The sequence below is a fragment of the Oncorhynchus clarkii genome, chromosome 5, assembly GCF_045791955.1.
Source record: "Oncorhynchus clarkii lewisi isolate Uvic-CL-2024 chromosome 5, UVic_Ocla_1.0, whole genome shotgun sequence".
In the NCBI taxonomy this organism is placed as follows: domain Eukaryota; kingdom Metazoa; phylum Chordata; class Actinopteri; order Salmoniformes; family Salmonidae; genus Oncorhynchus; species Oncorhynchus clarkii.
This window is the reverse complement of record NC_092151.1, coordinates 27,861,941-28,006,119: the sequence shown is the minus strand read 5'-3', so window position 1 is coordinate 28,006,119 and position 144,179 is coordinate 27,861,941. Positions and strand designations below refer to the sequence as shown.

Genomic DNA, 144,179 nt, shown 5'->3' with positions numbered 1-144,179 from the left:
AAACATTCCCAAACCAGAAACCATGGATTGATGGCAGCATTCACATGAAACTGAAAGCAGGAACCACTGCTTTTAACCAGGGAAAGGTGACCGGAAACATGACCGAATAAAAACAGTGTAGCTATTCCCTCCGAAAGGCAATCAAAAAAGCTAAACGTCAGTATAGAGACAAAGTAGAGTCACAATTCAACGGCTCAGACACAAGAGGTATGTGGCAGGGTCTACAGTCAATCACGGATTACAATGGTCCCGGACCAGGATGTCTTGCTCCCAGGCAGACTAAATAACTTTTTTGCCCGCTTTGAGTACAATACAGTGCCACTGACACGGCCTGCAACCAAAACCTGTGGACTCTCCTTCACTGCAGCCGACGTGAGTAAAACATTTAAACGTGTTAACCCTCGCAGGGCTGCAGGCCCAGACGGCAACCCCAGCCGCGTCCTCAGAGCATGCGCAGACCAGCTGTTTACGGACATATTCAATATATCCTTATCCCAGTCTGCTGTTCCCACATGCTTCAGGAGGGCCACCATTGTCCCTGTTCCCAAGAAAGCTAAGGTAACTGAGCTAAACGACTACCGCCCCGTAGCACTCACTTCCGTCATCATGAAGTGCTTTGAGAGACTAGTCAAGGACCATATCACCTCCACCCTACCTGACACCCTAGACCCACTCCAATTTGCCTACCGCCCAAATAGGTCCACAGACGATGCAATCGCAACCACACTGCACACTGCCCTAACCCATCTGGACAAGAGGAATACCTATGTGAGAATGCTGTTCATCAACTACAGCTCAGCATTTAACACCATAGTACCCTCCAAACTCGTCATCAAGCTCGAGACCCTGGGTCTCGACCCCGCCCTGTGCAACTGGGTACTGGACTTCCTGAAGGGCCGCCACCAGGTGGTGAGGGTAGGTAACAACATCTCCGGACGACAGGGAGGAGGTTTTGGGCCCTCAGAGTGTGGTGTCAGGAAAATAACCTCACACTCAACGTCAACAAAACAAAGGAGATGATTGTGGACTTCAGGAAACAGCAGAGGGAGCACCCCCCTATCCACATCGATGGGACAGTAGTGGACAAACGGACAAACTGAATTGGTCCACCCACACAGACAGCGTCGTGAAGAAGGCGCAGCAGCGCCTCTTCAACCTCAGGAGGCTGAAGAAATTCGGCTTGTCACCAAAAGCATTCACAGACTTCTACAGATGCACAATCGAGAGCATCCTGTCGGGCTGTATCACCGCCTGGTACGGCAACTGCTCCACCCACAACCGTAAGGCTCTCCAGAGGGTAGTGAGGTCTGCACAACGCATCACCGGGGGCATACTACCTGCCCTCCAGGACACCTTCACCACCCAATGTCACAGGAAGGCCATAAAGATCATCAAGGACAACAACCACCCGAGCCACTGCCTGTTCACCCCGCTATCATCCAGAAGGTGAGGTCAGTACAGGTGCATCATAGCAGGGACCGAGAGACTGAAAAACAGCTTCTATCTCAAGGCCATCAGACTGTTAAACAGCCACCACTAACATTGAGTGGCTGCTGCCAACACACTGACTCAACTCCAGCCACTTTAATAATGGGAATTGATGGAAATTGATGTAAAATATATCACTAGCCACTTTAAACAATGCTACTTAATATAATGTTTACATACCCTACATTACTCATCTCATATGTATATACTGTACTATACCATCTACTGCATCTTGCCTATGCCGTTCTGTACCATCACTCATTCATACATCTTTATGTACATATTCTTTATCCCTTTACACTTGTGTGTAGAAGGTGGTAGTTTTGGAATTGTTAGGTTATATTACTCGTTGGTTATTACTGCATTGTCGGAACTAGAAGCACAAGCTTTTCGCTACACTCTCATTAACATCTGCTAACCATGTGTATGTGACAAATACATTTGATTTGATTTGATTTCTCAGTGAGCTAGTTTTTAGAGACAGGTGGGACTTTTTTTGCAGAAAGTATTGTTTCCCAAAACCAATCTCATAGGATTGAAGACCTAATTTAAAAAGGCAAGCACATGGCATTCCGGTGCACCTCTAAGTCCTATCCACCCTCTGGTTTTTGGCATCCTGCACTTTTCTGCGGGAGCTTTTGGATGCAGTCATCAGCAAAACGAACAGTAACACATACAATTTCTATACACAATCACACAACATGTTGAAGTTAAGATGGGTTTCTTTGCCATGATGCCCTCAATGGGTTCCCAAATACAAACAAAGTAAAACATCGCCAAAAAATCCCCATCCCAAAATGAGTTCAACTATGTGAACAGAAAAGATTTCAACTCTTTATGTGCAGATGACACATAAACGCAAAATATGTGAAACGCAAAATATGCTGCTGAATGTGGTGGCCAGGCAGAACAGCAATGTTGGCTTATATGCCTACGGGAGGGAGCTGTTGAGGATGGATGGCTTATTGGTGAGTGTTCCCTATTCATTTGTAGCTATGTTTTTATTTTTACTGGTCAAGCCACAACTGAGCGAGCCAAATAACACCTTTTGGTTGTGCTCAATCTCTAGCACCTCTATTTCAGTCTCTGGTTCTATCTTTTTTTTTGGTTGCGCAATTGTATTTCATGGTACGGTCACAGAGTTTCTAAACCCAGAGAGACACAACTTTGCGAGACTTCCGTGAACGCAAGAAAAGCCAAGTAGACCAGGCCGGGATTTGGGGTTTGAGGAGTCAATGAGAGAAGTGAAAAATGTATTTCTTACTTGTTTATTTTCTCTAAATCTAAAGTCATGAACCAGATTAGAGCCAATGTCTTAATTCGTTGAACATGTTATTAATTCAAGCTTGTGAAAGTGACAAACTGACACGCTTTAATTTGTTTAAAAAAGCACTTTATATCGAAGGAGTACATTTGATTTGAGCGCCTGCACATGTGCATTTCGGCGCGAGACGACTGTTAGACCCTATGAAATATTTCTGTGCAAGCGCTTAGCTAGCTAATGTTGCCCTACCACCGCCTGTAAGTGTGAGTGTGGATTTCTATTGGAGAAGCAGTTTTAGACGAAAGACAGTCTTTATAAAAGACGGCACTCACATCGCCAAAAAATCTGTCTTTGGAACTGCGTTGTATATTTCCCACAGGCTTTAAAGGGATGATTTTGACCATATATGGTTAATTAGGGTGCATTTTGAAATGCAAACAACCAAGGTCGTGCACGATGAGAACAATTGGTTTTTATCAATGCCAAAGATGATGGATATACTGACAAGATACGTCTCTCCTCCCTAAAAATGGGAGTCCTTGTCTACAAAGCGGCACGGTGGGCTGTCTAGCGCCCGCCTATCCTTTCTTTGGATTGGTGAATACATCTCACTATTGCAATCCTTATTTGAATATTCAATGAGGATTGTTGACATCAACCTCCTGTATTCAATGGAGAGAGATTATATGCTACTAGCCTCATGCTATGAATATGCATAGCCATCTCGGGACAACTCTGAAATAGTGTTTTTTTCTCAAAGTTGCCAGGATGTCACGTGTCCTACTTAAGCAACTTAAGCATTACGAAACTTCTATTCGATCAAATTAACCTCACATACTAAATAAGCCATACATTTCTTTTGTAGATCAAATTTGACACTCTCATTGACCTCCATACAAAAACTCCTTACTTGGTGGGCGAAACAACTAAAAAATGCCACCTGCTGAAGGGAGACATAAGTCAGCCGAGTTGGGACTCTCTCTTCATCTTCCTCTCTGTCAATGGTTATCTACTACCGGTGTGCGTGTGACAATCGTAGATTGTTTGATAAATCACACTTTTTCTATACATAGAACAATTCTAAATTCTGTTCGTAAGTAGCATTTTAGAATAGTTTCTACAAAATATTGATAAATGATGCCTCAAGTCTCTGGACTGGAGCTCTCATAAATCATCAGCAGTGAGAGAAGAAAGTGTGATTATATCCTGGTGTTTGCCACGTGCTTCTCCACGGATGTTATTGTATAATTAACTGTGGCTTATGGCTTGGGGATAGAAGGTGTTCAGGTACATTTTGGTCCCAGACTTGACACTACGTTACCGCTTGCCGTGCGGTAGCAGAGTGAACAATCTATGTCTTGGGTGGCTGGTGTCTTTGACAAATTTCCGGGCCTTGTTCTGATCACGCCTGGTATAGAGGTCCTGGATGGCAGGGAGCTGGGACACAGTGATATACTGGACCATCCACACCACCTTCTGTAGCGCCTTGCGATCGAGGGTGGTGCCGTTACCATACCAAGGGGTGATGCAGCCAGTCAAGATGCCCTCAATGGTGCAGCTGTAGAACTTTTTGAGGATCATGACAAATATTTTCAACCTCTTGAGTGGGAAGAGGCGCTGTTGTGCCCTCGTCACGACTGTGCTGGTGTGAGAGGACAATGTTAAGTCCTTGGTGATATGGACACCGAGGGACTTGAAGCTCTCGACCCTCTCCACTACAGCCCTGTCGATGAGGATGGGGGCGTGCTCGCCCCTCTGTTTCCTGTAGTCCACGATCAGCTCCTTTGTCTTGCTGACATTGAGGGAGAGGTTGTTATCCTTGCTCCACACTGCCAGGTCTCTGACCTCCTCCCTGTAGGCTGTCTCATTGTTGTCGGTGATCAGACCTACCACCATCGCATCAGCAGCAAACTTGATGATGGTGTTGGAGTCGTGCGTGGCCACACAGTTGTGGGTGAACAGGGAGTACAGGAGGGGACTAAGCACACACCCCTGAGGGGCCCCCGTGTTGGCAGATGTGTTGTTACTGTCGTGACCTTGGATTGATTGTGACAACTGCTGTTCATCGAATGATTAACTGTTTATAATTACGTGATTAAATTAATCAGGTAATTATTAACTCAGTTACCTGGGGTACCATGGGAAAGTTTGGCTTTATTGAGTTTCTATTTCCCAAATTCATTCATTTCCTCTACAGTCTCATTCTGAACATCGCATAATCCTGGAATCTGCACAAGTCCCACTAAATAAGTCCGTACCACACCACATACACAGTCTGAGCTATTGATTAGAACTTAGTACAATGAAAACAGTCCCTAGCGGGCCAACACAATATGACACGTGTTACACAAAACAGGGATTTAAAAAGAGGGAGAAAGAGAGAGTGCACGAGAGAAAAGCACACTTGGCTACATTTTCTACATGCTTAGTTTAACCTTAACCTTGCCCCAAACTGCCGCTCTTATGGGTCAGAATATAATGATGTAATTACGTGTTGAAGGTCTCCAATGGGGTATCTCCTCATGGACCGAGTTTTGACTTCTCCTTTGATTGCGACACTTCTGTTGTTACCGGGTGTAACTCTCTGATTGTCCACTCGATGTCAGTGTCCTTTCTCTTAGTGGTCTGTTTCCTCGTCCTTGTTCTGAAAGAGGGGTCTTCTGAGGATGGCTAATCAGCCATATAGGTGGTTCCAGAGTGGGAACGAAAGCAGTGTAGACACACAATTCCTTGGAGAGAATAACCGGGTGGTCCTGCTTGAATTCACCCTCTTAGACACAGCTACTCATCCATAGCATAGATTTTTAAAAGGTTCCTTTGTCATCTTCAACCACATGTTGCGTTTTGGGGTTGTTGACTACTCAGACCTTGGCTGCAGTGCTTGGTCACCTAGTCATGATGTTAATTCTTAACTCGCATGTTTTATAACTCTCGGGTCAAAAATGGGCGTTTTCGCCTTCAAGGCAAGTTTTCTGCGCGTAACTAGTTATGTGGCAAGGTCTGGATTTTATACAGATCCAATTCAGACAACTAAATTCACATTTCATCTTTACAAAATCTGGACATTTGACAAAATCTTGACATTTTACAAAATCTGAACATTTTCCCCACAATGTACAGTATTCAAACATCAGGTACATATTGTGAAAACTCTTCAAGTTACAATGTTTTCGTTATAACGTCGTCATTTAACTTTTAATAACATGTAAAAAACGACATTCATTTTCATATTCCATCTATCGTCATTACTACCATTTTGGCTGATGAAACATATTGTCCCAAAGTCCATTTATTGCATGTTACTGTTCTGAGGTAGGTTCTCCATAGGCCCATCATACATTCCATTCCTCCATACTGAGAGGACAAAGGGATTTTGTCTGCTGCCTTAAGATTTACAATGGGCGGGAGGTGTCATAAAACCCCCACCTCCATACCTCTCGATCTCTCCCCCTCTGGCAGGTGTGACAAATGTATTTTGCTGGAGGTGGCCCATCAAAGTCCCGGATCCAGTTGCAGAAGGAGTTGTTCAGTCCCAGGTCCTGAGCTTGGTGATGAGCTTGGAGGGGACTATGGTGTTGAACGCTGAGCTGTAGCCAATGAACAGCATTCTCACGTATGTATTCCTCTTGTCCAGGTGAGAAAGAACGTTGTGGAGTGCAGTAGCGATTGCATTGTTTGTGGATCTGTTGGGGCGGTATGCGAATTGGAGTGGGTCCAGGGTGTCTGGGATGATAGTGTTGATGTGAGCCATGGCCAGCCTTTCAAAGCATTTCATGGTTACAGATGTGAGTGTTATGGGACGATAGTCATTTAGGCAGATTACCTTTGAGTTCCTAGGAACAGGGACAATGGTGGTCTGCTTCATCCAGAGATAAAGCTGGGGCCTCTGGATCCAAAGACGCTTCTTACTGAAGCACTACTGAAGCACGCTCGCTTGATATCATTAGTGTGATCTCTTTGCATGAAATCTAGATGAAGAATTTATTTTGGATAATTGATGAGTCAAGTGATTTGGATTCTGTGTATTTAAACCCTCCTGTTTTTCTGTTCTAAGCGGCAACCCACAGGAAGTGAATGCAGTCCATAGCATGGTGGATCCCAGGTTTTGCTAGTACATGTAGGGCTTTCGTTTGGTCAGTGCATGGCTAATGGAGGTAGTTTTAGTGAGATGAAATGGTCTTGGGTTGATTTTGAGTCTTGAGATGATTTTGAGTAGCATGGTTTTATAGTTAAAATAAATGATATTTATGGAAACAGTGCAATTGAATGGAAATGAGAAACTGGAATGTGTTTGAAACGTAAATATAGAAAACCATGCCTTAAATTTTTTTTAAATGCCTCTGCTTCACTCTGTCTGCTCAACCCAGACCCAGAACACGTCACCTTCCACCTTGTGACACATTCACACATAGGGACTTTAGAAAAAGATGAGGTCAGGTAAGAAGGATAATAAAAAATACAGTTGAAGTCGAAAGTTTACATACACCTAAGCCAAATACATTTATACACAGTTTTTCACAATATCTGACATTTAATCCAAGTAAAGACAGTTAGGATCACCACTTTATTTTAAGAATGTGAAATGTCAGAATAATAGTAGAGAAAATGATTTATTTCTGCTTTTATTTCTTTCATCACATTCCCAGTGGGTCAGAAGTTTACATACACTAAATTACTATTTGGTAACATTGCCTTTAAATGGTTTAACTTGGGTCAAACGTTTCAAGTAGCCTTCCACAAGCTTCCCACAATAAGTTGGGTGAATTTTGTCCCATTCCTCCTGACAGACCTGGTGTAACTGAGTCAGGTTTGTAGGCCTCCTTGCTCGCACACTTTTTCACTTCTGCCCACAAATGTTCGATAGGATTGAGGTCAGGGCTTTGTGATGGCCACTCCGATACCTTGACTTTGTTGTTCTTAATCCATTTTGCCACAACTTTGGAAGTATGCTTGGGGTCATTGTCCATTTGGAAGACAGATTTGCGACCAAGCTTTAACTTCCTGACTGATGTCTTGAGATGTTGCTTCAATGTATCCACATAATTTTCCTCTCTCATGATGCCATCTATATTGTGAAGTGCACCAGTCCCTCCTGCAGCAAAGCACCCCCACAACATGATGCTGCCACCCGGTTTCACGGTTGGGATGGTGTTCTTTGGCTTGCAAGCCTCCCCCTTTTTCCTCCAAACATAACAATGGTCATTATATATATCATCAGACCAGAGGACATTTCTCCAAAAAGTACGATCTTTGTCCCCATGTCCTGTTGCAAACCGTAGTCTGGCTTTGTTATGGTGGTTTTGGAGCAGTGGCGTCTTCCTTGCTGAGCGGCCGTTCAGGTTATGTTGATATAGAACTTGTTTAACTGTGGATATAGATACTTTTGTACCTGTTTCCTCCAGCATCTTCACAAGGTCCTTTGCGGTTGTTCTGGGATTGATTTGCATTTTACACACCAAAGTACGTTCATCTCTAGGAGACAGAACGCATCTCCTTCCTGAGTGGTATGATGGCTGCGTGGTTCCATGGTGTTAATACTTGCGTACTATTGTTTGTACAGATGAACATGGTACCTTCAGGCATTTGGAAATTGCTCCCAAGGATGAACCAGACTTGTGGACGTCTTGGCTGATTTCTTTTGATTTTCCCATGATGTCAAGCAAAGAGGCACTGAGTTTATAGGTAGGCATTAAAATACATCCACAGGTACACCTCCAATTGACTCAGATGATGTCAATTAGCCTATCAGAATATTTTAAAGCCATGACACAATTTTCTGTATGTAAACCTCTGACCCATTGGAATTGTGATACAGTGAATTATTTGTGAAATAATCTGTCTGTAAACAATTGTTGGAAAAATAACTTGTGTCATGCACAAAGTAGACTTGCCAAAACCATAGTTTGTTAACAATAAATTTGTGGAGGTTGAAAAACAAGTTTTAATGACTCCAACCTAAGTGTATGTAAACTTCTGACTTCAACTGTAAATAAAGGTTCACAAATGTGTTTTCTTTACCAATGCGAACATACTGTATGTCCAATATTCTCAAAGCAAGAGTTGAAACAGTTGAAACAGTATGTACTATGGTATATGTGTGACAGAATCTCTGTGTGCCTCCCCTGGGTGAGACCTATGGCCTGGGGTCAGGTTATAATAAGGTGATGCTTCTCCTGTCTTTGCCTCTTACCCTTGTTTAATCCTCTCTGCTGTCACCCTATGCCTTCGCAGTGTGCTCTTCAATCTAGCCGGGAGAGCCGGGGCTCAGACCCCCGTCTCGGAATGTCAACAAGGAGAGCCGTGTTATGAGTACCTGAGGGGAGGTCTGGGTATGAATCATGAATAGAAGAAGAGTGTGTTTTCTTATGCCAATGCGACTCGCACAGAACCACACTGGGAGTGGAAAGGTGCTATTGATTTAAATTGGGGTTTTAGAGAATCGGTCACAGTCAGCATACTTAGACAGAGACTGCCAGGGTACACATGACCGCTGAACAAGACCAGACAATAAATATGTCAGAGAATGAGTCTTATTGTGTCGACGTCTGGTGCAGCGTTAATGCTCCTGACTCCGGACCACACATAGCCCCGTGGCGACAGAGGTTTGTCCCTACCACTGTCTATCCCCTGTCTGTATTTCCCGAATGGGAAAAACAGCATCTTACTTGAATGCCTGGCATTGATTTTGGACATTCATGTTTGCCCAGTAAGGATACAGTACAGAGACTTGACTTTTGTCTCCTATTGAAGAACCTGCATTTGAGAATCTTGAAAGGAGACTAAAAATGTAACTGAAATGCGTCTTGATATTTTTCAGTCTAATTCACGTTCCAGTCTAAGTCCTCAGTCTGTTCTAAAACAGATTAATATTCACAACAAACAGTAGGCACTGCTGTTCTAATGACATTCAAATGACAAATGGCAGCAACAAATGGCTCCATTACCAGCTCAAGACACATGACACTCCCCGTGAATCTTAAAAACATGGCCTCTTCCCCAACTCAATTACCCAGACTTCCCCACACACAGGGACAGACACTTGGAGAGAGTTTATCTCAGATCCACACAAGACATTTATTCGCATCCAAACACTCAGCAAGGATTTCAAGGCCCTTTTGCAAATCCACTCTGATGGAGATGATATTTAAGAATAATTTGGTCAGCCAAAATGGTTCCGATTGGGTCCAATGAATGCAGTCAGAAGAAATTAAAGATAGTCCCTATTAGTGTGACTCGAAGATCAATAGCAGGGCGCCACTTTGGTTTTAGATAACCTGTAGCGTGTTGGTGTTCATGCCCAGGTTAAATGTATGCCTCTAACAATGCCTGATCACAATACTGTCAAGACTCAGCTACTGGCCACCCATCTCAACAGAGCTATGAAGCCTTGGCTCAGATCTCCCCCTCTGTCTCTCCCCTGCTCCTTCTGTAATTGTTTTGGCAGCTGATGATCATAATTGAATGCAGAACATGAATGTTATCAGGCATGGCAGGTTGACCTTTGCAGAGTAACAGCTGGTAGATTTTCCACGTAAGGCGTGTGGCAGGCATGGACAATAACGTCTCCACGTTGGGCCAGGCTCTCTCCTGGATTACCTGATAATGTCCCATCCCCATGCATAATTAGATTGACATTTCTCACTAATAGCCTTAGCCTTCTGTAATTGCTCGTTGTGGTTAATTCTAATATCCTGGGTGATAATTTAAATGACCGCACTGCCGGCCCACATATGGCAGGGTATTTATCTGCCCCGAGGAACAGTGCAACATTATGTCCTCCTGATGTCTATTTGATGTTTATTGACTGCATTCACGGCACATGTTCTATGTTCTTCTCAATCAAATTAGAATCGTCATAAGCGGCGAAACATGAGCATTTTGTTGCTATAACTCACAGCTATTTAGACACATTAGCATAGAAATCAGCTGCAACCAGAATCATTGGCATTATCCCACCATGTCTAACCAAGAAACATTAGGCCATTAGAAACATCATCTCCTTTAACTTAATGACATTCAGTTGATGGACTCCTTTTCCAATATCTCTCCCCCTCTTTCCCTCTCTTTTTCCCTCTCTCTCCTCACGGTATCTGGTCTGTCTTCCCCTAGTGATTGAACTCATCAGGTCTGCTTCAGGAGGGGTGGGGTGGTGGAGAGGGAGAGAAGTGCTCTCTCAGTCTCAGAGTCGGCGGCAGCAGTCCCTTGTTCATATGTATGCACTCATGCTGCTTGCCCTGGTGTGGAATAATGGGTCATTCCAGCACAACATGGAGTCTGAGGCAGAATCACAGATCATCTACTCCGCATGACTGGGCTCCATGAATGACGAAGTGAGAGGGAGAGAGAGCTGCAGGGATAGAGAGGGAGAGATGGAGATAGGGGAAGGGAGAGATTTTGAGAGCAAAGGCAAAGAAGGTTAGAAACAGGAATGGGTACAAATTGCTAAATACAATTACAAATTACACATACAAAATACCATAAAGATCAATGTATCAAAAGAAACTACAAAATGCTTGTGTACTTGTATTTTGTCATGTGTTTAATTAAAAATAAATTTGCAAGCAGCCTGCCCGAACAGCAACAATATTCTCAGTAACAGTTACAAAAACGTGACTGTGATATGTTGCTGTTTATCTACCTTCGTTGAGCAAGTCACTCTGGATAAGAGCATCTGCTAAATTACCAAAATGTAAATGTAGTGAATGTGAAAATTAACATACCAAAATTAACATACCTGGTATTATTATTGGCCTTGTTTCGGGGAGGAGCTCATTAGAATAATACTCAGCAAGCTTTGCTATTGTTCATTTTTATATTTACATTAACATTTTCATCATTCAGCAGACACTCCTATCCAGAGCGACTTACAATTAGTGAATTCATCTTAAGATAGCTAGGTGAGACAACAACACATCACCATCCTATCAAGGACATTTTCCCTCAACAAAGTATTTATCAACATTTTTGCATATACATGTATATTTAGTTCATTTGGCGGACGCTCTTATCACACCATAGTGCTATCAGACTTCTGATACCAATGCAGGGTGAAATGGGGGCCACAAAATGTGAACCTCTATTAAAAATGGTATAGAAAATTATTTTGTATTTTGAAAATATAAATATTTTGAAAATACAAAATACATTGGAGTGTAGTTCAGCCCAGTGTAATTCAAATGACAAAATACTCAGAAGGAATTAAAATACGTATTTCAAATACATTGAGGGTGAGAAAAAGAAAGGGACATTACATGTGACCAGTATTGTTGATCAAGCTGGGAGTGGTCATGCAACCTCTCTCACTACCCCAGTGCACTTCAATAGCACGCTACACAAACCCTCACATAATGTACACCAGAGGCTCTAACCCACTCCAGGGCATGATATCACACTCCCTTACTGACTCACGCATGCACAAATCATGGCTCACACACTGTATCCTGGCGCAGGCAGGCAGGCAGGCAGGCAGGCAGGCAGGCAGGCAGGCAGGCAGGCAGGCAGGCAGGCAGGCAGGCAGGCAGGCAGGCAGGCAGGCAGGCAGGCAGGCAGACAGACAGACAGACAGACAGACAGACAGACAGACAGACAGACAGACAGACAGACAGACAGACAGACAGACAGACAGACAGACAGACAGACAGACAGACAGACAGACAGACAGACAGACAGACAGACAGACAGACAGACAGACAGACAGACAGACAGACAGACAGACAGACAGACAGACAGACAGACAGACAGACAGACAGACAGACAGACAGACAGACAGACAGACAGACAGACAGACAGACAGACAGACAGACAGACAGACAGACAGACAGACAGACAGACAGACAGACAGACAGACAGACAGACAGACAGACAGACAGACAGACAGACACACACACACACACACACACACACACACACACACACACACACACACACACACACACACACACACACACACACACACACACACACACACACACACACACACACACACACAGAACAGAACACCCACCCAACCCTTCCACGCACTACCCGCCCTTCATGCTTGGTGCTCTGCTGAGGCCTCTGTCAGCCGTGACTGACTGTGTGACAGGGTTGGTGGGACATGGTTATGAGTCATGCGTGCCTGGGCTTGTGGCCTCAAAGCTGGGTACCTCAATGCTACACCTGGGTATCCTGGCTGGTAACCACAGAAGAACAAGATGCTCTGTGAAGAGTGGCATCAGAGAAGTGCTTGAATGATATGCAAAACTGAACAGAGGTGGAAAGATTATTCAAGAAGGAAAATTCTAAATATGTATTGCAATCGGAGTGGCTGACTTTTAATATGCACTCTGTATAACACAGATGTGTTTGGTAGGCGTCACGTGCAGTTCCTTTCCAAGTCTGAAAATAAACAAGAGAAAATATGAAAGTTCAGATTCAGTTGAATTATTTTATGGAGCTGTTTGGGCAGAGAGGATTGCAGGTTTAGAGTGTGTCCTGTAAAGCTAGCCTGTAATGAGAACAGGACCCATGTGGCTGGTAAACACAGCTCCTCTTTTACCTTCTTTTTTAGCTTTGTATCTATTAAATGACACACAATCAATAGGCAAGGTTTCCTATTTACATCTACTCCCTGTTTATTCCTTAACCAGCTGTTGAACTCTGTAGGAACATAACCTGAGGTTGCCTATACCACCACCACTGATGGTGAGATCATTCATCAGTGAATAATGGTTGCTTTGTTAACACACAGATACAAACACACACACACACACACACGCACGTCCCTGCCTGGCACAGAACCCTCAGTCCCTCCAAAGAGACAACCTGAGACACAACCTCTAACTCATGTCTTGTTAAGTGTCCACCATGTACTGCAGTCACTGCTCTCTTGTGATTTTCCTGTTTATGATCCGTGTTCAAAAAAGGACTCTCTATTTATCTCTTGCACAAAAATACTAACAGTAATGCCAATAAAACCAAGCCAAACCATTGAGGGTGGATGAGCCACAGCTGGTGTTTCCATATGCATCTCATTACAATGGCAGAAGATTCCCAGCCACTGTGTTGGTCACAGTCTGTGATCCACGATGCTGATGGAACCTTGCTGAGGCCAGATAAACACACACACACACACCTTCATGAAGTGTCACACACTGCTAGTTACTAGAAATGGAAACAAGATCTTGAGAAATCCAGTAAATCAAGCCCTCCGCTCAGCTGGGGAGTGTGGTCGTCTGCATGGCAACCGCATCAAAGTGCCATTATGGGATGTGGAGGGCTATCGGTCATGAGCAGCGTTCGCCTCTACTTCCATTAGCCCAGGGAGAGAAATCATCCCACAATTACAGGAGCCAGCCAGGCTGCAGTCAACATTAACTACACTAACAAGTAACAACACTAATGCTGGGTTCACTAATAGAGCAGCACTCTGACATCACTAAGAGAGGCTGTTATAGGCAGGTTCCTATGTCACCAAATAGATCAGTTTTCACTCTAATAGGCTTTTTGAGTCATTTTAGATGGACCACTAAAAGGCCATTGGTTGGTCTGGTGAAGATGGAGACTTATCTGATTGATATAGGGTCTGGTTCTATACAGACCGAGCTAAAGTACTCAGAGCACCATATTCACATGTACAGTAAAGAGAAAATGACAGTATTTCACACAATGGAGCTTTGCTTAACATAAAAGGCTGGTATTGATTCGTGAGCTGTCATTTAGGTTGACATGAATAAATAATTTAGCCGTGGACTAAAATAGATCTTTACATGTGTCTTTGCTTATAATGGATCTCTTTCCAGCTCAGTACTGTGCTGCCATTCACACTTTTGAGAGAGCTGGTGAGCTCTGCACCTCTCCCAACCAAACATATCCACTTATGCCACAGCATAGGGAATGCATTCTTGGTGCTTCTATTAATATACCTTGTATTCAGGGGCAAGGGCTCTTTTCTGTGAAAGGTAGGCTCCTCTTTTTGGCGAGAAAGCTAGCTACTCTCTGTATGGTGAAATGAGGCTGATTAAATATCTGAAAGCTGCTCTCCAAGCACAGGGCGAGAGAGAGAAAAAAGAGAGAGAGCGAGATACAGGGAGAAAGAGCGAGAAATAAAAAGAGAGAGAGAGAGAAATAAAAAGACAGTGAGAGAAATGGAAAGAGAAAGAAAGGAAATTAAGAGAGCAGACAGGGGAAGAAAAAGGGGGGGTGTACAGAGGTATCTCATCTCTGTACATCTTAACCCCCTAAGTTAGATGTCCAAATCCAATTAGCGTAATAAAAAAATCCCCATAAAACTGTCAGTTTAAGCTAAAGATCTCAGTTTTTTTGCATTGGATGCATCTCAATCCACCGCACCACATCCTGAAAATTGGTATCATCTGTAGCGTCCAAACAGTCTGGCCTACAAACTATTATGACCCCTCTATGGAAAGAAGAGACTCTCACGAACATGATGGTGTCTTGGGACCCATTTGAAGTCGGCACAGCCGATCTGCCAACTTCTTTCTGTAGCGTCCGAATAGTTTGGGCTACACACGCATACCCTTCTGCGTAAAGGTGAGACTCTCACAAACGCATACCTGTTGGTTGTTTTGCTCTAGGACGTCCACAGGCCTCACAAGACTCGTCTGAAGGTCCCCGGTACCAGTTGAAAAAATGAATGGAAGTACAGTGCCTTCGGAAAGCATTCAGCCCCCTTCATTTTTTCATATTGTTACGTTACAGCCTTATTCTAAAATGGATGAAATAAAAACAAATCCTCAGCAATCTACACACAATACCGCATAATGACAAACCTTTTTGCAAATGAATTACAAATGAAAAACAGAAATATCTTATTTACATAAGTATTCAGACCCTTTGCTATGAGACTTGAAATTGAGCTCAGGTGCATCCTGTTTCCATTGATTATCCTTGAGATGTTTCTACAAGTTTATTGGAGTCCACCTGTGTTAAATTCAATTGATTGGATATGATTTGTAAAGGCACACACCTGTCTATATAAGGTCCCAAAGTTGACTGTGCATGTCAGAGCGAAAACGAAGTCAGAAGGTCGAAGGAATTGTCCACAGAGTTCCGAGACAGGATTGGGGAAGGGTACCAAACAATATCTGCAGCATTGAAGATCCCCAAGAACACAGTGGCCTCCATCATTCTTAAGTGAAAGAATCACCAAGACTCTTCCTAGAGCTGGCTACCCAGACAAACTGAGCAATCGGGGGAGGTGACCAAGAACCTGATGGTCACTCTGACAGAGCTCTAGAGTTCCTCTGTGGAGATGGGAGAACCTTCCAGAAGGACAACCATCTCTGCAACACTCCACCTGTAATGAATGCGCTGAGAGTCGGGAAGCAAGTTCAGTGGTTGAATAAATAAATGAAAACATAATATAAAACACTAACAATGCACAGAGAAGAAACAGAAACAATGACGCTTGGGGAAGGAACCAAAGGGATTGACATATATAGGGCAGGTAATCAAGGAGGTGATGGAGTCCAGGTGAGTGTCATAATGCGCTGATGCGCGTAACGATGGTAACAGGTGTGCGCCATAACGAGCAGCCTGGCGACCTAGAGGCCGGAGAGGGAGCACATATGACTCCACCAATCAGGCCTTTATGGCAGAGTGGCCAGACAGAAGCCACTCCTCAGTAAAAGACACATGACAGCCCGCTTGGAGTTTGCCAAAAAGGCACCTAAAGACTCTCAGACCATGATTCTATGGTCTGATGAAACCAAGATTGAACTCTTAGGCCTGAATGCCAAGCGTCGCGCCTGGAGGAAACCTGACACCATCCCTACGGTGAAGCATGGTGGTGGCAGCATCATGCTGTGATGTTTTTCACCGACAGGGACTGAGAGACTAGTCAGGATCGAGGCAAAGATGAACGGAGCAAAGTACAGAGAGATCCTTGATGAAAACCTGCTCCAGAGCGCTCAGGACCTCAGACTGGGGGTGAAGATTCACCTTCCAACAGGACAACGACCCTAAGCACACAGCCAAGACAATGCAGGAGTTGCTTCTGGACAGGTTTCTTAATGTCCTTGAGTGGCCCAGCCAGAGCCCGGACTTGAACATGTCTGGAGACACCTGAAAATAGCTGTGCAGCAATGCTCCCCATCCAACCTGACAGATCTTGAGAGGATCTGCAGAGATAAATTGGAGAAACTCCCCAAATACAGGTGTGCAAAGCTTGTAGAGTCATACCCAAGCAGACTTGATGCTGTAATCACTGCCAAAGGTGCTTCAACACCTGAGTAAAGGGTCAGTTTATTGTTTTTATAAATTAGAAACAAATTGAAAAAAATAGTTTTTTTCTTTGTCATTATGGGGTATTGTGTGTAGCTTGAGGAGGACAAAATAACAATTTAATACATTTTTGAAAAGGCTGTAATGTTACAAAATGTGCAAAAAGTCAAGGGATCTGAATACTTTCCGAAGGCACTGTTAATATATGGAGTCAGTTTAGTGCCAATAATAAGGAGTTGAATACACATTAAAAAAAAAAAAAAAAAAAAATGTTTCCTGATCTTTCTTATATCGCTCAGATATAGGAAACACAAACTTATTTTAGATTTTTTTTGGGGGGGGACTATCTGTAGTGAATTTGTTATTCAATGTGTTTGTATGGGCTGATCGCAGTAAGGTCCATCAAAAATGTTCATCAAATATTTCTTAAAACTCAAAATCAAATAGCAAAATGATCCTGTTAAGGACATTCTTAAAACAATTCCAGGTTTGATTATGGGTGCTTTTGACATTATTTATCCCCAGGGTCACTACTTTCCTTGGCACCCAATAACCTCCCCGCCCTGCATGCTCCTAACAGAGCCGGTAACCTAACAAATCAAATCAAATCAAAGTTTATTTGTCACGTGCACAGTCATGGAGAACTGGATATTGCCCTTGTCTGGTTCAGTGTCAGCTATAGAACCTTAGTTGAAGCTGAAAGCCATATAAATCTCTCCAAAAACATCTGTGCTTTCTATAAAAGGGGCCGGCTGACCGTGTGCAGGATACCTGATACTCCCTTTGACACACAGGCTTAAGGACACATAGGAGCAACTTCCTGTCCTTCAGATTGGTTCAGCAGCCTGTGTTACTCTGGCTAACTTTTTATGGGGGAAATGTGCACCATGTTTCCACACACCTTTGCCCCTTTCATATTATAATCTATATACAACTGAAAATAAAAAATATATATAATGTCTGTCTTCTTGATCAATTACTCTATGTAACACTATATTATACGCTTCTGGGGATTTTCAGATATACAGGCCTTTCACTGACCTGGAGAGAAGTGGAAGTTGCTGAAAAACAAAACATTCCTTCAGCTTTGGTCTGTTGAGGGTAAACTGTTATATTTATTTCATTTCTTTAACCTTTATTTAACTTGGTAAGTCAATTAAGAAACAAATGTGTATTCACAATGACGGCCTACCAAGAAGCAAAAGGCCTCCTGGAGGGACGGGTTCTTGAAGCCTTTCCCTTCTGTTAGGTGTAGGATTAAAAGGCAGTGACTGACATATTACCTGGTGACAGGGTCCATGTTGGGGCTCAAGTTTACACACTGAAAGCTCCTGATCCCTGCTCCTGATCACTGCTGATACTGAGGATAGGACCCAGGGACCCGCTAACTCACATATGACATGCTATTGGCTTTATGTGTTTAAACTACAGACACTACCGTTTCATAGCAATATATTATCTGAAAGATCTGAAAAGGAGGAGAGGTGTGAGTGCAATTCTTGGCTGACTGAGGCCCTGCATCTAAGACATTCTCCACATTGAGGATGATGGATAAACTCAGTGAATAAGCCAGTCCAGTACATGCGGTGTGGAATGATACATTCCCAGACGTGATTCACCCCTGAGCTACTCTACATTATCTTGCCCCAGTGGACCTCTGTGTCATATGATTGTCCTGAGTCCACACATGTGGTCTGATTCTCAATCAAGAGGCAAGGAGTGTCTCTCAATCACTCCAGCCCTGCAAAGCAATCTCCTATATCTTCTCTCTCCTCTTTTTTCCCCTTCCCTTTTTCTCAATTTACCAACCAGATTTGTATCTTGGAAAACACTGATCCCCCTCCACTCAGCCAATCCATTCAAATATTTACCTTCCCGCTTGTCCAAGGACATTTGTGGTCTGTGTAATGGTGTGTTAGAGCTGGTACTGCCCCTTCGTGCTCCTGATTTATGTGGTACCAGGGGTTTGGTGAATAAATATTAAAACACTGTAGCGCAATTGGTTGCCAGGAATAACAGGCTGACTGGATTCCTGTGCTGGTTTAGATTGCCTCTCCTGCAGTGATCTGGGGCCTAGAGAGAGGAGGGCCAGAGGAGGCAAGAGAGAGAGAGAGAGAGAGAGAGAGAGAGAGAGAGAGAGATAGAGAGAGAGAGAGAGAGAGAGAGAGAGAGAGAGAGAGAGAGAGAGAGAGAGAGAGAGAGAGAGAGAGAGAGAGGCCAGGTGAAGAAACAAACAAAGAGCTGAAGTAGGTCACCAAATAGAAGAGGAATAGAAGTCAATGTTGAACAAAGACTGTACTGTTGAGAGGACTACAGTAGCCCAGAGCATAACAAGGCCAGCACTACAGGGGCCGGACTGCATATCGAAGACAGTAGATTAGAGAGAAGATAAATACCTTGCTGAACAGTCATAATATTGTAGGTGAAGTTACTGATGGATACAGAATTATACTTCATGTTAGCCAATTACACAGTGAATTTGACAAATTATAGCGAAACAAGAAAACCCCCTATGGCGTCCTGACAAACACAAAAGGTGCATTTCTGAGAGCATGCCACTTAGATCACAGGTCAAACCTTATGCTAGCCTGAGGGTGTTAGTGTTAGCAATGTGTAGTAGAGCACTGGCTTGGACATGAGACACTGAAAACATTCAATCCCCCACCTGTCCATATGTAGTGTAATTGGCAGAATGATCAATATCACCAATATGCATGCAGTGTACATATGAGTAATCATTGTTATCCTCACACAGTGGTGCCATGTTGTCAGGGGCAGGAGAGGAGGGGAAAGGCTCTGGTCATTAACACTGAGGAGGCAGACACACACATGTATAGTGTCCTCTTCTTTTGGCTCTATACTTTCAAACTTTGGATTTGAAATCAAACAATGACTATGAAGTTAAAGTGCGGACTGTCACCTTTAATTTGAGGGTATTTTCATCCATATCGGGTGAACCGTTTAGACATTTCTGTAGATAGTCCCCCCATTTTATTGGGACGAATGAATTTATATGAGTATTAAAGTAGTCAAAAGTTGAGTATTTGGTCCCATATTCACAGCACCCAACGACTACATCAAGCTTGTGACTCCAAATTTGTTGGATGCATGTGCTGTTTGTTTTCGTTGTGTTTCAGATTATTTTGTGCCCAATAAAAATGAATGGTAAATAATGTATTATTTGCGTACTATGAATATGGGACCAAATACTTACATTTTCCCCCTAAACGGTTCACCCGATATGGATGAAAATACCCTCAAATTAAAGCTGTCAGTCTGCACTTTAACCTCAGAGTCATTGTTTGATTTCAAATCCAAAGTTTTGAAGTATATAGCAGAAAGAAGAAAAAATTGTTCACTACCCCAATAATTACAGAGAGCACTGTATGTGTAAGTGAGCGGTGCTGGAGAGACTATTAGGTTCCATTATAATGATTGTTTATTCACGTTACTGGCAGAAATGAGCACACGTGCGCACACATTCTTCTTAGTCTTGCACAGAATAAAGCACGGTGCCCAGTTCATTGCCACCGTTTCATACACATGCACGCTCATACTCATGTATGAGGCACGTGCATTCATGCCCATACGCAAGTAAAGCACCAGTTGACAGCTTGTTATGCTGCAGTACAGATATAGGATCTGAATTAGAATATCTTTTTTTGACAGAATTTTCCTGCATCGCAGGAAATGCAGATGAGCTTTGTGATTAACATGAATTCACCTACAATCCACACTAACACACGGTTATATTAACATTATTGACCTTTTCATGCAGCCTCCTTTTGGCCAGCTAATAGCCTAATCACCAATCAAGCAACATTATGGACTAAACGTTAAAATCCTGTTGCTGCAGGATTATTTTGCTGTGACAATATAGGTCAAATTAAGATCTAATATCTATACAATATAAATTACCTTGAGGTCCACATGGATCGCAGTGAGCAGACTGTTACTGTATTTACTATACATGAAGTAGAAAATATGTTTCACTGAGGATTCATGCTAGATTCACTACATAGCCAAAAGTATGTGGACACTTTGCTTGTCAAACATCTCATTTCAAAATCATGGGCGTTAATATGGAGTTGGTCCCCCCTTTGCTGCTATAACAGCCCCGACTCTATGGGGAAGGATTTCCACTAGATGTTGGAACATTGCTGAGGGGACTTGCTTCCATTCAGCCACAAGAGCATTAGTGAGGTCGGGCACTGATGTTGGGCGATTAGGCCTGGCTCACTGTCGGCGTTCCAATTCATGCCAAAGGTGTTTGATGGGGTTGAGGTCAAGGCTCTGTGCAGGCCAGTCAAGTTCTTCCACACTGATCTCGACAAACCATTTCTGTATGGACCTCGCTTTGTGCCGGGGGGAATTTTCATGCTGATACAGGAAAGGGCCTTTACCGAACTGTTGCCGCGAAGTTGTAAGCACAGAATTGTCTAGAATGTCATTGTATGCTGTAGCGTTAAGATTTCCCTTCGCTGGAACTAAGGACCCTAGCCCGACCCGTGAAAAACAGCCCAATACAATCATTCCTCCTACACCAAACTTTACAGTTACATTAAGACAGGTAGCGTTCTCCTGGCATCCGCCAAACCCAGATTCGTCCGTCGGACTGCCAGATAGTGAAGCGTGATTCATCACTCCAGAGAACGCGTCTCCAATGCTCTAGAGTCCAATGGCGGTGAGCTATACACCACTCCAGCCGATGCTTGGCATTGCACATGGTGATCTTAGGCTTGTGTGCGGCTGTTCAACCATGGAAACCCATTTCATGACACTCCCGAAGTTGCTTCCAGAGGCAGTTTGGAACTCGGTAGTGAGTGTTGCAACCGAGGACAGACGATTTGTGCACGCTTCAAGCTTCAACTCCTGGCAGTCCCGTTCTGTGAGCTTGTGTGGCCTACCACTTTGCAGCTGAGCCATTGTTCCTCCTTGATTTTTCCACTTCACAATAAAAGCACTTACAGTTGACCAGGGCTGCTCTAGCAGGGCAGAAATGTGACGAACTGACTTATTGGAAAGGTGGCATCCTATGACGGTGCCACGTTGAAAGTCACTGAGCTCTTCAGTAAGGCCATTCTTCTGCCAATGTTTGTCTATGGAGATTGCATGGCTGTGTGCTCGGTTTTATACACATGTCAGCAATGGGTGTGGCTGAAATAGCTGAATCCACTAATTTGAAGGGGTGTCCACGTAGTTTTGTATATATAATGGATTTTTGAAGGCCCTGTCATTTCTGTGTATGGCCTAACAGTATATAGAGCCCAACCACATCAGTTCACCATGCTGCTCTGTGCTTCCAAAGGAATGTCTACCCAGGCTTCTCAGCATTACATGGCTGGATAAAGTAAACCAGCCTAAAGCCTTGAATCCTGCTTAGGGCTGAGACTGTGAGATCCAGGGCCTGGGAAGAGCAGTGCTGGCCTGCAAACACACGTACACAACCCAAGCTGCTACTCCTGCTTACAGTAAGACTGGCTGCTTCTACTGGGCATCATCAGACTGCTGGCCAAAGGATTAGCCTCTCAGAGAGACTTTTGAGACTGACTGTAAGGCCTAAGAGGCTGTGTGTGTGATTGTGTGTGTTCGAGTTAGAAAAATGTATCATAGTATCACTCCACAATGATACAATAATTGACAACACAAAATACATACTTCAAAAATGTAAACACATTGTGGACCACTCAGAAATAGTTTTGAGACATCAAAAACAATCATATTCAAACATGGTAGAGTGTTTACTTTGGCATCATCTATAATACATCACATCATTTATACATTGGTTTGAGTTTTTATACATTAGGTAGTCTATACACATGTATGCACTAACAAAAAACTAAGTACAGTTGATAAATGAACACTTAGGTACTTATAAAGAAACGTATCCATTGGAGGATAAGGTGGCATGCTTTGGCGCAGGCATTTACATTATTGTTATCTGTTACATTACATGTCAGTCCAGCCAGACTGGCAGAAAAAGATCCTCCCTAATGTCGTTATATAAGCATCAGTAGAGCGAAGCGTGAGCTTTGTGTGCCTGCATGCATGTGTGCACTGTGCATGCTTGTGTGTGTGTGCCTGCATGCATGTGTGCACTGTGCAGGTGTGTAAACACCAGCCTTTTATAAGATGATGGACTCCCCTCCATTTCATGCTGAATTCCTTTCTGCCTTGATGCGCTGATGTGCTCCTAAAATGGCTTCCCTCCCCTGTTCTCAAATCCATGTGCCTGCAGTCCCAAAGCTTTTGTTCCACTTTCCCTAAAAAAATCCAACACTGCATTTTTGCCTGTTTTTCTGCACAGATTTCCCCCTCAGCATCATATTAATCAGCCATACCATCTTCCACTTCCCTCTAAGATCACATTAGCATTAGTTACATAAATATTGACACTGAGTACATCTGGTTGTTTTGATCATTAACATTATATTGAAGTAGGTCAATGTAAATGCATTACCCTGGCCCCCAGTGCTGTCCTCTGCAGAGTGAAACTCCTGCTCTAAACCATGACCTTTGATGTTCTATGGTAATTCTCTCAATGCAGTCAACAGGATTTCTCGCTTCGATTTTTAGCTAGAATACATGGATACAGTATGTATTTTAGTAACATGAACAAGTCTCATCTATATGTTGTGGTAGAGTAGAGCTGTATGAATAAGGCATATTAGTAACCATCTGATAGTGTGATGTCACACGGTGTTGTGAGAGAGATAGACATACAATTTCCCTGAAGAAAACACATCCACAAAGACTGCACCCCTAATCATCCAAAGCATAATGGAATGATGAAACAAGAAGTGATTAGGGAAGAGAGATAATTCCATGTCTATAAGGACATACTGTATTACTTTTAATCTAATATCCATGATATTAGTCTAAATAAAATATTCACTTCTGATCCACCTCAATCGTCAAAACTCTTCCAATTTGGAGAGTTCGGTAGTCCCATGTCTTAACTGCTGTTGTCATCAAATTAATTATAACTCATCTTCTTGTATTCTCTCTGGTCTTGGGGCATAAAATAACACGTGGACCAAATACAAAATCAGCATATATGATGCGTACACATTAAATAGAACAAACAGTATTTGTCACAATGTTTAATGATTTTGTAGCTTGCATTTGCAAACATCATTAGTGTTTTATACTCCTGCTGTGCAGAAGCGCAGGCGTTCGCTAATATCACCACTGTGTATGCAAAACCATGTCCTCTATCAGTCTTAGAACAGTGTGGGTTCTTCCTCTGCACCACCAACTGAGATACACGTCTATGTCCAAACTCAACTCTCTCCATCTTATCTGTCTACACTGATGATGTTATTTCTGCTAAGATCATTGTGTCAGTAACGTGGAAATGGATGATGCATGATGGCTATAGATGGTCAGGTTGCGACAACACTCTGTCTGTGTTATTACAGTAGCCTCTCTCTCTCCATCTCCATATCTCACACACACAGTGTAGGGATCCTGTAACAAATCCTATTTGTTTGAGCAGAAGAGGACAGGAATATTCACACAAAATCACAAAAGCCCAGAGAAAGTTTATTTCACAGAGACTCCTTCCTTGTGCTCCTCCAGATGCTTGTTTTCTGTAACCGAATCTCTCCATTTGCATTGTTAGAACTATTTTGTCTCTTGGGTTATTTTTCCATAATGCACCAGGTTATGCTGTTACACCCAAGGGTTTCATAATTAAATTTTTTATTTTATTTCACCTTTATTTTACCAGGTAGGCTAGTTGAGAACAAGTTCTCATTTACAACTGCGACCTGGCCAAGATAAAGCATAGCAGTGTGAACAGACAACACAGAGTTACACATGGAGTAAACAATTAACAAGTCAATAACACAGTAGAAAAAAAGAAAAAAAGAGAGTCTATATACATTGTGTGCAAAAGGCATGAGGAGGTAGGCGAATAATTACAATTTTGCAGATTAACACTGGAGTGATAAATGATCAGATGGTCATGTACAGGTAGAGATATTGGTGTGCAACAGTATGGGGATGAGGTAGGTAAATTGGGTGGGCTATTTACCGGTAGACTATGTACAGCTGCAGCGATCGGTTAGCTGCTCAGATAGTAGATGTTTGAAGTTGGTGAGGGAGATAAAAGTCTCCAACTTCAGCGATTTTTGCAATTTGTTCCAGTCACAGCTGGCAGAGAACTGGACGAAAGGCGGCCAAATGAGGTGTTGGCTTTAGGGATGATCCGTGAGATACACCTGCTGGAGTGCGTGCTACGGGTGGGTGTTGCCATTGTGACCAGTGAACTGAGATAAGGCGGAGCTTTACCTAGCATTGACTTGTAGATGACCTGGAGCCAGTGGGTCTGGCGACGAATATGTAGCGAGGGCCAGCCGACTAGGGCATACAGGTCGCAGTGGTGGGTGGCGAAAGGTGCTTTAGTAACAAAACGGATGGCACTGTGATAAACTGCATCCAGTTTTCTGAGTAGAGTATTGGAAGCTATTTTGTAGATGACATTGCCGAAGTCGAGGATCGGTAGGATAGTCAGTTTTACTAGGTTAAGTTTGGCGGCGTGAGTGAAGGAGGCTTTGTTGCGGAATAGAAAGCCGACTCTAGATTTGATTTTAGATTGGAGATGTTTGATATGAGTCTGGAAGGAGAGTTTACAGTCTAGCCAGACACCTAGGTACTTATAGATGTCCACATATTCTAGGTCGGAACCATCCAGGGTGGTGATGCTAGTCGGGCGTGCGGGTTCAGGCAGCGAACGGTTGAAAAGCATGCATTTGGTTTTACTAGCGCTTAAGAGCAGTTGGAGGCCACGGAAGGAGTGTTGTCTGGCGTTGAGGCTCGTTTGGAGGTTAGATAGCACAGTGTCCAAAGAAGGGCTGGAAGTATACAAAATGGTGTCGTCTGCTTAGAGGTGGATCAGGGAATCGCCCGCAGCAAGAGCAACATCATTGATATGAACAGAGAAAAGAGTCGTCCCGAGAATTTAACCCTGTGGCACCCCCATAGAGACTGCCAGAGGACCGGACAACATGCCCTCCGATTTGACACACTGAACTCTGTCTGCAAAGTAGTTGGTGAACCAGGCAAGGCAGTCATTAGAAAAACCGAGGCTACTGAGTCTGCCGATAAGAATATGGTGATTGACAGAGTCGAAAGCCTTGGCCAGGTCGATGAAGACGGCTGCACAGTACTGTCTTTTATCGATGGCGGTTATGATATCGTTTAGTACCTTGAGCGTGGCTGAGGTGCACCCGTGACCGGCTCGGAAACCAGATTGCACAGCGGAGAAGGTACGGTGGGATTCGAGATGGTCAGTGACCTGTTTGTTGACTTGGCTTTCGAAGACCTTAGATAGGCAGGGCAGGATGGATATAGGTCTGTAACAGTTTGGGTCCAGGGTGTCTCCCCCTTTGAAGAGGGGGATGACTGTGGCAGTTTTCCAATCCTTGGGGATCTCAGACGATAAGAAAGAGAGGTTGAACAGGCTGGTAATAGGGGTTGCGACAATGGCGGCGGATAGTTTCAGAAATAGAGGGTCCAGATTGTCAAGCCCGGCTGATTTGTACAGGTCCAGGTTTTGCAGCTCTTTCAGAACATCTGCTATCTGGATTTGGGTAAAGGAGAACCTGGAGAGGCTTGGGCGAGTAGCTGCGGGGGGGGGGGGGGGGGGGGAGCTGTTGGCCGAGGTTGGAGTAGCCAGGAGGAAGGCATGAGAAATGCTTGTTGAAGTTTTCGATAATCATGGATTTATCGGTGGTGACCGTGTTACCTAGCCTCAGTGCAGTGGGCAGCTGGGAGGAGGTGCTCTTGTTCTCCATGGACTTTACAGTGTCCCAGAACTTTTTGGAGTTAGAGCTACAGGATGCAAATTTCTGCCTGAAGAAGCTGGCCTTGGCTTTCCTGACTGACTGCGTGTATTGGTTCCTGACTTCCCTGAACAGTTGCATATCGCGGGGACTATTCGATGCTATTGCAGTCCGCCACAGGATGTTTTTGTGCTGGTCGAGGGCAGTCAGGTTTGGAGTGAACCAAGGGCTATATCTGTGCTTAGTTCTGCATTTTGTGAACGGAGCATGCTTATCTAAAATGGTGAGGAAGCACATCTTGTTATGACATCATACCTGTAAACATGTTAACCCATTCTAACCAATCATGAATCCTGTAGAGATGCACTCTTTTTTTTGTTATTTTTTTTATTTCACTCCCTTTTCAATCTTGTCTCATCGCTGAAACTCCCCAACAGGCTCGGGAGGCGAAGGTCGACTCAGGCATCCTACGAAACCTGCCTAACCCGCTTCTTAACACCCGCCCGCTTAACCCGGAAGCCAGCCGCACCAATGTGTTGGGGAAAACACGTCCAACTGACGACCGAGGTCAGCCTGCAGGCGCCCGGCCCACCACAAGGAGTCACTAGAGAGTGATGAGCCAAGTAAAGCTCTCCTGGCCAAACCCTCCCCTAACCCGGACGACACTGGGCCAATTGTGCGCCGCCCTATGGGACTCCCAATCATGGCCGGTTGTGATACTGCGATGTAGTGCCTTAGACCGCTGTGCCACTTGGGAGGCCCAGAGATGCACTCTTGACTAGGATCAAAAAACCCAACAATCCTTAAAACACTCTTTTCATATCACTCTTCCTCAGACTAAGGATGAGAATCCGAAAAATAAATGTATCCATATGAAAGCTATAGCTTTTGAGGCACTGCAATTATTGTGAATGGGTATAAGGGCTGTGTGTGTCTTACGTTCATTAGAGTTGAAGGTCTATCTGTCTGTGTGTGAAAGTGTTTGTGTTAGGGTTAGGTGTTGTATCCCTCTTTGACAGTGAGCGTTATGGGGTAGGCTCAGGGTCAGCGGTGGGTCAGTTTCTCCAAGTGCCGGGTTTAGGCTTTGAGGTCACCTCTCCCTCTGAAGGCACTGTGGGCCGAAACAGAGTGTTAGGGTTGGGTAAACTCACAGGGAGCGCCTGATTGCCAGAAAGAGCCTTTATAAAGGGAAAAGCCGAGGCTTGGTTCTAATCACTGGGATATCAAGTGTAGCCAATGTCCCCTCAGAGAGCAAACAAGAGGCAGGTCGTGATCCCTGACTTGGTGGTGCTAAAGGTCGGTGCGCTCATATGAAATGAAGAGCTATTAACAGAAAGATCATCGCTAATGAGGACCCTTCTCTGCATAGACAGAGAGAGCCCAGGCTGTGGAATGTGGACTTTTCATAAACACAGGGGAAAGGTTATTAGGAACAACTTTTATGAGGAAATGTAATTACTGGATGAGTGATTGTTGTCCATGTATTAGATTTGTCAACATTTCTGACAAGAGGGTTTAGGGAGTTTTGTTTCTGCCAATGCTTTGGTTGTGTGTGATTCTTGTTTGTGCATGGACATGTGCATGTGTGTGGATACTTTAAAAGTAAAATAATCTATTGAACCCTTTCCTGCCATGGCCTGCCCTGCAGTGACCCAATCTCCCAACCAGGAGGCGCTGCTCGCACTGTGAATCTATGGGGACTGGGACTAGGACCAGAATGAAGACGAAGATGATGTAATCTCTTTCAAGTTTGTGAGCCTTTCTCATGATCTCAGAGCACACATATCCTGGCTCAGTAGCAGAGGCTGAATACAAAGTGAAAGAGTACTGTGTGTGTGTTGATCCCAACTGAAACAGAGTGGAACAGCCATGTCATCACTCCGCGCCCAGACCATGTGTTCCCATGGGAAAAGTTACAAAGAGCTGCTAAAAATGAGTGGGGCACACTCTGTGTGCCTCACAGTCACGAGAAGTCACAGTCACTGGACACAAGCTATAACAGTTGAGCGCTTTGCTGAGGTCTACAGAGTCTCTCTCCTAATTCTCTCTCTCTTTCTTTTCTCTATCCCTCTATTTCTCTCTCTCTCTCTCTCCTATTTTATTTGATTTCCCTTCACCTTATAAAAAGTGGAGATTACTGTGCCAATGAAGAGTTTATTGATGGAATGAATATCTTAGTTCTCTCCTCATAGTCTGAACTGCTTTATTCGTTTGTCGTAAGAAGGTTTCAGTGTGTTTACTTGAAGTCCCTGATGACAATGAGACAGAGGTAGCAGACAGTAACTAGCGGAGCCATTCTCTGTGAGAACACAGCCAAACCCCTTTGGCCATGAGATAAGTGTTTGTTTACCTTCTCCGTTTCTCAGGTAATAAACATTGATTAGCTCAAGTGTATTAGCTTAGCTTAATTAGCACTTTGAGCACACATACAGTCGGAACAAGCCTTCTTTTTAAAAATGTAACTAGGCAAATCAGTTAAGAACAAATTCTTATTTACAATGACGGCCTACCCCGGCCAACTGAGCGCCGCCCTATGGGACTCCCAATCACAGCCGCCTGGATTCAAACCAGGTATTGCAGTGACCCCTCTTGTACTGAGATGCAGCGTCTTAGACCACTGCGCTACACGAGAGCCCAAACACACACGCACGCACGCAAACATGAATGTACATGTACTCACATCTCAGTCCGGCTGGTCCATGTATCTATGCTGTGGTCCTCCTGACAGTTGTAGTATAATGGATAGTTTGGGCGGTAAAATAAACAGGTTGAGGGGTCAGTCTGGGTGATTTATAGCCTGTAGGATGAATCACCTCCTCTTTCAGGGAGGGGGTCACCATCCCCATCACCATCACCATCAAATCCTTCCGTTTCACTGAGCAGCGGAGTAATCTGTGGATTCAGCTGTGACCTCACTAACCTAGTGTCTGAAGCCACCAACAGAGCCTGAAATGGGCTTCATCTGTCCTCCTCCTCCTCACTTTGTCCAGCTCCATCAGACTGCTGTATGTCAATGCCACTCACACATGCCCAGCTACATCAGCCACATGGCGTGCAGTGTAACATCCATTTAACAGTAATATACTATCAACCAGTCAGAGTGTGGGTACCAGGGTTTGAGGTCAGTTCCATGGTGTCAACTCAGAATGACACACATATGCAAATGTCTGTGTTGACAGAATTGGAGTGGAATTTAGCCCACATGGGTACACCATCTCCACACCCTGCAAACTCCATAAGATACTTATGCTGGTCAGACACTGAACTGTGGCCTATGTATTGCACTGTGAACCACACACTTCATCAATATGGAACTGGTGACAGAGACATTACTCACTACTTATTCATTCATACGTATATACATGGTAGGAATGTGTGCCAGTCTTGCTGCTGGTCACCAGACCTTGTCATTGGATTACAGGTCACACAAATCTAAGTGGCAGCCATTGAGCTGAGAGAACAGAAACACAGCCCAGTCAAAGCCATATGACAGTCAGGAGCGAGGTCCGGAGATCACAGAATCTGGCTTGTCACCGACTTACCGCAATACCTTCCTCAATGACAAGGTCGGTTTGTGATGATTCAAATAGGCTGTCTGCTTCCCATAGAGATTACAGTGTGAACCCAGTTCCAGTCAACATAGCAGCAGATCTCACTAGTGAGGTATGCAAGGGGAAACAAGTGGTCACGTCTGGGCAACGCCACAATCTCAGCCACCATGGATGTCCAGGTGTGACGTGAGAAGCCTTGGTCATCCCATAGATAAGGTTGTTATCATGGTAACATATAGGACAGCAGCGGACTGGGCTCTACTCAGCCCCAAATCATATTGACAGGAAATGTGTCGCCTGAAATGAACTGTGAGATGGCTGTAGCCCGCCCCGTGTATCATTCTAGGGCGTGGTTGTGAGTGTTGGCAGCTGATACAGGTTTTCTCAGGCTCAATCAGCCAAGCTGCTTGAGGTAAAAGGGATCAATACTTTTCATTTTGAAAACAGAGGTGATATCGAGCGGAGAAAGACTGACTCCTCACTCAGAGCTGAGTGACAATAAGAGGCAAGAAGAGGCACATTATTTTAATAATTGTGATGTTTCATCTGCTTGTCTCTCTTATCTCCTGGCTTTAGAGACAGAGATGGCTTTGGAAAACGCACCAGAAAAAGTTCAGAGAATACTTATTTTCAGAAATGAGTGCAAAGTGATGCTCAATTCTGTCTGAGCTGAGAACATATTATTGTTTATGCAATTTGGAGACAGGGAGACGTGTATACAGTGCATTGCGAAAGTATTCGGCCCCCTTGAACTTTGCGCCCTTTTGCCACATTTCAGGCTTCAAACATAAAGCAATAAAACTGTATTTTTTTTGTGAAGAATCAACAACAAGTGGGACACAATCATGAAGTGGAACGACATTTATTGGATATTTCAAACTTTTTTAACAAATCAAAAACTGAAAAATTGGGCGTGCAAAATTATTCAGCCCCTTTACTTTCAGTGCAGCAAACTCTCTCCAGAAGTTCAGTGAGGATCTCTGAATGATCCAATGTTGACCTAAATGACTAATGATGATAAATACAATCCACCTGTGTGTAATCAAGTCTCCGTATAAATGCACCTGCACTGTGATAGTCTCAGAGGTCCGTTAAAAGCGCAGAGAGCATCATGAAGAACAAGGAACACACCAGGCAGGTCCGAGATACTGTTGTGAAGAAGTTTAAAGCCGGATTTGGATACAAAAAGATTTCCCAAGCTTTAAACATCCCAAGGAGCACTGTGCAAGCGATAATATTGAAATGGAAGGAGTATCAGACCACTGCAAATCTACCAAGACCTGGCCGTCCCTCTAAACTTTCAGCTCATACAAGGAGAAGACTGATCAGAGATGCAGCCAAGAGGCCCATGATCACTCTGGATGAACTGCAGAGATCTACAGCTGAAGTGGGAGACTCTGTCCATAGGACAACAATCAGTCGTATATTGCACAAATCTGGCCTTTATGGAAGAGTGGCAAGAAGAAAGCCATTTCTTAAAGATATCCATAAAAAGTGTTGTTTAAAGTTTGCCACAAGCCACCTGGGAGACACACCAAACATGTGGAAGAAGGTGCTCTGGTCAGATGAAACCAAAATTGAACTTTTTGGCAACAATGCAAGACGTTATGTTTGGCGTAAAAGCAACACAGCTCATCACCCTGAACACACCATCCCCACTGTCAAACATGGTGGTGGCAGCATCATGGTTTGGGCCTGCTTTTCTTCAGCAGGGACAGGGAAGATGGTTAAAATTGATGGGAAGATGGATGGAGCCAAATACAGGACCATTCTGGAAGAAAACCTGATGGAGTCTGCAAAAGACCTGAGACTGGGACGGAGATTTGTCTTCCAACAAGACAATGATCCAAAACATAAAGCAAAATCTACAATGGAATGGTTCAATAATAAACATATCCAGGTGTTAGAATGGCCAAGTCAAAGTCCAGACCTGAATCCAATCGAGAATCTGTGGAAAGAACTGAAAACTGCTGTTCACAAATGCTCTCCATCCAACCTCACTGAGCTCGAGCTGTTTTGCAAGGAGGAATGGGAAAAAATTTCAGTCTCTCGATGTGCAAAACTGATAGAGACATACCCCAAGCGACTTACAGCTGTAATCGCAGCAAAAGGTGGCGCTACAAAGTATTAACTTAAGGGGGCTGAATAATTTTGCACGCCCAATTTTTCAGTTTTTGATTTGTTAAAAAAGTTTGAAATATCCAATAAATGTCGTTTCACTTCATGATTGTGTCCCACTTGTTGTTGATTCTTCACAAAAAAATACAGTTTTATGTCTTTATGTTTGAAGCCTGAAATGTGGCAAAAGGTCGCAAAGTTCAAGGGGGCTGAATACTTTCGCAAGGCACTGTACATCATATGCAAACTCCCACTGTTTTCCTGACCCAAGCACACACACACACACACACACACACACACACACACACACACACACACACACACACACACACACAAACACAACCTTCTGCAATAATAATACAAATAAAATGAAGCCGTTTTAGGATCACACACCAGATAGGTGCAGGGAAATGTGTTGGTTTACAGAGTCAGCCATAGCAGTACGGCGCCCTTGGAGCTTATAGGTCTAAGTGCCTTGCTCAAGGGCACATCAACAAATGTTTCTCTTTGTCGGCTCTGGTATTTGAACCAGCGACCTTTCAGTTACTGGCCCAAAGACATGTACTGATGAAGCCATCATGGTCCAGAGAGTGTATCATAACCATGCCCAGATCTAATTTGACCATTTAGTTGAAGGAAGGAGATTGAAATTGCGACAGCATTCATCTTCTATCACAGCTGGCAGAGGGGGAAACAACAATAGCCCGCTCAATGTATTATAATTTTATTCAGATCAAATTGAAAAATGTAATCACAGTCATATTCATAAAGTGCCAATAGGCGAGGGAGGAAATGCAGTCATAATAGTTCTGCTGCTGCCCCTCTGATTGTTCTACTGTGTGTCTGACATGCTCTCTATTACAGTACAGTCACATACACTCTTAGAAAAAAAGATGCTATCTAGAACCTAAAAGGGTTCTTCAGCTGTCCCCACAGAGAACTCTTTGAAGAACCCTTTTGGGTTCCATGTACAACCCTTTTTTTTACATTAAACCCAAAAGGGTTCAACCTATATCTACAGCATACTTATCTGTATTCTGAAACAATTTCAATGTGTATAGCATATCCACACAGTATATAATTTAATTTCATTTATCATATCTAAATTTACACCTACAAATGCACAAATTATAAACTGTAACACTGTGACCTACAGGATTAGATCACTCTCCTTCCATTTGTCATTGTCAAATGGAACTCACATTTAGACCAGAAAATACCAAAGTATGATTTCAGAGCTGTTCTCCCACCACAGAACAGACATGGTTGTTGAGGAAAGGACCTGGCCGAGCTGGGCCAGAGCGACTAGTCACCGTGACCCGGCTCTCACCTTATCCTCATTAGAGTCTCACTCTAACCCAGGGGAGCACGTTTCATAGTCTCCTGTGAAAGGAAAACACAGCCCTGTTAAAGCTCCTTCTCCTGTGTGTGTGTGTGTGTGTGTGTGTGTGTGTGTGTGTGTGTGTGTGTGTGTGTGTGTGTGTGTGTGTGTGTGTGTGTGTGTGTGTGTGTGTGTAAGCCTCTGGGGAGCACAGCTGGAGGAGGAGAGGTGAACCACAGCTCCACTCAGACTGTTGCTGATCCACAGGTCATAACATGTGTTAACAGTGACAGTGAGGTCATGTGTGTGGTGTGTCACTCTCTCACACTGTGTGTGTGTGTGTTTATGTGAATATATGCAAATTACTATATGCATCTGCTTGAATGGTTCAAAGGATGGCTGTGTGCTACAGTTTAAGTCTTCCATTATTTCTCATCATGTAGGCCAAAAACACTTTATGTAGTACTGCTATGCTATGCCGAATTAAAGCAACCTAGTCTGAACCATTTACCTAACCTCACACACTGGCACATAGTTTTTTCTGAGATATCGGGGTGTAGAAGAGGAACTTAATCTTTGTAACTAGCTAACGAAGCCCACTGTGGGAATCCATTCATAGCATAGTACACTATCCAGGTCCTCCCTTTCCCCATGACTGTGGTCCTGTTCTTGCCTCCTCCTATTCACCTCTCACTGCATTATTACAGTCATGTGACCAATGTGGGACACAAACCAGGGGTGAAATGAAATGTGTTCACTGTGCGTACGAAAGCATGGGTTCTCCTCCCAAAAACTCTGCCCGCTGTGTATACCTTAAGGTGCACCTCTCGGTTTGCCCTTATTCCCCATTGATTGTTCACCATATGAGCGGCTTTAGGATTCCCTGGGAGATTAATTTAACAAATACACCACCGTCGGGGGACTTAAGATGTGTTTAAAGATAGTTAAAGACTCATAAAAGATGTGGCTATAAAGACATAAAAAATAAATAAAAAATTATTGGATGAACAAAACAAATGAACACACACATAGGGTTACATCTTATATCGTGTGTTACTCTCTCACCACGACTCGCCTAAATCAGCATGGGAATAAGGACAACTCAAGAAATTACAGTGCCTTGCGAAAGTATTCAGCCCCCTTGAACTTTGCGACCTTTTGCCACATTTCAGGCTTCAAACATAAAGATATAAAACTGTATTTTTTTGTGAAGAATCAACAACAAGTGGGACACAATCATGAAGTGGAACGACATTTATTGGATATTTCAAACTTTTTTAACAAATGAAAAACTGAAAAATTGGGCGTGCAAAATTATTCAGCCCCCTTAAGTTAATACTTTGTAGCGCCACCTTTTGCTGCGATTACAGCTGTAAGTCGCTTGGGGTATGTCGCTATCAGTTTTGCACATTGAGAGACTGAAATTTTTTCGCATTCCTCCTTGCAAAACAGCTCGAGCTCAGTGAGGTTGGATGGAGAGCATTTGTGAACAGCAGTTTTCAGTTCTTTCCACAGATTCTCGATTGGATTCAGGTCTGGACTTTGACTTGGCCATTCTAACACCTGGATATGTTTATTATTGAACACTTCCATTGTAGATTTTGCTTTATGTTTTGGATCATTGTCTTGTTGGAAGACAAATCTCCGTCCCAGTCTCAGGTCTTTTGCAGACTCCATCAGGTTTTCTTCCAGAATGGTCCTGTATTTGGCTCCATCCATCTTCCCATCAATTTTAACCATCTTCCCTGTACCTGCTGAAGAAAAGCAGGCCCAAACCATGATGCTGCCACCACAATGTTTGACAGTGGGGATGGTGTGTTCAGCTGTGTTGCTTTTACGCCAAACATAACGTTTTGCATTGTTGCCAAAAAGTTCAATTTTGGTTTCATCTGACCAGAGCACCTTCTTCCACATGTTTGGTGTGTCTCCCAGGTGGCTTGTGGCAAACTTTAAACAACACTTTTTATGGATATCTTTAAGAAATGGCTTTCTTGCTTGCCACTCTTCTATAAAGGCCAGATTTGTGCAATATACGACTGATTGTTGTCCTATGGACAGAGTCTCCCACCTCAGCTGTAGATCTCTGCAGTTCATCCAGAGTGATCATGGGCCTCTTGGCTGCATCTCTGATCAGTCTTCTCCTTGTATGAGCTGAAAGTTTAGAGGGACGGCCAGGTCTTGGTAGATTTGCAGTGGTCTGATACTCCTTCCATTTCAATATTATCGCTTGCACAGTGCTCCTTGGGATGTTTAAAGCTTGGGAAAAAATTTCAGTCTCTCGATGTGCAAAACTGATAGCGACATACCCCAAGCGACTTACAGCTGTAATCGCAGCAAAAGGTGGCGCTACAAAGTATTAACTTAAGGGTGCTGAATAATTTTGCACGCCCAATTTTTCAGTTTTTGATTTGTTAAAAAAGTTTGAAATATCCAATAAATGTCGTTCCACTTCATGATTGTGTCCTACTTGTTGTTGATTCTTCACAAAAAATACAGTTTTATATCTTTATGTTTGAAGCCTGAAATGTGGCAAAAGGTCGCAAAGTTCAAGGGGGCCGAATACTTTCGCAAGGCACTGTAACTTGTATGAAAACTGCAAGAGGCTAGGGATATAACTGGAAAATGCCCTGCATGCAACAGAAGAAATGTCCAGGGCCTCCCGAGTGGTGCAGCGGTCTAAGGTACTGCATCGCATTGCTCTATTGCGTTACTTCAGACCCAGAGTCATTCCCGGGCTGTGCCACACCCAGCCTTGGCCGGGAGTCCCATAGGACGGCGCACAATTAGCCCAGCGTCATCCGGTTTAGGGGAGGGTTTGGCCAGAGGGGCTTTACTTGGCTCACCGCGCTCTAGCGACTCCTTGTGGTGGGCCGAGTGCCTGCAGGCTGACTCCAGTCACCAGCTGAATGGTGTTTCCTCTGAGACATTGGTGTGGCTGGCTTCTGAGTTAAGCTGGCGGGTGTTAAGAAGTGTGGTTAGGCGGGTTTTGGAGGACGCATGACTCCACCTTTGTCTCTCCGGAGCCCATTAGGGAGTTGCAGTGATGAGACAAGATTGAAATTGGGGAGAAAAAGGGGGGTACAATGCAAAATAAAATAAAAGAAGAGATGTCCAGGTCACAAAATAAGTCCTCAACTCATCTCAAAACAAAACCGTCCTCTTGAACTCTCAATCTGATAAAACCTAGGCTAGCTCTTGTTGACGTGACGATGGCTAAGTCCTCCACAGCAGGTGAATTCAAGTAGGTTCGATAGATTTGTAACAGGCAAGTAAAACTAAGCAACAGTCTGTTTGCTAATTCAGTTCATAATCTCTTCAGATGTAAAACTTTAAACTTAACAACGGCAGCATCCGTGTCTCTCTTCTAACATCTTGAGCAGAAACTTAAAAGTCTCTCGTGCCACAGCAAACCCAGAAATCACACGATTGGCCGTTTGCTAAACCAAACCAGGTTACTTTAGTTTACTGTAACGTAAAGGTTAAAAAAATTAAGTGGACATCACCTTTTCAGAATTCAAACAACAGTGACTGTCAAACGATTTACATGTTGTTTCTTTGTAGTTTGCACATGAAAGTAAACACATTTGTTTGATGCCCTTTCCCAATGCAATTAGAAAATAGGCTCAACAGCAAAAGCTGTAGTAAAACAAAGTGTTTCTAATATATGGTTTTAACAGGGCATTACACTTTATACATGTCAGTTGTATGCCTTAGAACTATGAAATAAGCTCATGAATAAGATAAATAAGATGGTCTTGACTTCCAAATGGCTAGTCTGGCCTTTCCATATGGACCATTCAGTGTTTCACCTGGCAGGCTGCTCCATCTCAAGGCTTTAATAAAACTATCCTAAGGCCATAACAGAAGACTCGATCCACTCACTCCTATGAGGTCTGACTCCTATGAGGTCAATACTGCTGCACTGCTACGGGAGTTTAGGATCATGCACTACCCATACTCACTGCAGTTGTATTGAGCATATACCGCTACATGTATTTTGTGTAGTTAAAATAACTTTGTAGGATATTGTACAACTCTTACACCAAACAATGTTGCACATGTGTAACAAAAATACTGTTTCATGGATTTTTAAAAACTGGCCAGCAGTGCTAGTAGACTACAATTTGAAAAGAGAACAAAACGACTCTTGCCGGCGGGCTCGGTGGGCACATTGTCTACAAGTCTGAAAAGTATTAGCCACAGGCTAGAGGGCTATCTTAATTTCCCTCCATGGCTGTATCATAGCCTTACATCAACATATCTGATGTTCTACAGTGTACCTTTGAGTAGGCATTCTTATTAAGCCTAGATTTTTCTAAACCAATTTTGGGCCCACTATACATGTGTGACCGGAGCACAAGGCATGTGTTTTCAGAGCGTGTTTTGAAGGCCACCTTTGGATTCTCTTCTTAATTGAAAAGTGTCTGTTTCATTCACACACAGCCGATTGCCCATCCCCAAGGAGGATCAGGTATCTGTCGGAAGTGAAACCAGACATTCATATTCCTCCATGTATTCCCTCCTGTTCTCCCCTAGACCCTGTCAGGCCTGGATCACGACCCCGCGCCGCATGATCCCCTCTCCTTTCATTGGACAACTGATGTCCCTTCAACACTAGTGGCCTCAGATCAATTTTACACCGCTTTGAGTTTTCTTAATTTACACATCTAATTCATAACATCTCCCTACAGTCCTGTTATGAACAAGTACCTACTTCAACTTGAAACTCTTCAGATCAAAGGGCAATGAATAAAAGAGAGCAAAACTAATTTCTAGGCCTTTTCATTAAGGAGGTTTAGATGTGTGTTTGAGTGTATGATGCATAATTAATCAGTTATTAAAGATTGGCAAACACAAAAGCTGCTTATAAGGTTAATTCCATGGCTGGGCCATTTTGTGCTTTGTTTCAGAGCTGGATAAATCTCTAGTCGGTCATCAGCAGCAACCAAAACCCCAGACAGACTGTATTAAACCTGGGTGTGGATCAGTAGTCTCCTAGTGTTTTAGGGGCCCTGTATGACATTTTAAACCACTCAACAGTGCACAATTTTTTATTCTTAGAACAAAGCTGATCTTATATTGTGTCCTTGAACAAAGCTAATTTCACTTAACAAACTGTATAACTGATGATAGAACAATGTCATCAGTGGACAGAGGGCAATATGAATGTATGAATGAGCTGATGATCCTACCAGACGAGCTAAAGACCTTCTATGCTCACTTCGAGGTTAGAAACACTGAACCATGCATGAGATCACCAGCTGTTCCGGACGACTGTGTGATTACGCTCTCCGTAGCCATTGTGAGTAAGACCTTTAAACAGGCTAACATTCACAAGGTCGCAGGGCCAGACGGATTACCAGGAGGCATACTCAGAGCATACGTTGACCAGCTGGCAAATGTCTTCACAGACATTTTCAACCTCTCCCTGACCCAGTCTGTAATACCTACATGTTTCAAGTAGACCACCATAGTCCCTATGCCCAAGAATGCCTTGAAATACTTTGAAAGGCTGGTAATGGCTCATATTAACACCACCATTCCAGACACCCTGGACCAACTCCATTTCGCATACTCCCCCAATAGATCCACAGATGACGCAATCTCTATTGCACTCTGCACCGCTGTTTCCCACCTGGACAAAAGAAACACCTGCGTGAGAATGCTGTTCATTGACACAGCTCAGCGTTCAACTTTGCAGTGCCCTCCAAACTCATCACTAAGCTAAGGACCCTGGGATTAAACAACTCCCTCTGTAACTAGATTCTGAACTTCCTGACGGGCTGCCCCCATGTTGTGAGGGTAGGCAACAACACATCCGACACGCTGACCCTCAACATGGGGCTATTTTTTAAAATTATTTATCGTTTTATTCTCTCTGCATTGTTGGGAAGGGCCCGTAAGTAAACATTTCACTGTTAGCCTACACCTGTTGTTTACAAAGCATATAACAAGGATGAACAAATCAAATTATTCTACTATGTGATATGTGACTGCCTGAGGCTGATTGGCTCTGACCCCTCTTACTCTCCAATGTAGAAATCTGGAAATGTAGAAATTTGGTGAGAACTTCCCCCGCTGAAATAGCTGGCATTCCAATGTCAGCAGTCCTAATTTTCTTCACAATGACTTTAAACAGCAAAGCAGTAGTGACTCACAGGCATTACTGACCTTGGATCAGGGAACCATCACTTATGAAAACATGTATGGAATGAAGTTATTATTTTGTCCATAAACATGCAAGGCATGTGTGTTTCTGTGTGTATGTTTGTATTCCAGAGGTCATGTATATAAAATAGTTCACCTAGGTGCCACACACAGACCTGTAACTGCCAGCTCAACATGAATGGATCAGACCTCCCATAGCTTGCATCTCATATACACTCCTCTCTCTCTCTGAACTTTTGTTACTCTACCACTTGTGTATTTTCAGCCTCTCTCTCTCTCTCATTAGAGGCTATCCATCGTCTTACCTCTGCTACAGTCTTGTATGAGCTGGGTGGCCAGCTGGAATGGGTCACAGTGGAGTTTTAGACAGAGAAGTGATGGGGAGAGATCAAGAAATAAACTGCTCCACCGGGGGAGAGATAAACATTTACTTTTCCATGAGGAGCTAGCATTAGTATGACACGGAAAGAGGAGGAGAGAAAGGGGAGAAAGAGGCGAAGACAAAAATGTAAGAGAGAGAGAGAAAGAAAGAAAGAAAGAAATGAAAAGACAGAAACATTTCCATTCATCATTCAGTTTCTAGCATAGATCATATGACCGTCCTTTATAATGACTCTCCAGGAATTAGCCAGGCAAGAACAACACAGCAGTAAACCAAACTCAGGGTAACCCAGCTCTATGCTGTGTCAAACATCTTCAATACCCACCAATTGGGGGGCGGCAGGGTAGCCTAGTGGTTAGAGCATTGGACTTGTAACCGAAAGGTTGCAAGTTCAAATCCCAGAGCTGACAAGGTACAAAATCTGTCGTTCTGCCCCTGAACAGGCAGTTAACCCACTGTTCCTAGGCCGTCATTGAAAATAAGAATTTGTTCTTAACTGACTTGCCTAGTAAAATAAAGGTAAAATAAAAAAAAAATAAAAAAAATACCCACCAATTGGTGAACAGGGAGTTGTCCCTCAGTGAATTCATAACCATTACAGTGGAGATTATCAGAGGATATGAAATGTGTTGGGGGAATCTGGTTTTATACACAGCTACAATGTGATTACTGCCTGCTTATCCCTTGCTAATGGAATAGGACTCTAGGGGCATTATGAGTGTATTACAACAAAAACACATTGGATAGCAATGGGCTATGAGGAATATTTATAACCCACAGAAAAAAGGGTCAAAACAAGCCCTTTCCCCATCGCTGCCCTTTGTGTGCAATCTCTGTCAGTTGTGCAAGGCAGATCCAATCTCTTCCTTCTCCCCCTGTGTGTGTGATATGTACATGTAGTTCATATGTGGAGACAGGCAGAGATCACATTTCTTTGTGTGTGTGACAGAGGCAGCCACGCAAGATCATGAGAAAGAGAGGACATTAGAACACGACGCTGTGTATCATTGCATACTGCAGCCCTGACCCTAATTTATAATGAGTCCATTGTCTCTGGTAACATGGATGTATATGGGGTGTAAATGGGGTGTGAATGAAGAAGGACAAGCACTATAGGGGGATGATGAGGTGGTTAAGTCTTGGATTAGTCTATTTGGGTGAGAGGCTGGGCCTGTTGGTGTGACCAATACATACGCATCACATATACCCAGACTGGTCATATATCCAGACTGGTCATATAGCCAGACTGGTCATATAGCCAGACTGGTCATTGAGGCAGACTGGTCATATATCCAGACTGGTCATTTAGCCAGACTGGTCATATAGCCAGACTGGTCATTTAGCCAGACTGGTCAACCAAACAAAAACGGTGTGAGTTCAACACAACCCAAAGAGGACCATATTACACAAATTGTCCTGTGTGATTGTGCTAATAGTTTGTACATAAAAGTCCCTTCTTAGATTTCCTCAATAGATTGGTCTTGTGTATTTGTGTATGAAAAGCAGGCACAGGCTATTTATTCTGCAAAAATATAGTGTTTGCCTTAATACCGGGCAACATGTGTGAGTGGGATCTCAGCCTTGGAAAGTGCATGTGACTATGAAAGAGCTAAGTTCAATTCCAGCTGGAACACTGGCCATGGTAATGGTTCTCAGTAGTTAATGGTACTCAAGAGTTAATGACTGTTTTGAGGGTTAGGAATGTTGAGATATTCTTAATCCGGAACGATTAATGACTGCATACTGTTCTAGTTGACTATCCAGGCTTTGAGATGAGGTTCCTTTGTGGTACTGGTTATACTAGGAATTATCTTTGACACACCAGACCCTCCTGTGTCTAGTACTGCCTTAATGGACCTGAAGTTGTCTGCCGGATGGCATGTTACTACAATAACAAGAAAATACCTACTACAGGCCTATGATGTTATACCTAAAATAGTCATCTTGATCAAATAATATAGAACACATATCAAATGCCTTTTGTTTACCTGGTCTATGATCTAATTACTTAATTTATAACCTATCTTTCTGCTATCCAGGAAGCGCTTCTCCTTATCTCCACTGCGGGGCGCCAATAAACATTGAAAGGCTAGTGCGTAAAGCATGTCAAGGGCGCAAACTGATAAGATGGCGAACCAGTCTGACAGGCTACAAAATCTACAAGACAGAAACATTTTGCAAATGCCCTTGCCCAATGTTTGAATTTTAAATGCGTAGTAGGCAAATATTAACAAATATTTGGGTAAGTAATGCAGAGTGCACTGCGTTTACATCTTTACCAGAACTGTTTATTATTAGACACACAGTGGCATACCTCATAGAATTGAATTGGATCAAAAACTGTAGTAAATCAACTCCTGGAGCTCAATGGATGATAATAGACAGTCGTGGGCAATAAGGATTCAGTGGTTAGTTGTAGCATCAATTTCCACAATTCTGGATAATGCAAAACATTGTTGATTTCAAAATACTTTGTGTGCGTAAACACAGTATGGACCTCGGTGAAAGGTGTAAACCTGTAAACCGACATACAGAGCAGAGCTAATATCAGATCGTTCTTATCTCGTTTAGGATCCGTGGCCCTAATACCTAGTAGGTCTACCTTGTGAAATAAATGATCTGTCGCTTGAGGAAGCAGATGTACCTCCTCATGAGGAGGGATGTTGTTTTTGTAAGCGAAACGCCCATCATTCACATTTCAAACCAATGAGACTGTGCGCAAGCCTGAAACTGTACCCGCGCTGGCACAGTGGGGAAGCATGCATGCATGGCCGAGCCGGCGCTGCGCTGACTTGGTTTTCTTCAGGCCGAACTATACGACTTTCCACCGAGCCTGCTTACATTTGCCTCGTTTCATGCGACACATCGAAGTATCTCCGTTCATGCTGAGGTTTTTATAAACTCGTTTTATGCCACGGCACATTTGAATGACTCCGGTCCGAGTAAGGAAAGAGCTGATCCTAGTTATCCAGCCGTGACAATCCAGCGACAACGCCGAAGACACGGACACAGATCCGAGGGAGGACAACGTCAAGGAAGACACGGAACTGTCTGTAGCGCACAGGTTCTTTGGAGTTACTTATTATTCCAAAGTTCTAGAACAATTGAACAGATTTATGCATGGACTACCCTGTTATTACCTTTAATATCAGCAATTATATAGCTGCGTAACCTATAGTTGCAGAAACTATTAGTGCGCAAATAAGAGTTGTTCCGAGGAGATCATTATTCCTCATTGTGTTTAAAAGGCTATTCATGGTAGACCTACTGAAGGATACCTTTTTTTAAGGCTCTAAATTCATGTGTATAATATTTGTGGCATTCCACATCTGTGGTTGAAGAGGATGCGCTTGTTGCTATGAATACATTATACGAGCATTGACTGAAATAATATTTATTTCAAACGGACCCTCAACTAATATTGCAGCAATTTTTTTTCACCGATTGCAATTATTTTGTATTCCACAAAAAAACAGATTGTGCTTTTCTAAAACTGAATGCAAATACTGAACTTTTTCCAAATGTCAATTCAAGCTTCAGCACAATAACTTCCTCGCGAAGTAATCCAATCAGTTCGTTATAACCAGAGAGGAATCAACTGAGATATAAGGCAATTATAATTTAAAAGCCTTCAGATGGGAATATCATTTCATTCTGTCTGTTCATTCGAGTAATTTTATCGCGCGAGACGCTGCATCGAGAGGGACTTTGGCGTGGCCAAGTTCGGGAGCTTTGCCGCAGGTGGAAATGATCCTGTTCGTTTCCCTGGTGTTATGGATGTGTGCATATGGCCAAGAGCCGGCGTCCAAGGTGGTGTCCGACCGCTATGCCGTCTACTGGAACCGGACCAACCCCAGGTGAGTCTCGTGCGTAATCGCAAATTGTGTCAAGGACGGGCCACGGGTCACCAACTTCATGTGCCATCAACTTCATTGTTGACATAGGTTAGAGGTGGATGGCCCCTGGACCATATATGACATTTGTAACAGCATTTATTTGGAAAATGTTCATCATGATTCATTGATCAATGGTCACTTGGCAATAGCCTATAAACATACATTTTATTGATGCACATCGGCAATAATATTGTATGTTGGGTGACATACATGTTATCTAAAAAAAAAAACAACGCTTCTCATCAATAGTGTTTTATATCCTATACTGTAAATACACCAGAATGATTATCCATAGATAATATTATCCTGGTTCTGCTGAATGCGCCGAAAAGGAGTTTCCTGGTAGGCATCCTTAGCTATAATTTTACTAATGGAAAATTACGTGTCTTATCTCTTTAATGAGATAAATCGGCTGTTAGTGTGATAATTTAAGATATTATGTGTTGCTGTGGCGGATTGTTACCGCGTCCACTTTTAGTGCGTCGGCAGTAGGAAAATTATTCTGTTGATTTCTGTTAGAATTCTCTGCGACCGTATCCCAGTGTCGATTAAACCAATGGCTGTACATATGAAGCGTTAAACATCTAAAATGTTGCCTTGAATGAAATTAAATATTATCTGCCAGTTTGACTTGGAAAAATATAAGGCGTGTTGCTTATGACGCACATAAACTGCAAGCTTGTGTGTGCTTATAACATGTAATTGAAGCCTTTGCATGTCGTTCTACAATAAAATTCACAAAATATTTAGTAGTAGGTTAGGTTGCCATCTGCCGTTTCTATTTTATTCTAATTAGTTAAAGTTGCCAATTAGTGTGTTCACAAGGGTAAAGCAATGGCTTCATAATAGCTGGAATGACCCACTGTAATGAATGGGCAGATGTGACTTCTATTTGACAGAGGTGCTAATTGTGAATTTCTAATCCCATCAACCCTACAGCTCTGGTAACTCAACAGTTATTCACACTGGATGACTTGCACCTCAGCAAATAGTTTGTAGTATGAGTGTATCACTTTGTTTTGTGTCATACTTAACACATCACCACCATTGTACCTGATCAGATTTTTCCTGACAGTTATAGTATCGACATGACTCCTCTAAATAGTTTGTTTTTACTTGGATAGAAGGAACTGGTCCTTTGTGGTGATTTGCATTGCACAGAGTCAACAGATGATGCTGTACTTGTTTGTCTTTTTGTGGTAACTCTGAGGTAAAGTGGGTGCAATGAACTAGTTAGGAGACGGCAAGTAGCCTAGTGGTTAGAGCGTTGGGCCAATAACCGAAAGGTTGCTAGCTCGAATCCCCGAGCTGACTAGGTAAAAATCTGTCGTTCTGCTCCTGAACAAGGCAGTTAACCCACTGTTCCTAGGCCATCATTTTAAATAAAAATAGGTTCTTAACTGACTTGCCTAGTTAAATTAAAAAGAAAGGGAACAGGTGAGATATAAACGCAAGTGTGGCGGCTCTTTTCCTGAAACAGATAACATCTTTGATATACTCCCATAGTGGCCTCAGCTCATTCCTATAGCTCCTGCCTAAAAAAAAAGGAAAAGCTTCCCAACTTCCCAAGTCCTGCTCCTCCGTTGCCATGCCCCCCGTCCCTGCTCCCCCCACACCCAGTGTGTGACAGACAATGAGGGGAACACAGAGGGGTATTTCAGCAGTGGCCCAGGCCCAGCGTGGTGCATGCTCCTGGGAGAGATACACACATGCTGAGGTCACACACTCTGCGGTAACCAAACTGGCCCTGGGATAACCATCACAGAGCGGCACAGAGGGGACTGTAGTTAGGGTTAAAGCTGGGGCAGAACCTACCTCTCCTCTGAGGCTCTGTGACGGCCATGCAACGGCACCCTGCCTGGGTTTTGTCTGAGGAGAATAGCGCTCCTCGGGTAAATAAATAAGTAACTAAATGACTGTCTCCTTTTTCTTATTCAGGGGCCTAATCCAAACCCGACCCCGCAGTATAATGTAACCGTGCACCATGCAAAGACTCAGGGGCCCCTGGACCTGCCGTATAATGTAACCATACTCTGTGTTAGACCTTGGGCCCCTGGCCCCTGCTGGGTAATGTAACCATACTCAGCCATCAGAGCTCGAAGCCTGCTGGGGTATAGTCACAACTTCCAGATGAGGCTTTTTTTTATGACCACAGGAGAAAAACAGCACCCAATGCAGTAGTCCTGCAGTCCATACTCAGCCATTCATGAAATCCCCTACAGGGACTCTGAAATTGAAATGGGAAGTGACTCGTGAAAAATGGAAATGGTAAAGACATTTTCACGTATTTTATATTGTCTCAAACACATGTAGGTTGATAATGGTGCCAAGTTTGTTGCAAGCTTAATAAACATTATTCCTATTTTCCTCCCAAAACCTCAACATTCTGATGCACTTAGTTGATGCACTCAAACAGTGGGATTCAAAAGCAGTGGAGCAGGAGTTTAACTATGATGATGATTCAGTCATGCTTGGAGGTACAAATTCCTCAATTAGTGACAGTGAGGCGCTCAAGTCATTATAATCTCCTTAATTAAAAAAAATGAAGTGCTTGAATGACACACAATCTGGTTGAGGAGACATAAAACCACTGAGCCACAATGAATATTATAAGTGAGAGTGTTTGACTTGTTATTTAAAAATGATTTGATTTAAAGACAGCATCATTTGAAATGCCCATCTTTAAAATATGTGCTATATTAGTAGTAATTAGCTAAAGAAGACAAAATATAATGTCTTTTAAGGATGGGAAGAGACGGGCTGCGGTGTCTTTGGATGGATGTTGGTTAACACAAATATAGGTTAAATAAAAATAACCAAATAAAAAACATACATGTGTGAATGCTGTGTAAATATAGGTAATACAGGGTTGAGGGGCCACTCAGGCATTTTCTTCAGTAATACTCTGTTCATACATGTGTAATTAACAACAAGATGAGTAAATAAAGTAAATGATCGGCTTATTGCCCATTAATCAGTTGGCATTAGACAATTCCCCACCTGGCCTGTATCAGGTTTGATAGTTGCTTCATTAAAACCGTCAGGCTCCATATGGGACACATGCCCCCATCGCCATGGCGAAGGTGTTTATTTGTTGCTGATAGGTGGGATCAGTGAAGAATCAGGGCTGAGTTCCGTCCCTAATCTTCCTGCTGTTTGTGTCTCCGATGCCATGGAAACCGATACCCTTCCTCATCAAAGAGCCTCATTGGGGTGGGACTAACGACCTGACAGCTGGGGAGAGGGATTCCAGCATTCTACAAGAGCACTGTCACCCCAGGGGCTGCAGTTTAAGCTCCGATAATGCCCCTCAAAGCTTTCTACAACAGATGTGACATATTTCTGTTGAAGACAATCAAAATACTTTCATCTATTTGCCTTGTGGTCAACTACTCTGGTAGCTGTGGTAACTATCCGGCGGGGATCAAAAGTGCTCGTCCTTTTCTGAGGAAATTGTTGGATGTAGTTATACTCTGATTTGATTCTGCAGTCCTTTAGCGGACACCTCAGAAATGTGAAAATGCCTCCGTGGCATCTCTTTCCACTTCATAACATCCTTGTCCTGACAGACACAGATAGTTCTCCACTGAGCGAAATGACCTTGGCCGTTTGCTTTCTCTATTCCGGGTCATTTTTAATCTCCACTTAAGAAACAATACACCATTTTTCAGTTTTTGGCAAGTTGATGTTGTGATAGTTTCCCAGTGGCATTGAGAGTTGCTCCGTCTGCATTGTTCAGAGTGTTTACCCTCGCTTTTCCCCTCAGCCTTTTCCCGGCTCCCTGCTGCGTGGTTCCGCTTGGATTAAAAACGGACACATAAAAGGAGCCGAGTCCAAATATTGACTGGGTCTCAGGACCGCAGCCCTCTCCCAGCCCTGGCTCGGACAGTGTGAAAGGACACTATTGTTCCTATCATACTCAGCGGCCCATGGCCAGCATGCTCTTAGAGAGAGACAGAAAGAGGGAGGAGAGGTGAGTGGCAGAGAGAGAGAGGTAGTTGTGACGGACTATTGTGAGGGTGAATATGTTACGAGGCGAAGGGGAAGGGGCACACAGTCACAGGGTTAACAGAAGCTTCCGGAGAGGGGTCACAGGGTTACACAGGGAAACAGTGGCCATGCCATGGGTCCCCTGCATGAGGTCAAAACCTGTATTTCCACCCCTGCCCCGGCTAAGCCTGCGGATGGAGACAGGCATGTTGCAGCCATCTTCTCAGGGATGTCTTGGCGTCAGAGAGTGAGGTGATATATTCTGGCCCTCTGTGAAGAGGAAAATAGTCCTCCTGTGGAGAAAGCAGCCAGGTCCACTGCTCTGCGACCCTGCACGCAGAGAGAGAGGTGCCTTGCCTCTGTTGCTCTTTTCAAACTAACAAGGCTGCTTCTGTTTGACTGACAGCAACTAAAGTCGGTGTCTTGTTGGTGAACATTTATTGTGTTTACTGTGTGTAGGTAAGGATTTCTTTGTTACCTTACAGCAACACTCAATATTCATAGCGCCACACAACGAATCCTTTGGATTTGGATATAAGGTGTTTGCCATGCTGTTTCTGTTAAGATTTGTATAGATCACATTCTCAGCAGCTTCTGTAAACTTGTTTTCAGTTAATTCTCGATCGGTGTTATAGCCCAGCAAGTCGGCATCCTCCATTTCATATGCGTGGGTCAGCCAATGGATTAGAGCCAACCCTCCAGTCCCTAATCTCCAAGTCTCACTCCAGCGCTCCAAGGTTCACTTTTCTGCCGTTTCTTAAGGTTTAACTCTCGACTGGGCTTTTTGTGTGCTGTTTAAATGTGAGTGGTGAAATGGCATCCCTGTGTCTTTGTAGGCACCGGTGACGGTATTAGCAGAGAGGCTCTAAGGGGCTTAAGAGGTCAGTCTCCCTTTGTGTGGAGACACAAAACACTTCCTGTGGGACCCTTCACCCTGCTCTGTTCTTCCCCCAGAAAGCCAGGGCCTGCCTGACCATTCACATTAATCAGGGCCAGCCCCTAATGACTGCAGTAAAGCCTCTGGAACTGCTGCTAAAAGGCCTCCTGACAGACAGACAGACAGACAGACAGACAGACAGACAGACAGACAGACAGACAGACAGTATAGCGGTGGGCTGGGAAGGCTGCTGTATTGACGGCCTCTATGCACCACGCTCTCTATCAGTGTGGTGAGTGGCTATCTGGGCTTCCTATTACAATTTAGCAGAACAAGCCCATAATGAAAGATAACTTTATACAGCAGGCCAAGGCAAATATAATGAAAATGGACTCCACAAAGAGAATCCACAAAGAAAGTGTAAGGTCTGAACACTTTAAACTGCAGTTAGCTGTATTATCTACTGTGTGCCTCCTATTACAGAACATTCCCTAAGATAAAGGAAATGAAGGCTGTATGTTGCACTGCAGGTTTCAAATGGATCAAATAAATGGATAGAACAAATTGGCTGAGTACAATTCAGGGGAAGATGGCTAGAGAGAGAGAGAAAGGCAGAAAGAGAATTGGAATGATCTCCTCTGTGTTCTGTCTCCTCTCCCTCTGAGCACAGCAGTTCTCTCTGCAGCTGTACCTAGAGCCAGGTTAGTCAGAGATGACTGGTCCATCCTCTGTCTTTAGTTAGTAATGATTGTTGTAAGTAGTGCTCAGTCTGAGATAGCTCCAGAAGGGTGTGGTCAGCCATGACGGCTGTTTTAGTGTTGCTGGAATCCCCCCAGTTCTACTGATGGGGAGGGACGATGGCAGGGCTGTCTCTCCAGTCTATGGCACACAAGTGGCACCAATCAAGCATATTGGCACGCGGAGCTATATATAGACCCTAGTATAATCTATTCAAAATGAATCCAAATTGAAAGGAAAGTATGCACGATATAAAACAAATGTGACGGTACAGCCAAGCATCCGTGAAATGCTTCTGGAACTTCATTTGGTTCAATGTGGCTTTTGAAATGACAGAAAAAGATAATATCCCTCTCCATGAGGCAATGTTTCCCTGTGTCATTGGTGGCAAACTTTTGGAGAGGAAAAAATACGTTTTGCTTCTACAGAATTTCTACTGTGATTGCATCAGACTTTTCCAATCATGATTTTTTAAACCAGAGTAGATGAAGAGTAGATGTTTTTTTTAATTGACATTATTTATAAGACTCAAAAAAGAAATCTGATGATAGTGTTACGTTCCTCAGCAAGAAAACTAAAAATGGCACTCAAACAGAAGATGGAACTAACAAAGAGTCACTGACCAACAACCAAAACAAAACAGGTGTGGTTTTAGGAGGGGTTCTGATGGGAGTGTCCGCTGAAAGTTGACTAGCAACAATAAGTGGAATCTAAGACCCAACATGGGCGCCAACCAAATTTGCCCAAGGAGAAGGGAACAAAAGAAAAACCCACACCAAATTTAAAGACAGGAAACAAACCAAAAAGGTGGAGCAAAACAACATCAGGGAAATCAGACAAAGGAATGTTTTTCTATAAATAAAAATAGGGAGCACCTTCACATCCATCAAGACACCTGGGGCACTGGGCCAGCCACTCTTAGATAGCACCTGGGCCAGCACAGGTGAATCACCTTCCCACTAACAAGATGGCAACCAACACAGGTGTAACACATACTGACTAACGAGGTGACACCAATCGGTGCGCCCTATGTGCTGAAGAGCTATACGTGCTAAAGTCCAAACCTAAATAGAAAAACCAAAGCCTGTAATAATATCTTTACATTTATCAATGTTCTTATCCAGAACAATTTACAGGAGCAATTAGGATTAAGTGCCTTGTTCAAGGTCACATCAACAGATTATTCACCTAGTTGGCTCAGGGATTCAAACCAGCAACCTTTCAGTTACTGGCCCAACGCTCTTAACCCCTAGACCACCTGCCACCCCCTTGTAGCATTATTTTCCATAGCATTCCAGAACATGTCTAGGGTGTTGTCAGTGTATGCTGTAATCTTTAGCATAGTTGTGTCATTTCAGGCACCCGTGGACAAATTAGGTAAAGTGCATTGATAATGTGATTTTTTTTGTCAATACAAAAAACACAAGTGACATTTAGATGTGTGGAAAGAACAGTGTTATTTTCATGAACTTGTTGTCACTTTGCGGGACCTTTAGTGTGGCTTACTGGCCCATGGAGAGTTTCCTCCTGTTGGATTTGAGCATGCTTGGTGCTTTGGGACCCTGAAATATTAAAAAGCTGTTTGCGATCTCACAGTAGAGCCTGGACACGCAACCAGAAGAAATCCAGGTCAGGACCACCGTGACTTTAATGCAGGGGTCGACATTTTGTCTTACTCCATCTTTCATACATGGTTTCTCACCCCCCATGCTTCTTTGAAGTTAATAAGCAACTTCGATGAAATCATATGATTTTGTCATCACCCTAAGTTAAGCACTGTTGATTGAAATCTCAGACTGCTATGATTTGTTCTGTCTTCATAGGCGTGTCTCTCTTCTCTTGCCTGACTTTCAGCTGTGTCTTGTGACAGGGAGGGAAGCAAAGACCGCCATTTCCCTCCAAATCAGACTCCATTTTGTTTCCAAGAAACAAAGGTCGGTTGAAAATCCTGGGACCCTTAGTGAACAGGCTCCACCCCTTGTTGAATTCAACATGAAGATACATAGGACACAATGAACAGCTTTAGATATGATAAAACTACATTTTTATATTGCAATTTTAATGCATTGCTTTACAACATTAATTTACAGTGAAATTGAATCTTGGGGTAAAGGGAGTTAGGGGCTGTGAGGAGGGGGTGCAAACCAGGGGTCTCGCTCAGCCATAAGTCAATGTTCGAGGCAACATGGTCATTGCTTGGCTGTGTTTGTGTCATAGGCACGTTGTGTTTGTGCCCTAGCTAGCCTAGCTTGCCTAGCCGTATCTATGCCATGGCTGCTGGTGCCCTAGCTGAGCTGGCGGCCTGGCACCCATATCACTCTTCGTGGCAACACAGTGGGAACACGCAGGCAGACGCTGGCAGCGCCTGGGCTGATGATCTCCCTTTATGTCTTTGCTCCGCCAGGGCCCTCAGTTATTCTAGTGCATAATTGATGGAGGAGTTAGAATAGCAGAAGTAATGCGATGAGAGGGTGCAGCCAGGCGGAGCGAGGGATCGCGTGCGTGGGGCTGCAAACATTGGAGGGGACGACGAGAGGGCATCTGGAGTAACAGGTCCCTGCGCTTTGGCACGCAGAGTCAACACAAAATGTCATCCTCCAGCCAATCACAGCTCAGCGTCTCCCCCCCAATAAGATGTCTTTGCTGAAGCAGAATACTATGTTCCCCATGAATCAGACAACCGACCGCAGTTATTAGTTCGCAGTCTGCAGATTATGTGCTAGGATATTAATAGGTTTTATTAGCCCTTTCTCAGACTAAATTCAACTGAGACAGAAAATGACTAGCATTGCATTTGTTATATAAAATGTGTTATAATTGAAGTAATTTAACATTTTAGTGGTCATTTGAATAGGCCTGGACTGTGGTATTTATGTGGTACGTTGAGTCACAAGGCATTCTCTTCAACATCTTTGTTCCTTCATCACGTAGTTAGTAGATGTAGCAGTGACAGGGTGTATATCACACCTAGACAAGCAACTACAAAGAGACACTAATGGGCAAACAACCCTCTGTTGTCTGTTAAACAAAGAGGCCAGGTCGCAGATTACCTGTCCCGTCCCTCTTCAAAGCAGCCAACTACCTTTCACGACAAAAAACCTGCAATAAAAGCTGCAGGACTTCACCTGAAACCCATCTGAAATACCTATGTTCCTGGTTAGGATGCTGCGGTTAGAGCCTGAAACCACTCTGTATCATTCCCACTAGTATCACTATACCAGGGGACAGACAAGAGAGAACAGATGTGCCAGATAGATGTATGAGAGAATTACAATTATGTTCTATACATTTTTATAAAAAATAATGTAGTCATTTTTCATCCGGCTGCACATTTTTTTTATCAACAAACAAGCGTTCGGTTTCGATTGATAAATTAACGTATCTTTTAATATTGAAAAAAGTAGTTAGTAGTTAGAAATTGATAGCAATTTAATTTCCATCAAAATGTAATTTGAATATGACCAATAGTGATCTAACAAGGCAATTATATTTAGTTGTGTTTATTAAATCCTAACATCTATTTTATGGAATCAATCCATCAGACCTGCAAGCAATGTACTGTATATTTATTACTGCATATTTTAAGAAATGTTACTTAGATTCTCAGGGGATTGTATATTATAGCACTTTCTTAGAGTTTAAAAAATACTTTTTATATTTCAGTTATGAACTCTGAGCCATGCTATGGTTTGGCCAGTTACAGTATTCCATAATAACTCAATGGGCAGGTCCGTCTGGAGACAGAAATATTACCGCTCTGCCATAAAGACTTCCGATGTAAACCTAAGCAGTGAGCACACTCCGGAAAAAATAAACCATCTTTATGAGCAGGATTTTATGATCTTAATGACCAAAGCCCAGGCCCAATGGCCTTTAAGTGCACTTCTGGACAGAGATTTTTAGGGCCAGACATGGACCAACCCAGATAGTGCTTATAGAATGATACTACTAGTGGGATTTACCACAATTGATGGTTTTCATATGTTGGTCATCACATTTTCTGAGGAAAATATGCCAATATCAGGGTTTGCACTCGCTATACGACATTTGGCTGTAGCATAAACTAAATTTAGGCATACACTAAAGTGAAGAAAAAAATACGAAAGAAAAATTATTAGACTGTGATATATTTCAACAATTACATTCCCCAAAAATATAAGTATTATATTTTATTATAAACCAACGGATTTAAAAAAGATAAAGATAACTTTATGCAACCATTTTAAATATAGTTCACAATTATAATTTTTTATATACATTTAAAATGTATTTAAATGACAGAGTATTCATTAAGGAAGATACTGATGACATTTTATTGGTAACATACATTTTTATAAGTGTCTTGTGGTGGGTATAAATAAAATTAAATGTACAGTTGACCTCAGGCAAAATGTTACAAAAGTGGACAATACAAAACATTACCTTTGAATTGTTTTAAAGACTTTATATCAATGATATATAACATTTTATAAATAAGAATTTGCCTAGTTAAATAAAGGTTAAATAAAAAAGGTAATAAAATAAATAAAAACGATTTAATTTTGATTCCCATGCTGAGTTAGTTATTTGATAAGTTGTGTAAAAGAGGCCCTAATCAGATATTGTGGAATGATTATATACCACAGTCATGTGAATGGTGCATTTGAAATGTAATTGTTATTTATCTCTCAGTCTAAGAGAAAAATGTAGTTTTATAAATAGGAAGCTGGCATGTCAGTGCTTGAATGGACCTTGGTACCAACCACGGGTGTTTTGTGACGGCTTCAAAATTTTTTACTACTAAAAAGAGAATTGATTGAAAAGGCCCCTGGTCTGTTAGGTGCTGAAGTCTTGTGACTGCTACTTTGGTCAGTCACATGGTCCAACACAGAGGTTCTGTTAGTGAGGTCTAGACACGCGATACACAAGGGGCCAAATAAGTGCACCGGCTAACACGTCACACACATTTACCATCCACCAACCAAGCCACTACAGTATGACGGAGGCAGGCTCATTTGACATTTTGCCCAGCAACCCAGTAACATGGTAGGAAATATAGTAGGCCGACCTAATATTGCTGGTTACAATTCTCCTTTGCTATTAGTTAAATATTTACCATCTCCAACTGATTTTTTTCTCAATTGTTCAGGGAAATATTGAGATAATTGAGATAGAGCCTTATATATATATAATAGATTTAGATAATTTTGTTAATAATTTTGGTGTTCAGTTTCAGCTGACAGTGTGGCTTGCAGTGCTTGCCTGTGCTGGTCTAATGGGCTCCTCCATTTGGTTACCATTGTTCCTGTAATTTAAATCCCAGAGTATTTATTTTTCACATCCTCGAAACTAGTGTAAGGGATAGGAATTATGCAAATTGAAGCCCAAAGACAATGGAAGTGGGAGGTGTGATCAGCCAGAAACTCACCAATAAGGTTTAGGCCAGAACCTGCCACAGCCAATGAGGCGTAGAGGAGCTGCATTTTCATTGGAAGATCAGCCCTGATTACCAAAACTGTGGCAGATACATTGGGGTGTGAATTGTGTTCCATCTGTACCATGCCTGATTGGAGGCAGGACATTAATGCACTGTTGGATTTTTTCTGCATGGTAGTGAGAGTTTATTTTGGGGCATATAACCACTGAAAGGCATGGAGCAATCATTTTAAATCAGTATCCGCAGCATTGTGTCCATGCCGCATGGTAACCATGTGCTGTGGCACACACACACACACATGCACACACACACAGCTGCCCTCACTTAGCCCAAGAAATCTGGTGTAAATGTGAGACAGTTATAGAAAACAGGTTCCCAACCACCCGTGCTCTCTCTCAGGTTTTTCCTCACTTTCTTTCCCTTTTCCCTTTTCTTTCTAATTAATTATATGTATCCCTATCTCTCCATATCTCTCTCCCCCTTTTCTTTTACTGTCTCTCCATCTCTCCCCCCCCCTCCCGGGTGTCCAGATGTCTGTCACATACTGTATGCTGACTCCCACTCCTTGGCTGATATCAGATATGAAGAGGGGATAAGATGTCTCAGACTTCACAGCCTTCCTCCCCCACCCTTCAAAGCTCCACCCCTCAACTCTCCACCCCTCAACCCTCCACCTCCGACCCAGCTGGAATGGCTATAGTTCACATCTGATGTCATTTCTTCCCTCTGTGTGTGACCCCACAGGACTGATAGTATGCATTGTATGGCCATCACACATAGACATTTTCCCAACTTGTATGCCATTACTCCCCCCCCCCCTCCCATTACTCACGTCTGACAAAGAGAAATGCGCTTCAGCATACCCTGACTCCCATTCCCTCCCCACCAATGTTTTCTTGTTGTCTTTTGTTACGGTTCAGAATGGAGTTGATGCGTGTGAAAGTGAACGTGATATCTCCAGTCCAAATGTTCATTATTTGTCTCTGTTTTCATGGGGAGAGTTAAAAGTCACTTATTTGTAAGGAGGAAGAAAGAGTTTCTCTCTAACCTCATGGTTGTGGTGAAATGTCAGGGGCCTGAGGTTGGCTGCTAGGGTGTGGCCACACCCAGTGGGCTGTAGAACTATGGAACCCTCCCTGAGCCTGTCTGAAAATGGATTTGAGATTTTAGCTTAGACATTTTTAGCACTTTAAATTTGTTGTATTTATTTAAAATGTTGTTTTCTTATTGTACCAGCAAAGTAATTTAGTGTTTTTAATCACAACTGTTATTAAGAACCTGTAAAAATGCTGAAAGACCAATAAACTAAACTTGAAAAGGTCAGGACTACAGACCTCCAGCCTCTGCTGGAGAGACTTCGCTACGGAAACTTACAGAACTATGTGGAAGTGCTGCTTTTTGCACTGTATTATGCATCATCCCTCTGCACCTTATGTGTCAGAGACTGACTCTCTAGTGAGGTGTTGACCAGCACTGAATATATCCCTTCCCTCGACAAACTGATCTCAGATCATCCCAGATCATTCGGAGATAATTGCTCGTACTACCAATATGCATCAGAGGACTGTCCTGCAGCAGCAGCATGGTGAGCAGAACAGGCATTGGTGAGGCCGCCCGTGCTGAACAGAGGGGGCCTTCCTTCCACAGCGCTCCAATTAGAGAGTTCACAAACAGATGACATAATGGCCCGGAGGAGCCTGCTGTCTTTCAGGTGCTAATTGAAACAGGCTGTGTTTGCCAGAGAGCTCATCCCAACTAGCAAATGCTAATGTACTCTCTCTGGCCACATTCCTTCTGCCAAGCCCAGGGACTTCACTCACATCCCAGAGCACTGTAATGGTGTTTTTAGAGTACATATGCTAACTGTGTGATATCCAATAGGTTATGTTAATCCGATGTAATTATGACACCAGTCCACTGATGCAGCACTCCCCTGGGGCTGGTCGGAGCGCTGAGCAGTATAGTGTCCCCCGTGACAACCTTGTCTCATTAGCAAGAAATGTGGAAAGAGCAGCACTTTACTAAACCAAACCTTCATGGGAAAATCTGGTTCTGTGGGGAGAAAACTGTTAATGGATTAAGTGGCCACTCCTTTTCCCAGTGAGGGGCTGTTTTGTAGGCCCATACCGTTCATTCACATATGGTCCTCCGTACTGGGGACGCTAATAGGCATGGCTAGCATAGCCTCTCAGCTTTAGACCCAGTTCCCTGGCCCTAACTTCCAGCTTTCCCCCTCGTTCTATTCATCTCCGCGGCCCGGCATTCTTGTTGGGTTTTTTAAGTGTGTTCACTTTGGCGGCCGATGAAAGGAACCGGGGAACATGGGACTTAAATCACTTAATGAGGGGAGACAGGCAGCGCTTTTGTCCAAGTTGTACTTGAGCTGCGTCCAGCCAAAGGCCTCTAACGGGGTCTGACACCTTTCTCAGTGGCACGGCCTGTATGTTTCCGCACATCGCCAAGGGGCTACAATCCCACTCCACTCCAATGTATGTAAGTGTACACCACAGCATTTATTTGGATTTCTACATCACATCACTCTGTTTATTTAGCTTGTCATTCTGTCATATTAGGATAAGCAGCAGCAGTACATTTGTCTGAGGGAAGGAAACAGGGGAGAACGCCCCCTCTCATTGAATCCACTGTAGTTCAAGGCCGACTGTGGTACAGCAGGCATTGTTAGCAGTAAACAGGATCCCCCATTATAGACGGGTTGGTTGTTTAGCAACAAGACTAACACGTGTGCAACTATCGGGCAAAACAGAAAAGGTTGGCTTAGATTGTTGATAATATGTAAACTATATTTAGTCCAATGTTTATTGAAAAGGAATAAAGTTGCACAATGAGCACTTGTCTCTCAAATACATCATTCCAGTTGTTGGTTAGCTAGCTGGCAATAATTTATTTTGCCATATTAGCATAGATGTGACATCAGTCAAACACCTTAAAACAAGACATGGTGTCAAGAACAAGATCCAACAAGCTGAAACGAGCTACTTACGATTCACCACATGGCAGTTTCTTGTCATTGTTGCTTGCTAGCTATCTGGCCATCCAGAAACATAACAACACATGGCCTTCTGCACCTTTGACATGCGCACACATTGTTTTAGTGAATAGAAAAATTGCAATCTTTGTGGTCAATCGTGTAAATAAAAAAAGGTTTTTGAAGACAATCATGGTACCAATAATTGTTTCTAATACACCAAATGTATTTCCTTGAACCAATTATTTTAAAATCACTCACCGATATAAGGATAATTTAGTTGCTAATGGCAGCCTGCAGTACCCCGGTTGGCCTTTAACTTGAGTAACTTGAATTACAATGAGAGGGTGCAGTCCTGAGCTAGTCTGCAATGTCACTTCCTGGAGTAGCTCAAACTGCGCATTTTATGTCTCCAGGAGACGCCACTGAGTCTTCACATAGGAATATATGGTGTCACATGATCGATGGCTTTGTCCATTCATTGGAAGGAACCCAGTGTAGGGGCAGGGTCGGTCCGTGTGGGCTTGTGGCCTTACTGTGGAGTAAACAGGCATGAGTTGCCAGCTCAGTACCATTGTGGAGCAGGATAAATAAACAGCCAGTGTCGCTATGACTGATTGGGATCGGAGGCCAGAGAGGGATGTAGCAGAGTCCACAACCGCTCCAAACAGTCCCGACTTTTCACACACTGAGGAAATCCCACCTCTCTCTCTCTCCCTCTCGCTCTCTCTCACTCTCTCTTCCTCACTACTGTCCTGTCCTCATCTCTTCCTCTCACCCTCATTCCCTAGATCTCTCTCTCTCTCTCTCTCTCTCTCTCTCTCTCTCTCCTCTCATTCCATAGACCTCTCTATCTCTTCCTTTCACCCTCATTCCCTAGACCCCTCTCTCTCTCTCTCTCTCTCTCTCTCTCTCTCTCTTCCTCTCATTCCCTAGATCTCTCTCTCTCTTCCTCTCCTCCTCACTAGTGTCCTGTCGTCCTCTCTTCCTCTCACCCTCATTCCCTAGATCTCTCTCTCTCTCTCTCTCTCTCTCTCTCTCTCTCTCTCTCTCTCTCACTTGGTCAGTCCTGCTTTCTGTCTCGTATTCCTCCTTTTATCTTTCCAGTTCAATATTTCACTCCTTCTCTCCATCACTCTCACCACAATCCCCATTACTCCTTCTCTCCATCACTCTCACCACAATCCCCATTACTCCTTCTCTCCATCACTCTCACCACAATCCCCATTACTCCTTCTCTCCATCACTCTCACCACAATCCCCATTACTCCTTCTCTCCATCACTCTCACCACAATCCCCATCACTTCTTCTAAAATTTCCTGACCCTGCTCAGTTTTTATGTTTCAGAACTAGGACTGATGCTCACAGATTACATTTATGCAGAGCCTCAGTCACACACACACACACAGGCAGATGAAATGTAAGTATCTGCAGCAGGATTTACATATCAGCTGAAAACAGTTGCCACTGTGAAGCCGCTATGTGTTTGTGTGTGTGTGTTTTTATAAAAAAAAATATTTAACCTTTATTTAACCAGGTAGGCCAGTTGAGAACAAGTTCTCATTTACAACTGCGACCGTACCAAGATAAACAAAGCAGTGCAACAAAAACAATAACACAGTTACACATGGGATAAACAAACGTACAGTCACTAACACAATAGAAAAATCCATATACAGTGTGTGCAAATGTAGTAAGATTAGGGAGGTAAGGCAATAAATAGGCCATAGTGGTGAAATAATTACAATTTAGCAATTAAACACTGGAGTGATAGATGGGAAGAAGATGAATGTGCAAGTAGAGATACTGGGGTGCAAAGGAGCAACAAAAAACATAACAGTATGGGGATGAAGTAGGGTGTGCTATTTACATATGGGCTATGTACAGGTGCAAAGATCGGTAAGCTGCTCTGACAGCTGATGGTTAAAGTTAGTGAGGGAGATATAAGTCTCCAGCTTCAGTGATTTTTGCAATTCGTTCCAGTCATTGGCAGCAGAGAACTAGAAGGACAGGCAGCCAAATGAGGTGTTGGCTTTGGGGGTGACCAGTGAAATATACTTGCTGGAGCGCTTGCTACGGGTGGGTGCTGCTATGGTGACCAGTGAGCTGAGATAAGGTGGGGCTTTACCTAGCAAAGACTTATAGATGACCTGGAGCCAGTGGCTTTGGCCAACGAGAGCATACATGTCTCAGTGGTGGGTAGTATATGGGGCTTTGGTGACAAAACAGATGGTACTGTGATAGACTAGATCCAATTTGCTGAGTAGAGTGTTGGACCCTATTTTGTAAATGACATCGCCGAAGTCAAGGATCGGTAGGATAGTCAGTTTTAAGAGGGTATGTTTGGCAGCATGAGTGAAGGATGCTTTGTTGTGATATAGGAAGCCGATTCTAGATTTCATTTTGGATTGGAGATACTTAATGGGAGTCTGGAAGGAGAGTTCACTGTCTAACCAGACACCTAGGTATTTGTAGTTGTCCACATATTCTAAGTCAGAACCGTCCAGAGTAGTGATGCTGAGGGCAGCGATCGGTTGAAGAGCATGCATTTAGTTTTGCTTGCATTTAAGAGCAGTTGGAGGCCACAGAAGTGTTGTATGGCATTGAAGCTTGTCTGGAGGTTTGTTCCACAGTGTCCAAAGAAGGGCCAGAAGTATACAGAATGGTGTCGTCTGCGTAGAGGTGGATCAGAGAATCACAAGCAGCAAGAGCAACGTCATTGAGGTATACAGAGAAAAGTGTCCGGACAACAGGCCCTCGATTTTACACACTGAACTCTATCTGAGAAGTAGTTGGTGAACCAGACGAGGCAGTCATTTGAGAAACCAATGCTGTTGAGTCTGCCAATAAGAATGCGGTGATTGACAGAGTCAAAAGCCTTGGCCAGGTCGATGAATATGGCTGCACAGTAGGGTCTTATATCGATGGCGGTTATGATATTATTTAGGAACTTGAGTGTGGCTGAGGTGCACCTATGACCAGCTCGGAAACCAGATTGCATAGCGGAGAAGGTACGGTGGGATTCGAAATGGTCAGTGATCTGTTTGTTAACTTGGCTTTCAAACAGTGCCCCCCCCCCCTTTGAAGAGGGAGATGACCACTGCAGCTTTCCAATCTTTGGGAATCTCAGACGATACGAAAGAGAGGTTGAACAGGCTAATAATAGGGGTTGCAACAATTGCGGCAGATAATTTTAGAAAGAGAGGGTCCAGATTGTCTAGCCCAACTGATTTGTAGAGGTCCAGATTTTGCAGCTCTTTCAGAACATCAGCTATCTGGATTTGGATGAAGGAGAAATGAGGGAGGCTTGGGCGAATTGCTGTGGGGGATGCAGAGCTGTTGACCGGGGTAGGGGTAATCAGGTGGAAAGCATGGCCAGCCGTAGAAAAATGCATTTTGAAATTCTCGATTATCGTAGATTTATTGGTGGTAACATTGTTTGTTAGCCTCAGTGCAGTGGGCAGCTGGGAAGAGGTGCTCTTATTCTCCATGGACATTTATTTTATTTTATTTTTTACATTTTTTAAAATTAATTTGACCCCTTTTTCTCCCCAATTTCGTGGTATCCAATTGTTTAGTAACTACTATCTTGTCTCATCGCTACAACTCCCGTACGGGCTCGGGACCTCCCGGTCGCGGCCGGTTACGACAGAGCCTAGGCGCGAGTCTCTGGTGCTCCATGGACATTTTTGAGTTTGTGCTACGGGATACAAATTTCTGTTTGAAAAAGCTAGACTTTGCTTTCCTAACTGCCTGTGTATATTGGTTCCTATCTTCCCTGAAAAGTTGCATATCGCGGGGGCTATTTGATGCTAATGTAGTACGCCACAGGATGTTTTTGTGCTGTTCAAGGGCAGTCAGGTCTGGAGTGAGCCAAGGGCTACGTCTGTTCTTAGTTCTGTATTTTTTGAATGGGGCATGCTTATTTAAGATTGTGAGGAAAGCACGTTTAAAGAATAACCAGGCATCCTCTACTGACAGAATGTGGGAGGGCAGGGTAGCCTAGTGGTTAGAGTGTTAGACTAGTAACCGAAAAGTTTCGAGTTCATATCCCCGAGCTGACAACGTACAAATCTGTCATTCTGCCCCTGAACAGGCAGTTAACCCACTGTTCCTAGGCCGTCATTGAAAATAAGAATTTGTTCTTAACTGACTTGCCTAGTTAAATAAAGGTAAAATAAAAAATATCCTTCCAGGATACCTGTGCCAGGTTGATTAGAAAAGCCTGCTCGCTGAAGTATTTTAGGGAGCGTTTGACAGTGATGAGGAGTGGTTGTTTGACCACAGGCAATGAGGCAGGAATCGCTGAGATCTTGGTTGAAGACAGCAGAGGTGTATTTAGAGGGCAGGTTGGTCAGGATGATGTCTACGAGGGTGCCCGTGTTTACGGATTTAGGGTTGTACCTGGTAGGTTCCATGATAATTTGTGTGAGATTGAGGGCCTCTATCTTAGATTGTAGGACAGCCGGGGTGTTAAGCATATCCCAGTTTTGGTCACCTAACAGTACAAACTCTGAAGATAAATGGGAGGCAATTAATTCACATATGGTGTCAATTTTCAGAATTTTTGGTGGCCTTCCAAAGCCAGGATTCAGACACGGCTAGGACATCAGGGTTGGTGGAGTGTGCTAAAGCAGTGAATAAAACAAACTTAGGGAGGAAGCTTTCTGTAGAGCACTTTGAGACATCAGCTGATGTAAGAAGGGCTTTATAAATACATTTGATTGATTTATTTCTGATGTTAACATGCATGAAACCAAGGATTTTATGGTTACAGAAATCAACAAATGATAGCTCCTGGGGAATAGGAGTGGAACTGGGGGCTACAGGGCCTGGGTTAAACTCTACATCACCAGAGGAACAGAAGAGGAGTAGGATAAGGGTACGGCTAAAGGCTATAAGAACTGGTCGTCTAGTGCGTTGGGGACAGAGAATAAAAGGAGCAGATATCTGGGCGTGATAGAATAGATTCAAGGTGTAATGTACAGTCAAGGGTATGGTAGGATGTGACCTAGGCGTTGAGTGATGATGAGAGAGGTTTCATCTCTGGACAAGTTATGCCAGGTGAGGTCTCCGCATGTGTGTGGGGTGGGACGGAAGAGCTATCTAAGGCATTTGGAGTGGGACTGAAGCCTCTACAGTGAAATAAAAAGTAAAAACTAGCCAAGACAGCAGTAGACAAGGCATATTGACATTAGAGAGAGGCATAAACTAATCAGAGGTTTTGATCAGCAGAGCTAAGACAACAACAGGTAAATGGCGATGAATGGGCAGAGTGGGTCAGTTACAGTGCCTTGCGAAAGTATTCGAACTTTGCGACCTTTTGCCACATTTCAGGCTTCAAACATAAATATATAAAACTGTATTTTTTTGTGAAGAATCAACAACAAGTGGGACACAATCATGAAGTGGAACGACATTTATTGGATATTTCAAACTTTTTTAACAAATCAAAAAAAGAAAAATTGGGCGTGCAAAATTATTCAGCCTCTTTACTTTCAGTGCAGCAAACTCTCTCCAGAAGTTCAGTGAGGATCTCTGAATGATCCAATGTTGACCTAAATGACTAATGATGATAAATACAATCCACCTGTGTGTAATCAAGTCTCCGTATAAATGCACCTGCACTGTGATAGTCTCAGAGGTCCGTTAAAAGCGCAGAGAGCATCATGAAGAACAAGGAACACACCAGGCAGGTCCGAGATACTGTTGTGAAGAAGTTTAAAGCCGGATTTGGATACAAAAAGATTTCCCAAGCTTTAAACATCCCAAGGAGCACTGTGCAAGCGATAATATTGAAATGGAAGGAGTATCAGACCACTGCAAATCTACCAAGACCTGGCCGTCCCTCTAAACTTTCAGCTCATACAAGGAGAAGACTGATCAGAGATGCAGCCAAGAGGCCCATGATCACTCTGGATGAACTGCAGAGATCTACAGCTGAGGTGGGAGACTCTGTCCATAGGACAACAATCAGTCGTATATTGATATGGTAGAGAGAAGCAGTCCGATATGCTCTGGTTTGATTTTGCCCTGTGCAGACTGCCAGGTGTTGTCCGAGCTAAGGCTGGCTGATGACGGGAAAAAATGTGAGGACTGCTAGCCGTGGCTAACATGATTAGTAGCTAGTTAGCTGGCTAGCTCCTGATATGGAAGTTCCAGTTATAAGAAATAAAAATAGTAGATCCGTACCACTGTGTGAGGCGGGTTTCAGGGAAGTATATTTAGTTCGTAGATAGAAAATGAGATTAAGATATATACGAAAAAGATAGGCTATTTACACGGGATAAGACAAGGGATAAGACAAAGACAGATACACACGCCCTACTGCAGCGCCATCTTGGAATCGACTGCGCACCATCGTGTCCTGTGTGAACCATTGACTTTGGTCCCTAAAAAGCCTTCACAAACAGGACACTCTGAATATAAGCACGATCATGGTGACCAGTAAATGCCACATGTTGCCTCTTGTACCAGCCCTGGTTTCCTTTGAAGTAACACAACACAAATAACACATCCATCCACCCATTGACAACCAAAACAGGTCAAAAAACCTATTAGGATGCAGAACAACTCCTTAGGTAAATATGGATTTGTCTTTGTGCAAATGTAGAATGAATGAACATTGTGTAGTTTGCTTTGCAACCCTGCTTTGCATGGGGCTGAATGGCCTGAGACATGGCCCAGTAAATCCTGAGAAACCCACACCATGAAAGGGTTCGTCTTTACACCAAGGAAATTCTCGTGACACCTAATCACAAGAAGACAGGGAGAAAAATCCCCCAGGAGCCCACAACAATCTCCATGGGTTATCTTGAGGAAGCGTGACCTTTGTGACATTGATAGGATTTCACACACACACACACACACACACACACACACACACACACACACACACACACACACACACACACACACACACACACACACACACAGACAGACATGCACACACACTTGCACACGCACACACATTCACACACACACACACACACACACACACACACACACACACACACACACACACACACACACACACACACACACACACACACACACACACACACATACATACTCTTTCATTAGCCCTCTTTGTGGTGTGTATCTCTTGTGCCAGACTTTGAAGCGGTGGGGGAGATGGATGCCGGGTCACCCCCTCTCAGCCCTCTCTCTCTGTTGTCCTCAGTCCTTCTTAATGGTCCTTTAAGCGAGAGAACCGGATGGGAAACTGACCCTAGATCTGTAGCTAACATAAAGCCATCTCCTTGAGCCAAACGTCTCTTTATTATCACCCAGTATTTTATACACCCAATAAAAACCATAGAAAATGTGTTTCTCGTTTACCTTGAATTATTTTCAGACTGGTCAAATTCTGCGAAGCAGCCATATGAAATGAGGCATGCCTGGCTGCAGTTGGCTGGACTGGGACCAGTGAAACCAGTCTGCACTCCTCCATTCTTTCTCCCCCAGTCTCTCCATTCCTCCTGGCAGGCCTTTCTCATGTCAGGCCAAACATGTGCTTTCCCTTAATGCTAGCACACTGATAACCCAGGTTACCTAGCGCTGGAGGCTCACGGACAGCTATTTTCCATGAGCAGTAAATAAAATCAACAGTTTTCTATTTTTGCGTGGTGTAAGGCTAGATGGATGAGGGGTTTTAAATCAGTGGCGCTCCGAGGCTGAGCAGGGCCCTACTGGATGTCCGCTCGTGGACCGACGTTACCTCAGGAGGGAGAAGAGAACAGGAGAGAGGGATAAGAACACCTGGAGAGTGGAGGAGAGCAGGCATGCCAACCTCATATTTCCATCTACACGTATGTGTCTCTTTCTCGCTTGTTCTCAAGATCTTTTCATCTCGATTTTGTCTGCAGACACAAACACATTCATTATTAACTCCCTGAATCATCCACAGTGGAAAAAGTCTGAGCTCTCCAAATCCAGACCCCATCCTTTACCAACATGTCTCTCCACCCAAGTTGTTCACTATTTGAGTGTCTGATCTGAAATATTCTACATCTGATGTGTTCATGTTGGTGTGGACTGTTGTTTAGGTCACCTGTGGAGGAGAAGAAAATCCTTTAGATTAGGCCCAATGCCAGCCATCTGGGTGTGTGTGATAGAACAGTATGAGTGTATCACAATCATCAGCCTCTGGTTAACAGATACAGAAATACAGCTGGCAGGGTGTCACTCATTAAACTCTCTGTTGTATACACAGATGAGCATGAGTATCTGTGCGTGTGCGTGTGTGTGTGTGTGTGTGTGTGTGTGTGTTGGTGTGTGTATGTGTGTGTGTGTGTGTGTGTGTGTGTGTGTGTGTGTGTGTGTGTGTGTGTGTGTGTGTGTGTGTGTGTGTGTGTGTGTGTGTGTGTGTGTGTGTGTGTGTGTGTGTGTGTGTTGGTGTGTGTATATGTGTGTGTGTGTGTGTGTGTGTGTGTGTTGGTGTGTGTATGTGTGCACTGTTCCACTTTAAAAAATGGAGTCAGCTATTTGCATCAACATTATGTATTTTAACATATAATATACTTAAGCAATAAGCCAATATACCACGGCTAAGGGCTGCCCTTACATGCTGACTAGACCGGGCTAAGATACGATCAATGAAAGTAACTAATCAGATCTAATGTACAATAACAGGTCTGGATTTGTTCAAATTCATTTGGATCTTGGCCATTTTTTTAATGCTGGACTTAATATATCACTGTTTGTGAAACGCTAAAAGCTCATTATGAACTGGGTGGTTCAAGCCCTGAATGCTGAATGGCTGACAGTTGTGGTATATCAGACCGTATACCACGGGTATGACAAAGCATTTATTTTGACTGCTCTAATTACATTGGCAAACAATTTACAGTAGCAATTAGGCACCTCAGGGGTTTGTGGGATTTGGCCAATATACCACGGCTAAGGGCTGCATCCAGGCACTAATGGTGAGAATGGCTGCTCTCATCATTGAACGTCAATTTGTCAGACGGTTTTGATATCCGTTCATCATTAATCATTTCACCGCATAGCATAACAACATTTTTGATACTAATATAGAAATGTGCATTTCGTTCTTCAAACATGCAAACCACATTTTATATAAGTATTGTCAAGCTTAAAAAAAAAGTATTACCTACGATCCCCTAAAAACAGAGCCACATGGCAATTTGTTGGAAGAACTTACAATTCTTAAGTTGAAAGGAAATATTATGAACATTGAGTAAGTTAAACACAATTTTCCTTGTAGTTGTTTTTATACACAAATAGTTGCTTAGATTATGCATTTATCTTATCTTGAATACTTAAAAAAAATCAGTTTGGTTGAACAAGTTAAGTACATACTAGTAGAGCATCATTTGGAAACGTATCACAGAGTGTGAGTGCCATATTTGTAGGTCAGAAGTGATGTCATCAGGCACTAACCTGCTGACCTCTCCCCTTTGGCGGTGGACCAGGTCCTGAATGTCACTCATATCATTGGACACAGACAACAAAGTCCCCTCTGGCCCTCTCTTTGTGCGAATGTCAACTGCCGAACAAACCAGCAACGTCTTTTCATAACATGCCTGTCAACCCCCAAACAAAACTCAGCATCCCCCTTTCACGCTGTGACAGTCACAACCCCTCGAACAAGGCCAGCCACCTCTCTGTCCCCCCTCTCCCCTCTCTGTGTAGTGTAGTATTTAGGGGCAGAGCACCACTCACATTAGATCAAAGGGGGTATCAGATACATGCCAGCAGTCCCGACCCTGATACCAGCGTCTCCTGTGTGTAGTGTACGAGGCGGCTATGAAAAGCCCATTGTGTCCCTGCCAGCGTGGCGCGGAGATAATTAGTGTGTACACCACTATGTCAATCCTGGTGTGATCTCCCTGTTTGTCTCTTTACGCCTGGCCTTTTGTCAGTCGTGTGAGAACTGGAGGAGTCGGGGGCTCTGTGTTGTTGTGCTATTAGAGACAGAGATCAGCGTTCCTGTCTGTCTCGCCTCGTCTTCGTCTCACGGCCGGATCAGCGTCTCACAGCCCTCCTGATTTACAGTCTGGTGACTCCAGGATCGGATGGCACTGCCCCTCTGTGTTCCAGGGCATCCTTAGGGGTTAGGTTCACTAATGTTATTGCTTTATACCGTTAATAACTGGCCTGGCGCCAGGTTTATTGTTGAGCCTCAGAATGATGAACTTTGGCACTGGCAGAAGTCAAAGCTGATGTGAGATTAGTTTCTAAGGGCACGATGTGATTGTGGAATTTGTCCAACCTCATCTCCTAGAAACAACCTCATATCCTATCTGTAAAAGGATCACAATGGCTTGGGTTGGCTCTTAAATATATGTGTGTTTTATAAACGGTTTATACAGTTCAAAGGGAATCTCATGAGACAGTGGGCCATAGTAAATACAGTATAAACCCAGACCAGGTTAACAGATGAACTCTGACAGATACCGTGCTTTGTTCCTTCAGAATTGTGTTGACCTCAAAGGTAAAACAGTTGACAGAATGGATTTGGGCTGGATAAGCCCAGATTGCCTCCGCTCTGTAAAGAGCTGATTTGAAATGCCTTTCCTGTTTCACGTCAGTGTTTTATCTTGTATTGCATTGTATCATAGTCTTGGGGAACACAACGGGGAGATATACTGTAAGAGGTTTCTTATCATTGCTCTGATGCTTGGTGTGGCTGTGTAGACAGTGTGTGTAGGTGTGTGTATTCTGTTGATACGCAAACAGAGATGCGTGGACCTTATCATAGGGAGTAACTTTGACTTCTTCTCTTACACACACACACACACACACACACACACACACACACAGTTTAACTTTTTTATTTGGGCGAGAGTTTACCCTCCTTTTGTGGAAGTATGCATTGAAAATATAGGGAGCGTTACTTTACTCACGCTCGCGCAACCTGGGCGGCTCGTGTGCCTGTTGTGTTACCTTAGATCAGAGGCAACGCTCCCAAACAGGTCAATACATCACAGTGACACTTTATGAGAACATACGATACCTAGCAGTGTATAGGAAGCCAGCCAGACAGCTGATTATAATAACAGCTGGACTTCAATGCAATGTGGCCAGAGGAGTGGCGTGAGTGGTCCATGCATTGACCTGTGAGCTCTCAGATCGTGGTGTGATGGTTTTGGTCCATGCATTGACCTGTGAGCTCTCAGATCGTGGTGTGATGGTTTTGCTCCATGCATTGACCTGTGAGCTCTCAGATCGTGGTGTGATGGGTTTGGTCCATGCATTGACCTGTGAGCTCTCAGATCGTGGTGTGATGGGTTTGGTCCATGCATTGACCTGTGAGCTCTCAGATCGTGGTGTGATGGGTTTGGTCCATGCATTGACCTGTGAGCTCTCAGATCGTGGTGTGATGGGTTTGGTCCATGCATTGACCTGTGGGTTTTTAGATAGTGCTGGTGGGTTGTGTGTGAGGCAGTTAGAACACTGAACTTCAGACCTCTTTCTTTGGTTTTCTAGTGCTCTAACCAAGAGTCATAGGCCCTGAGTTTTCTCAATTAGTTCTTGTGGTCAGGAAAAACTCAGGACCCCAGTCTTGGCCACGACACTGGGTCCTCTAACAGAGTAATAAGTAGTTCTGATAATTAATTTCCAGTGGTCATGTCTTAAAGCTGCAATATGTAACTTTTTGGGAGACCCGGCAAGATTCACATAGAAATGTGTGTAATAGAGCTGTCATTCTCTTTGAAAGTAATTCTAAGAAGCAGCAGGTAGCCTAGTGGTTAAAGCGTTGGACTAGTAACTGAAAGGTTGCAAGATCAAATCCATGAGCTGGCAAGGTAAAAATCTGTCGTTTGGCCCCTGAACAAGGCAGTTAACCCACTGTTTCTAGGCCGTCATTGAAAATAAGAATTTATTCTTAACTGACTTGCCTAGTTAAATAAAGATTTAAAAAAAAAATGTAGATATGTTCTATGTGCACTGTGTCTATGCTTCTCATTCTTAAGTTTTGTTTTTGCATCTTTTACTTTCGGTTTTGTTCACCGGCTGAAAACACAATATTTTTGGTAATGATTCTCTACACTATTCTTGCCTGTTTTGTTACATAAACTGAAATCTTTAATTTAATCTTTAATCTTTAATGTTTAACATTTTTATGTATTTGAAGATTTCGTATTTTAACCCACCTTAGCAGGCATTGTTGAGCACAGTACTCATTCCTCTAGCAGTAAGTGGAGGTAGAGCTGTGAGCATTACAGGATGCTACATATATTTCTCATTAAGAGTGCTGCACACCTTGTTGACGGTGGGAATGACTTGTCTCAATATTGAACATCAATTTGCCCGAAAGTTTTGATACACGCTCATCATGATCAATTTTAGACATTTTAGAAATATACTTTTCTTTCTTCAAACATGCATACAATATTGTGTAAAAGTATTATAAAGTCAAAATGGTGAATTACCCACAATCCTCTTAAAACAGAGCCACGTGGCACTATTAAGTATTCATAACTTGCATAAACGTAATAATTATATATCAGTACAACACAGATAAATCAAGTGTTTTTAATCAAATGGCAATGTGACTGACTACAACCTTATTATTTTAAGTAAAGATGTAAAACGTAAAAGAATCAAGTAAGAACAACTTAGATTCAATTTGAAATATTAAATAATCATAACTTGTAAAAACTCAACTTTCCATTAGCAGAACACAAATAAAGAAAGTGATATTTACTCAATAACCTACTATCTCTTAACAGTACTCAAAAGTGATAATTAATTAATTAAGTGATAATAAATCTTATTGACATATGAGTTAGTACCATTTTTATGATTTTAATTCTACTGACCATTGGAGATGTTTGAGTAGCAACTACTACGTTTAAAATTGACCACTCGACTCTACTAATCACATTTGGTCCCCAGAAGTACTTGGCATATCTCATGGCGTGTGACAATATGTCATTGCTAGGACGTTCCTGGGTGTCACCTCAGTTTGATCACCCTGAGATTTACTGTGGCCTGACCTGCTGGGATTATTATGGGCTGTGTGGAATTAGTCCGGGTTGATTCTACAGAGTGCTGTGTGTTAAGGGTCAGGCTACTGCTCATTTAGGGCTACTGCTCCAGTATGTACATCTTCTCCATTTAGCTAATGCACCTCCTGCCATAACGACACTCAAACAGTCAGAGAAGAGTTATAGCTCCCATTGTCTCAGTGTCTTTTTACTGGTGCTATCTGGGTCCTTGAGAATTGCAGTGTGTGCAGGCCTTTGTTCCATCCCAGCACTAAATCAACTGATTCAGCTAATTGTGATTAGCATTGTCTTTAATCTCAAAAACAATGAATGAAATCAGGTGTGTTACCGTAAATCTGGGCTGGAGTCAAAGCCTGCAAAATGTGTGGCTCTCCAGAAATGAAATTGGACATACTGACTTAGTGGCATTTCTTTTTAGCATACATATGACTCTACTATCATTTTGCCCTACTAATATAGGCCAATTGTACATGATCAGTCTCACTGGTTTAAGCCTCCATGGCTAAGTACTGTTACAGTAGGCTATGCATAAGGCTAACATCTGTGGTGCATTACGCTCCCATTCACACATGTGGAGGATCCTGTTGTAAATACAGCAGCAGCGCCATAACCGCTAGCTAACCCTTAATGGTATGGATTAGCAACGCCACGCTGGCTCACACAGAACACGGCGTGTTGAGATGAGCTAACAGGCCAGACGCTGGTGTTTGTGGCAGGTGTGGTGTGAAGTCGCACCGCACACACTCACATTCACACACATGGTTCCATATTCAGATATACGCACGCACGCACGCACACACACACACACACACACACACACACACACACACACACACGCACACGCACACACACAATGGTTTTGATCTGCCAGATGGGTGGTTATGGATAAGCAGGGTCCGTGTGCCAGCAACCAGCACGGTCATTACAGGAACGGACAGAGAGGAGAGAGAGAGAGAGAGAGAGACATTGAAGTAGAAGTAGCCCCCTTGGGAGCCATTTATCACAAAAGGACCTGTTTACGCCACTGGAACAGAATTCTAAAGGAGAAATACGTCCCAATTCAGACAATAACACACAGTCCTGCCGCTGTAGAGGCTCTGCTGTGAGCACACCTCTGTGTATGTGTATGTGAATGTGTTTCCATGTGTGCAGGGAGTGTGTGGGTATTTGCAAACTGCAAGTGTGTGTGTGTGGGAGTGTGTGTCGGGCTAGTCAGTCCGTACCTTCTATCTTCAGGCATTTGTTTAGGAAGTGAATCCCCGGCAGACAGGGCAGAGACAGACAATGTGGCCGTGTGTCAATACTTACACTTCGCTGTTTGGATAACGGATTATGAGGGATGAGAGGCAGAGAGATCAACTGAAATGGGATCAGGGCGGAGAGAGGGAGGGCTCATACAAAAACCAGTATAGAGGTTCTCCTCTCACCTCATTATTCACTCATTATTCAGGTTCACCTCAACTCATTATTTGTCCGGGCGAGTAAAATGTATTATGTGCTTTGTCAATATCTGATAGATGTTTTAAATTCTAAACGTTTGGAGTATCCTCATCCATTGTCCTCTTGCATTTATTAGAATTGTTTTGAAAACCTTTTAACAATTTTGACGACGTTGCTTGAAGAAGAGAATCTCAGGATATGAGATAGTCTATAGGACAAACTGTCTCTCTCTCTCTTTCTCCCTCTCTCTCTCTTTCTCTCTCCCTCCACTCTCTCTCTTAATAGTTGCTCTTTCCAAGCTGAGGGTTATGAGAGCATTTGGTCTTCTTGAAACAGCTGCTCTATGTCCCGGGCCTGTGGGTCCCAGCATTGGGGCATGCGTTGAGGGATGGGATATGAAGAGGGGGAGGTAGGGCGGTGTGTGAGGGGGAGAGGGGGGCTGTCACCACACAGGGGTCTTCCATCCACCCCCGATCCCTCTCTCCCAGTGAGCCCTGTCCCTCTCTCCCTTTCTCCCATCCCTCTATCGTCCCAACTCTCCACAGACCACATTCCCACATTCCTCTGATAAAGCGGTTGGAAGCTGCTCCTCCTCCGGCTCGGGGCTGGGGAAGCTTGTGTGTGATTGGAAGTGCGTCCCTAAAGCCCCCACTAAAGCTAAGATAAGGCATATCTCCCTCCCTCATGTGTGCCAGATAAAACCCATTTGTTTCTGATCTGTTGCCTGGATTTGGCCCTGACAGCTCATGGTGTGCAACTGAGAACCACCAAGACACAGAGAATGAGAAGAGAGAGAGAACCCCCTTTCTTTTTGCAGGATATGATGACATGGGTGACGGAATGCCTGTATCATATGGAAGCCATCAATTCCATCGCTCTCACTCGTTTATCCATCTCTCTATCTCTCCATTCCTTCATTCCTTTTTTTCTCTGTCTTCCGACCACATGATGTGTGCCCATAACAGTGTCCATCTGTAGTGTCATGGCGACCCAAGCATAAACAGTGACGCCCTGTGTGTTTCAGAAACCACTCGAGGGCATTTAAGATCTTATTGAGTGTAATATTATCCCCTATACTGTAAACTGTCAACACCATCCACTTACCACAGCACAGCACTTCTCCACCACGTAGCTGTAGTTCCCGCGAGCGGGCGGTCGCGCTCACATCAGAGTTTGTTTGGGAAATATTCACACTTGGATCTGTTACAGTGAGGCTTTGTTCTTTCTCTGCCCTGTCTTCCATCCCTCAGGGGGTTGGTGATAAAGTCAGAGCTGGGGATAAACTCAGGGTAGAGCAGGCTACATTATGGAGAAGTGCTGGGCTGTGGTAAGTGGATGGTGTTGACAGTTTCCAGGCTATTATGACAACACACACATTTAATCCTCATTCCCTACCCTTGCTTTGTCCAGGTAAACTGTCAGTTAGTTACAGTACAGTCACAGTATCTCTGATCTCTGCTAGGATTTAGAGCCACATTTGGGTTGTAGTGGGCGTGAATATGTGTTAGCGACTTGTATCTGGATATGATAGAGTGTTAATTAAATCATTGTTTTATTGTCACGTACACCGGGTAGGTGCAGTGAAATGTGTTGTTTTACAGGGTATAGTAGTACGGGCCCCTGGAGCAAATTATGGTAAAGTGCCTTGCTCAAGGGCACATTTACAGATTTTTCAGTTACTGGTCCAAAGCTCCAACTGCTAGGCTACATGAGATGTGGTGCCAGCCTAAAGGTGTCTCAGCTTTCTCATCTCCAGTGTTATTTCATGCAGGAGACAGAAAGAGGAAGATGATAGTGGTAACAACAGAACATGTTTACTCCAAACAAGGCTCTCATTTACTGGGGAATCCCCTTCTTAAAGAGGAATCTGGGCTGAAACACCACTCAACATCTAAATTACATACACAACTAGGACACAAATATTCATCAGCATAGCTCAGGGATAGATATACTGTACAGGATTACATCGGATCAGTCTCTTTTTCCATCTCTTTGAATTTGCAATCTCAATCAGCAATATTTCAAACTTGCTTAAAAAAAGAACCGTGCCAAGTTTTTAGGATGATTAGTTGTTTTTGGTAAGATCCCTGCATTTTGCAACGTCAGTCAACTTTTCTCCCCCAACCTCTTCCCTTTCCTTTCCTATGTGTCTCTCTCTTTCTCCACTCCCTCGCTCCCACCATCTTTTCCAGAGTGATATTGGGCAGAGTGTACACAGCTGTTTTGTAACCTTTCACCAGGGTCTCTCTATGCTCCTGGAATCCCCAAACCCCTCTCGATTCCGCCTCTATTTGTACCCAGAAAACAACCCCCCCCACACACACACACACACACACACACAGGATTCAATAAGGACTGCCTCAATCAATGAGACACAGAATGGCTTCAGAGAGTGACAGAAAGACAAAGAGAAAAAAGAAGGAAGGAGTAAAAAGGAATTGAGAGGAATGTAAGTGTAAAAAAACAGGCTGAGTGAGACAGGGATAAGGATGTAGGTAGAAGAAAAGAATGAAGGCAGACGAGAGGGGATAATAAAAAGAGAAGAGGAGATCGGGCCAGGGAATGTAACGAGAGAAAAGACAGATGAGACAGAGGGAAGACAGAGAAGAGACAGAGAAGATACAGAGAAGAGAGGGGGGAGACAGAGGGAAGACAGAGAAGAGACAGAGAAGATACAGAGAAGAGAGAGAAAAGACAGAAGAGACAGAGAAGATACAGAGGGAAGGCAGAGGGAAGACAGAAGAGACAGAGAAGATACAGAGGGAAGACAGAAGATACATAGAAGAGACAGAGGGAAGGCAGAGGGAAGACAGAAGAGACAGAGAAGAGAGAGGGAAGACAAAGGGAAGACAGAAGAGACAGAGAAGATACAGAGGGAAGACAGAAGATACAGAGAAGAGACAGAGGGAAGGCAGAGGGAAGACAGAAGAGACAGAGAAGAGAGAGGGAAGACAAAGGGAAGACAGAAGAGACAGAGAAGATACAGAGGGAAGACAGAAGATACAGAGAAGAGACAGAGGGAAGGCAGAGGGAAGACAGAAGAGACAGAGAAGAGAGAGGGAAGACAAAGGGAAGACAGAAGAGACAGAGAAGATACAGAGGGAAGACAGAAGATACAGAGAAGAGACAGAGGGAAGGCAGAGGGAAGACAGAAGATACAGAGAATATACAGAGAAGAGAGAGAAAAGACAGAAGAGACAGAGAAGAGAGAGGGAAGACAAAGGGAAGACAGAAGAGACAGAGAAGAGAGAGAAAAGACAGAAGAGACAGAGAAGAGAGAGGGAAGACAAAGGGAAGACAGAAGATACAGAGAAGATACAGAGAAGAGAGAGAAAAGACAGAAGAGACAGAGAAGAGAGAGGGAAGACAAAGGGAAGACAGAAGAGACAGAGAAGATACAGAGAAGAGAGAGAAAAGACAGAAGAGACAGAGAAGAGAGAGGGAAGACAAAGGGAAGACAGAAGAGACAGAGGGAAGACAGAAGAGACAGAGAAGATACAGAGAAGAGAGAGAAAAGACAGAAGAGACAGAGAAGATACAGAGGGAAGACAGAAGATACAGAGGGAAGACAGAAGATACAGAGGGAAGACAGAAGAGACAGAGGGAAGACAGAAGAGACAGAGAAGAGAGAGGGAAGACAGAAGAGACAGAGAAGAGACAGAGGGAAGACAGAGGGAAGACAGAAGAGACAAAGGGAAGACAGAAGAGACAGAGGGAAGACAGAAGAGACAGAAGGAAGACAGATGGAAGACAGAAGAGACAGAAGAGAGAGGGAAGACAGAAGAGACAGAGAAGAGACAGAGGGAAGACAGAAGAGACAGAGAAGAGAGAGGGAAGACAGAAGAGACAGAGAAGAGACAGAGGGAAGACAGAAGAGACAGAGGGAAGACAGAAGAGACAGAGAAGAGAGAGGGAAGACAGAAGACAGAAGAGACAGAGAAGAGAGAGGGAAGACAGAAGAGACAGAGAAGAGACAGAAGGAAGACAGAGGGAAGACAGAAGAGACAGAAGAGAGAGGGAAGACAGAGGGAAGACAGAAGAGACAGAAGAGACAGATGGAAGACAGAAGAGACAGAGAAGAGAGAGGGAAGACAGAAGAGACAGAGAAGAGACAGAGGGAAGACAGAGGGAAGACAGAAGAGACAGAAGAGAGAGGGAAGACAGAGGGAAGACAGAAGAGAGAGAAGAGACAGAGGGAAGACAGAAGAGACAGAGAAGAGAGAGGGAAGACAGAAGAGACAGAGAAGAGACAGAGGGAAGACAGAAGAGACAGAGGGAAGACAGAAGAGACAGAGGGAAGACAGAAGAGACAGAGACGAGACAGAGGGAAGACAGAAGAGACAGAGAAGAGAGAGGGAAGACAGAAGAGACAGAGAAGAGACAGAGAAGAGAGAGGGAAGACAGAAGAGACAGAGAAGAGACAGAGGGAAGACAGAGAAGAGACAGAAGAGACAGGGGGAAGACAGAAGAGACAGAGAAGAGACAGGGAAGACAGAGGGAAGACAGAGAAGAGACAGAAGAGACAGGGGGAAGACAGAAGAGACAGAGAAGAGACAGAGGGAAGACAGAAGAGACAGAGAAGAGAGAGGGAAGACAGAAGAGACAGAGAAGAGAGAGGGAAGACAGAAGAGACAGAAGAGACAGAGAAGAGACAGAGAAGAGACAGGATGTTAGACACAGAGAAAGATGTTCATGTGTTTTTAAAAGGTGAGAATGGGGTGAGGAGGGATAAGGTCAAATCCCCACTACTGTAGTTTTGCACTCTCTCCACGTCCTGCCTGCCTCAGTGGAAAGCCCTGTTCCACATCTGTTGAGAGTTGAAAGGGCACTGTTATTCTTCCAACTAAGCCCCAAACCAAATACTACGGCTCAGTTTCAGCAACTGCGTCCGTCTGTGTCCCCCCGTCCAGCCGTCTGTCTTCACTCAGACAGCTCCAGCCCTGGACAGGAAGACGCACGTACCTAGGAAGATGCACCAGAGGTCATTATGATGTATACACACTGGGCCAGAATCAGGATTCATCTGATGTAGCATTCACAGAACTGTGTATATCTAAGGAGTCAGCCTGTCTTATCCTTAGCCTGCAGGGTGTGTGTGCGACCCATCAGTGTGTGTTTATGTGTGTGTGTATTGTGTGTATGTGTGTGTATTGTATACTGGGAGTGGCCGAGGCAGCCATAGGGTCCCCTTCTGTGTGTCCTCAAGGCCAGAGTTGTCCGCTGACGCCCCTCGCCTGCTAACAGGCCTGTGAGAGGCTCTTCAGAAACTCCAACACACTGGGCCAGAACCGCCCGGTGACAAGTGTGGAGGGACAAGAGCCAGCAGGCACAGAGGAATGCAGTGCACACTGTGTGCCAGACCATACTTTGTGTGTGTGTGTGTGTGTGTGTGTGTGTGTGTGTGTGTGTGTGTGTGTGTGTGTGTGTGTGTGTGTGTGTTTGTCTCTTTCTGTGTGCGGTTTTTGAATGGAATTGTACTGACTGGCTTGTTTGGTTTGCAGTACTGCTTGTTTGCCTTTATCAGCCTTGTTTCCCTAACCAACCAGCTCTATGTTTCAATGTACAATGTTCCTCTCCATTTCCATGACAAATTCTCTATTCCTCATTGTAGTGCGTGCCTGCCTGCCTGCCTGCCTGCGTTGGTGCGTGTGTGCGTGAGTGTATGTGTGTTATCCCTCCTGACCTGGGTCAGATCATTTAGGGGATTATGGGTATTAGAGTCTTTACCTACTGTGAGAAAAGGCTAAATCATCAGTCTACCTGTGACAGGCCTGATACAGTCCCAGGGTACGGTTTGCTGGTGTTGTAAAGGTATAACAAGCCCAAACCTGTCTCTCACCCATCTACTACCCCTCTTACACAAATGGATGTGCACACACAGATCATAATTAATTCACACAACACAACACAGCCATCATCCAACCCCTTACAACAAACCGCTACTCTTCAACACTCACTCACAGATCATGTCCAACCCCATTATACACACATTATACCACATCCTCCTACCTGTCCCCATTGAGTGTTCTCCCAGTAACACAGCTTGTTCAGTAATCGCTCCTGTGTGTAGAGTGGACCAGCTGAGTGTATTTGTCCTGAGGGATTATCACCCACTGCTGTCTGAGAGAGAGGAGCATTGTAAAGGTGGATTATTCTGGGTTAGGGTTACTAACAGGGATAGACTGGGTTAGGGTTACTAACAGGGATAGGCTGGGTTAGGGTTACTAACAGGGATAGGCTGGGTTAGGGTTACTAACAGGGATAGGCTGGGTTAGGGTTACTAACAGGGATAGGCTGGGCTAGGGTTACTAACAGGGATAGGCTGGGTTAGGGTTACTAACAGGGATAGGCTGGGTTAGGGTTACGAACAGGGATAGGCTGGGTTAGGGTTACTAACAGGGATAGGCTGGGTTAGGGTTACTAACAGGGATAGGCTGGGTTAGGGTTACTAACAGGGATAGGCTGGGTTAGGGTTACTAACAGGGATAGGCTGGGTTAGGGTTACTAACAGGGATAGGCTGGGTTAGGGTTACTAACAGGGATAGGCTGGGTTAGGGTTACTAACAGGGATAGACTGGGTTAGGGTTACTAACAGGGATAGACTGGGTTAGGGTTACTAACAGGGATAGGCTGGGTTAGGGTTACTAACAGGGATAGACTGGGTTAGGGTTACTAACAGGGATAGGCTGGGTTAGGGTTACTAACAGGGATAGGCTGGGTTAGGGTTACTAACAGGGATAGACTGGGTTAGGGTTACTAACAGGGATAGGCTGGGTTAGGGTTACTAACAGGGATAGACTGGGTTAGGGTTACTAACAGGGATAGGCTGGGTTAGGGTTACGAACAGGGATAGGCTGGGTTAGGTTTACGAACAGGGATAGGCTGGGTTAGGGTTACTAACAGGGATAGGCTGGGTTAGGGTTACTAACAGGGATAGGCTGGGTTAGGGTTACTAACAGGGATAGGCTGGGTTAGGGTTACGAACAGGGATAGGCTGGGTTAGGTTTACGAACAGGGATAGGCTGGGTTAGGGTTACTAACAGGGATAGGCTGGGTTAGGGTTACTAACAGGGATAGGCTGGGTTAGGGTTACTAACAGGGATAGGCTGGGTTAGGGTTACGAACAGGGATAGGCTGGGTTAGGTTTACGAACAGGGATAGGCTGGGTTAGGTTTACGAACAGGGATAGGCTGGGTTAGGGTTACTAATAGGGATAGGCTTGGTTAGGGTTACTAACAGGGATAGGCTTGGTTAGGGTTACGAACAGGGATAGGCTGGGTTAGGTTTACGAACAGGGATAGGCTGGGTTAGGGTTACGAACAGGGATAGGCTGGGTTAGGGTTACTAACAGGGATAGGCTGGGTTAGGGTTACTAACAGGGATAGGCTGGGTTAGGGTTACTAACAGGGATAGGCTGGGTTAGGGTTACGAACAGGGATAGGCTGGGTTAGGGTTACTAACAGGGATAGGCTGGGTTAGGGTTACGAACAGGGATAGGCTGGGTTAGGGTTACTAACAGGGATAGGCTGGGTTAGGGTTACTAACAGGGATAGGCTGGGTTAGGTTTACTAACAGGGATAGGCTGGGTTAGGGTTACTAACAGGGATAGGCTGGGTTAGGGTTACGAACAGGGATAGGCTGGGTTAGGGTTACGAACAGGGATAGGCTGGGTTAGGGTTACTAACAGGGATAGGCTGGGTTAGGGTTACTAACAGGGATAGGCTGGGTTAGGGTTACGAACAGGGATAGGCTGGGTTAGGGTTACTAACAGGGATATGCTGGGTTAGGGTTACTAACAGGGATAGGCTGGGTTAGGGTTACTAACAGGGATAGGCTGGGTTAGGGTTACGAACAGGGATAGGCTGGGTTAGGGTTACTAACAGGGATATGCTGGGTTAGGGTTACTAACAGGGATAGGCTGGGTTAGGGTTACTAACAGGGATAGGCTGGGTTAGGGTTACTAACAGGGATAGGCTGGGTTAGGGTTACTAACAGGGATAGACTGGGTTAGGGTTACTAACAGGGATAGGCTGGGTTAGGGTTACTAACAGGGATAGGCTGGGTAAGGGTTACTAACAGGGATAGGCTGGGTTAGGGTTACTAACAGGGATAGGCTGGGTTAGGTTTACTAACAGGGATATGCTGGGTTAGGGTTACTAACAGGGATAGGCTGGGTTAGGTTTACGAACAGGGATAGACTGGGTTAGGGTTACTAACAGGGATAGGCTGGGTTAGGGTTACTAACAGGGATAGGCTGGGTTAGGGTTACTAACAGGGATAGGCTGGGTTAGGGTTACTAACAGGGATAGGCTGGGTTAGGGTTACTAACAGGGATAGGCTGGGTTAGGGTTACGAACAGGGATAGGCTGGGTTAGGGTTACTAACAGGGATAGGCTGGGTTAGGGTTACTAACAGGGATAGGCTGGGTTAGGTTTACGAACAGGGATAGGCTGGGTTAGGGTTACTAACAGGGATATGCTGGGTTAGGGTTACTAACAGGGATAGGCTGGGTTAGGGTTACTAACAGGGATAGGCTGGGTTAGGGTTACGAACAGGGATAGGCTGGGTTAGGGTTACTAACAGGGATAGGCTGGGTTAGGGTTACTAACAGGGATAGGCTGGGTTAGGTTTACTAACAGGGATAGGCTGGGTTAGGTTTACTAACAGGGATAGGCTGGGTTAGGTTTACGAACAGGGATAGACTGGGTTAGGGTTACTAACAGGGATAGGCTGGGTTAGGGTTACTAACAGGGATAGGCTGGGTTAGGGTTACTAACAGGGATAGGCTGGGTTAGGGTTACTAACAGGGATAGGCTGGGTTAGGGTTACTAACAGGGATAGGCTGGGTTAGGGTTACTAACAGGGATAGGCTGGGTTAGGGTTACGGACAGGGATAGGCTGGGTTAGGGTTACTAACAGGGATATGCTGGGTTAGGGTTACTAACAGGGATAGGCTGGGTTAGGGTTACTAACAGGGATAGGCTGGGTTAGGGTTACGAACAGGGATAGGCTGGGTTAGGGTTACTAACAGGGATATGCTGGGTTAGGGTTACTAACAGGGATAGGCTGGGTTAGGGTTACTAACAGGGATAGGCTGGGTTAGGGTTACTAACAGGGATAGGCTGGGTTAGGGTTACTAACAGGGATAGACTGGGTTAGGGTTACTAACAGGGATAGGCTGGGTTAGGGTTACTAACAGGGATAGGCTGGGTTAGGGTTACTAACAGGGATAGGCTGGGTTAGGGTTACTAACAGGGATAGGCTGGGTTAGGTTTACTAACAGGGATAGGCTGGGTTAGGGTTACTAACAGGGATAGGCTGGGTTAGGTTTACGAACAGGGATAGACTGGGTTAGGGTTACTAACAGGGATAGGCTGGGTTAGGGTTACTAACAGGGATAGGCTGGGTTAGGGTTACTAACAGGGATAGGCTGGGTTAGGGTTACTAACAGGGATAGGCTGGGTTAGGGTTACTAACAGGGATAGGCTGGGTTAGGGTTACTAACAGGGATAGGCTGGGTTAGGGTTACTAACAGGGATAGGCTGGGTTAGGGTTACGAACAGGGATAGGCTGGGTTAGGGTTACTAACAGGGATAGGCTGGGTTAGGGTTACTAACAGGGATAGGCTGGGTTAGGGTTACGAACAGGGATAGGCTGGGTTAGGGTTACTAACAGGGATATGCTGGGTTAGGGTTACTAACAGGGATAGGCTGGGTTAGGGTTACTAACAGGGATAGGCTGGGTTAGGGTTACTAACAGGGATAGGCTGGGTTAGGGTTACTAACAGGGATAGGCTGGGTTAGGGTTACTAACAGGGATAGGCTGGGTTAGGGTTACTAACAGGGATAGGCTGGGTTAGGGTTACGAACAGGGATAGGCTGGGTTAGGGTTACTAACAGGGATAGGCTGGGTTAGGGTTACTAACAGGGATAGGCTGGGTTAGGGTTACGAACAGGGATAGGCTGGGTTAGGGTTACTAACAGGGATATGCTGGGTTAGGGTTACTAACAGGGATAGGCTGGGTTAGGGTTACTAACAGGGATAGGCTGGGTTAGGGTTACTAACAGGGATAGGCTGGGTTAGGTTTACTAACAGGGATAGGCTGGGTTAGGGTTACTAACAGGGATAGGCTGGGCTAGGGTTACTAACAGGGATAGGCTGGGTTAGGGTTACTAACAGGGATAGGCTGGGTTAGGGTTACTAACAGGGATAGGCTGGATTAGACCCTAATGATGACCTCTTGACCTGTGGCTGTAGAGTCCAGTCTCCTTCTGGGGGGTCAAATGTATAACACTGTTCTAGTTTTGATTTAGGGTCAGCGTTTTTCATGGTCAGGTCACATGATCAAGACCACCTTGGTAGGCCTTTAAATGAGATATTGGAGTCTATTGATTCATCTTTCTCTGTTAAAATCCTTATTATGTATGATGATAGACCCATTGAATCTAACCCTATGGAACATGTCCACTATGTCCCTATGCATCACTATAACAGGGATACAGTGCATATGGGAGCAGGGCTGGTGAAAAGCCTTCATGTTGTTGTAATTGGGTGTTGTTATAAGGATAAAACACTATCTACAACGTTTTGAGCACGTCAAGTGTTCACTGTGTGTTCCTGGATGTGCGATGAGTGCCGTGTGTGTTTAGCCGTGTGTGTTCAACGCGTACATGTTGACTGACGTGGGTTCACAGTGATTTTAAACGTTGCCCCCACCACCCCTCACACATGCACACGCATGTGGAGATACTATTTTGTTGGTGGTCATGGATGCGGTGGTCTTCGAGACTCCTGTTCTGAAGCGTTCAGTCACAGTCCTTACACAGGTCACTGCCCACCTTGTGCTCCTGAAAGGAAGGACAGATGTGTACGCTAATTGAGTGACAGCTTTACACAGAAACATGCAAACCTAAAATAAGCCCCTCTGTCCTCTCTGACAGAACAATCCCAGGGACACTCAACACAAGGCCCTTTCTGCCTGGGTGAAATGTGTCTTTTCAAACCACAAAATCGATGATAGAGTTCCAATGGTGGTTTGGTTTGTTTTCAGTCAAATCTACGTCAAACAAAACTGCTTGATAAAATGTTTTGGTCCAGTGGGTTCCATGATTTTACCTGTGTTCATCTAAAGCATTACTATAGTCCGCTCGCTCTCTCTCTCTCTCTCTCTCTCTCTCTCTCTCTCTCTCTCTCTCTCTCTCTCTCTCTCTCTCTCTCTCTCTCTCTCTCTCTCTCTCTCTCTCTCTCTCTCTCTCTCTCTCTCTCTCTCTCTCTCTCTCTCCCTCTCCCTCTCTCTCTCTCTGTCTCTCTCTCTCTCTCTCTCTCTCTCTCTCTCTCTCCCCGTCTCTCTCTCTCTCTCTCTCTCACCCCCCCCCCTCTCTGAGGCAAGGACACTCAGTGACAATGTGGAAGTGAGAGGAGAGGTGGCGTTAGCAGTTTGCTCATCAGGGTAGTATCTCCACTCCAATAACAATTACATCAAGTGGTGTGGTAAATGAGGTGGCCCATGGTTCAGTGACTGGGGCTAATCTCTACAGTCTGCTAACTAGAACACAGTGATAATGATAGGCAGTAGGCAGAGGAGGATTCAGCTGCTGCTGGCAATGCTTGATTTAACACACAGTCCTGCACTGTTATCAGCAGATACACAGAGAGTCTGCACCACACATAGAATGCACATTCACACATGCGAAAATGTGCACACACACTGAATACACGCACGCACACTCACTCACTCACTCACTCACTCACTCACTCACTCACTCACTCACATGTACACATAGCCAACACACATCTTCCAACAGCTTTCCTTTCGTGTAGGGAATAGATGGAACCATGTCCAGATTAAATGAAGGCTCTTTAACCTGTGCTCAACTCTGCCGTCCATGACGATACTGAGATGAGATCCAAACTTCTAGGCCAGGTTTAAAAACACACATACACTGATCCAACACTAAGTGGATGGATGGACTGAGGGAGACAGAGCATCTGTTTTACGGTATGTCTCTATTCCTCTGGCGTCGTACCTCAGACAGAGAAGTGCCTGACTCAGTGTTCTTTGGGATGGAAACTGGCCTGTCAAGAGGTGATCTATCAAAAGAAGCTATCCCGCTCTGTTATTACCTCGTCTATCATCAGAAAGACACTGCAAATCCTTGGACAAATGGATATGAACAGCCAGTGACATGTGATTCGTATTGGCCCTTAGACAGCTTGCCCAGGATCAGATTTGTTGCTGTATTTTTAATGGTCAATGTTAGGATTGGGGCTGGAAGAGCTGATCTGGAATCAGGTTTGAAGGTCACAGAGTATGAGGAGGAGTCAGTGTTGGCTTCAGCCAGACCTGAGCAGGTCCTATAGGGTTATGTGACCAGCTGGTATTGGTAATGTCTGGGCTGGTCAATCGATGATATCAGGGCGAGCTGCTTTGGTCCACTGGGTCTTGGCCTGTGGTTCTGGACCAGCCTTTGTTCCTGCTGTCCTCTGGTCTGGAGCTCAGAACAATATGAGCTGCATCGCTAAACTCCCTGTGTGAGCGTTTGGCTATGAAACTCTTTAATGGGCCCACTGTGTAAATACTAGCCATGTGTTGGCATTTTAAATCCATTTTAAATGTGAAGATGAACTTACCCTTTGAAAAGTCACAATGGCTGAGTTCTAGATATGTCCTCTTGGAGTGGTGTGTGTGGTGGATGTGGATGTATACTACTAAGGCAGCTAGCAAAAAAAAAATATTTGAACACACTTGTAATGCTGCAGAAGGTGTGAATGTGAAACACTGTCTATTAAGGTGGTATGTGTTCATTTGAGCTTGGTCCCCTTAAGGTGGTATGTGTTCATTTGAGCTTGGTCCCCTTAAGGTGGTATGTGTGAATCTGAGCTTGGTCCCCTTAAGGTGGTATGTGTGAATCTGAGCTTGGTCCCCTTAAGGTGGTATGTGTGAATCTGAGCTTGGTCCCCTTAAGGTGGTATGTGTTCATTTGAGCTTGGTCCTCTTAAGGTGGTATGTGTTCATTTGAGCTTGGTCCCCTTAAGGTGGTATGTGTGAATCTGAGCTTGGTCCCCTTAAGGTGGTATGTGTGAATCTGAGCTTGGTCCCCTTAAGGTGGTTTATGTGAATCTGAGCATGGTTCCCTTAAGGTGGTGTGTGTGAATCTGAGCTTGGTTCCCTTAAGGTGGTATGTGTTCATTTGAGCTTGAACCTCTTAAGGTGGTTTGTATGGATGTGGATGTATCCGTGGGGCTCTGGTTGTGGACTGATGGAGGAGGCTTTGACAGACACTTGGTGTCGAGGAGAGGGGGTCAGTAGAGGCGGGTTAGGGGGCCTAGAGTGGTGAGATTGAGGGGGCCAGGTGTTGTGGCTTGGCACTGGCATGCCTGGCACTCAGTAGACGTTCTATGTTTAGCCCTTACATGATTTTACATGTGCTGTTTTTCCTGGGGCTGCTGGTGTTTGTTGAGGGGACAGAGTGGGGGAAAGACCACCCCCTCTCACACTCTCACTGGCATCTACCGTCCCCTCTGGTTCCACTGTACCCATGCTACATCTAACACAAGCAGATGTCGAATCCCTTCATTTCCCAACCTTGAATACAACCAATACGAATACAACCTTTAATACAACAAATATCCAACAGAAGCACTTAGCCTACTTTTCTTCCATCTCCCCACAGAACACTATCACTCGCCTTAGTCAATTTCACCAAACTATGATTTGTGTGAGACCTCCCTACTGGATGACTTGTGGTGTGTGTGAATGCTGTGGAGCCTTGTCATGGGTGGGTGATTGATTCCAGACGTTGTGGTTTTCTCTCTCACCACTGCCCCCTCCCTGCTATACTGGGTTCAGGGTTGGTTTGGCACAGGGCAGGGCGGGTTGGAGTTCCCTGGGGTGCAGTAAAGTGATAGGGCGGTGCAGGGGTTCAAATCGCCCCCGGAGAGAGGGGTCAGATGTCAAAGCCTATGAGGGGGGTCAGGGTCACCATAGTCAAACAAGGGATGAGGTAGACCCTTCCTGTACAGATCCCTGCTGCTTATACCATTACCGTATGAGTGTGAGTGTGAGTGTGTTTGTGCGCGCTCATGTCCGCATGCATGCGTGTGTGCAAGTTTGTGTTTAATGAGAGGGCTGGGCAGCTCTGTTTGCTCTAAGGTGAAGCCTCATCCATCCACCATATTAAACTTCACCTTCCTTCCTTCAGCAGCACCGCCACCTACTCAGCAGCTCCTAAGATGGACGACCCCGGGGTCATACCCGTCACCTCACTCAGACACTGGCCAAATACTGAGGCCCTGGCTGAATAATGGTCTGTCAGTGACCTCTAACCCCTGGCCTGGCTCTTATGTCAGATCAATATTCTCCTGTCCTATGGGAGTGGATTGTCTGATAATGATAGGTAGCGTCTAGCCATCTAGACAGGCATCTATTAGTGCTCCCAGCTCACGCTCCATCAGTATGTCTTTATCTGCTGTAGATCTAGGTGTCTATGACCTAGGCTAGGGCTATATGCTACACTTGGTAGTTTGGTCCTTGGTACTGAGTGTGCCATTCTTTGTGGGGTTATTTTAACAAGACTTGCAGCCTCTTGAGTTATGTGGCTTCTGAGATAGACAGAAAGCACCCTGAGATCTGTGTGTGTGTGTGTGTGTGTGCCCTGGGGTTTGAGCACATCACGCATGTAAAAAGAGGTAGAACATAGCATTGTCGTAAGTCAGTGTGATGGCAACCTGTGTTAGGGTCGGCCTTGAGACCAGAGGGTAATGGTATTGACTGTCATCCCCTGGTGTTAAGCAGTGAGTGACCGAGCCCCGCGGTGTGTGTGCGTGCGTGTGTGTTAAGTGACACTCACCACATGCTGCCTCTTTCACCCTTTGACCACCAGAATAGCATCATCATTCATTAACCTGTCCTGTACTGTGAGTTAACTTCTTATGTCATTCATAGAAAACAGCTGAGAATCACTGTTAACTTCTCTTTCTCTCTTTGTCGCTCTCATTAGCACACTGATTCTCACTCTCGTTCTCACTCTGTTTCTCACTGTTTCACACTGGCTCTCACTCTGGTTCTCACGCTGGTTCTCACTCTGGTTCTCACTCTGGTTCTCACGCTGGTTCTCACTCTGGTTCTCACTCTGGTTCTCACGCTGGTTCTCACTCTCATACTCTGAATACTCTGTCTCCTGCTTTTACCGACTGTAACACATTGTAATGTTCTTGCCATGTAGGACCTACCTCACACAAACAGCCATGTGTTTTCAATCTAAAATTCAATAACTTTCGTCCCTGTCTGAGCAGCTCAGACAAAACGTTTTGTTCTCAGGGAAATGTACCACAAAAAAAGAGAAAAGTGTCTATTTTATAGTTTTCTCTTTTCTCATCTCTTTTTGCTGTCAACGCCCAGTCTGACTCTGAACCCTGGCAGACAGCTCGGTCCGTGTGTCTGCACAGATGTGTGTGATCAGTGGAGGTAATGATGTCTGAACCATGGCTGGTGCTGGTGGTGTTGGTGGCACAGGGCTATGAATGATCTGCCAGGTAGATGGAGGTCAGGCCTGGTGCCCTGAGGGAGAGGGGGAAACACCAGGCAGAGGGATAAATAGACTCCATATGGTGACATCAGTGCCCAGGGCCAAATGACCAGAGATGCATTAGCCTGTTAGCCACGGTGGTGTAATTACCTACCTAAAGAGCTCCCCCTAAGGTCAGGGACATGAACTACGGAGTGTGTGTCTGTGTGTTTGTGTGTGCATGTGTGTGTGTGTGTGTGTGTGTGTGTGTGTGTGTGTGCACGTGTGTGTAGACACATTGCTTTTAGCAATGTAAAAAAACAATGTCGTTCTGTGAGAGACAGTGCAGTTGAAACCCGTAAGGTTTGCCCGCACAACCGCTTAGTTTGTATTTAGTCGTTTGTTCCATTATGTGGCTTGGAACAGGTCAGCGGATTCATGTGGTCTGTGGAGGGAAAGTGTCTCCTTTTTTCTCCTATTGTTATAAAACCATTGGAATTTGACCTCGCTCTGACACCACTGTAATCATGTATTATAGAAAACACCAGGAAGGCTTTCTCTCTCCCTCCTCCCCTCCTCTCATCCTCCCCTCCACTGAACCAGGGTGCAAACCATTCATTACCTGTGTTTGGTCACCAGAGAGAAAGAGAACGGGGGGAAAGAGAGGAGGAGAGGAGTGAAAAGAAGGATTATTGTTATGAGAGTGCTTTGTTAAAAGTGGTAGTCCCTGAATCATGCATGAGCCTGTCTAAGTGGCTGTGAGTAATTCAGCCAATCAGGCATCATTAATCCCAAAGACGGATAGATATAGGATTTGTGTGTCTTCATTTTTTAAACTCTATTGGCTCATCGCGTCACATGAATGAATTTAACAAATGAAGGTGTTGATTTGTTAATGACGTCATTAGTTTTTGAGTTGTCAGCCTCACAGCTAGAGTTCTTTATTTCCTTGTCTGCCACATTGATGTTCGTTGTGAGAGACTTTGAGCGAACTCACAAAATAACACTGACAAAACCCTGATGCTGATTTCCCCATTGAGCTCTGTCGGTACATTGTGAAGCGTTACTGTAGTCTGAAGACATTCACTTAAAGATTGAAAACTCACACTTGCGGTGATATTGAGTGTCAGACCGAGACATATGTTTTAGCATTATGGTTCAGGATTATGGCTCAGTGTGGAATGATATTTGGTACTATCCGTCACAAAGCTCTCTCAGGTGTCTCTAGGAGGGTCAGAATAATCCTCTCTGTGGTCCCTGCTTAGCTCCCCTGACATAAATCTTCTGCTCATCACTTTCAGAATGGTGACCACCCACACCTCTCAGTCTAACTCTCTTCTCTAATCCATGCTAATCTTTATGGCAGGTCCCAGGTCAGATTTGAGTGACAGGTGAGAGCAGCTAAAGGTACACACAGGTTGAAAGGTAGCATTACAAGCTTAGAGAGATGGACAGACCAAGCTGGCTATCCCACAATGCCGCTGGCTGAGGAAGTGATACAGTACTTGCTAGTGGCTCTCTGGGGTTTGGTTGCTCCCTGTCAGTTATGGTATCAGTGAAAAGCTCAGAAACTGAGGCTGATTGAGGCCATGCTTTGCTGCCTGGAGTCACAGCACTCAGCTGGAGCATGAAAAGTGGGCCTTTGAGAGAGAAAAGAAGGCTTCAGTTTCATGTTTGACCAGGCTATAATTAGAGAGAAAACAAGGCTACAGTTTCATGTTTGACCAGGCTATGATTAGAGAAAAATATGAGAATTTAGCTGACAAGTCACACACAAAGACACAATCTCACACAGCCTATAGGACACAGATGGAATACACACACACACACACACACACACACACACACACACACACACACACACACACACACACACACACACACACACACACACACACACACACACACACACACACACACACACACACACACACAGCCACACACCCTCCTCTGTGGCCGCACCAAACCCAGTAGGAGAGTCACTAATCCTGCAGCACATTTGCAATCCGTATAAGGACAACCTGATACTCCCAGCAGGTCCCAGCCAACACACACCACCCTTTATACTCCTCACGCCTCTTAAAGCCTGGAAATGTACGTGTCAGTGGGAACAGCTGCACTGCCATCCAACGCAACCTCCTCTCTCACCTGACCCTGAATCAGTTCAGAATGCTTCTCTCCCCCTGGAGAGGTTGTTAGGTGGGTGTAAGATCTGCTCCTCGGTCAGCGAATCTCAGTCCTTACATTGAGAAACCTCCCACAGAGCGCGAGTGAGTTCATCCGTATCGAATCATCACCGCACAGTATGCACAGTAACAGTCCCCAGCCTGTTCCCCATGGCCCCAGTGTGTCAATGAACAGAGGTGGAGTATTGAAGACATCCGCAGTATGTCAGTGATACCAAGCTCGGCCATTAGCGACTCTGAGATGCGCTGGCCAACCTAAACCAATCTGTCTCCAATAAACGCATCAGAAATGCAACCGTATATGGCCTATGGGAATATGTGTTTCACATCACTCCCCAGGAATGAATACCTGGCATATCTGGCTGATGTCCTCCTTCCTCTGGAGGGTCGCTCGGTTTACCCTGACGCTCCATGTGAATCTGGTTGGGGCTGTTTCTGGGGCCTTGAGAAACACACTTTTTTCCCAGCGCTGAGAGAGATTCCACCGGGTCTCCTCCATCAGCATGTCATATTGGTCTAATGAAAATTTCCCTCTTTTGAGGGGATCCTCTTAAATCTGCCAAAGGCCCGTGCTAACCAGAGGATTTGGACTTTGGCGCTGGGGGACTTTAATTTCAGCACTCTCATAAGTCATCGCAGCCCAGCTCAAACATTGATATGTGGCTTATGACTGACTAGCAGTCTGTCGTAAGATACTTTTTGGCTGGTGGTAGAGGAGAGGTTTGAGCGCCCGCTCTAGAGCGGTGAGAGGATTGAGAATGACATGGTGGGATCCTGTAAACAAAACTAGATAGTAGGACGTAGATGTGTCTTCTGTAGATCGTTCTGCAGTGTCTCTGTCAGACACATCTGGTTACATTTTTTCTTGTCTAGGGCTTTAGGTCACATACTTTTAGTATGCATCTTATGATACTCCCCTTCTTGAAGACATCACTGATCTGACATGACTAGATACAGTAGATGAGAGTTACACAATGAAGCCCTTGCCTTATACCTGCCCTATAGTGTTTGATCAGTGATGACGTCCAGAAAGGTAGAATCATGGAAATGCATGTTAGTATCAGTACTATTAGACGTTGTAGTCCTGAAGAATCTTACTCAGAACCTCTCTGATTTCCTTTCAGGTTCTACCGGGGTGACTACCACATCGACGTGTGTATAAATGACTACCTGGACGTCTTCTGTCCCCACTACCTGGACTATGTCCCTGAAGAGCGGATGGAGCGCTATGTCCTCTACATGGTCAACTACGACGGCTACAGCTCCTGTGACCACACCGCCAAGGGCTTCAAACGCTGGGAGTGTAACAGGCCTCACTCCCCCAACGGACCCCTGAAGTTCTCCGAGAAGTTCCAGCTCTTCACCCCCTTCTCTTTGGGCTTCGAGTTCCGCTCCGGCAGAGAGTACTACTACATCTGTGAGTACATTTCATTATTGACATCTTTATGGTAATTTAGCACATGCTTATATTCAAATAAACCAAGTTAACAAAAGCATTCAGTATAAAGTATGTTCCATGCGGGACTCAAACCAACAGCTCTGCTGTTGTAAGCACCATGCCCCAACAAACTGAGTTAACGCTGTTGCTACTACAGTACTATGATATGGGATACGTGAAAGCTTCGCTTAAAGGCAGAGAGAGAGAGAGACAGAGGGCTACCACAGTTATCCTGCATGGTATGGACATTTATGATATCAGTGGAGAGTTAACACAGTATTTTGTGACCTCAGTCTACTTGGGCAGAGCAGAACATACTTAGATGATATAAGGGTATGATGTGAGAAAACATTCTTTTGAGTCCATCCAATGGAACTGACAACGGGGAAACAATAGCAAAGTAGAACTTTGTTTTGCAAGCCCTGGCAAAGAGGTTCAAACCTAAACATTTGCCTGAGGGGAAAACATCTCCGTTCTCGTGGTCTCCCTCTGAAGAGTCTTTGTTACAAACTCGCCAGGCTCAGCTTTCTGCTGCTTGTGAGAAGGCCTCTTGAACACAAGCATCTGAAGCCATGTTTTTACAAGAGGACTCGGCGCCCTACAGAGCAGAGAGCTGAGACTAAATAGGAGAGCAAGGTGTGGCCTGCTAGGATACAGTATGTCTCCTTCCCCCTACAGAGATGGCTTCACTTAGGCCCACTCCTGAGTAGCATCAGCCCCGGCCTCAGCCGCACGCCTCAGACCCAAGCTGCCTGACGAATCGCCAGTCCTTAAAGACACATGATCTACTGATTTGCCTAATCTCCTAGGATGTTATTCTACTGGATTGAATATACACAGCGTGGTATGGTGCTTCTGTGTATATCTGTGAGTAGGTAATGGACTTTACCCTAGGATGTCTATCAGACTGTTTAATGTGCAGATAGGAGCGCCAAGAAGTCTAAATAGCCATCAAGTATATACACAGTAGGGCTTTTACAGTGAAACTAAGGGAGTGAGAAAGAGAAAGAGAGACAGGCCACACGGCCTAAAGGCATTTCCCTTCTTGACAACAGTTAGAGATCAACTGTTAGACAGTTAGAGATTCACTCAGAAAAGAGGCTGTTTTTCACCCAGAACATTGAGAGGAAGATGAAATAACAAACAGAGGTGTACGTAATCACACCCCGGGGAACATACTGAGGTGTACACTAATCTACTCCAACATCCTCTGAACTCTTGTCCCTCTATGTAGTTCCATAAAAGCTGGATATCTCACAATAAACCATGTGATATTCGTTTCAGTATCACATTGCATGCGTCTGATCTGTCAAGTATAACAAAAGAGTTACATTATTAGATGATACTAGCACATGTTCTAACACTATTGGACAATGGAGCTGTGAACTTGCAACAAGTAAGTTAAATGTTTGGGAATTGATGTGTGCTGGTGTCAACAACTCAGCGCCAACAACAGACAGACACCCCTTGGTCCCCCCTGTGGATAGTTAACCCCCCAGGAGAAGAGAGGAACGGGTGGGTTAAATCAAATGGATGACACCTGCGGTTGGTTGGCTCTGGGTCTCCGTCCGTCTGGCAGACAGACGCCTGCAGGAAGCCATCAGGGGGATCAGAAGGGGTGGCCTGAGGGGGTCAGAGTTCAGCCTGTCCTGATGTCTGGATGTGAACCCGGGCTTCTCCCAGGCTTAGGGCTGCATGTTTTTCTAATAGAGCCAATAGGGAAGTCTGATCCTAATCTCAGGGGATAGAAATCCAATTTTCTGGGGAGACAGTTGAGAGTCTGGCTCTCCCTGTGTGTCTGGGGATGACTGTCTGCTGTAAAGCCCTGGCTTCAAAAGCCCAGGTCCTGCTCCGTAGATACAGTCTGAAGATCTACATAGATAATGAGATGAACCCTGTTCAGACTTAAGTTACACGGCATCTGAGCCCCTAGCTTTTGTCTGGTGTTGTGTGTGTCTGGTGTTGTGTATGTCTGTGTGTGTCTGGTGTTGCTTATGTCTGTGTGTGTCTGGTGTTGCGTATGTCTGTGTGTGTCTGGTGTTGCGTATGTCTGTGTGTGTCTGGTGTTGTGTATGTCTGTGTGTGTCTGGTGTTGCGTATGTCTGTGTGTGTCTGGTGTTGCGCATGTCTGTGTGTGTCTGGTGTTGTGTATGTCTGTGTGTGTCTGGTGTTGTGTATGTCTGTGCTTCCGAGTGGTGCAGTGGTCTAAGGCACTGCATCTCAGTTCTAGAGGTGTCACTACAGACACCCTGGTTTGAATCCAGGCTGAATCACACATAGCTATAATTGGGAGTCCCATAGGGCGGCGCACAATTGGCCCAGCATCGTCCGGGTTTGGCTGGTGTAGGCCGTCATTGTAAACAAGAATTTGTTCTTAACTGACTTGCCTAGTTAAGTAAAGGTTAAATGTTTTTTTTGTGTATGTGGGAGCATCTTTGACACGTTCATAGGATGGTGTGTGTTCATGAGAGGATGTTTTCTGAATTTGTACTTTATTTGTATACTCTGAGTGTCTGCATGAGGTTTACTGTCCTCCAGTCTGTCTATTCTGCCCTGCTAGTTTATTCTCTGCTGGGCTGCATGGCATGACTAACCACAGATCCAGTGTCGCAGCGCGTGAGGCAGAGTCGTAGAAAAGCAGTTTATTGGCTGTGTGGTGTGTGTTGTGGAGCCCAGACTCTGTCTGTCTGTCTGTCTGTCTGTCTGAATGGAAAGGGAGCTAGTGCAGTCTGGCCTGTGTGCCTGCCACTGTAGGGGTGTGAGGTAAGTTACATGATACTTGCTGACACAGACAAAAGAGTCATGATTGACACCCCTGGCTGTTTTTTCCCCCAACACACTGCCAATATAACTCTCATCATCAAGTTTTAAAGACAATTTCTATCTTGTTTCATAGTCACGCTAAGTGCTTTGAAATGGGAAGTCCAGTCTTCCGCTGTGGAAATACTGACAAGGCTAGTTTTTATCTGGAATTTACTGCCAGTATCATTCACTGGGAAGAAGTATCAACGACCATGCCCCACCCACCTGAGGATCTGTCTTTTTCATGTGTTTGGGGCTGCAAAATCCACTTGTCGCTTAAATCTCGCTGGATTTATTGCTTTCATTTCACTCCTACAAGTCCTTCATACTCTTGCGTGTGCCTGTCGTTTATTTCCATTAACGTTACGACTGCGGAAATGTTTGTAATCACCTGCCAAACACACCGGTAATGGCTGAAATGGGCTCAATGGAACACAGTCTTCCGTTGCATTTATGAGAACAATAAAGCTTTGTCAGGGAGATAATGCACCATCTTAACACTTATATCACAAGAACGATTACTTTATTTTGATGGGTGGAATTTAAAAAAGTAATCATTTAATACAGTTGAAATGCATACAAATGAGATGCACTGAAATGAAAGCAACTTCCAAAAATGAATAGTCAGATTATAGTGATATTATGTCTGATCTCGCAAACAATGTAAAGTATGTATAGATACAGTAGGTGTAATATGTAGCCAAGCATGTTGATTTTTAATCCGAGGGTATCCTGCTATTGACACACTGCTATTAACACAAACAGAACGTGACAACAACAGTAATTAATGAGGCAGTCTAGACAGTGCAGGTGAGTGCAGGTAGGGTAGACAGAGCAGGTGAGTGCAGGTAGGGTAGACAGTGCAGGTGAGTGCAGGTAGGGTAGACAGAGCAGGTAGGGTAGACAGAGCAGGTGAGTACAGGTAGGGTAGACAGAGCAGGTAGGGTAGACAGAGCAGGTGAGTGCAGGTAGGGTAGACAGTGCAGGTGAGTGCAGGTAGGGTAGACAGTGAAGGTGAGTACAGGTAGGGTAGACAGTGCAGGTGAGTACAGGTAGGGTAGACAGAGCAGGTAAGAACAGGTAGGGTAGACAGTGCAGGTGAGTGCAGGTAGGGTAGACCGTGCAGGTGAGTACAGGTAGGGTAGACAGTGCAGGTGAGTTCGGGTAGGGTAGACAGAGCAGGTAAGAACAGGTAGGGTAGACAGTGCAGGTGAGTGCAGATAGGGTAGACAGTGCAAGTGAGTACAGGTAGGGTAGACAGTGCAGGTGAGTTCGGGTAGGGTAGACAGAGCAGGTGAGTACAGGTAGGGTAGACAGAGCAGGTAGGGTAGACAGAGCAGGTGAGTGCAGGTAGGATAGACAGAGCAGGTAGGGTAGACAGAGCAGGTGAGTACAGGTAGGGTAGACAGAGCAGGTAGGGTAGACAGTGCAGGTGAGTTCGGGTAGGGTAGACAGAGCAGGTAAGAACAAGTAGGGTAGACAGTGCAGGTAGGGTAGACAGTGCAGGTGAGTACAGGTAGGGTAGACAGTGCAGGTGAGTTCGGGTAGGGTAGACAGAGCAGGTAAGTACAGGTAGGGTAGACAGTGCAGGTGAGTGCAGGTTGGGTAGACAGAGCAGGTGAGTACAGGTAGGGTAGACAGAGCAGGTAGGGTAGACAGAGCAGGTGAGTGCAGGTAGGATAGACAGAGCAGGTAGGGTAGACAGAGCAGGTGAGTACAGGTAGTGTAGACAGAGCAGGTGAGTACAGGTAGTGTAGACAGAGCAGGTGAGTACAGGTAGGGTAGACAGTGCAGGTGAGTACAGGTAGGGTAACAGTGCAGGTAGGGTAGACAGAGAAGGTAGGGTAGACAGAGCAGGTAGGGTAGACAGAGCAGGTGAGTACAGGTAGGGTAGACAGAGCAGGTAGGGTAGACAGTGCAGGTGAGTTCGGGTAGGGTAGACAGAGCAGGTAAGAACAGGTAGGGTAGACAGTGCAGGTAGGGTAGACAGTGCAGGTGAGTACAGGTAGGGTAGACAGTGCAGGTGAGTTCGGGTAGGGTAGACAGAGCAGGTAAGTACAGGTAGGGTAGACAGTGCAGGTGAGTGCAGGTTGGGTAGACAGAGCAGGTGAGTACAGGGAGGGTAGACAGAGCAGGTAGGGTAGACAGAGCAGGTGAGTGCAGGTAGGATAGACAGAGCAGGTAGGGTAGACAGAGCAGGTGAGTACAGGTAGTGTAGACAGAGCAGGTGAGTACAGGTAGTGTAGACAGAGCAGGTGAGTACAGGTAGGGTAGACAGTGCAGGTGAGTACAGGTAGGGTAGACAGTGCAGGTAGGGTAGACAGAGAAGGTAGGGTAGACAGAGCAGGTAGGGTAGACAGAGAAGGTGTTTGGTGGCTGCAGCCCTGTTCCACCCCTTGATGTTAATGAATTACCCCCTGTATGTAGCCTAGTTACTGTTATTTTATTGTTGCTCATTAATTATTTGTTATTTTTCTATTTTCTTATTTTTTTTAACTTCAGTTTATTTTAATAAATACATTCGTAACATGTATTTTTCTTAAAACAAATAACATTTGATTTGATTAGAATGAATGCATGCAAATACATTATTTATGCAAATGAGGCACATATAATTTTCTATGTATTAACACAAAATATTTAAAAATACCTGATACAATAAGACATTGTATATACAGTGGGGAGAACAAGTATTTGATACACTGCCGATTTTGCAGGTTTTCCTACTTACAAAGCATGTATAGGTCTCTAATTTTTATCATAGGTATACTTCAACTGTGAGAGACGGAATCTAAAACAAAAATCCAGAAAACCACATTGTATGATTTTTAAGTAATTAATTTGCATTTTATTGCATGACATACGTATTTGATCACCTACCAACTAGTAAGAATTCCGGCTCTCACAGACCTGTTAGTTTTTCTTTAATTAAGAAGCCCTCCTGTTCTCCACTCATTACCTGTATTAACTGCACCTGTTTGAACTCGTTACCTGTATAAAAGACACCTGTCCACACACTCAATCAAACAGACTCCAACCTCTCCACAATGGCCAAGACCAGAGAGCTGTGTAAGGACATAAGGGATAAAATTGTAGACCTGCACAAGGCTGGGATGGACTACAGGACAATAGGCAAGCAGCTTGGTGAGAAGGCAACAAGTGTTGGCGCAATTATTAGAAAATGGAAGATGTTCAAGATGAAGGTCAATCACCCTCGGTCTGGGGCTCCATGCAAGATCTCACCTCGTGGGGCATCAATGATCATGAGGAAGGTGAGGGATCAGCCCAGAACTACACGGCAGGACCTGGTCAATGACCTGAAGAGAGCTGGGACCACAGTCTCAAAGAAAACCATTAGTAACACACAACGCCGTCATGTATTAAAATTCTGCAGCACACGCAAGGTCCCCCTGCTCAAGCCAGCGCATGTCCAGGCCCATCTGAAGTTTGCCAATGACCATCTGGATGATCCAGAGAAGGAATGGGAGAGGGTCATGTGGTCTGATGAAACAAAAATTTAGCTTTTTCATCTAAACTCCACTCGCCGTGTTTGGAGGAAGACGAAGGATGAGTACAACCCCAAGAACACCATCCCAACGTGAATCATGGAGGTGGAAACATCGTTCTTTGGAATGCTTTTCTGCAAAGGGGACAGGACGACTGCACCGTATTGAGGGGAGGATGGATGGGGCTATGTATCATGAGATCTTGGCCAACAACCTCCTTCCCTCAGTAAGAGCTTTGAAGATGGGTCGTAGCTGGGTCTTCCAGCATGACAACGACCCGAAACACACAGCCAGGGCAACTAAGGAGTGGCTCCGTAAGAAGCATCTCAAGGTCCTGGAGTGGCCTAGCCAGTCTCCAGACCTGAACCCAATAGAAAATCTTTGGAGGGAGCTGAAAGTCCGTATTGCCCAGTGACAGCCCCGAAACTTCAAGGATCTGGAGAAGGTCTGTATGGAGGAGTGGGCCAAAATCCCTGCTGCAGTGTGTGCAAACCTGGTCAAGAACTACAGGAAACGTATGATCTCTGTAATTTCAAACAAAGGTTTCTGTACCAAATATTAAGTTCTGCTTTTCTGATGTATCAAATACTTATGTCATGCAATAAAATGCTAATTAATTACTTAAAAATCATACAATGTGATTTTCTGGATTTTTGTTTTAGATTCCGTCTCTCACAGTTGAAGTGTACCTATGATGAAAATTAGAGACCTCTACATGCTTTGTAAGTAGGAAAACCTTCAAAATCGGCAGTGTATCAAATAATATTTTTTTTACAATAAATTGAATACCTGGATTCCCACCAAAATCCCTGAACTCATTATTTGCCCGCATGAGTAAAATGTGTTATGTGCTTTGTCAATATCTGATAGATGTTTTAAATTCTAAACGTTTGGAGTATCTTCATCCATTGTCCTGTTCTATTTTTTAGAATTGTTTTCAAAACCTTTTAACAATTTCGATGACTGCTGCTTGAAGAAGAGAATCTCAGGATATGGGATAGTCTATAGGACAAACTGCCTCTCGCTCTCCCTTTCTCTCGCTCTTTCTCTGACGCACGCACACACACACACACACACACACACACACACACACACACACACACACACACAGCATGATGGTGCCCTGAGGGGTTGGTGGGGGTTTATGACTAGATTAAGAGCAGCTTGAGACCCCAGGCAGGCCCGGAAATGATGTGGTCAGGACACAGAGGCCCACAGAGCACTGTCTGGGTGGGGTGGGAGAAGAACAGAGCCATTCTATAGATTAATACAAGCACAGGTCAGAGTCTGTCAAACTAGCAACAAGAACAAGATCTCAGTCACAACCTACTTTCCGTATAGAAGAGTGATAGGGACTTCAGAACTATTGCTTCTCAAGACATCACACAATATGAAACCGCCGCAGTCTTGTTTGGTGACTATGTCCTAGGTGGCATTGTCTAGTTGTTGCAGGTCAGAAGTTGGAGCGGCCTGAGTCGAAGTGACTTGCCACCATTGAGATTTTGTGAAGCAGCTGTCATATTCCAGTTATCCAGAGTTGACGTCTGTGTAGCAGGGTTGTGCTAATTTACTGCTAATAGAACTCAGTGTCAGGTTTTGATGGTCTCTGCAGCCAATCAAATACTTCATAGCAGATGGTGATGTTACTCTGAGCCAATAGATTTCTGTGTTGCAGATGTGGATGAAATTTGGAGCCAATAGAAGTTTGAGTAGCAGGTGCAGACTGTTCTTTGAACCAATGGAAGTTTGAGTAGCAGATGTGGATGTTACTCGGGAGCATGTGTTTTTGTTATTTGAAGCTAATGGAAGTCTGAGGTGCAGATGTTGCCCTCACTCAGTAGCCAATAGAAAGATGTGTTTCAGGCGTTTGATCGACAGACAGTATGCTACATTTATCACAAATTGCATCCATTGAGAACCTTCAAGTCAGTGGAATTTTCACCCTGTTTGGGATGTGATAGCTCTCTGTTTGACGTATGTCTATAAGCATTGTTCCTAACATAACTGAACTGTTTTCACAGCAAACACCGTTGCTGACAATGGAAGGAGAAGTTGCCTTCGACTGAAGGTGTTTGTCAGACCAGCAAGTAAGTGGATTTCTGAAAGAACATTCTATTTTCTATTTCTTTCAAACTGTGAAAAAACTTTAAATGCATTGTGTGAGAGTTGAATATCAATCTTGTGCTCGCTGTGAATGTTCACGTCCCACCCTTTCCTTTTGTTGCAGACAATTGTGTGAAAACTGTCAGTGTTCACGATCGGGTCTTTGACGTCAATGAGAGGGTGGACAATTCCCTAGAACCAAGAGGTTTGTAAGACTCCATAAACTGTGTGTAGGGGTACGTGCCTGCCTGCATGCTTCAGAGTGTCTGTGTACCCGGGTATGACAAATTATATTTCCTAATACAGAATTCCAAAGGGGCTCATAGTTTCCCATTGTACCAGCTGAATGGATGAGTCAGTCACATAGAAAGTTGATGGAATGACAAAGCCACCACTCCGTTTCATACATTAATGTTTCAGTCGTTGCAGCTAAATGATGATATATCTTGATGTCTCAGGGATTCTTATCTCCTCCTCTCTCCCTCCTTTCTTCCTCCATCTAGATGATACCAGTCACGAATCAGCCGAGCCGTCCCGAGGTGACGTCAACTCGGTGGGCCGGGTTCAGACCACCGGCCTGCTGGTCACCTCCGCCCTGGTTCTCTGTGCAGCCATCTTGTCTTTATAGCGCCCAGCCTGAGGGTTTTAGACAGGGCGGAGTGGACTCGCCCTGACTGGACCATACAACCCCCAAGGTGCACTTTTTAAAAGACAGTCTGAGTGCCGGGGAGAGGTGGACTTCTAAGGGGGAAGACCTTTTTATAAACTTTGCTTTGGGGAGTTAAGATGCCAAAAGCCTTTTTGACTCTCATTTTGTCATTTTACTTTCCTGTAGATGTTAATATTTGAAGGTCATAGTTTCCCAGTGAATTTGCTGTCCCCATCATCTCTCTCTCTCTCTCTCTCTCTCTCTCTCTCTCTCTCTCTCTCACGTTCACACACACACACACACACACACACACACACACACACACACACACACACACACACACACACACACACACACACACACACACACACACACACACACACACACACACACACACACACACACACACACAAACACAATCACTCTCTCCTTTTGTGGTCCCACCATACCTTTTGCAAGATGAAACAACAGAACAAGAACTACTAAAAATAACTTTTTTTCAAGCCCCCAAATGACTTTGATTGAGAATATGATGAAGTCTTACAGCAAATATCTATGATCATTTGAAGATGGCTTGTGACTGATCAGATCAGCCAATGGCAATGAAGTAAAGGAGTACTGGCCAATCAAATGAGGCCAAGACATACTGGCCAATCAAATGAGGACAAGGCATGCTGGTCAATCAATGGTGAATCAAGGATCCAGAGCCATGGTTGTTGCTTGGAGAAGTCCTGTTGCCAAGGGGAGGGGGCTCTCTTTTCTTGCCTTTGAAGAGTCCATTAGAAGTTCATGAGATGGGGGTTGGATTTGATGATTCAGAGACTGGGAGTGAACGATCTTAGCTGAACCGGAAAAAAATAAGCACTCATGTTTAGCAATTTGTGTCCTTTTAGGGGAATTAGTGATCAATTCATGTATTTTTTAAATGAATCACGTAATTCAAATTTAGCAAGCAACACGGGTGTATATTTGCGAGGAGCCTGGGAGTTGATATGGTATTTTGTCAGGCAAATGTATTTTCCTATTTATTGTTGAGTCCTTGTGCTCTTTCCCTTTTCTGATTGTTCTGGTTCAGTCACTGTAACTAGTGCAGAGACAAGCCCAAAACATCCCACCACTTAAAAGCACCAGTCTCTCTTTTTATTTTGGAAAGGTGTAGTTATATTTCATACACATGTAATACCTGGGCTTGGACTCAAAATGGAATTGGATTGTTTTTATCTAACAGAGTTCAGGGAAGAGGACATAGTTGGATGTTGTATCAGGGTGTAAGAATGTGTGTTATAACTGTGTTTCTTCCCTGTAACAGTAAACACAAACTGTATGTGTCCTAACAAGTCAGCCCATATTACCATCCACTACTTCTTTTAAACATTGTCATAACCTCTACAAAACTACAATTATGTACTGTACATAAACAAAAAGTTCAGGGATGACTCTATAACTAGTATGATTAGTTTCAATTATGTTCTTAGTAATATTCTTGAGTTTTTCCCCAAGCAAACAACAAAAACCTTCATTGATATTGATAGGTTAGCGACCATTCAGTGATGATCAACCCACACGTCCCAACAGCTCCAACCTTTCTCCAAAAGTTGAAGGTAGGTTGTGGCAACGTTAGTTTCATCTGTAGCAGCTGCAGCTCTAGTGTGATTTAGCCGTGTCTTTGATGTCGTGAGGAGCGGTGTCCAAGCAGACCACATGCTGCGGGGCCATGCGCTAGTTATTTCTGGAATGAGAAAAATCGACCACCAGGAGGGAGAACGAGAGATGAGAGAGAGTGAGGAAGAGAGGTGTCCTATTCAGCCTCTGGATAGGCTCACTAGCAGGGAGAGAGAGGTGTCCTGTTCAGCCCAGAGGTAATTTTTACCACCAGAGGACTGGAATGAGTAATGAGGAGAGAGAGAAGGCCAGCTGAGATCAATAGTGATGGGCTTCTCAAACACAGGAACACGGTAAATATTTCCCTCCACTGTCTGATACATAGTCTATTTAGTGTACTGACACCAACTCACATTCTTTGTAAAGGGGATGGACTATCACTGAGAAATACATTAGCCTCTGCCTCTGTTGGCTGCAAGTGTGGGATTCAGTTTGAACAAGACTTTAAATAAGAAAAGCTGAAATTCATTGTGACTGACATCATTCACTTCAGCCAGTCAATGTTGGGAAACAAGGATCAGCTTGTCTCATGGATACTGTGTATCCAGCTGTAGTCTCATATAACGTAGTGTTAGAGCAGTGGATCTCACACCTCTTTGAAGGACAACCGCAGTTAACAAAGACACATTGTTAATGCTGTTAGTGAGAGAATAAGGTCAATGTTGGATAACAAAAACTGTTGATTACATTTGTTTAATATCTTTTAGTAGGAGAAACATGATCAATGTTACAGTCCATATCTTTTGTGTAAGGTTTTCACATATCAATGTTACAGTGTGTGTGTGGAGGTTGAAGTGCCCAAGTTAAGGGCTCTACTATTGGAAGTGCACTATATCCATCCATGCTCATCCAAGAACCATACTGCACTCCCATCGCCCTCCTCTTTTGACCAGAGCTTAGTAGTATTTGCATCTGAAATGTGGTTTAGGCGCCTAATGTTTTGAGTCCCTGTACATGCTTAGTTTGTCTGTGGTCCCTCTTAATCTTCACTACAATGGTTTCAGAGGAAGCTTCAGTAGTCAGCAGCACCATGTTGTTATCTGAATTCAGGAGATTTTGTAAAGCTTGTTAAGTGTTGGTTTTCTGTCCATATCACAATGTCATGAATCAGTTAACTTGTGTAATTTTCCATTCAAAAGTTGATGTACAGTATGAGATGCAGTTGTGTTACAGGGTGAATTGAGTCTTTTAGGAGGAGCTCTTCACCTGGCACCTGTTACTGTAGCCATGTAGCCTGAACCTGACACCACTGTGCCCTCCTATGTCCTCTGTCCCTGTCCTCTGTCGCTGTCCTCTGACCCTGTTGTCTGTCCCTGTTCTCTGTCCCTGTCCTCTGTCCCTGTCCCCAGTGACGGTATGTTATCCCAGCCCTATTGTCCTCACCTCCCCAGACTGGTGTAACTCCTCCCTCTCTCCCGGTCCAACTCTCTTCACCAGAATGTTCTGCAAATGTACTGTATTTCATACGAAGGCCATTATTTGTAAATACACAAATGTGTTGGAGCAGCTATGACTAACTACAAAAAAAGATTTAATAAAAGTTATTTGTCATTGTTGTAATTATTGTGTCTCTCATTTGTATTATCTTTTCCTTTTTATGTAAATTGAATCCCAACTGTTTTGCCTAATGGATGGAAAATCCAATAGATGCCAAGCTTTTGTTCATTGCTCTTTGACAAAAATTGAAGAGATGACAACAACTGTCAATTAGCAGTATGCGTTAGGCATACAAAGTTGTTTAATTACACGCCTTACTACTGAACAGCTGTCACTCTATTATCTGAAACGAATTCACAAATAGAAAAACAACACAACTTCAAACAATCATGCTTGAACCTGCAATGTGTTGAGTGATTTCCTAGGATCTCTGCCAAAAGCTGCTAGGCTTCGCTCTCATTACCCTTGCTTTCTCTCCGTGTTGTCTCTCACCCCCCCCCCCCCCCCCCTCTCTCTCATGAGAGCAGACCGTGGTTTTGACACTGAAGCCCTTTGCCAAACAGCAGTGTAGTTCATGTTCTGATATCTCTGCCAATTACAATACAAGTGAGAGCTTCAGAGACCTTATCAGACATTTAGGCTACATCCTAATAGAGACCCTGGGAACCAAACAACAACTAAAGAAAAAGAACAGAGAGTTCTCAATCAAGAGAGAATCATTATAACGATCATGTGTTTTGTCTTCAACAACAAGACACAGTTGAACAACAGTATACAAGATTGGTGGAGAAAAGAGCTGCCTCATTTAAGGCAGAAGACCTGTGAATAGTTTTTTTAATGTATATCTTTTTTTACACCCCTTTTTCTCCCCAATTGGTAGTTACAGTCTTGTCCCATTGCTGCAACTCCCGTATGGACTCGGGAGAGGCGAAGGTCAAGAGCCATGCGTCTTCCGAAACACAATCCCTCCAAGCTGCACTGCTTCTGGACACAATGCCTACTTAACCTGGAAGCCAGCCTCACCAATGTGTCAGAGGAAACACTGTACACCTGGCAACCGTGTCAGCGTGCATGTGCCCGGACTGCCACAGGAGTCGCTAGAGTGCGTTGGAACAAGGACAACCCGGCCGGCCAAAGCCTCCCCTAACCCGAACGATGCTCCACCTAATTGGTCTCCCAGTCGCGGCCGGCTGCAACACAGCCTGGAATCAAACCTGGATCTATAGTGACACAGCTAACACTGCGATGCAGTGCCTTAGACCGCTGAGCCGCTCGAGAGGCCCCTTGGTTTCTTTGACCCTTTCTTCCTCTCCTAATCCAGTGACACCTAAGCCCATGACCACACATCATCATATTCTTGAGGGTAGCATCCACACTGCTATTCTCAGCCAGCACTGTGGTCTGGTATGCTAACAGAATGTAATTTACTTTTAGTATACAATGGATAAGGGTTATCCTCGCTCATGAATGTCTGTACAGTGTGTACAGTAACCCAGACTCCAAATAGCTCTGTATTGCGTTGTGGAGGGTCAGGTGAAGTATAATCACTTTCCATATCCATCCTCTCTCTGGTTGAGATGAGTAAATTGCCCTGTTCTCTTCAACGGGATTAGGCAGAGAGATTTATGTCTGTTCTGTGGATCAACTTCTGACAATGAAACTCCAGTGATTAATGCGAGGGATATGTTTCCACCCATGGGAGTGTGTCGTACATACTTAATTTTACATGATCAGTGTAAGATTGGATTACTATTAATGTGTTATTAAATATAAACCACCTCAGATACAGACACAGAGAGAGAGAGGAAAAAGATGAGGTGGTATAGCTGGATCATCTTTCTTTGAAATGAAAGCCTAGAAGCTGTTTTCAGTCTCACCCAACAGATGCCTTAGCGGGAGGTATGAGCGCATTTAACCTTTATTTAACTAAGCAAGTCAGTTAAGAACAAATTCTCATTTACAATGACAGCCTACCCTCGACGATGCTGGGCCAATTGTGCGCCGCCCTATGGGACTCGCAATCTCGCCGGATGTGATACAGCCTGGATTTGAACCAGGGACTGTAGTGACGCCTCTTTCACTGAGATGCAGTGCCTTAGACCGCTGCGACATTCGGGAGAATCACGTTCATTAACTCAGTCGCAAGGAAAACCTGCCACCTTGAGAAATGTCAACAACAGGAAGCGTACTGTAGTCTGTCTGCCTGATGTTTAGTCTGGCCGATAACCGTGGGGCACCATGATATCACAGCTTTGTTGGATCTACACAGTCAGCAATGGAAGGTCAGCTGCTTAAGACTAGAGATCTGCATCCTGCATAGATGAAGGAGAGACTTATGGAAAGTATTCATTAACCATGCATATAGGAGCATGTTCTCAATAGTTAGCAGCTGGATGTTCTGATTGAAGTATGTCTTTTGAGGGATCCAGTTACAGATACACTGTATCTTGAGAGCAAAATGGGATTTGATGAACAAATTCAAACTTTGTTTATGTGAAACATAATTAACTGAGTGGTAAGATTTACATTAGATGTCTTCTAATTCCTGATATTCTTGTTTCCGCCTCATATCACTGTCACGCCTCACATGGCTACTTAATTTGATCTCACCGGGGAAGCTTATAATATCTACTTTAATTCTAGACACTTTTTTTCAAACTTTCATTCTGTCCTCTTCAATTTGGCTAATGGTTTAAGCAGATGGGATTCTCACTCTGACTGACATAGGAAAAAGAATGGTCCAGGAATAAGATATGAAACCAGTACCCAAAAGATGGTATTTAGAAGACAAAACTTTTGCCCCCTATGGCTGAGTGACAGGAAACTCCCATGATGAGAAAGCCTGTTTTAAAATCGTCCTCAGAAATCCTACCGCCGTACTGTACTTGGCTAGGGACAGCTTACTGGACGTTAGATAATAGACTTCACAATGGCTCAGTGGCTAATCTTAGGCCCTATTACTGAAATGAAGTGGTACTGTATTCAGTTTTATATAGGCCATCTGGAACTCTACTCAAAACTCTATAAATAAGATGGTGTGTTCATCTCCCACTTCTCTCAATGGCAGAGATGGCCCTGAGCTGAATGGGATTTCTGAGGAGAGAGACGGAGCAAGAGAAAACAGAGAAAACAGAGAATACGTTTCTCAGATTGACTGGAGTCCTAAATCTATAATCCAGACAGACACATGTAGGTCCGGACAAGAAAATTAATTGAACAAGTGAAGAATGGCCTCTTTTTCTGATCGATGAGAATTGCTGAAATGTTTTCACTTTGAACTAGAATGGTTGATTCTCCCACGTACCTGTGATAAGGCATTACTTCAGGCGTGGAAAAGTTTTAATTCTTGGAAGTTCCCACTTTAACAGGGGAGATAGTTCAACTTCTGTAGTAACATCACATGTATTAGATGGTGAAAGTCATCCTACAGTGCTCTGGGCAGTACTGATGGGTCATGAGGAGTTTCTGCTCCCAGTAAGATTCCACTTTTGCTTTGCATTGTGGGATAATAACATAACAAGACCACAAACAACATGCTTTACACAAGCTTGGGCACTTGGGATAGCAGAGTCCTCTAGGCTACAGCAGCAGGTGTTCTCAGCAGCCTCGGGCCCCAGGGGGCCACCTGGCCCACTATACACTCACACACACATCCCAGGAGCCGGCTCACAGACAGGACAGAACAGCTCAACAACACACAAATTCACGGAGGAAACAGCCACAGTCTCTGCTCTGCAGAATTAGAACAAAGTTAAATGGGACAGTCAGTGGTATGTGTCAGACAGAGTTTAAGTATGGGAGCCAGTCTGTAGTGCGTGTGTCTGTGTGAGAAAAGAGAGAGTCAAAAAGATGGTAAATTAACAGTAATTCAGTTGTTAAATGGCAGTAGTCGGTGTAATTAGAGCACAGATTATACTGTCTTGTTAAGGGGTAGATATTCTCTTTACTGACTGATAATATATACAGTAGGTACACACACACACACACACACACACACACACACACACACACACACACACACACACACACACACACACACACACACTTTGCATTCCGTCCTTTGTGTGCAGAAATCCAGTGATCTCCCAGTGTTTGACATTCCCTCCTTTTATAGGCCAGTCCTTTGTTAATTAGGGTGAATGATTTTATTGCTCAGTTAATTAGCATGGCTTTACAGTTTGGTGACACCTGACCAAAATGCATGTTCAGAAGTGACACACAGAGTTTCCATGTGAGCTGTGGTCCAGAAGGGTGTTGTAGCTAGCAGACAGAGGCTGTAGGGTTTGACAGATGACTGACTATGGTTTATTACTCACCCACTGCTACTCACAGGCACAACTCCCAGTGCATGCTGGGAGCAGGTAGGGAGTTATGGACACAGCCAATGAGATGTGTTGTTACTGAGAGAACTACTGGGTAGTTGTGGATAAGAGTGTCTGTTAAATTACTCAAATGTTATAAATGAGACAGTAACAGTTCTTCCCTCAGACCCCAAATATTACCCCTTACCTATGAACACAGTTGCTGAAAAGGTGGAAAGGAGAAGGTAGGAAAAGCCAGGTGTTATATAATACTGGGTAGACACAATGATACTCTTAGTCTTTCCTCTGCAAAATAGGCATTGTCCAGATCTGAGCTCCCTCAGCTGGGTTGAAGCAATGTACACACAGCATATGCTTTCTGTCTGACAATGCTTTTTCCATACGTTGTCAAAACCTCCTCGATAATCTAAACTCACAGAGGCGAGTGAAAGAGAATATTTGTCTTGGCTTCAAATGTGCCAGGCAGAAATTAGGCATGTTTAAGAATAACAAGGCATGTCAAAATTCTGCGGTAATGTTGAAATGTCCCATTAGTGAAAGAAGAGAGGAGGAGTGTTAAGGAGCAGTTGGAGGCTGTTGGCTTTCTGGTACCCAGTCAGTGTGTAGGGGTCAAAGGTCATACACATCCTTACACTAATATTCCCACACAAAGGCTACCCTCTCTCCCACTCACCACAACTCTGGCATTGGGGAAACACTTTGGTTTTCCACAAGAATGATGACTAAGACAGAGGCTTCGGTACATTTAGTTTTCCACTATATTTCTTTTCGCTCTCTTTTTATAGTACAAGTAGGGAAACAGCCAACTGTTTTATGCCCATTCACAATTCACAGCACTGTGATAAAACATGTTTCAGTGGTGAATAAAACCCAGTAACAGAAGTCAACCGGATCAATTTGTATCTGTTCAGGAAACAGACCATTAGTAAATAATCAGATATATAACTCAATGAGCCAAGTCTCATGTTGTACTTCGAGCCAGTTATGGCTTCCTCTCCCAGCATGTTTTCTAATGAGCCAGTTAATATCTTTCTCTGGGCTCATACCAGTGGTACTACTGCCAATAGGGTGCAGCCTTCAGATGGACAAAACTCAGGAGAAAGCAAATAAAGCCAATGTTTCATATCTAGTGATAGTGAATGAATACTCCATTCATCAGTGTTCTCTATCCTCAGTCCAATGTTCTCTCATATATGAGAACAGTAAATGGTCTGCAGTATGTGGTCTATGCCATTGAGAGGGAACATGTCAGTGGAAAGTTACAGAGGTTAAACTGCAGAAGAACTGTGAAGGAACTCAAACCACCATCCTTAGTTTTTTAGATCAAGGAAAGGCTAGACCTAGTTAACTGTCTATTACTTCTTTTTATCTGGCCGGTATGTTTGCGCTAATGGTTGTCCAACTCCTACACAGGTCTTTATCGTAGTCTTTCATGTCAACAAGGAACACATCCACCCACCACAATCAGGAGATTCTGTATCATAACATTCTCAGCTTCCTTTTATCTAGACTCACAGAACAGAATAGAACTGGTATGTAAAGCTGGAACCCTTCATCGAATCAAAGATGCGGCTGGAACTCTGTCAAGAAAGAAACGTAATGAGATGTGAGGCGTTCGGAGTCAGCCCCGTTGAGAGTTCCCCCCTGCTTCCCCTGCCAAACGTCTGAGGCCGGCCGCAGGTCAGCGCTGCTCTGTGATTTATGTGAGTCTTTATCAGACATAATGAGCCTTTTCAAAATTAGCTTATCAGAAGCCAGCCAGCGCTTTGTCAGTCCTGACCCACGCAAACACAGCTGCTTCTTAACGATGGCGAACCCGGGGTTTCTGTTTAATGGGCGGATATCGCGGCTGCGGTCGCAGCTTGTTATGCCATCTCTTGAGAACGGCTCTCACCTCGGCACAGGAACGCACTGGCTTCATTCTCTCCCTGCTTCCACAGCCCTTTGAGTTTCTAGAGGGATGGTAAATCACCTTTCTATATAGCCATCCGCTGACTGCAGGTGTCAACATTGTTCATGGAAATGTAGACATATCACTGAGTCCACTGAGCACCGTGCATCTGTCTAAACTCCAGCTATCATCAGCTTAGTCACCACAAAAGTGACCCACCTGGGGAAGTGAAGCCTTAAGAAACCCATTATGCTGAACGTTCATTCTACCCTCCCATTTAGACCCTCTGAACCTGCTGTAGTGCTCTGCTGCAGACAGTTAGCTTGCATTTCTGAATGCATGATTGACAGGATTTTGGCTGAACCCTTCAATCTACAGATTCATGAATGTGGCAATTCATCAGCAGTGGAGGCAGGATATCACTTTGACTGTTTACGAAGACAGTTTAAAAGGCAGGGTTATACTGTAATCACAAGGAGCTCTCTATTCAGACTGCTGTTTATTAGTGTGTCAGACCCACTGGGCACAAACTGGTTTAATCAACTTTGTTTCAACATAATTTGTCAACGTGTTGTGACGTGGAATCTATGTGGAAAATACATTGGATTTGACAAACTGTAGTTTTGAGTGTATAATTTCAACAACAGGATTATGTTGTCATGGTAACTACATTTTAACATAGACCAACCTTGCATAAAATATGTTGAATTTGCACCTCTAAAACAACATCAGAGATGTTCAACGTTATATCCACTATCATGAAAAACTATAGGCTGGGCAGCATCTAGACAGCTACCCTTTGGTCTCCCATTCAGGGTTTTAACTAAGCCCAGCCTGTTTAGCTATGATATTTGTCACTGACTATGACCAATGTGCTATAATGAGAATGATTGTTTAGAGATCTCCACTTAAAAACGAAATAGATTCACTGTTGCTATCGAAGTCATTCCAAAGGGTAGGTTAAACATTGCAAATGAAATGTGACCAAACTTTAGCATTTGATAAGTCTGATTCAATATGCAATCAACTTATTGCCAAGAACAGAGTCAACTCCGAATGAAGTTCAATTGTTCACTACCAAAGACGCATCGGCTGAATATGCGCCCCTCGAGTGGTGCAACTGTATATGTACCTCTCGAGAGGCACAGCTCTCTCATATCCAAGCAAAGCTCACCCACGCCCATACAATGAAATACTTCAGTAGTTTTGTGACTGAACATAAACCCTTTCACCCTGATATAAGACCTTTTCAGTCATTTCAATAGTTTCAATATCCCTTGGACCACTTCCTCTTCTCGTCTGGGTTCAATAGCTCTTGGGGCCACTTCCTCTTCTCGTCTGGGTTCAATAGATCTTGGGGCCACTTCCTCTTCTCGTCTGGGTTCAATAGCTCTTGGGCCACTTCCTCTTCTCGTCTGGGTTCAATAGATCTTGGGGCCACTTCCTCTTCTCATCTGGGTTCAATAGCTCTTGGGGCCACTTCCTCTTCTCGTCTGGGTTCAATAGCTCTTGGGGCCACTTCCTCTTCTCGTCTGGGTTCAATAGATCTTGGGGCCACTTCCTCTTCTCGTCTGGGTTCAATAGCTCTTGGGGCCACTTCCTCTTCTCGTCTGGGTTCATTAGCTCTTGGGGCCACTTCCTCTTCTCGTCTGGGTTCAATAGCTCTTGGGGCCACTTCCTCTTCTCGTCTGGGTTCAATAGATCTTGGGGCCACTGGCTCTTATCGTCTGGGTTCAATAGCTCTTGGGGCCACTGGCTCTTATCGTCTGGGTTCAATAGCTCTTGGGGCCACTTCCTCTTCTTGTCTGGGTTCAATAGCTCTTGGGGCCACTTCCTCTTCTCGTCGGGTTCAATAGCTCTTGGGGCCACTGGCTCTTATCGTCTGGGTTCAATAGCTCTTGGGGCCACTGGCTCTTATCGTCTGGGTTCAATAGCTCTTGGGGCCACTGGCTCTTATCGTCTGGGTTCAATAGCTCTTGGGGCCACTTCCTCTTCTTGTCTGGGTTCAATAGCTCTTGGGGCCACTTCCTCTTCTCGTCGGGTTCAATAGCTCTTGGGGCCACTGGCTCTTATCGTCTGGGTTCAATAGCTCTTGGGGACACTTCCTCTTGCAGTTGAGCCAGATAGCACATCATTGATTTCAGGTCACAGGGGTACACAAACACTTTCCCAAACATGCTCACTAATACCGCAACACTTCTCTCTTCTACATGCTCACCACAGTGCTCGCGTTATACCCGCTTGAGTTACAGTGCCTTGCGAAAGTATTCGGCCCCCTTGAACTTTGCGACCTTTTGCCACATTTCAGGCTTCAAACATAAAGATATAAAAGTGTATTTTTTTGTGAAGAATCAACAACAAGTGGGACACAATCATGAAGTGGAACAACATTTATTGGATATTTCAAACTTTTTTAACAAATCAAAAACTGAAAAATTGTGCGTGCAAAATTATTCAGCCCCGTTAAGTTAATACTTTGTAGCGCCACCTTTTGACCCCCCAGATGCTCCATGGACGCCCTCCAAACCCGGAACGTGGGGACCCCGATCAGAAACAATGTCCTCAGGCACCCCGTAGTGCCGGAAGACATGGGTAAACAGGGCCTCCGCAGTCTGCAGGGCAGTAGGGAGCCTGGGCAAAGGGAGGAGACGGCAGGACTTCGAAAACCGATCCACAACGACCAGGATCGTGGTGTTCCCCTGAGACAGGGGAAGGTCGGTGAGTAAGTCCACCGACAGATGTGACCAAGGCCGTTGTGGAACGGGGAGGGGCTGTAACTTCCCTCTAGGCAGGTGTCTAGGAGCCTTACTCTGAGCGCACACCGAACAGGAGGAGACATAAAACCTCACGTCCTTAGCTAAAGTGGGCCACCAGTACTTCGTACTTCCCCCTAAGACCCTGCACCATCCTCCCAATTCCCGGATGACCCGAAGAGGGTAGTGTGTGGGCCTACCGGATCAATTTGTCACGAACACCAAGCGGCATGTACTTCCGGGCCGGTGGACACTGTGGTGACGCGGGTTCTAACCATGACGCCCGCTCGATGTCCACTTCCACCTCCCCTACCACCGGTGCCACCAGACATGAGGCCGGAAGTATGGGAGTAGGATTGATGGAACGCTTCTCGGTATCATAGAGATGGGACAGCTTGTCGGCCTTAGTGTTAAGGGAACCTGCTCTATAGGAGATGGTGAACCGAAATCTGGTGAAAAACATTGCCCACCTTGCCTGGCAAGGATTCAGTCTCCTCGCTGCCCGGATGTACTCCAGATTACAGTGGTCAGTCCAGATGAGAAAAGGGTGTTTAGCCCCCTCAAGTCAATGTCTCCACACCTTCAGAGCTTTTACCACAGCCAGCAACTCCCGGGCCCCCACGTCATAGTTTCACTCCACCGAACCGAGCTTCCTCGAAAAAAAGGCGCAGGGGCAGAGCTTCGGTGGCGTACTCGAGCGCTGTGAGAGCACGGCTCCAACCCCAGCCTCGGACACGTCCACTTCCACTATGAATTCCAAAGAGGGGTCCGGATGAGCCAATACGGGAGCATCGGTAAACAGCGCCTTCAGATGACTAAAAGCTCTGCCCACCTCCGCTGACCACCGCAAACGCACCGGCCCCCTCTTCAACAGTGAGGTAATGGGAGCAGCCACCTGGCCAAAACCCCGGATAAACCTCCGGTAGTAATTGGCAAACCCTAAGAACCGCTGCACCTCCTTTACCGTGGTCGGAGTCGGCCAATTACGCACGGCTGCAAAGTGGTCACACTCCATCATCACCCCAGATATGGAAATGCGATACCCCAGGAAAGAGACGGCTTGTTTGGAGAACACACATTTCTCAGCCTTGACGTACAGGTCATGCTCCAACAGTCGCCCAAGTACCCTGTGCACCAGAGACACATGCGTGGTGCGTGTGGCGGAATAGATCAGAATGTCCTCGATATAAAACACCACACCCTGCCCGTGCAGGTCACTGAGAATCTCGTCAACGAAGGATTGAAAGACGGCTGGAGCATTCTACAACCCATACAGCATGACGAGGTACTCATAATGGCCAGATGTGGTACTAAACGCAGTCTTCCACTCATCTCCCTCCCAGATACGCACCAAGTTATACGTGCTCCTGAGATCCAGGTAACTAAACCTCACCGGGATGGAATTTAGACCTCTATAATCAATGCATGGACGCAGACCTTCCTCCTTCTTCTTCACAAAAAATAAACTTGAGGAGACGGGTGACGTGGAGGGCCGAATGTACCCCTGTCCCAGAGATTCAGTGACATATGTCTCCATAGCCACTGTCTCCTCCGGTGACAGCGAGTACTCCTGGGAAGTGCTGCGTTTACTTGGAGGTTTATCGCGCAATCCCCTCGTCGATGAGGTGGTAATTGGGTCGCCCTCTTTTTACAGAAAGCGATAGCCAAATCGGCATATTCTGAGGGAATGCGCACAGTTGAAACCTGGTCTGGACTCTCCACCATCGTTGCACCAACGGAAACTCCTATACACTTACCTGAACACTCATCTGACCACCCCTTTAGAGCCCCCTGTTTCCATTAAATCTTAGGATTGTGAATAGCCAGGGAATCCTTAGCACCACTGGAAACGCAGGAGAATCAATGAGGAAGAGACTAATCCGCTCCCTATGACCCCCCTGCGTTACCATGTCCAGTGGAACCATGGCCTCCCTCACCAGTCCTGACCCTAACGGTCGACTATCTAGGGAGTGCACGGGGAAGGGTTGGCCTATCTGCACCAGCGGAATCCCTAATCTATGAGCGAGCACATGGTCCATAAAACTCCCAGCTGTACCTGAATCGACTAGCGCCTTATGCTGGAAAGAGGGGGAAAACTCAGGAAAAGAGATTAGTATGAACTTGTGACCAACAGGGAGCTCTGGGTGAGTCTGGTGCTGACTCACCTGGGGTGTCCGAGCAGTGCTCTGCCTTCCCTCTCAACTCCCAGAGGAGATCCTCCAGCACCGATCGGCAGTGTGCCCTCTCTGACCACAACTGATGCAGGAGGAGACTCCTCCTCCGGTTCCCCTAGCTGCAGCACCCCCTAACTCCGTGGGTGTTGGAGCGGGAGTGCTGGGGGGCAGAACAGGTGAAAACAATCAAGACAAAACCAACAGAAAAGAAAAAGGAATCGGTGGCAGCTAGTAGACCGGTGACGACGACCGCGAGCGCCGCCCGAACAGGGAGAGGAGCCACCTTCAGAGGAAGTCGTGACATGCGTGTCCTGATCGCTAGTGGTGTGGGTGGACAAAATCAACATGCCGGTCTAGTCTTCAGAGCGGGAGTGCTGGGGGGCAGAACAGGTGAAAACAATCAAGACAAAACCAACAGAAAAGAAAAAGGAATCGGTGGCAGCTAGTAGACCGGTGACGACGACCGCGAGCGCCGCCCGAACAGGGAGAGGAGCCACCTTCAGAGGAAGTCGTGACATGCGTGTCCTGATCGCTAGTGGTGTGGGTGGACAAAATCAACATGCCGGTCTAGTCTTCATGTCATACTATGGCTTTATACACCAAAACATCTCAACGGCTTAAATCCTAACTCCAATTAAACTTAATCACACTGAAGCAACATCAACTCAAATATCAACTATGTAGCATTTGCCAAGTCATCAACAGCTATTGTTTCAATTCAACCTAGAATTCAACAAAAAATAGACAGTACAATAGGACTAGGGTTTCAAGCTCTGGTTATTAATTTTGTATTACAGTAAATAATGCAGTAAATCAAGTTAAGGCTATCTTGCAAACGAATGTAACATTCAACCTTAAAAGGAGTAAGACATCCATGGTCACATTTTTTGGTTACTGTGACTATACATATCTTCTTATTAAACATTATACATTCATCTTATAAAACGTGTATATCCAAGATAGTTCATCGCAGCTCTGTGAAGATCTTCACAATTGCTGTAATAATCTGCACAATCCAGGTAATTTGGTTCTGCTATTAGATGAAGCACAGTGATAACACATTAATCTGTTGTGTATATATAAACAAAACATCAGACATTGTATTCCCATTTGAACTTTTCTGTGTTTTAAATTGGTGATAGCGCAGCGATAGGCATTTGGGTGACAACTAAACGAAAAATCAAACATTGTTTTTTCATTGGAGTTTTGTTGTGCTTTTACATGGTTGAATGCATAGTGATAACACATTGGACATTTCAACTAACTTCTGGCTGTGTAATGGGTAAATATGGGATTTAATCTCATTGATCAATGTCTCAACTAAATATGACTAAATTCTCCACGTTGAAATTATGTTGTGCGCCCAGTGGGGAGTTCTAGTGCTTGAATCATTAGGTTCACAGGCTGAAGAGGAGCAGGTAGTAACAAAACACTCACAATGAGGTGTGTAAGTAGAGGAATGACTCATAGAATAGTCATTATTTCATTTTTTTTTACAAGATCCAAGCTTGAATCATTTCTAAATTAATAGGCATGTGCCAGTAAAAGTTCAAGAGATCAATAACGATGTTCCAGGTGACTATTCATCGAGCCTAAACCCTTCAGAGCACAAGGAAGCTTTGCTTTCTGAGAAAGTCTTGTGATTGCAATTGGGGTTCACAAATAATATATGAACACTCCAGTCTTCAAGGAGCAATGTGCTTAGTAGGCCTACATTTTATGAGGAGGCCTTGGCAGTGAAACATTCAGAAAAGCTTCAGTGTTGTGGAAAATGTGTGGGTGGCAGGTAGCCTAGCGGTTAACAGCATAGGGTCAGTAACTGAAAGGTTGCTGGTTTGAATCCCTGAGCCAACTAGGTGAGCAATCTGTCAATGTCCCTTTGAGCAAGACACTGAACCCTAATTGCCCCTGTAAGTCGCTCTGGATAAGATTTTCTGTTAAATTACTGAAATGCACTTGAAACAAATGCCCTCTAATAAATGGCCATCCATCTTCAATACAAATGGTCTCTCTGCAAAGCATTTTCATAAATAGCCTAACTCTGAGTCAATCTTCCATGTTGATTTGCCAGATTTTCATGATGTCTTGCATTTCCATAAATTTATGAGAAATGAGTGGCAATGGGAGAAACGTGATGCCACACAAAATGCTGAGAGGTCTAGATTGTGGGGCTTTCAGAACAATCTCTGGACCACATGAGTGCATTTTCCCTGCACTGCAATTAAAGCAGTTAATTTTCGTAAGAAGCAAGTATCAACTTCCAATTCAGAGCTTCATTCTTCATTAGATGAATCCTAAGTGTTCAGTCATAAATGGATCCACTGGAAAATACTTAATTACAGAATTATGCAGATGCATTTTAAGATGTAAACTTCCTTTGCCAATCCTCACAATTAAAAACGTGTAAGCAACCACTAAATCAAGGAACTTTTTCCAACTGTTGAAATGCTGGGCATCCCCCCGTACAGTCACAGTAAGTCAGTTAAATGGCAATATTATTTACCATTCTCTAATTAAAATCTCCAAGCTTCAGGTTCCCAGCATGCTTCACTGCATGGTGCCTACAGAGCCAGACTTAGGACCACTTAGGACCACTTAGGGACACTGAAGACAGACCTAGATGTCCTCAGACTCTTCTTCAGAGTCACACGGATGTAGTTAGTACATAACATAACATTTTAAATAATGCACCAAAGTACATGGAAATCCATGTTCTCAAGATGCATGTTTTTGTGCCTCGATTTCAACAAAACAAACAGGCTTGATGGACATCACTAAAAGGTCAGATTTGAGTGTCCTTGTATTAAGTACAGATAAGTTCAGTATTGTGTTGTGCCACAGTGGACAAGAAAATGTAGAGAAAAAAGCTCGACTCCCTCCCTCCCTCCCACCCTGGGAGTGTCCCTCTAATGTCCCTCTAATATGTTCAGGAGTGAAATACGGAGAAACAGAGTTGACGTCTAATGGTTCCTCTGCCTCTCATATGACCGGTCCATGGACATATTGTGTCCTTCAATGACTCATACGCTCCTTTAGCTCATGTTTCCATTGGTTTCAAGCCTATGGAAGCCGCAGCACACTAACCACTCTTTACGGAAAGCCAGAGCTATCAATTATTGGACACTCAGAGGCAACCAATATTTGGTTATCAGACACTGGATTGGTCACATGTGATCACCTGTTGCATTATGTTGGTTAATAATGATTTAATGGACAGAGGTCATCTTAGATCAACAGTAACCTCATCCTTACCAGAGCAAGCTACTAATTACATCATTCAGCCTCTAAGTTTGTTTCAATATGAACAGGAAAGTAAAGAGCTGTGTGCATGTACCCTCCATACTGACAATACTAGTTTCTTGTTTCTATTGCCTGTAATTTACTTTACTGTATGTGGGTGATGAACAACTCATGAAAAATACTCATAGTCCATAGTTATTAATCAATCTGTTTTGAGATCACATTTTCTGCACAACAATGAACATCATATAATTGCAAAGACATCATGCTATATAAAATTGTGAATGTAATACATTCAAAAGCCTGTGGTTGTGTGAGAAAAGTTCATGCAATCATTCAGCCTATCACCTTAAAAGCCAGCTATTATCCTTTGTGGGAGATTACTTTTCATAAGACCTCCGATTATACCGTTATCACCTTTAGGTAAGTCATCTGTTCCAACTTTCTATCCTGTTGCTGTGGTGAAAATGGTTGGATTCCAGTCATACTCTAGGGCACAACCTAATCACTGAAATGTCAGGCTAGTCATCCCCTTCCCCTGCCCTGTTCCATTACAGACATACTTAAGGCCATCTGTAGGAGGGCTGGTATTAGACAAATCAAATTGACAGTGCTAGGTGACCCTGACTGAGATTCATATCAAAGGAGAACTTTAATGATGTTATGAGGAGAAGAAGCCAGGAGGATGTTCTCATCATAAACTCATTCTCCATTTCCTGCTGAAACCTCTTCTGCTGACCTTTTTTCAGAGAGGGATATTACATTGTCGTCCAAGACTCTCCCATAGTATCCTCCTAAACTGTCCCACAGTGCTCTGCCAGATGATCTTAAATCACCATGGGTTGGGGAACATGCAGCAGGGCTCGCTAGAGTTCACAGTGAAGTGGCTAACCTCAACGTTGTGGCTGGGAGCTCCATCCGATCATTTGCTCCACCATATTCTCTGGTCTATAATGTTTTTGACATACTACCCATACTGAGGTCCTTTCCCCTATCTCCAATCAATCTGACCGCCTGTGACATACACAGTGTCAATCATCAGTAAAATGTAGGCCAGTTAGTGGTGTTCTGTTTTCTAGAACATATGTACACTCTTAGAAAAAAAGGTACTATCTTGAACGTAAAAGCGTTTTTCGGCTGTTCCCATAGGAGAATCCTTTGAAGAACCCCTTTTGGTTCCAGATAGGACACTTTCGGTTCCAGGTAGAACCCTTTTGGGTTCCATGTAGATCCCTTTCCATTGAGGGTTCTATATGGAACCCAAAATAGTTCTACTTGGAAAAGAAAAAGGAATCTAGCTGGAACCAAAATAGGGACAGCTGAAGAACCCCATTGGAACCCTTTTTCTAAGTGTACCTCCTTCACTTTGCTCTCAACTACATACAGTACAATGAATTAAATGACACAAAGGCCCTTATAAGTAAACTGCAACATAATAGTGTTCATTCTCATAGATACATACCAATGTAATCGACAAATTGAGTAGGCTTAAGAGCAATTGCTCATTTTACAGGAGACAAAATAATGAATATGAGTAGAAGACCAAAACAAAAATTTCGCTCTAACTCCATCTGCATTCCTGTCATATCGCTGTATTTGCCCAGCTAACACAATTGACCCCGTGCACTGGGCCAGCCACTGCAGCTCCCCACTGCAGGGCTTGAGCTGCATATTAAGATATATGCACCCAAAAAATGTAATTTTGCTATTTCCATTTTGTGCCCCTGGAAGTCATCGCAGACAGTTGTGTCTTTCAACAGGATTACAGGGGGAAAAACATGCAAGACACGCCAAAAAACGAGGCTAGTCGGATCAAACAGAGTATTAGAAATACCCTTGCACCTATCTATCAGCTTTCATATAACCAGTGTACAAAAACAAGACACTGTGATGTAGGGGCTAACACACTTTGAAATATTACTGTAAGTGAAATTAATTGTTGGGCTGTGAGTGCCAGGACATCCCAGGTGTTACTGTGAAAATACCATCTGGTTCATTAATTGGAAGTTATTCTAGACGATTACTGATCCCCTCAGGACCGGGGCGAGCACATCTCTGCATGCTGGATATCATAAGTAAGACACATCAACAAAACATTAAGAACACCTGCTCTTTCCATGACATAGACTGGCCAGGTGAATCCAGGTGAACGCTATGATCCCTTATTTATATTACTTGTTAAATCCACTTCAATCAGTGTAGATGAAGGGGAGGAGACAGGTTAAATAATGATTTTTAAGCCTTGAGACAATTGAGACATGGATTGTGTATGTCTGCCCTTCAGAGGGTGAATGGGCAAGACAAAAGTTTTAAGTGCCTTTGGACAGGATATGGTAGTGGTTGCCAGGTTCACTGGTTTGTGTCAAGAACTGCAACGCTGCTGGGTTTTTCATGCTCAACAGTTTCCCGTGTGTATCAAGAATGGTCTACCACCCAAAGGACATCCAGCCATCTTGACCAAACTGTGGGAAGCATTGGAGTCAACATGGGCCAGCATCCCTGTGGAACGCGTTCGACAACTTGTAGAATCCATGCCCTGACAAATTGAGGCTGTTCTGAGGGCAAAAGGTGGGGTTGCAACTCAATATTAGGAAGGTGTTCCTAATGTTTGGTATACTCAGTGTACGTCTCTACTGTGATGGGCATTGATTATGAACAGTTCAAGGTAGTGTATGTTCATACAGCTGATCTTATTGGTCCAGGATGGATGGAGGAAGTCTCATGTGAAAAGGAAGGAGAATGCATTAAAACGTTGATTGCAACAAAAATGAATAGTTCACTCTCGAGACGATGTTAATAGGACCAAGGGCTGGTCAAAATAGAACATTGTGCTTGATCATCAACAGTGTAACGGCTTTCTTCTATCTCCTCTTCTGATGAAGAGGTAGAACAAGGATCGGACCAAAATGCAGCGTGTAGATTGCGATCCATGTTTTAATGAACAAATGTAAAACACGAATCAATACAAACACTACAAAATAAAGAACGTAATGAACGTAACGAAAACCTAAACAGCCTATCTGGTGAAAACACATAGACAGGAACAATCACCCACAAACACACAGTGAAACCCAGGCTACCTAAATATGGTTCCCAATCAGAGACAATGACGAACACCTGCCTCTGATTGAGAACCATATCAGGCCGAACATAGAACTAGACAAACTAGACATGTAACATAGAATGCCCACTCAGATCACACCCTGACCAACCAAAACATAGAAACATACAAAGTAAACTATGGTCAGGGTGTGACAGTACCCCCCCCCCCCCCCAGGTGCGGACTCCGGCCGCAAAACCTGAACCTATAGGGAGGGTCTGGGTGGGCATCTGTCCGCGGTGGCGGCTCTGGCGCTGGACGTGGACCCCACTCCATAATAGTTTTAGTCCACCTCCTTAGCGTCCCTAGATAGGTTACCCTCCTTAATGACCGCTCGGAACAGAGGGGCAGCTCGGGACAGAGGTAGCTCGGGACTGATGGGTAGCTCAGCACTGAGAGGAAGCTCAGCACTGAGAGGAAGCTCAGCACTGAGAGGAAGCTCAGCACTGAGAGGAAGCCCAGGCAGGTAGTTGGATCTAGCAGATCCTGGCTGACTGGAGAATCTGGAAGAGTCTGGTCGACTGGCAGATCTGGAAGAGTCTGGTCGACTGGCAGATCTGGAAGAGTCTGGTCGACTGGCAGATCTGGAAGAGTCTGGTCGACTGGCAGATCTGGAAGAGTCTGGTCGACTGGCAGATCTGGAAGAGTCTGGTCGACTGGCAGATCTGGAAGAGTCTGGTCGACTGGCAGATCTGGAAGAGTCTGGTCGACTGGCAGATCTGGAAGAGTCTGGTTGACTGGCAGCTCTGGAAGAGTCTGGTTGACTGGCAGCTCTGGCTGCTCCATGCTGATTGGCTGCCCCATGCTGACTGGCAGCTCTGGCTGCTCCATGCTGACTGGCTGCTCCATGCTGACTGACAGCTCTGGCTGCTCCATGCTGACTGGCTGCTCCATGCTGACTGACAGCTCTGGCTGCCCATTGCTGACTGGCAGCTCTGGCTGCTCCATGCTGACTGGCAGCTCTGGCTGCTCCATGCTGACTGGCTGCTCCATGCTGACTGGCTGCTCTGGCTGCTCCATGCTGACTGGCGGCCCTGGCTGCTCCATGCTGACTGGCGGCCCTGGCTGCTCCATGCTGACTGGCGGCCCTGGCTGCTCCATGCTGACTGGCGGCTCTGGCTGCTCCATGCTGACTGGCGGCTCTGGCTGCTCCATGCTGACTGGCGGCTCTGGCTGCTCCATGCTGACTGGCGGCTCTGGCTGCTCCATGCTGACTGGCAGCTCTGGCGGCTCCTTGCAGACTGGCAGCTCTGGCGGCTCCTTGCAAACTGGCAGCTTTGGCGGCATCCTGCAGACTGGCAGCTCCATGCAGACTGGCAGCTCCTTGCAAACTGTCAGCTCCTTGCAAACTGGCAGCTCCTTGCAAACTGGCAGCTCCTTGCAAACTGGCAGCTCCTTGCAAACTGGCAGTTCTGAACAGGCGGGAGACTCCGGCAGCGCTGTAGAGAAGGAAGGCTCTAACAGCGCTAAACAGGCGGGAGACTCCGACAGCGCTGAAGAGGAGGAAGGCTCTGGCAGCGCTGGACAGGCGAGGCGCACTGTAGGCCTGATGCGTGGTGCTGGCACTGGTGGTACAGGGCCGAGGACACGCACAGGAAGCCTGGTGCGGGGAGCTGCTACCGGAGGGCTGGGGTGTGGAGGTGGTACTGGAAAAACCGGACCGTGCAGGCGCACTGGAGCTCTTGAGCACCGAGCCTGCCCAACCTTACCTGGTTGAATGCTCACGGTCGCCCTGCCAGTGCAGCGAGGTGGAATAGCCCGCACTGGGCTATGCAGGCGAACCGGAGACACCGAGCGCAAGGCTGGTGCCATGTAAGCCGGCCCAAGGAGACGCACTGGGGACCAGCTGCGTAGAGCCGGCTTCATGGCATTAGGCTCGACGCTCAATCTAGCCCGGCCGACACGCGGAGCTGGAATATACCGCACCGGGCTATGCACCCGCACTGGAGACACCGTGCGCACCACTGCATAACACGGTGCCTGTCCGGTCTCTCTAGCCCCCCGGTAAGCACAGGGAGTCTGCCCAGGTTTCCTACCTGGCGTAGCCATACTCCCTGTTAGCCCCCCCCCAAGAAATTTTTGGGGCTGCCTCTCAGGCTTCCATCCGCTACGTCGTGCTGCCTCCTCATATCTGCGCCTCTCAGCTTTCGCCGCCTCCAGTTCTTCCTTGGGGCGGCGATATTCTCCAGGCTGAGCCCAGGGTCCTTTACCGTCCAGTTCCTCCTCCCATGTCCATTTCTCCAGGTGGTGCAGCCTCTCCCACTGCAGCTGCTCCTGCTGCTGCTGCCTCTGTTCCTTCTCCTGCTGCACCTTGGTGCGGCTACACTCCCCTGGTTTAGCCCAGGGTCCTCTCCCGTCGAGGATTTCCTCCCATGTCCAGAAATCCTTACTATGTATCTCCTCTTTTCGCTGCTGTTGCTGCCTGTTGACACGCTGCTTGGTCAGTTGGTGGTGGGTGATTCTGTAACGGCTTTCTTCTATCTCCTCTTCTGATGAAGAGGTAGAACAAGGATCGGACCAAAATGCAGCGTGTAGATTGCGATCCATGTTTTAATGAACAAATGTAAAACACGAATCAATACAAATACTACAAAATAAAGAACGTAATGAACGTAACGAAAACCTAAACAGCCTATCTGGTGAAAACACATAGACAGGAACAATCACCCACAAACACACAGTGAAACCCAGGCTACCTAAATATGGTTCCCAATCAGAGACAATGACGAACACCTGCCTCTGATTGAGAACCATATCAGGCCGAACATAGAACTAGACAAACTAGACATGTAACATAGAATGCCCACTCAGATCACACCCTGACCAACCAAAACATAGAAACATACAAAGTAAACTATGGTCAGGGTGTGACAAACAGGGAGAACTATGGTTTTATCCAGCATGTTTAGATCCACAGAAATACAATCATGATGGTTAGATCACTGGTTACAATTTGAGCCTATAAAAAGAATGTAGCAACATGCTGTGTCCACACCTTCTCACCCATCCCCTTCAGTACCGGACCTGTTGGGGTGAGATCGGAGCCCTGCCCCACACCCTGCCCCCTGTAACCTTGAGACTGAGCCATTGCCCCCAACCCCTTACGGCCTCACCCCCATCACTTACTCTTGTCACCCAGGAGAGGTCAACAGGGCTCTGGAGTGGGACTTGGCATATGTCACCCAAACTGTTTTAAACATGTTTTGTTGTTGCTTTGGACCCTGTGTCATACACAAGTGATTGTTTCTCATGCTTCTTATGTCATATTATCCCAAATTCCATACTCCTCTCCTGGCCCTGACCCTACCCCCTAGACGTGCAGTCTGGTCATTGATAAAACCCCATTTCCCCTGTAGTGTACCTTTAAGGCTTTAAGTGTACCTTATAGCAGGATATGGGGATGGTGAGCCTCATTTGGGGAGTGAGTGATGGATTCTGTTGGTCTGTCTGTCTTATGGGTAATAAATGTGATCTCACTGAAAACAACTAATCAATCCCCCAGATCTCTACATCATCTGGCCTGTCTAGGGCCCTGACTGATGGTGACACCTGTAATTCGATTCAGTTTGTGAAACAACAGGAAACTATCCAGAAAGAATGAGACAATTATTTACAATGGTAATGCACAGATTTAGACAAACCTTATATTTTTTCGGGGAAGAAGATGAGTTCCTCTATGGTGTTTTATTGAATTTAGCAGTTTCTTTCCGTTTAGCTACCCAACATCCCTCACTCTTTCTGGTCTATCCATCACACACACAGTCACATACATGCACGCACACGCACACCAAAGTGTCAAAAAGTATGGGTTTCTTCACACACCTCAGGGCTCAGTCGACCCCTGTGTCAGTTTAAATCTGACACTTGTGACCGCGCCTGACAGGGGGAAAACGAAAGAGGAGGAAAAAAACCTCCATGGTAAGCAGGGTGTGACAGACTAATTAGGGCCTTCCTGTGAAGAGCTTTATTTTCATATTTACTTCAGAGCGACAATGGCCAAACACAAAGCTAACCCTAACAGCTCACATTACTTAGGCTGCTCTCTCTCTCTCTCTCTCTCTCTCTCTCACACACACACACACACACACACACACACACACGCACTCACACTCACACACACACAGATCAACAGATTTGCTGAGAAAATACCCCTTATGGCCTTTGGACCGAAATAACAATTGCAGGGCCCAAGGTTTTTACCACTTAAAACACAGACAATGTAGGTAGGTGGCAGTGGTATTTGGCGGATAATGGCACTTGAGGAGATAGCTGCTGTTTTACGATCCCCTAACCAATTGTGCTATTGTGTGTGTTTTTTTTTGCGTTATTTCTAACTTATTTTGTAGATAATGTTTCTGCCATTGTGTATTTTGAACGAAAAGAGCTTCTAGATATTAGGACAGTGATTACTCACCCTGTACTGGAGGAATACTTTTTCTTTAACGAGTCGGACGCAAAGGATTTACTTCAGACGCCCGACAAGGCCCTCATCCCCGTCATTCGCAGGAGAAAGAGACTGAGATATCGAGGACGAAGGTCTGGGTGCCTTGTAAGGATCTGACGGCGAGTGGGTAATCTCCCTTTACCATCAGTCCTTTTAGTCAACGTACAATCAATGGATAATACAATAGACAATCATGTATATCCTACCAATGGGACATTAAAAACTGTAATATCTAATGTTTCACCGAGTCATGGCTGAACGACGACATGAATAACATGCAACTGGCAGGATGTACGCATTTTCGGCAGGATAGAACAGCGGCCTCTGGTAAGACAAGGGGTGGCGAGATATGTATATTTGTCAACAACAGCTGGTGCATGAAATCTAAGGAAGTCTTTAAGTTTTCCTCGCCCGAGGTAGAGAATCTCATGATAAGCTGTACACCACACTGTTTACCAAGAGAGTTTTCATCTATATTCTATGTAGCTGTCTATTTCCAAACACAAACTGATGCTGGCATAAGACCGCGCTCAATGAGCTGTATACGGCCATAAGCAAACAGGAAAACGCTCATCCAGAGGCGGCGCTCCTAGTGGCTGGGGACTTTAATGCAGGAAAACTTAAATCCGTTTTACCTCATTTCTACCAGCATGTTAAATGTGCAAACAGAGGGAAAAGAACTCTAGACCACCTTTACTCCACACACAGAGACGTGTACAAAGTTCTCCTTCGCCCTCCATTTGGCAAATCTGACCATAATTCCATGATTCCTGCTTACAAGCAAAAACTAAAGCAGTGACTCGGTCGATAAAAAAGTGTTCAGATGAAGCAAAAGCTAAGCTACAGGACTGTTTTGCTAGCACAGACTGGAATATGTTCCGGGATTCTTCCGATGGCATTGAGGAGTACACCACATCAGTCACTGGCTTCATCATTGATGACATCGTCCCCACAGTGACCATACGTACATACCCCAACCAGAAGCCATGAATTACAGGCAACATCCGCACTGAGCTAAAGGGTAGAGCTGCCCCTTTCAAGGTTCGGGACTCTAACCCGGAAGCTTACAAGAAATCTGGCTATCCCCTCCGACAAACCATCAAACAGGCAAAGCATTAATACAGGACCAAAATTGAATCGAAATACACCGGCTTCGACGCTCGTTGAATGTGGCAGGGCTTACAAACTATTACACACTACAGAGGGAAGCACAGCAACAAGCTGCCCAGTGACACGAGCATGCCAGATGAGCTAAATTACTTCTGTGCTCGCTTCGAGGCAAGTAACACTGAAACATGCATGAGAGCATCAGCTGTTCCGGACGACTGTGTGATCACACTCTCCGTGGCTGACGTTAGTAAGACTTTTAACATGTCAACATTCACAAGGCCGCAGAGCCAGATAGATTACCAGAACGTGTACTCCGCGTTGACGAACTGGCAAGTGTCTTCACTGACATTTTCAACCTTTCCCTGATTAAGTCTGTAATACCAACATGTTTCAAGCAGTCCACCATAGTCCCTTGTGCCCAAGAACACTAAGGTAACCTGCCTAAATGATTACTGACCCGTAGCACTCATGTCTGAAACCATGATTTGCTTTGAAAGTCTGGTCATGGCTCACATCAACACCACCATCCCAGAAACCCTAGACCTACTCTTATTTGCATACCACCCCAACAGATCCACAGATGATGTAATCTCTATTGCACTCACACTGCCCTTTCCCACCTGGACAAAAGGAACACCTAAATGAGAATGCTATTCAGTGACTACAGCTCCGCATTCAACACCATAGTGCCCTCAAAGGACCCTGGGACTAAACACATCCCTCTGCAACTGGATCGTGAACTTCCTTACGGACTGCCCCCAGGTGGTAAAGGTAGATAACAACACATCCACCACGCTGATCCTCAACACGGGGGCCCCTCAGGGGTGCGTGCTCAGTCCCCTCCTTTACTCCCTGTTCACACATGACTGCATCGCCAGGCACAACTCCACCATCATCATCAAGTTTGCTAATGACACAACAGTGGTAGGCCTGTTCACCGACAGCGATGAGACAGCCTATAGGGAGGAGGTCGGAGACCTGGTCGTGTGGTGCCAGGACAACAACCTCTTCCTCAACGTGATCAAGAAAAAGGAGATGATTGAGGACTACAGGAAAAGGAGGACCGAGCACTCCCCCATTCTCATCGACCGGGCTATAGTGGAGAAGGTTGAGAGCTTCAAGTTCCTTGGTGTCCACATCACCAACAAACTATCATGGTCCAAACATACTAAGACAGTTGTGAAGAGGGCAAGACAAAACCTATTCCCCCTCAGGAGACTGAAAAGATTTGGCATGGGTCCCCAGATCCTCAAACAGTTCTACAGCTGCACCATCGAGAGCATGGTTGTGGAACAATCACTGGTTGCATCACTGCCTGGTATGGCAACTACTCGGCCTCTGACCGCAAGGCACTACAGAGGGTAGTGCGCATGGCCCAGTACATCACTGGGGCCAAGCTTCCTGCCATCCAGGACCTCTACACCAGGCGGTGTCAGAGGAAGGCCCAAAAAATTGTCAAAGACTGCAGCCACCCTAGTCATAGACTGTTCTCTCTACTACTGCATGGCAAGCGGTACCAGAGCGCCAAGTCTATGTCCTAAAGGATTTTTAACAGCTTGTAAACCCAAGCCATAAGACTCCTGAACGGCTAATCAAAGGGCTTCCCAGTCTATTTGCATTGCCCCCTCCCCTCTTTTTCGCTGCTGCTACTCTCTGTTTATTATCTATGTGTAGTCACTTTAACTCTACCTACATGTACATATTACCTCAATTACCTCGACTAACCGATGCCTCGCACATTTACTCTGCACCGTTACCCACTGTATAAAGCCTCGTTATTGTTATTTTACTGCTGCTGTTTAATCATTTGTTGCTTTTATTTTTTAAAATGTACTTATCTATTTTTTACTTAATACTTATTTTCTTACAACTTCATTGTTGGTTAAAGGCTTGTAAGTAAGCATTTCCCTGTAAGGTCTACACCTATCCGGCGCATGTGAGAAATACAATTTGATTTGATTTGTTTGGGATCATTCTGATTGATAAAGAAAGGCGCCCTCTCCTGGCTGAGTAATACATCACGTCCTCCAGTGTAGGTCCTGCTGTAAAACCATAATATCAATCTGCAGCTGATGTGAGACCAAAGATGGCTACATGACTCCATGGCTACATGACTCTAATGTCCGAGCAAATATATTTATTAACCCACCATCTGTCTAGGGAAGACTGGGCATGAGCACATTAGCATTACGATGTGAAATATAGGCTGTATAATTCAACATGTTGCTTTTCCATGATTCATGTGCCATCCATTTCCTGTCCTGTGTTGTTGAGTGATCTATCCCCAAGGATAATTACAGTCTTCAACGTTTAGCTTTATCCTGCTATTTCCTGCCCCATGAAATAAGTCCTCGCTAAGACTATTTACTGTATCACTCTTTTACCACAATGATGTTCCTCTAAATATAGGCTGCTCAGGTTTGCTAAAGTGGAGAGCCCTGCCTGCCAACAACAATACCAACAATCACAGATATGGTCATAGTCGCTTGATTATAGCATTTCAAATGACCTTTTGCATGTACAAAAACAAAATCCATCAGCACGTGGGCTCCTAAACTCAATGTTTAGTTTGATTGATGCTGCTGAGGTGGGTAGGGGTCTTGTAATGGCCTACAGAACCTAACATGTGAATTTTCATATTACAGAACAAGCCATGGTGTGGATTAATAGCTGTCATGTGGATTGAACATGTACACTGAAACAGTCTAATACAAGCAAAAGTGTACCATTGAAAAGACCTGCGAATCATTGTAATGAACTCTTAAGTGGGCTAAATCAGGGTCACATAGTGTTTCTTAGTAGTCATAAACAAATCTATTTTGAAATAAAAGTATACATTCAAATATTTCACTTTATATACATCACAGAAGACTGAAATATAACAAAACTGCTTGACATAGAAACACCCGATTATCCGTGTAAAAAAAAAAAGTTGATTAATTATGAAATTATGAAGAATATTAATGACATTCCACTCATGGGGCCACAAGGTAATTTGACTGCAGGAAAGGGATACAAAGTACATTACTTACAGATGTATAGTAGAACTACAGTATATGTAAGTCTGGAGGTACAGTTGAAGTCGAAAGTTTACATACACCTTAGCCAAATACATTTAAACTCAGCTTTTCACAATTCCTGACATTTAATCCTAATAATAATCCCTTAGGTCAGTTAGGATCAACACTTTATTTTAAGAATGTGAAATGTCAGAATAATAGAAGAGAGAATGATTTATTTCTGCTTTTATTTCTTTCATCACATTCCCAGTGGGTCAGAAGTTTACATACACTCAATTAGTATTTGTTAGCATTGCCTTTAAATTGTTTTACTTGGGTCAAATGTTTTGGGTAGCCTTCCACAAGCTTCCCACAATTTTGGCCTATTCCTTCTGACCTTAGCTGGTGTAACTGAGTCAGGTTTGTAGGCCTCCTTGCTCGCACACGCTTTTTCAGTTCTGCCCACAAATGTTCTATGGGATTGAGGTCAGAGCTTTGGATGGCCACTCCAGTACATTGACTTTGTTGTCCTGAAGACATTTTTCCACAACTTTGGAAGTATGCTTGGTCTCATTGTCCATTTGGAAGACCCATTTGCGAACAAGCTTTAACTTCCTGACTGATGTCTTGAGATGTTGCTTCAATGTATCCACATAATTTTCCTGCCTCATGACGCCATCTATTTTGTGAAGTGCACCAGTCCCTCCTGCAGCAAAGCACCCCCCACAACATGATGCTTCCACCCCCGTGCTTCATGGTTGGGATGGTGTTCTTCGGCTTGCAAGCCTCCCCCTTTTTCCTCCAAACATAACGATGGTCATTTTGGCCAAACAGTTCTATTTTAGTTTAATCAAACCAGAGGACATTTGTCCAAAAACTACGATCTTTGTCCCCATGTGCAGTTGCAAACCGTAGTCTGGCTATTTTATGGCGGTTTTGGAGCAGTGGCTTCTTCCTTGCCAAGGGGCCTTTCAGGTTGTTGATATAGGACTCATTTTACTGTGGATATAGATACTTTTGTACCTGTTTCCTCCAGCATCTTCACAGGGTCCTTTGCGGTTCTTCTGGGATTGATTTGCACTTTGCACCAAAGTACGTTCATCTCTAGGACACAGAACGTGTCTCCTTCCTGAGTGGTATGACGGCTGCATGGTCCCATGGTGTTTATACTTGCGTACTATTGTTTGTACAGATGAACATGGTACCTTCAGGCGTTTGGAAATTGCTCCCAATGATGAACCAGACTTGTGGAGGTCTACAGTTTTTTTTCTGAGGTCTTGGCTGATTTCTTTTGATTTTCCCATGATGTCAAGCAAAGAGGCACTGAGTTTGAAGGTAGGCCTTGAAATGCATCTACAGGTACACCTCCAATTGACTCAAATTATGTAAATTAGCCTATCAGAAGCTTCTAAAGCCATGACATTTTCTGGAATTTTCCAAGCTGTTTGAAGGCACAGCCAACTTAGTGTATGTAAACTTCTGACCCACTGGAATTGTGTGTGTGATACAGTGAGTTATAAGTGAAATAATCTGTCAATTGTTGGAAAAATAACTTGTGTCATGCACAAAGTAGATGTCCCAACCGACTTACCAAAACTATAGTTTGTTAACAAGAAATTTGTGGAGTGGTTGAAAACGAATTTTAATTACTCGGGACTCAACCTAAGTGTATGTAAACTTCCGACTTCAACTGTATGTTTGTACATACATCTCCTGAGTCTTCTCTTTGGTGGTCGGTCAGAGAGGTGATTTGTTTGACACTTAAACTACACAATGCCTCGTTAAACGAGAGTTCTCTTACATCCTTCCTTTCAGGAAATATTCATCATGCATAGTCATTAAGATTTAGTTGCACAAGTATGCATGTCTATATGAAACTCGCAAGGGAAGTGCGTACTGGAATCATAAAAAATGTCTAGTCCATGTTTGACTTTGGTGGTCAACTCTGAGGAAATGAAGGTAAAATGGTCACACTTTTACAACTTGATGTTTATTTGACAATATGTAAACCACGAAATGACCTGTGAACACACACTTCACCTGCAATCTTAACAATGGTAAAACTTAAACACTTGATACTTATCTGCAAATTACAATTTTCACAAGGTTTGTGTTCCATTTCCATTTAATAATGTGTATATTGTCATCTGTTGTCATGAGAAAGGCATGGAAAGTGTTTATATTCCAAATACCAAAAAGAGGAAATCATGAAAATGACTTTGACCTTTGAACTAAGGTTAGGTTTCGATTAAGTGAGGTGCGAGCGGTCACGTCAAAATGACCATCGAGGTCATCCTGGCAGGGTGAGCGGGTCATGAGTGGTGGGAAAATATCTGACAGGAAGTGGTAAGCAATGAGGGTCACAGTAAAGGGTCGTGACAAGGGAACCCTCACAGGTCTGGTGTATAGGGCCCTGGAGGCCCTTGTTCACATACGAATAGTAATGAAAATAACTCCCTTTATCTGAATTGCTGATAGAGTTGACTTTGCATGATGAATATGCATTTCCCTATAGATCCATGATTTATCATACTTTAGGTTATAAGCTCATATGATATCACTGTCATGTTTATAGCACAAGAATCGCTCTCCATTCAGATCAAATACACACCGTTTATCTGTCTTGATTTATGCAGGGTTTTGACACTGTACGGTATGGTTAGCTCTTCCTCATAAATGTTATTTCTACTCTTATCATATATCCCCAGCAGTATCTATGTCCACACTTCCTGCGAATAACTAACTCAAATCATGTTTCCTGTGATCCCGTGGAGCAAGCCTGGCCCTTATTTATCCATAAAACAAGAGCTTAATTTTGGCTGGGAAGATCACAAAGTGCCTGGAATGGGATCATGTATCTCTGGTCATTCCCAGAATTTGGAAAAAACACTTTCCAGGTAGACCGAGAGTGAACTTCCAAAAGGAATAATAACGTTTCACAGGAATGCCACTCAACTGTGTTAGCTGATAAAAAAAACATGTTTTGAGTTAGGCCCAGACATAATATGTTTAAAAGCTTATAAACAGTCTAGCGAGGTCTGGTTAAAATGAAACGAGGGAACATTTACAGTATATACCTATTGTCACATATTGTCTGGTAGGCTCCTGGGTACAGACTCCTTAGGTGAACATTAACACACACTATGGGAGAAAAACGTTTATCAGAAATGTATGAAAACAACTCCAGAATGAAACTATTGTTGTATCTTATGGCTGTCACGGCCATTTAATAGCGACTGGTGAGCAGAAATACAAGATAATTTGACCTTCACAACCAATTTTAGGGGCTGTGGAGGCAGGGGCATAGCCAGAGGGGTCTCCGGGGTGGCACTGGATACCCTTGACATCTGATTTGCCACCCCTGGGTGGCAGTTTGATGTTGATTGACATCTCATTTCACCTCTTGTTGAAGGAAGCGTTTATTTAGAAGTTTTCAAATCAAGGACGAGGAAGAGAGAATATTAATGTTGGTTGCGTGATACATAAGAATAAGAAGAACATACAGAAGAAGAAGAGAGAATATTTCCACGGCTCTACAAGCTCTTTTCGCGATTGGTGAAAGCATCATATTTGAAGTAAGTTTTAAAGTTTAGCATCGGGTTTAGGTTTCCTGAACAGCATTTACGAAAGTTGAGTCTCTGTGTAAGTTAACGTTAGACCCTTGGCTCCATTAACAGACAGTTAATCAGATAAGAGAGAGCCTAACATTATGTTTACATATGGGCTAGTAATACACGCATATACAGTGCAGTGTCTTAAGTTACAGTATACGAATGTTTAGCTAATGTGGGTTAACTAGTAGGCTACAGCTGTCAGTGTTCAGCAAGTTAACATTCAGAAATTTGAAATCCATTAACTCAGTTAGATTTTCGTACTTGAACTCAAATCGAACAATTGTTATTATCAATCTGTTAATGTTACTCAAAAGATTACCACCATTTGCAGATAAAATGTTTGCTATCGTAAGGGGGAATAAATGTATAGCAGTAAGTTACTTACTGCAAAGTAGGGCTAGCCATGATCTAACTAGTAACTTAGGCTGGTAGTTGATTTTAAGGTACTTTTATGATAATGTGATTTGTAATTAAGATTGAGATTGGACTAAAATAAGGGTAATTGGATGCTTAGATGTAACCATAGACTGTCTTATTTTTGCACAGGGTCAATTCAACATGAAAAGAAAGGGAGAGACTTATTTTTAAAGAAGCACAAACAGGCAGATCAGGTGCAAACAGACCCCAGAGCAACCCCAAAACAACTCCCTACCTGAGGCTGCTCAGAGTCAGTGTGGTCAGACTTCACAAGGACCCAGTCTACCACCACCAGAGCATCTACCAGGCAGTCAGTCACATGTCCAGTTCAGAATTTAAGTTTAGCTTCAGTTTGTAATAGATGATTTTGTCAGATTAAGCCTCACTTTAAAATGTTGGTTGTTGATTCATGTGCGTTCTTGTTTTGATGGCTGTGGCATTTTATTGTGATTAGACATTAATGGTTCTGGTGTTATTTGAATGTAATAGATGTATCAAGGGATGACACAGAGACCTCTGGCTCTGAGCAAGACAGTGAGCCAGAGCTGCCAGGAGATGTCATCGAGTCCCTCCCAACTGCATCGAGCACCAGATATGCTGTTCCAGAAGGATCCAACGGTAGGACAGGCCTATACTTTAAACTACACATTTTAGTTAGCAGCTGTTAGTATATAATCTTGTGGATCACATAATTATACATTTCCATAGAGATATGACACATTATTTAATGTGTATTTCAGTCATTCAAGATCTAATTTTGAAAACATCCATATTTGAAAACATTTCCCAGAGGTACTAGGAAAAGGGCTTTCAAAAGCTCCTGGTATAAGGACAATTCATGGCTTGAATATTCTGTAAGTCAAGAGTCAACTTATTGTTTCGCATGTGGGCATTTTTCTCTGCAATACACCTGAATCTGCCTTCACATCACAGTCAGGTTTTTTGTAACTGGAAATAGGCGCTGTTTAAAGATCCTGGGTTTAAGCTCCATTCGAAAGCAGAGCATCATATCCCTGCTATGTATGCTTGGAATCAGCATAAAAGGGATATTGACAGCAACTCATAAATGTTAGATGTCATAAATGAGGACCGGAAAAAGAAAGTGGAGAAAAACTGTACTTACATTAAAACAATTGCAGATGTGCTCCTATTAACTGCCACTGAAAATATAGCGCAGAGAGGTCATCGAGAGTCTGATGACTCTCACAGCAAGCGTCATTTTTTTTTACAATCTTAGAAGAAACAGCAATGCATGACCAATTCATATAGAAAAAGGATGATTGCATGTGGCAATGCTAAGTACACAAGCCACCAAATCCAGAACGAAGTTCTTGAGGGCTTAGCTGAGACGGTACAAAGTGAAATAAGAGAAGTAAAAGAATGTGAAGTTTTTAGTGTAATTGCAGATGAAACCAAAGATTTTAAGAAAAAATAATTGATGTCTTTAGTTGTGAGGTGCTATTACAACAGGGTCATCCACGGAAGCTTTTACACTTTCAGTCAGCTGAAAGCTTAGATGCAGCAGGTCTAACAAAATGATAATTGATTATCTTGAAAAACATGGTCTGGACTACAGAAATAATCTTGTGGGGCAAAGCTATGACGGTGCATCCGTCATGACTGGAAAGCATTCTGCTGTGTCTGCACGGATTAAAAACAGTACAAGATTAGCATTTTATGTGCACTGTAATGCACATTGTTTGAAATTGGTTCTTGTCGATGCTGTAAAATCAGTGCCTGAGGCAGTTAACTTTTTTACTCTCCTGCAGAAGCTTTAGAACTTTGTATCTGGCTTGTACGTTCATCTCAAGTGGCTTGCAGTTCAGAAAGAGCTGTATCCACAGCAGCAGCCCAGGGAACTACGGAGACTTACTGATGTAAGGTGGGCACGCAGATACATGGCATGCTATAATCTGAGGGACAGGCTTCCAGCAGTTCTGAGAGTGCTACAGGATATCACACTTGAAAATAGTGGTGATAGATCAGTGGAGGCAAGGGGCTTTCTTTCTCAGAAAAATGTACATTTCATAGGGCTTTTGGTTACCTTTTGTAAAGTGCTTGGTGATGCCAAATGTCTTTCTGACATGCTCCAATCAAGCTCTCTTGACCTAGCAAGGGCTGTGGATCTAGTAGGTGCCCTTACAGACACATTACAGGACTACAGAAGTGAGGGTTACTTTGGAGAACTATGGAAAGAGGTTGAAGAGATTGCAGAGCACTGCAAAATAAGTGTACAAACAGTGTGTAAAAGACAGCCTAACAAGCTTAAGAATTCACAACTCATTGATGATGAGCAGTGTAGGACAGAAAAATAGTGACCAAAGTGATGGTGAGAGCTTCCAAATAGCTATCTTTTATCAGGTGCTTGACAGTCTCACAGCTGTGCAGCAGGGGCATTTTTCAAAGAAGAATTGCGAGATAATGCAAGGGGTCCAGTCTCTCAACCCAAAAAGTACAACAGTCTATAGTGAGGCGCCTCTGTTGGCCTTTGCTCAGACCTTTGAGTCAGATTTAGAGGACCTCAAACATGAGGTTCATCAAACCAAGAGGCTTCTTGATAGGGGAGTGAAAAGTGGAAGGGACAGACCATCTACTCTCCTTGACTTTGTTGTGTTTCTAGAACCTTATACATAGGTCTTTCATGAGCTATTTCAACTTTGTAAGATTTCTGTTGTTACACCAGTCAGCAGTGCTTCTTGCGAGAGAAGCTTCTCAGCATTAAACATTATAAAAACCCACCTTAGGACAACAATGGTTGATCACAGGTTAAGTCACCAGAATTCTCAGTGTTGAGTCAAGAAGGGCACGCTCCATCAACATGTATGAGTTTGTGAAACATTTAGCCAGTTCTCACCAGAACTGCATAATTCTGCTATTTTAAATCTACCTAGGATAATTTGGCACTTAGGCGGTCCTTCTGGTCATAATTAAAACCTGCACTGTGTACTAGCTAGTACACTGACATTCTAAAATGATTCATCCAAAGAAAATCATGTCACACAGATTTAATTTGGTCTTGATTAGGCCAATTCCAAAACTTGTCTTTGCTATTAGTTAACATAATATATATGAGCATAAATATGATACTGTAAGTTTGTAATATGGATGGACACCAAAATTATTTTTATTTTTCATGTCCATTTCTGCTTGATACCTGGTATGTCAAATTGCAGTGTGATTTATTGTAAATTTATTTTTTTGTAAATAAGCATTTGTGGGCTACAAACATTGCAATCTTATCTCCTTGGTGCTTGAGCTTTATTTCCTGAAAATATTTTGGATGTTCAACACTTACAGACCCAGATTATATATTCATGAAAACAGAGTGACCCAAGTCTCTCCAGTATGTGAGTACAGTACTCTCTCTCTCTCTCTCTGTGTGTGTGTGTGTGTGTGTGTGTGTGTGTGTGTGTGTGTGTGTGTGTGTGTGTGTGTGTGTGTGTGTGTGTGTGTGTGTGTGTGTGTGTGTGTGTGTCTGTGTGTGTGTGTGAGAAATACATTGAGTTGCAGTTTATCTTATATCTTATATTTATATATTTATCTTATATCTTATATTATATACAGTATATACAGTACCAGTCAAAAGGTTGGACACACCTACTCATTCAAGGGTTTTTCTTTATTGTTACTGTTTTCTACATTGTAGAATAATAGTGAAGACATCAAAACTATGAAATAACACATATGGAATCATGTAGTAACCAAAAATGTGTTAAACTTGATGACAGGTTTGCACACTCTTGGCATTCTCTTGGCTTCCCCTGCAATATTTTTCCAACAGTCTTGAAGGAGTTCCCACATATGCTGAGCACTTGTTGGTTGCTTTTCCTTCACTCTGCCGTCTAATTCATAACAAACCATCTTAATTGGGTTGAGGTCTGGTGATTGTGGAGGCCAGGGCATCTCCATCACTCTCCTTCTTGGTCAAATAGCCCTTACACAGCCTGGAGGTGTGTTGGGTCATTGCCCCACTAAATGCAAACCAGATGGGATGGTGTATCACTGCTGAATGCTGTGGTAGTCATGCTGGTTAAGCATTTATTTGGGCTGCAATTGCTGAGGCTGGTAACTCTAATGAACTTACCCTCAGTAGCAGAGGTAACACTGGATCTTCCTTTCCTGTGGTGGTCCTCATGAGAGACAGTTTCATCATAGCGCTTGAAATTTGTCTCATTGACTGACCTTCAAGTCTGAAAGTAATGATAGACTGTCATTTCTCTTTGCTTATTTGAGCTGTTCTTGCCATAATATGGACTTGGTCTTTTACCAAATAGAGGTATCTTCTGTATACCATCCCTACACAACTGATTAGCTCAAACGCATTACGAAGGAAAGAAATTCCACAAATTAACTTTTAATAAGGCACACCTGTTAATTAAATGCATTCCAGGTGACTACCTCATGAAGCTGGTTGAGAGAATGCCAAGAGTTTGCAAAGCTGTCATCAAGGCAAAGGGTGGCTACTTAGAAGAATCTCAAATATAAAAATCTATTTTGATTTGTTTAACACATTTTAGCTTACTACATGATTCCATATGTGTTATTTCATAGTTTTGATGTCTCCACTATTATTCTACAATGTAGGAAATAGTCAAAATAAAAGAAAACCCTGGAAAGAGTAGGTGTGTCCAAACCTTTGACTGGTACTTCACCTCACCTGCAACCTATGATAAGACTATGCAATTAGCCTATTAAAATGTTTATCAGACTCCATAAAGAACATGCAAGCAAGCATTAGGCAATGGTCTGGTCTGAGAGTGGAATACTAAAGGCAGATATTTAATCATTTGTTATGGAGTGGGTAACAGGTGCACTGTATCGCTTTAATTGCTGAGTTCTCTGCCATATATGACATTGACATCAAGTTACATCCTTAGTTCAAGAACATTGGGAAACGGTGGCTCTTCAAAAGTTTTTTTTTAAAGGGCAAGATGAAGTCACCTTTCAATTTTCAGCCGGGTAGGCTAACGTGTTTCGGCAGCTATGCAATCATCAGACCATCTCTTGAAGCAGATATTTAATAACTTTGAAGAAGATATTTATTTACTCTTGGAGCAGACATTTAATAACTTAGCAAAATGAATGAAATCACATACAAGGCATAAAGCTTAAGTCACGGGAGGTTGGTGGCACCTTAATTGGGGAGGACAGGCTTGTGGTAATAGCTGGAGTGGAATTAGCAGAATGGTATCAAATACATCAAACACATGGTTTCCATGGTTTCCAGGTGTCTGATGCCATTCCATTCGCTCTGTTCCAGCCATTATTATGAGCCGTTCTCCCCTCAGCAGCCTCCTATGATTTCCATACAATCTTATTCAATAGGCAGGACAGAGAAGCGAATAGACAACAAAGGCATGTCATTGCATTTATTACATTTAAAGGTGTAACTCTTCCAAACCAAAACCAACCACCATTGACCAATCAAACGATAGTTTACAGTAACATGATCACCCAGGCCCAATCTCAACAGGATGTCACGGCATCTAAAGGCTTGTGTGGGGGATGAGACCAATGTAAAAATATAGAATTCCTAGAGACAATAATCCCTTTGCATAGAGTAACTTAGAGTTCACTCTGTACAGATAGATACAAATTACCATAGAGATCATACATCCACATACTGTAGATGGCATTAGAGTTCTATTTTTTTATTTTATTTAACCAGGTAGGCAAGTTGAGAACAAGTTCTCATTTACAATTGCAACCTGGCCAAGAGAAAGCAAAGCAGTTCGACACATACAACAACACAGAGTTACACATGGAGTAAAACAAACATACAGTCAATAAAACAGTAGAAAAATAAGTCTATATACAATGTGAGCATATGAGGTGAGATAAGGGAGGTAAAGGCAAAAAAAGGCCATGATGGCGAAGTAAATACAATATAGCAAGTAAAACACTGGAATGGTAGATTTGCAGTGGAAGAAAATGCAAAGTAGAAATAGAAATAATGGGGTGCAAAGGAGCAAAATAAATAAATAAATACAGTAGGGGAAGAGATAGTTGTTTGGGCTAAATTATAGATGGGCTATGTACTTTGCATTAATCTGTGAGCTGCTCTGATGCTGGTGCTTAAAACCTCTTACTTCTACCCCCTCCTTTTTCGAACATTCTGTTAAAAATCGCGCAACTTTTCAGCGTCCTGCTACTCATGCCAGGAATATAGTATATGCATATGATTAGTATGTGTGGATAGAAAACACTCTGAAGTTTCTAAAACTGGTTAAATCACGGCTGTGACTATAACAGATCGTGTGTTTCATTGAAAAACGCAAGAAAAACTGCTCTCTGAAAGCTAAAAATAATTTCCATAAGTCACTTTCATGGGTTGTTAAAAGAGGACAAAATTTAATATCGACCTGCATGCAATTCATACAAATTCCACACGATGTCGTCATTTTCAATTGAATTTTTTGTTGGAAAATCCAACTATCTGGCTTCCGTTTCTTCCAGTCTCCACCAGGACGCTGTAAATGTGGACATTGGCAGCCATTGATTTGCAGACGAGGAGCTATTGAATATACATCGCCCTGTAATCATTTTGATAGATTATAAACGTTTACTAATACCTAAAGTTGGATTACAAAAGGATTTCGAAGTGTTTTGTGAAAGTTTATCGTCAACTTTTTTAATTTAAAAAAATTGACGCAGCGTTTAAAAACGATGTTTTTTTCTGAATGACACAGCTTCCATAGAAAGCTATTTTGGGTATATATGGACCGATTTAAACGAAAAAAAAGACCCAATAGTGATGTTTATGGGGCATATAGGAGTGCCAAGAAAGAAGCTCGTCAAAGGTAATGAATGTTTTATATTTTATTTCTGCGTTTTGTGCTGCGTCGGATAAGCAGAGTCTTTGTTTACGTCGCATTCAGGCATTTTGAGGTGGTGCATGCTATCAGATAATACCTTCTCATGCTTTCGCCGAAAAGCATTTTAAAAATCTGACTTGTTGGCTAGGTTCACAACGAGTGTAGCTTTAATTCAATACCCTGCTTGTGAATTTTGATCAAGGTTTGAGTTTTAACGAGTACATTTAGCATTTAGCGTAGCGCATTTGCATTTCCAGGTGCCTACTTGAGACATATGCGTCTCAAGTAGAATCAAGAAGTTAAAGCTAGTGAGGGAGATAAGTGTTTCCAGTTTCAGAGATTTTTGTAGTTCGTTCCAGTCATTGGCAGCAGAGAACTGGAAGGAGAAGCGGCCAAAGGAAGAATTGGTTTTGGGGGTGACCAGAGAGATATACCTGCTGGAGCGCGTGCTACAGGTGGGTGCTGCTATGGTGACCAGCGAGCTGAGATAAGGGGGGGACTTGTAGATGACCTGGAGCCAGTGGGTTTGGCGACTAGTATGAAGCGAGGGCCAGCCAACGAGAGCGTACAGGTCACAGTGGTGGGTAGTATATGGGGCTTTGGTGACAGAACGGATGGCACTGTGATAGACTGCATCCAATTTATTGAGTAGGGTATTGGAGGCTATTTTATAAATGACATCGCCGAAGTCGAGGATCGGTAGGATGGTCAGTTTTAAGAGGGTATGTTTGGCAGCATGAGTGAAGGATGCTTTGTTTGCGAAATAGGAAGCCAATTCGAGATTTAACTTTGGATTGGAGATGCTTAATGGGAGTCTGGAAGGAGAGTTTACGGTCTAACCAGACACCTAGGTATTTGTAGTTGTCCACATATTCTAAGTCAGAACCGTCTAGAGTAGTGATGCTGGACGGGCGGGCAGGTGTAGGCAGCGATCGGTTGAAGAGCATGCATTTAGTTTTACTTTCATTTAAGTTGATGGCCACGGAAGGAGAGTTGTATGGCATTGAAGCTCGTCTGGAGGGTTGTTAACAGTGTCCAAATAAGGGCCATAAGTATACAGAAGGGTGCCGTCTGGGGAGAGGTGGATCAGAGACTCACTAGCAGCAAGAGCGACATCATTGATGTATACAGAGAAGAGAGTCGGCCCAAGAATTGAGCCCTGTGACTGCCAGAGGCCCGGACAACAGGCCCTCCGATTTGACTCACTGAACTTTATCAGAGAAGTCGTTGGTGAACCAGGCGAGGCTATCATTCAAGGAATATTCAAGGAAGAAGTTTCAAATAGATACCAATCATGGCTGCAGTAGTATTATTCTATCACACATTCTAGTAATCAGTTATCTGGATACTGTGTGTGAGAGAGAGAGATGCATTTTGTGCCCTCAGAGTAGGTATGTACTGGTCATTAAATCCTTGTCCTTTGTGTTTTCCACATTTTCCTGCAACATTTGCCATGCAGACCCAGAGGTGACAGAGAGTACATAGATTAGGGCCAAGCCTACATTTCCATTATTCGGTCAGTTACTGCAACATAACCATGTATTCTATAAGTTACCTTAACATTTACATGTACTGCAACACTCTGTGTGTCCTATAGGGAGACTTTGGAGGAGGATGATGACGATGGTAAAGATGGTGAAGACCATAAAAAGGGTAATAATGACAGTAATGGGCATGATAATGATCGTAATTATGACAAAATATATAATTTACATTAAAGATTATGATGAGGAAGATAAGGAGTGAATGGAGGACAAAACATAGCATTTATTCTTAGAAATAAATGATATTTCCTCTATGGGAGAATATTTCCTGTCTCTTCTCCTCTTGCACATCCCCTCCTACTGTGCTTTAATGTCTGAGTTATGGCTGACCTCGCAAACTGCAGCATCTGACTGATCCCATCACAAATGAGTTTTAACATTTTCATTATCCATTCTCAGAAAAATGGATCCAATGAGTTTGAATTAAATCTGGAACATATGATTCTAAAATGACGCCCGATAAACATCTTGTTTTGTGTAATGTTTTGGTTTGTCACTCAGGCCCCATTCAGCTGTCACGTTCTGACCTTAGTTCCTTTATTTTGTATTTTTTGTTAGTTTGGTCAGGGCGTGAGTTGGGGTGGGTAGTCTATGCTCTTTTTTCTATGTTGTATTTCTGTGTTTGGCCTGGTATGGTTCTCAATCAGAGGCCACTGTCAATCATTGTCTCTGATTGAGAATCATACTTAGGTAGCCTGTTTTCCCCATTTTGGTTGTGGGTGATCATCACTCATTCATATATCCTTATGTAAATATTCTTTATCCCCTTACACTGTGTACAAGACAGTAGTTTTGGAATTGTTAGTTAGATTACTTGTTATTACTGCATTGTCGGAACTAGAAGCACAAGCATTTCGCTACACTCGCATTAACATCTGCTAACCATGTGTATGTGACAAATAAAATTTGATTTAATTTGATTTGATTTGATTTTCTGTGTCTGTGTTTTTCCACACGAAACTGTTTCGTTTTCATTTTGGGTAGTGTTCAGTTTTAATAAAAAATATGATGAACACTTACCATGCTGCATATTGGTCCGATCCTTCCTACTCCTCCTCAGAAGAGGATGAAAACCGTTACAGAATCACCCATCACAACCGGACCAAGCAGCGTGGTAACCAGGAGCAGAGGGTTCTGGACTCCTGGACATGGGAGGAGATTTTGGCCGGAAAGGGACCCTGGGCACAGGCAGCCAAAGCAGAGCGGTGGCATTATGAGAAGTTAGCACAGCAGCGCAACAGGAACGAGAGGCAGCCCCAAAAATGTATTGGGGTGGGCACACGGGGAGTGTGGCTAAGTCAGGTAGGAGATCTGAGCCAACTTACTGTGGAGAGAGGTGGACCGGGCAGGCACCGTGTTATGCCGTGAGGCGCACGGTGTCCCCAGTGCGCAGGTATAGCTTGGTGCGCTACATCGCAGCTCCTCGTATCAGCCGGCCCAGAGTGGACATCGAGCCAGGAGCTATGAAGCCGGCTCAGCGCATCTGTTCTCCAGTGCGTCTCCTCGGCCCGGGTTATATGGCATCAGCCCTACGCACGGTGTCCCTGGTTCGCCAGCACAGCCCAGTGCAGTCTGTTTCACCCCGCCGCACTTGCCGGGCTACGGGGAGTATCCAGCCAGGACAGGTTGTGCAGGCTCGGTGCTCGAGACCTCCAGTGCACGTCCACGGTCCGGTCCATCCGGTGCCTCCTCCACGCACCAGGCTGTCTCTCCGTCTCCTCCCTCCAGGTGCTCCCTCCTGTCCAGCGCTTCCAGAGTCTCCCTCCTGTCCAGCGCTTCCAGAGTCTCCCTCCTGTCCAGCGCTTCCAGAGTCTCCCTCCTGTCCAGCGTTGCCAGAGCC

General features: G+C 44.2%; 1 protein-coding gene across 1 annotated transcript; it reads left to right on the top strand.

The window, feature by feature from the left end:
- The first annotated feature begins 43,049 nt into the window (after window positions 1–43,049).
- On the top strand, window positions 43,050–104,040 carry LOC139408602 (ephrin-A5b-like). Its single transcript, XM_071152674.1, has 5 exons — window positions 43,050–44,160; window positions 91,444–91,736; window positions 100,087–100,152; window positions 100,293–100,373; window positions 100,672–104,040. Exons 1-5 carry the CDS (start codon window positions 44,051–44,053, stop codon window positions 100,794–100,796), a joined length of 675 nt encoding a protein of 224 aa, XP_071008775.1. The 5' UTR covers window positions 43,050–44,050; the 3' UTR covers window positions 100,797–104,040.
- Window positions 104,041–144,179: the final 40,139 nt, after the last annotated feature.

Bases quoted from the DNA above. Each gene is read 5' to 3' on its own strand.
- LOC139408602 (XM_071152674.1), top strand. From the start codon at position 44,051: ATGATCCTGTTCGTTTCCCTGGTGTTATGGATGTGTGCATATGGCCAA. The intron at 44,161-91,443 runs GTGAGTCTCGTG...ATTTCCTTTCAG, and splicing joins TGGAACCGGACCAACCCCAG to GTTCTACCGGGGTGACTACC. The intron at 91,737-100,086 runs GTGAGTACATTT...CTGTTTTCACAG, and splicing joins CAGAGAGTACTACTACATCT to CAAACACCGTTGCTGACAAT.